The sequence below is a fragment of the Psittacula echo genome (assembly GCF_963264785.1).
Source record: "Psittacula echo genome assembly, chromosome: 1".
Classification (NCBI taxonomy): Eukaryota; Metazoa; Chordata; class Aves; order Psittaciformes; family Psittacidae; genus Psittacula; species Psittacula echo.
This window is the reverse complement of record NC_137735.1, coordinates 74793136-74937314: the sequence shown is the minus strand read 5'-3', so window position 1 is coordinate 74937314 and position 144179 is coordinate 74793136. Positions and strand designations below refer to the sequence as shown.

Sequence of the window (144179 nt, the reverse complement as noted above, 5' to 3'; positions counted from 1 at the left end):
ACAATATCTTCTGTTCACTTCTGTTCCAAAACTTTCCATTGGTGGAATCCGAATCTCTTCCTGCTACCTTTATGGAAAAGGACAGGAAAAGATTTTAAATTTGTGTAAGTAATTTAAGTAAGAGCAGCAATTTTTAATCTATCTATCTATCTCAGCTGTGTTGGCCAAATTTCATACTAATGCTCCTCCAAATACTTGTATTCTCCTCTGCATATTCAGTTGATGCTAGCAGATGCTTAGCCTGCATGTCAGCCCTCCAGGGATAGAGCCATAAATGTCTTTCTGAAAACTGCATAGAGCACCATTCCCCTTGCAGCAAAACTTAATGACTTCACATAGGAATCCAAAACCAAATGAGGCCTCTTGCTAAGAGGAAATCAAGTTATAGTTTACTTTCTTATCCTTGCTTGAACTCAGCGTTCTGCAACCACTGCAAGGCTTTCTCTCTTTAAAATTAATATATTCTGTGGAAGGTGCTTGTAGCATCTTACTGACAGGGATGGAAGGCAACGGTAAAACCAAGCTCCAAAATACCTTTTTTTTTTTTTTTTTTTTTTTTTTTTATTTTTTTTTAAATCACCTTGTATAGATAGATCTGTGATCAAAAAGGGAATGATTTTCCATTAAACCAAAGGCAGACAAAAATACAAAGATTGAGCAGAGTAGGCCCAACCTATGTGAAATGAATGACCTGGATGGTCTATGTACTGTTCTTTAAATTGGAGAGTGACATTTATAGCAGTTAGCATATGACTGCATAAGACTCGTGAAGTGTTTCACATCTTTGTGAAGTGTTTTTACATCTTTACATTTACAGATGGGGGAATAGCTTAAAATGTGCTAGAAAGCAGAGGGTAAATGGAAGGTTTATGAGTTGGTTTTCTAGGGGTTTTTTGTTTGGTTTGGTATTTGTGTTTGGTTTTTTGTTTGGTTTTTTTTGTTTGTTTGTTGGCTTTTTTCTTGAAAACTCAGTTTTAGAGCTAATCCTGTGCTTTGTGGGAACCTAATTCATGATATCTGTGTGACTTGGTTTGGCAGGACTCAATGTTTGTTACCAGTGCAGTGTTGCTGGGAATACTGCTACCAGTATCTTGAGTGGTAAAACGAAGATGAATGATATGTTCTGAAGGCTGAAAATTTACTAAGGAAGATGTAAACTTAATTCAGGAAAGCATAAGAATATATTTTTCTACTATTTTGATGACATAGACAAATATGAAACTATGAGGAAAAAACCGTTTTGTTTGTATTGTTAAATAACTGTTAATAAAAGAAAATCAAATTATAATTACCAGACCCTCATGTAATGTAATTCACTTTCCCACCATTGATTTAAGCGAGTATTAAATTGACTTACAGGCAGCTATGTTAACTTCTATCCTCAAGAGGTTTAGTTCTGACCATGTAAGAACTTGATTTCTTAAAGTCTTTTAGATTTATCATTCCCATGGTGCATAGAAAGGCTGATCATATCTCAGCAAAGTTCAGTCTGCCAAAGAAATGAAAAAACCTAAGTCCCTCCCCATATGGCCTCAGTTTAGATCATTCTTTGTGTGTGTGGACACATATGGATATAGAATTAATTTTAAATACATATATACATACATACAAATATGTACATAAAGAAAATCATATAAACAAAATATAAAATTATATATATATATATAAACCCATTCAAATAAAAATTACGAATTCATTATGATGACTGGATCACATACCTTGTCTTTGCTCATTCACAGGCATTCATTCAGTCTTCATGCTGGCTTACCCCTGAAGTAACAAGGTCTATAACCAGAAAGAAATCAACTTCTCTAAACCTCAAAGTAAAGTGGTATCATTACAGCAGATAATTGTAACTGTGGAGCAATAGGTCAGAACTGCAGTTCATCTCAACGCTGTGACCGACAAGTGAGGTAAGCTTTGCCCTCTTTTATTGTGTAGTTGCTTTGAAAGAAAACACCTTGTTTTCTGTATTGATAAGAGTGCCATGTTACCAAACGACAGCAGTAGGAAAGAGTAGAAATTAAATCTCTGGTCTGCATGGTCTTATGTAGCCAGTCCCTCCTCAAAAAGTGTTTGCCCTGAAGACTTCCAGTATTTCCCTTTGTGTGTTCCACCCAACACATGCACAACAAATAAATATTCTTATGCACTTTTTAATAATTCTTATAAAATTACACAGATTGTTGCAATTGAGTAGCATACAGCATGCATGACAACATAACAGCATTTTCTATATATCCTCAGTATAAATAAAGATAAACATGCAGGGTCATTCACAGTGTTTCTTAGCACTGCATGCTCTGGTTACGTGCTAAAGAGTTGTGTCTACAGAACTGTTAAAGGAAATGAAAATAAGAATCTCAGAATTTTCTGTAATTGCTTTTCTGTAATTCCTCAAGAAGGGATTTTGTGCAGCTAGTAAAGGTGGTGTAACTACAAAAAATACAGCCTTCTTATAAATCCTCTATTCTCCCTAAGGAGACCTCAGGAAACAGGCTATTGCAATGCAGGATTACATGGTTCCCTGAAGAGATTTAGCTTTTCAACAGTTTACACTCCAGTAAAATTAATTTTGATGGCACCTGTATGCTTAAAAGTTTAATATTTAGATTTCATATCAATTACCACATGAAATTCTTCCTGGGTCACTACACTGTGAGTTAACTATGGCTGTACTTTGTGTACTTTGTAGCTGTCTTCATCCTTGATGTAAGAAAGAAGCTTGAAGCACACTGATCTCTCCAAAGCAACTTAAATGTAAAGAAACAGCCAACATATAGTCAGTTAAAGACTTTGCTGCCAGATACTAGAAGCATGGAAGAAATACATAACCCCCTCCTCTGTTCTACATCATGAGATAAAAATACAATTTTAATTCGCATAGTAGAACTTGTGCCTAATGCTGTCGGATGTGACTAATGAGACTCATTTGCAAGAATACAGGTGAACCACTGCTGCAGTCTTGTTTGCAAGTATTTACTAATTCATGCTTTTTGTTAAGGGTAGGTAGATGGACAGCTGTTACTACTTTTAGAGTTACTCACAATTTGTAAAAATCTGATCACCTGGTGCTAGGAGTGAGCTGCTGATTTCCTTCTGATTAAAAATGTTCATCTTCTCAGGAACCATGGAAGTTTGCAATCCAGGTTCTTGTAAGTTTTCTGTTTCCATGTTCATCTAGGTATATACATCATCTATTAAACATTTACAGAGGTTACCTCTTAAAACAATGAAATACAAACAAGTCATTTGGTGGAGGCATTGCATTTTCCTGCCAAGTTTTAGCCCGATGGGTGTTTGGGGGAGTTATGCAGGGATAATCTAATGAATCTGGAAAAGGAGAATCAATATGAGAATAATTAATGTAATTTCTTATTTTTCAAAGTAACAGATTGATGATGGGTTAAGAAAAAAATATTAAGCATTATTATTTTATCTCGAAAATAACTGGTCTCTAGCCATTCCCCATCTGACACAGGGATCTTTCTACAGAAAAGTTACAAAGGCAGTTACAAAGGCTTCTGGAGGAAAATACTTATGATATTTAAGAAAGCAGATATTTACAATTCTTCAATGTACGTATTTTAAAGTAGAAACATATCAATGAGTCAATACTTCATTGTCTATAAAGATATCACGCACAGAAGTGACATTTCCTTATTTAATCAATTTCCTAATTTAATACTGGAGTATGGTGGTCAGAGAAGAGCATTCTGGCAGAAAGGGAACCACGCAACAGAGCAAGTGAGAAGTGGTAATAGCAGGGGAGCAGGCTTGTTTATCTGATCACCTTCAGCACTTTGAGAGGAGCTACCAACAAATGACACCTGTCATCGGTAATAATCATGGTATCAGTGGTAACAGTCATGGTATAATCAATAGTAATAATCGTGACATACGGTGTATTTCCCAGAAAGAACCAAAGAGATTAAACCATAAAATTACAGAACACATCGTATTTAGTATGGTTCTTAACATTTAGTTTTATTTGACCCCATTTACGACACATCTGAAGTACTCTACTCAGAAAAGTGCAATTACTTGCCCTACAGCTTCCATTTTATTTTTTTTTCTCTCCACCCCCCCCTTTCCCAAATATCTTCCTCTTTCTTCTCTCCTTTCCTTTTCATGTAAATAATGGAAGGCCTGTAACAGCCATACCAGGTGCTGAAATTTGCTGCTTGTAGAGGAGCTGAAGTAAAAGCACCAGAAATGCAAACCACCTTGTCAGTCTGTAATGGAAAGAATGCAATTGCCTTCCTGGGATAAGGATAAATTTAACACTGAGTCACAGAACATAAATGACTGGTGTTTCAGGTAGGATAATATTTCCATAGCCATGGATGTTTGCTCTTACCATTTGCTGTGTCATGTTCAGGAGATAAACATCATTGCTGTGTTTCCTATTACAGGAATGAAAAAAAAATATAAGCTGCGTTAAAAATGGAGAAAGTACATCTCCAGGATCATTCTGTGCTAGAAGGAAAAGCATTACAGTTTTGTAATTGCTGTGAATGCAGCACATTTATACTGCAGCTCTAGACAACATTCTCAGCCTCTAACATGAGTGAAGATACCCATACCCCCAAATTTCAGTAAAAGCAGCACTTAGATATGTCCTTGATTTTAATGTAGAAATCAAAGCAATAAATGAGTGTTTAAGCCACCACTTGTATATACATTATTTCTTCATTTCTCTAAAGATAGTAAGTTTTTTACATTCTTGATAGTATATATTATCTTTCCCTTATTCTCTTTTTACGTTATTCTTGACTAGAGGTATTTTTGAATGCTGTCTCTATTGCAACATGCAGAGCTTCCCTTTAGGCTTTAACAACTCAGCTACCAATGAAAAATACTATAAAAACAAGAATGCCTAACCTAACGGTTACCTGGACAGTTTACATGAACTCAATAGCTGTTCCATTGAAATTTGATAGATAACACTGCAGTTGCAGTGTTCAGATCCCTACGTGAATTAAACAAGGGCTTGATTCACTTCCTAGAAATAAAAGGTATACTAATCAGTTTCCTATAAGAAGTGCAAAGATAGTAAACAAGGGGTGGAAGGTGGGGGTGTTCATACTTTTTAGTAATAGGTTTGTCCCTTCTATGAAATCTTGTGAACAACTATGATAGTTTAAATTTAGATCACTTTGGTTTTGTGAACACTTTCAATCTAAAATACACACTCAAATAATTTCTCTTGATCAAACGCAAAATACTTTCCTTTACAGCTGCCCAGAATAATACATGATTTGAGCTCTCCTAACTCTTACTCTCCAAACTCCAAGGGGAAAATATTATTGCATGCTGAGAGTCATTATGGTGATTCCAGCCAATTTATGAAAAAAAATCCACTCCTTCTACAGAAAGTATTAGTATGGACTGAGCAATAATGTAGATTTTGGAAGGTTTTGCAGAGAAGAATTTCTGAAGAGACGTCTGTGCAGTTTTTGTGTAAGCATATGGGTAACCATAAGCGTATGGGTAACCATGTCAAGTCACATCATTTTGTACCTAATCCAACATCTGCAGAACTCATTTGTAGCTCTGTTTGTTTCCGAGGGTTTTCATGTTTGCAGAAGGTAACATAGCTTTCTAAGGCAGCAGGAAGAACCTGCTCCTGTGTAGTGCTAAGGTATTGCTGTAGGAAATCAGAATGTCATCTTTCAAAGATCTAAAACTGCCTTTTGGCCATGATGTACCTATTAAACAGAAGTCTTGCAAGATTTTGTTAATGCAGAATCTGAGTTTACAGTCTTCTGAGTGCCTCTACACCTCACCTGCCTAGAAATTTCTCTGCATTTCAACTGAATAAACCAACTTTTTCAAAACACTTCTCCTCTTAACAATGAGTGACCTTTGAAAACCATCACCACTCCCAATTTACAACTTACATACATTCCCAGGAAAAAAACACCTGATTAGGTGTGGCATATGAAAACAATATTATACGACATTTACTGTATGTGGTGGAGGCAAATACTTATTAACTTTTGCCTAACTCATTCCCTTGGCCATCACATTTAATAATACCAAATCCTGCCTCACTGCCTGGAGCTTTTTCTGCATTAAGATGCTGCTTTCACTTTGTGCCTGTCTCTTTCCACCCACTCTGCTAAGACTTTGGTTTAGACCTGAAGTGGGAAGTCACAATTACCAACCAGCAGTATTCACAGGAGGTGCAGCTAGCTATTGGTTTCAAAGTCACAGCAACATAAATGGTATATAACAAACCTTTCCTATAGTTAGGAAATTGTCAGGCATGGTTTTCACCTCTCTATAATTTTGTACAACCACTAACATGAGAATATGTATGCAAATCAAGCATGCCAGTAACATCACTGTGAAGCGACTGAAAATGGCACTTAAGCAGTTTCTTAAAACAAAAGTTAATAACCCAGATGCATGCAATAAGTCCTGAGGGTACCCTCTGCCTCCAGACAGTACTCTCGTTCCACTGTCTATAGTTTAGTTCAGGGTTTTCAGTAATTACACCACTATTGTTCATTTTCTGCACAGATGATTTCTTTTAAACACAAGGAAAAGCAAGGAAAAAGACACACATGAAAAAGTAAAACCTTAGCAAAAGATGAAAGTGTGCATTAACTCTTTGCAATATTATAATCACTCTGGGTGCAAAAAAAGGTGAATAGGTCTCTTTGTCATTAATATCTTTAATAAATTATATCTCTTTTTAAACAGTTAACCATTTTTCATAATTCATTCATACTTCACAAGAAACTTCACTGAAGTCTCTAAAAAATGTGCAGCTGTGAATAAAGCATTGGCAAGATGGTAGGATGCATGAGAAATAAGTGAATAAAAAGACCAAAGTTCTGATTCCTTTGTCTGACGCAACAACACAGCCCTCTGCAGCTGCTCTGTACAGCAATCAGTACCTCACAGTGTGCTGCAGAAGCAGAAGGATTAAGAGAACAAAAGTGATTATGGGGCTGTAAAACCTCTGGTATGACCAAGGACAGAAAAGATGAAGGTTTTGCTTTCTGAAGAGGTATGTTCAAGTAAAGCAAATAAAGAAGGTGACTCAGAAGCTTCTGCCTCTGCACCTCACAACCCAGGAACACGATAATATTCAATTAAATTGAAGGTGTGAAAACCAGGACTGACACAAAAAATACCTCTCCATAGTAACTGAACTGTGGATCTCAATGCTACCAGAAGTCACCAAATCCAACAGCTTAGCAAAACTCACAAGGAAGGGCTAGACATTTATAAAGACATCAAGATTATTGAGGTTTTATCATACAAAATGCCATGAACAGTGATTTAGGCCAATATATAACTTGCAAATTATGGCAAGAGTGCACGTGGGCAGCTATAGGTAGGTTCTTGCATCTTGCCCTGTAGTACCTGGTGCAGACGCTACAGGAGAAAGAATGGAATTTGGTTCTGAAGTTAATTGAGTAAGAAAAGGGCATAGAGGCATTGCATGTTTACTATTTTAACCTAACACGTAGATTTACTTATTTTCCTTGCAGTATCAGCTCAGGTGTATAAAATACAACTATACAGAATAATCCTTTCTTTCTGTAACAGCGTGACCAATATGGCATGATTCAAAGAATTCGTACTTATTTTTTTTTAAGTGCAAGGAAAACTACTATTAACAACACAAGTTGCCTGTTGGTGATATGTGTGTGTGCATGCACTGGACAAGAAATAATTTTCCTCGAATGCTGAAATTTTTACAGAACCTTTTTATTTCTGTGTGTCAATTTTACTACAAACAATATGTGTGTGTGTGTGTGACTTCTTTTGGAAGATACTGTAACAGCTGGAGGAAAGTATACTGTCTCTCCCCAGTGTTTTCCCTAGTGCTGTATATAGCTTGCTATATATTATTTCTAGATATATTTTTATCTGTATATATATATTATTATTTCTATATATTAATTTCTTTAATAGTGAATACTGTTGTTTCAGCATAGCTAACTCCCAACTGTCATCTGGCTTCACTTAAGTTATTCTGAAAGACTGGGGGTTTTATTATTTTTCATTTTACACCCAATTCAAATAGTAACTCATAAAAATGCGGATCAGCAAAATGAGAAAAAGAAAGGTCAGCACAATCAGGAAAATTTTTAAAGAGGTTTATTTAGTGCAATCATTTGTTAATGCTTTCCCCTTCTACAAGGTTACTATTTTCTATTTGAAAGTCATTTGTTGCAAGAAAAGTATATCCGCTATTCATATACTACCTTAATAATACATATAGATACATTCTTAGGTTTAATATATTTGGAAATGTTGTCACAAAAGCATATTAATTGACTTTTATTCCATTTTGATTTACCTACATTGTTTGACACAAGCTTTGACACAAGCTATAATTAAATGCTATTAGTTAACTTTTCTCTGAATTGAGCTGGAGCTGAGGCATCACAAAATAAAGATGGGGTCCTGGATACCTTTTTGGAGTTGGTGCTGTACCCTCAAAAGTTGGAACAGAACTCTACCAAAATTGCATTTCTGTACATGATATATTCTTAATATGAGGCCAGCTTCTAATTACTGAACCCTGTGCCAGTTAGGCTTGAGCCCATCAGCAGTCATTTCTAGAGATTACACTTTACTTACAATAAATTCGACAGCCTAGCATCTGACCATTTACTGCTTTGTTCTGGCTAGTCATAGAGCATTCTAATTCATTGAGCCATATCTTTGCTTCTTCACATAAGTTTTTCTCAGGACTTAATTTGCCTAGCAAAATCTGTATTATTACAATATTATGTATTAGATACATAGTAAGTCAGACTTCTGCATAAAAAATATAAAATTACTGGTTTCTGATATGCCTCACTGTTTACACATACAATCACACTGCTATATTTTTTAATAGACACAGATATTTTTTTAAACTGTAGGAGACCTCTCTGATGATGTCTAAATTAACACAAGTGGGTCAAATAGCAAGTTCAGGTTTACGTGGTTACTACAGTTGCCAGGATTAGAAAAAGAGATCTGTCAGTTCCAGTAGAGAATTGAGAAAATTTAGTAATACCAATAAATAACACATCTACTGCCTAAAAGGAAAACAATCTAAAAGTAATGAACTTAAAAAGTGTTGCAAAGCTGAAGCAAAACTGGGATTAAAACCAAACAGAAGAGCAGTTATGCCGGTACGCTTCTCAGTATATCTTTGTCTGTATTACCTTTCCTTTAGGGGCACCCAGAAGAGCTTTAGAAACTGTAGTCCGGTATATATAAGCCAATGCTGAGTTTCTGTGTCATTCAAGCAAGACAGCACTTAACCACAAGGTAAAATCAGCTAATAAAGCTCTGAATCACATTTATTCCCTTTAAATTCTGACGCAACATCAGCAGTGAAGGCCCTGTATTTTAGTGGCAAAGTCAACCTGGCTTGGCCTCTTCAAAAGACAGTCGGGTCTTCACAGCACAGCCTTACATCTCCCCCACTGTGTCTTCTCTGGAGGAATAATCTCCTGCTCAAAGTGGGGTGATCAGCAGCTCTTCCATCTCACGGAATTCTAGGTAGAGTGCAGAGCTTAACGATATTTAAGATCCTGTACCAGTAATAGACTTCATTTCAGCCACTGATGAAGCCAATATGCCTGTGCAGTAAAGCTTAGAAGCTAAATTAGGCTACCTGTAAGAATATAGTTAATTCCCCCATAACTTTTTTCACTTAAATATGCTTTCAGAAAGTTAACCTATGATCAGTTACTGAAAGCGCATCCTAACAAAACTTCACAGGCTCACTCGAACCGACACAGTGGTAGCACTGGAAACAAATATCAGAAACAACACTGCCTTCCTCTTTCTAACAGTCATCACTGCACTGGCTCTTCAATTCCAGATGTTTGCCACATGTAGCTACAATAAACAGTAGAGAAATGTTTATCCTTAATAATCTTTCCCCTTTACCTTCCTTTCCTTTTCCTGCTCTTGCTCCCTTTTTGGTTTGTGGAACTTTTCCCATGGATTAATTTTTCCCCCTTTTATTTCAGTTGGTCGTGATTGTGGAGTAACTTGAGTCCCAGGTACTCAGCAAGGTTCTGTAAAAGGGAAAAGATGGGGGTTGGATTTGCTTTGAATGTCTTTGCAGCTGTGAAACGTGGATGGCAGTGTTACTAGAACAAACTCTTTTGTGAGGTTTCCTGTACTTTCTGCTTGCAATACTGCCAAGAATATTCCTAAGGCAGCTTTTCCACAGTGACTTGGAATTTCACACTCTAGATGAAAGCAAATCAAAAGAAAAAGAAAAGCAGAGTTTAAAAGAAATAGAGTATTTCAGGTTAGCTGTGTTAAATTCAAGAAATGAGCACACTTAAAGGAAAAGATTCCTTCTTTTTCCCTCCCTTTACCAACTAATAATTTCCTACTTAATATTTTCTACTGATTTCCCTGCAATCTGTCAACAGTGTCTCAGAAGTTGCTTCTGCTTTATTTATTATTTATTATTTATTATTTATTTACTGGCAACTGCAAAGTGACCTCTCAGACAAAAAGTCCACAGGCAAACACTTCAAATAGCCTCTGGATCTCTGCTTACAGATGGAAGCAACTGAAGTAGCACAGAAGCATATCTGATGTATCCAAGCTTTTAAAAGGTGCTGCCCGCTCTTAGCCTGAGGAAATCTAGTCCTGTAGGACTTTATTCTCTCTGTGCTTAAGAGTTCAACACCAAGAACCATATCATGTTTTACCCATGAAACTCAAGGCAAAAAACAGGAAGGCAGCTCTGCTCCCCATGACCTGTAGGAAAGGTTGCCAGTCTCTTGAGAAACCCACCAAAGCATGCTCCATTCCATGTGTGTACAATTGCTCACATGAGAAATATTTCAATCTTCAGCTTCTCTGAGGACACCTGTCTTCTGACTTCTTTTTTTTTTAAAAAGCACCTTGTCATCATCAGCTGGAAAACAAGGGGATGTATTAGAGCCGGCTCTGGAGCCGCTGCTGAACTCTTACATGTGCTGTGCTTTGTGCCAAAGAAGGAATTACAGCACTTGGGACTCACAGGCACTGCTGTCTGTGGTGTAACCACGAAAACAGCTTCCAAGCCGTGCATATTTAATGAATCTGACCACACTTCTCACATCCCAAAGCAGAGCACCTGGAGCCTGAAGCAAACATTCAAAGCTTCACTTCCTAAGGACCATATAGAGAGGGCCTAATGCTAGCGATAAACACCCAGAAGCCACTGATTTAGTAGAATATATTAATGGAAAAGAAAAGGTGCCCAAATCCCAGGGTCAGACTGCTTGATACAAGTATATGTCTTGCTGTGAGAGTAACTTTGCTGACATCATATAATGCATGCAAGTCTCTTGGTTTAGCTTTTATTGCTTATCATTTATTTAGTATGATATCTTTTATCATACCAAATATACATATAGACAGCGATTGAGAATACATGTTTTAAACAGTCATCTACTGGTATAAAAATCCAGATGAATGCTTATGTTGTTTGAAGGTCTTCATTCAAATACAGATGATGAACTTTACACAAGTCAGTTCTATCTGTGTGGTCACTGATGGTGACTGTGGTCACTTTTTTCAGAGGCTGAGTGTGTAAAGCCACTGCCTTCACTTGCAGAGAGATGAAGAGAACCCCCATCTCTTGCTTCTCTAATCCTATTATTCTGCATTTCATAGCCCAGAAACTTCAAGGTCCAGCTGAAAAATTCTCAGAGCATATTTCCTTTTGCCAAGAGCTAATATATTATTCTCAGAAAGGTGCAGAGAGTTGGTTCCAGATATAGTATCAGCTTTTCTCTCATGCTTCTCAGATGCCTACTTTTTACAGGAGCTGCTGCTAAACTTCTATATCAGAAACACAGGAGAAAGAAGTCACAGCCCCAGTATTCATGGAGAATATGCAAAGAAATATCGTACTTTTCAGGGAAGAGCACAGCTTGGGAGGGAATGAAAATAAATCATACTGAATCATTTTCACTCACTGAATATAGTACAGAATAGGAGGGGGAGAGAACTGTGAAGATATTTGCCTCAGTCATTCTATAAAGTAATAGCTAAACCTTCTCAGGACTCCTTTAAAAGCTGTAAGAAACATTTAGTCTAGATACTTTGTGTACAAGCACTTGGTGGAGTGAAATCATACAGAAAAAAACCCCAGCACAGGCTGATTTAAGGGTGGTGAGCAGGCAGATACAATTCAGAGGGAATAGAGAAGGGCTGTGATGGTCGAGCACTTTCAAAGGGATTTTGAAGGATTCTCTGCCTTCTACCAAGCACAGTGTAAATAAGATAATTTGCCATATGAGAGCAAAGAGGATGTCTGTGCCCCCAGAAGAAGCCCACATAAGTATATATATCTGTAGGTATATTTGTGTGGAAAGGGTAAAAAAAAAACCTACTGCGATGTTACTATAAAACAATGTTATACCACTGTAGAAGGGATCATGGAGATGTTGCATTGGTTTCATTACACTTGTGCAAAGTCACATCACATTATACTGGTAAAAAATGTACTTTGAGAATCACAGAATCACAGAATCCCAAGGGTTGGAAAGGACCTCAAAAGATCATCTAGTCCAACCCCCCTGCAAGAGCAGGGTAACCTAGAGTACATCACACAGGAACTTGTCCAGCCGGGCCTTGAATATCTGCAACGTAGGAGACTCCACAACCCCCCTGGGCAACCTGTTCCAGTGCTCTGTCACTCTCACAGTAAAGAAGTTTTTCCTGATGTTCACATGGAACCTCCTATGCTCCAGTTTACACCCATTGTCCCTTGTCCCGTCACTGGACATCACTGAAAAAAACCTAGCTCCATCATCCTGACACTCACCCTTTACATATTTGTAAACATTGATGAGGTCACCCCTCAGTCTCCTCTTCTCCAAGCTAAAGAGACCCAGCTCCCTCAGCCTCTCCTCGTAAGGGAGATGTTCCACTCCCTTAATCATCTTTGTGGCTCTGCGCTGGACTCTTTCAAGCAATTCCCTGTCCTTCTTGAACTGAGGGGCCGAGAACTGGACACAATATTCCAGATGTGGCCTCACCAAGGCAGAGTAGAGGGGGAGGAGAACCTCTCTTGGCCTACTAACTACACCCTTTCTAATGCACCCATAATGCCATTGGCCTTCTTGGCCACAAGGGCACATTGCTGGCTCATGGTCATCCTCCCATCCACCAGGACTCCCAGGTCCCTTTCCCCTTCACTACTTTCCAGCAGGTCAACCCCCAACCTGTACTGGTACATGGGGTTGTTCCTCCCCAGGTGCAAGACTCTACACTTGCCCTTGTTGAATTTCATCAAGTTTCTCCCCACCCAACTCTCCAGCCTGTCCAGGTCTCGCTGAATGGCGACACAGCCTTCTGGTGTGTCAGCCACTCCTCCCAGTTTAGTGTCATCAGTGAACTTGCTGAGGGTACATTCAATTCCCTCATCCAGGTCGTTGATGAAAATATTAAACAGCACTGGTGCCAGCACTGACCCCTGAGGGACTCCACTAGTCACAGACCTCCAGCTAGATTCTGCCCCATTGACCACAACTCTCTGCCTTCTTCCTTTCAACCACTTCTTGATCCACCTCACTACCTGATCATCAAGCCTACACTTCCTTAGCTTATCTATGAGGATGCTGTGGGAGACAGTATCAAATGCCTTACTGAAATCAAGAAAAACTACATCTACGCTCTACCATCATCCATCCACCTAGTTACTTCCTCATAGAAGGCTATAAGGTTGGTCAAACATGACTTCCCCTTGGTAAAACCATGTTGGCTACTCTTAATGACCCCCTCACCCTTGATATGTCTAGAGATGGTGTCAAGAATAAGTTGTTCCATCACCTTTCCAGGGATGGAGGTAAGGCTGACCGGTCTATAATTACCCGGGTCCTCCTTCTTGCCCTTCTTGTAGACTGGCGTGACATTTGCCATCCTCCAATCCTCAGGCACCTCTCCTGTTTCCCACGACTTACCAAAGATGATGGAGAGTGGCCTAGCAATGACCTCCACCAGCTCCCTCAGCACTCGTGGGTGTATTCCATCCGGACCCATCGATTTATAGATGTCCAGATTGCTTAATTGATCCCTAACCCAATTCTCATCTACCAAAGCAAACTCCTCCTTTATCCTGACTCCTTCTGGGGCTATAGGAATCTGGGGCCACCGGGGAGAGTCTGCAGGAGTAAAGACAGAGGCAAAGAAGGCATTCAGCACCTCTGCCTTCTTTATATCCTCTGTCTCCAGGGCACCCACCTCGTTCAGCAGTGGGCCTACATTGCCTCTTGTGTTAGTTTTATCCGCTATGTATTTGAAGAAGCCCTTTCTATTGTCCTTAACCCGACTTGCAAGATTAAGTTCCAAGGAGGCCCTAGCTGTCCTAATTGCCTCCCTACATCCTCTAACAACTGTCCTATATTCCTCCCAAGTGGCCAGCCCCTCCTTCCATAATCCATAGATTCTCTTTTTCCACATGAGTTTGCCCAGCAGTTCCTTGTTTAACTACGCTGGTCTCCTGGCTCCCTTACTTGATTTCCTACCCATTGGGACGCTCTGATCCTGAGCTTGGAAGAAGTGGTCCTTGAATGCTGACCAGCTATCTTGAGCCCCTTTACCACCTAGTACCCCTTCCCATGAGACTTCCCTTAGCAATTGATTGAAGAGGCCAAAGTTGGCCCTTCGGAAATCCAGAATTGTGACCTTGCTAGGTATTCTGTTCCTCCCACACAGGATCCTAAACTCCACCATCTCATGGTCACTGCAGCCAAGGCTGCCATTGACCATCACCACTTCAACCAGACCCTCCTTGTTGGTGAGTACTAGATCCAGCAGCGCTCCTCTCCTAGTTGGTTTGTCCACCATTTGCATTAAGAAGTTATCATCAATGCACTGGAGGAACCTCCTAGACTGTGAATGATTGGCTGTGTGAGTCTTCCAGCAAATATCAGGGTAGTTAAAATCCCCCATGAGGACCCAGGCATGTAGTTGCAAGGCTGCTTTCAGTTGCCTGTAGAAAGCCTCATCAACTCCTTCGTCCTGATCAGGAGGTCTATAATAGACCCCCACAACTGTCCCCCACAACCCCCATACCAGCCTGTCCCTTAATTCGTACCCACAGACTTTCCACTTGCCCCTCATCTGCCCCCGGACAGAACTCAATACATTCTAGTCGCTCTCTCACAACTCCACCACCTCACTTTGCTGACCTATCTTTCCTGAAAAGGACATAGCCATCCATGACCACATTCCAGTCATGTGAGCTGTCCCACCATGTCTCTGTAATTGCCACCAGATCATAACCTTTAGACCACACACAGACTTCTAACTCCTCCTGTTTATTCCCCATGCTGCGTGCATTGGTGTACAGGCATTTCAGGGAGCGAGCAGAGCACGCTAATGGCACCCTTGTGAGGCGGGAGGCCTTCTGGTCTTCATTAATACTAGAACAATGCCCTAACGAGTACAGTCTAACTGACCACAAGGGAAGAGTGGAGAAATTTTTCTCTTAAAAATGAAAGGTCTTTATTTAATGCAAGAACCCTATGTACGCCTTGCCTGGATCAACTCCTATAGAGTGAAAGCTAGCTATATGAAACAAGAAATACCTCTCATTTTTATTTATTTTTATCTTTATTTTTTAAAAATTTTATTTTTTTAACTTAAGAACTTTATTAAACCATTTCAGTAAAGTCCATTTTGATAAAAGTTACTCTGATCATTCTGAGAGGAAATACCACCAAGAAGATGAGTGGGTAATCTGGCACCCTTCTAAATTTGAAATCCTTTGAAGAGAATGAGCTAAACTCTTTTTTATTTTCATAAACAGTGCTATGTGTAGGCTTGCATTGTGGTAACATGCCCCAACAGCTGATGAGGAGGAGGGATGAGAACTGAAATTTGAAAGGGGTAAAAGTCAGGAGGAGATGAGCACATACCCTAGGATTACAGTTAGGAAATACCTCCCCATCTCACTGGTTCTTGGATGAAGAAATAAATGCATCTCTCTCTGGAGAGACAGAAATTTCTGTAACACCAGTTCACAGTGTTTACCCAAGTCCATTTTTCACTGACTCATCTCCACACTGTGCTGCTACAAGTTGGCCTCTCCTTGGGAACACAGCTTGGCAGGAAAGATTCCCCTGCTTGCTCAAGGTTTTCTTACTGACTAGGGGCCAAGTTCTCTACCGGAGCTAGAAAATATGCCAAAAAAGTGTAACTTGGTTTGCTTTTCTTCTCGTTCTCAGTCATAAAATGGTGTTGCTGCCCTGCACCACAGAAGATGCAAGTTAGTACAGTGCTATGATTCAGACTGGGTAGGCAGAGAGAAAAGTATGTGCTGGATGTGCAGGGCATGTTAGTCAAGCCAGCTGGAGGAAAACAAATGGAGAACGTTTTGCTGACAACATGAATGAAAAGGATGCCACTCTACCAGAGGAAGGGAATGGGGAGCTCCTTTTCCCAGTCCTTACAAGATGAAAGCTAAGGGCTTCAGGGAAGATCTTACCAATAGCAAGGACGCCTCCAATACGAAGCCCAGAACTCCTCTGCCTAACTCTCATTTAATTTAAAATAAAAAGAATTACTTCACCCTTTCTTTGGGAAAAAAAAAAAAAAATCTACAAAGCACTTACTGAGATGGGTAATTCTTCTAGGAGAACAGCTCCTGAAGTAGGATTTTTTTGTGTTTGGTCTCAATCCATGCACACCTTCAAGGGGAACATGTAAAGAATTGTGGTATGATCTGAAGGCTAGACCATGAAATTAGAAAAAATTATCAGAAAGAGGGTGCACACTTCTAATGATCTGAGTAATTAAACATTGGAAAAATTTATTAATATTGGGCTGGATTTTCCATATAGTTTAACATGTTTGTGCTTAGACTGCTTCATAACATGGTATCTTGCAGCAAATTTGTAAACACAGTTTGGTAACACAGATTTTTGCTTCAACTTACACCAAGTGCACATACAGATTTAAAATCATTGACAGAAAGGCTAATAAAAAAAATGAAAACACACTCTCAGCTACTCTGGTAATCCCACCCACCTTTCATATGATACAGGGAGATTTCAAGCAATCTCCAAAAGGGCAGAAAAGAAAACTAATATTCATAAGAGATTTATAAGTAAAGCCAAAGATTCATTTCCGCTTGAAACAGATGGTCAGGCAAAGGCATTCTGGATAATTTAGCAAAAGCCTGCACTTCAACTAGCTAACAAAAGCATCAGTTTAATCTTCCATCTAGTTGCACAGGATAGCCTGTGTATTGAGCACTAAGGATCAGGAAATATCTACATTGCTTAAAAATTAACATGCTGACAGGACTAGGGCAGATCCAGAATTATGAACAGCATTACTGCTTTTAATGAAAATAAATTAAAATTGCAAGTTAAGAGAGAGTCAAACAAGGCTTATAAAATTATTGAAAGGTCCTCCTCCCCCTCTACTCTGCCCTGGTGAGACCGCATCTGGAATATTGTGTCCGGTTCTGGGCCCCTCAGTTCAAGAAGGACAGGGACCTGCTGGAGAGAGTCCAGCGCAGGGCAACTAAGATGATTAAGGGAGTGGAGCATCTCCCTCATGAGGAAAGGCTGAGGGAGCTGGGTCTCTACAGTTTGGAGAAGAGGAGACTGAGGGGTGACCTTATTAGTGTATATAAATATACAAAGGGGGAGTGTCATGAGGATGGAGCCAGGCTCTTCTCAGTGGCAAACAATGATAGGACATGGGGTAATGGGTACAAACTGGAACACAAGAGGTTCCACTTAAACTTGAGAAGAAACTTCTTCTCAGTGAGGGTGACAGAACACTGGAACAGGCTGCCCAGGGGGGTTGTGGAGTCTCCTTCTCTGGAGACATTCAAAACCCGCCTGGACACATTCCTGTGTGACCTTATTTAGGTGTTCCTGCTCTGGCAGGGGGATTGGACTAGATGATCTTTTGAGGTCCCTTCCAATCTCTAACATACTGTGATACTGTGATACTGTGAATGAGAGATTGAGAGCTGAGTGAATCAGGAGAAATCTAACATGATTATAATGAATGGGAGATATCTAAAATATCACCAAGATGTTGTGGTGGAAGCATTGTTGGATAAATGCAGTAAGTTTGATAGACAATCAAAAGTAAGTTTTTCTTCATTTCTTTAATGCAAACTAAGGAACCATAATATAACACAGTTACAGTATTAGATGGATAAATCTCAATGACAGCACTAGAAACATGCTTTCGTACCTTGGGAAGTCTTCTATCTCAGGAGACAATGCAGAAGGGATTCACTGACATGTCTTTTCCTCTGGGAATAAAAAAGCGTGGTGGTAACATTATGCCTACGTTGTTTTTCTTCCTTCTACTCTCCCCATAATAAAAAAGCAACAATTTTGGCTTACTGCTGTCACATCTACCTTAGTAATTCCTAAACTGACCACTTAGGACAGTAAGTATCTCACCTGGACCTGTAAATGGCAGTAACTACAAACTCTCAGACCTGCCCTATTTTCATTATTGAAGCTGTTATTGTTTTCCAGCAGTACTGATGCCTGTCCTGGGTTCAGCAGCAGCAGTCATTTTTTCTCCTTAGTAGCTGGTGCAGCACTGTGTTTTTGACTTTCGGCCTGGGAACAGTGCTGATAAAATCTATGTTTTTAGTTGCTGGTCAGAATGTTTACCCTGACCAAGGACTTTGCGAATTTCATGCTCTGCCAGGGAGGAGGGGAAGCCGGGAGGAAGCAGGGACAGGACACCTGACCCAAACTAGCCAAAGAGGTATTCCATACCACAGCACGTCATGCCCAGGATGTAACTGGGACTTACCCGGAAGGGCTGGATCACTGCTGGGTGGGGGCAAGGTATCGGTCGACGGGTTGTGACGTGTTGTATTCTCTTCCCTTGTTATTTCCTTTATCATTATTATTACTGGTGGTAGCAGCAGTGATTTGTGTTATACCTTAGTTACTAAACTGTTTTTATCTCAACCCGTGGGAGTTGCATTCTTACAATTCTCCTTCCTGTCCCTCCGGGAGTAGGGGGAGGGAAAGAAGGGGGGGAGAGAGAAGTAGACTGCGTGGTTCTAATTTATGGCCTGGGCTTAAACCGCGACAATGCCCTTGCAGTGCAACTCGTTTGTATTTTCGGAAAGTAGTTCGTGGAAAAAATTAAAATTAATGACCTTTGGGGAAACAATATCACCAGGCAATACAGACTATATAAATTCTGGAATTAGAAGACAGTTCTACAAATAGAATTGATGCTGTCATAGGGAAAATACTACTCATCTTGTCTGATGCAGCAAAACAGTTTAGTGAGTGTTCCTCTGCCCTCTGCTCCTTCCAACTGAACCATGGGCATGGCTAGTAGCTGTTGTTAGATGTGGTCTATTGGGAGGATGGTGAGAATATCTAAAACTGCTCTTTGACTCCAAACTCCTTCCAGAGCAGCTAAACTGGGCAACTGAGAGGCTGCTGTGGTACTACTGCACATTAATTTAAACACTGCTGTCTCAGAACACCAGGAGAGGCCACCTGATGAAGTGTTTGAGGAATGATGGCCTTACGGTTTAAGCATTAGATGCCCATTCACATCCAGGCTTTCGCCAGCCCTTGCCATTGACTTCCTCCGTCACCTTGGAACAACCTATATATTATTTTCTATAGGTAAAACAGAGATAGAAATAATGTCTTGCACTGCAGACTGTGAGGGTAGAATTAGTAAATGTACAGGAACTTCCCAAAACGAAGAGCATGCACAGTGAAGGAAAACAGTGGAAGAAATAACTGTGATAAATGCATCACAACAGTGTTTCAGTGAGATGGAGTGAATTTCAGCATCCAGCAGTGATAAACCTGCATGTCAGATCCAGAACCAGGAAAATCAGAATGAGAATTTTCCCACAGCAGTGGGAGTGGAATAGCTGTTTCATAGCACTGATTACTTACCTGCATGATTTCAACATGTTCTGCTGGGGAAATGTGACTGCTAAAACAGTTCAGTTACACATGCTACCCTGAAGGCTGTATCTGAATAAATACAATTTATCTGATTTAAGTAAGTGTGAGTTAAACAGTGCCTACCCTTTGGAATAATGAAATGTGAAAAAGTGACTCTTGAAAATTTACTCCTTAGAGAAGTATATTCATATTTTTCCTGAATTAAACATTATAGGCATGGCTGCTGTTAGGATATTTGGGGTTATAAAATATAATTGGACAGCTTATTCTATATCCTCTTTATTTTATATGATTTCATCATCTATTTTACACAGGAAGCTTTTAGAAAATGGCTGTAGAAGTTGCAACAAAAAATTGAATTGCTGTGAGAAAACATAAAATACTTTTCCAGAATAACTTCAAAATTTATTTTTTTCCCCTGTAAAAAGGAGTAAAGATTGCCTCACATGAAACAACAAAAATAAACACAAACTACAGTCAGTTCCGTGCCTGGGCTCCTCAATGGGGAGTGCCATCCCGAGACTGAAGCAGCTACCATCCACCACATAAGATTTAGGCTTTCAGGACTCCTGGATGCCAAACTGTTTTGCTATTTGAAGCAAACAATCAACAGGCTAAACCAACTCTGATAGAATATACACCAAATTGCATTAGCAACACCTACCTGATAGGCCTTCAACATGGCTGTCAATGAGAAGTCATCATTAACAGGAGGTGCTGTAATGGGAAGCGGTGTTGGGTCCAGTCCATGCAAAATGACTGCAGACAAGATTTTCAGGTGACACAAAGGCTGCTGGAATGGTGTACAAGGAGGACAGGGCAACTGCAAAATGATGCAAATTACCTGAAAAATTCATGGAATCATAGACATTCGGCCTCTTCAACAAAACATGTTTTTCTGAAATCAGCTGTAGACTGATGCACAGAATATGTTTAACCAGGAATGAAAGCGTTCCAGTGGAATGGTTCGTGTGGTGAGGAACCTTAAATCAATTTGAGAGTCACAAAGGACACGCAGTTCATTAGAGGCAGAGGAGTACTCCTTTCCTCTCAGGAGATGGCATTTCTTCCTCTAAATAGCTTGAATGAAACTAATACTAAAATATTGTATTTACTTTTGATGTCCACTGGAGAAGGTGTGCAAAAAAGCCTCAGCTCCTATTCAGGAATGGAGAAGGTGCCATATAATGGTAAAACTCTAAGGACTCAATCTGTTCAGCTTCTAAAAAAATTTAAAATTGGAATACAGATGTACAATCATAAAAGAAAAACACCAGGTGCCAAATGACTCTTAGTCTTGTGAGTAAAGATAGTATAAGGCTGGAATTTGTAGCCAGACAAAAAATCAACTTAGAAAGAAGGCATGCATACTTTTAACTCAGATATTAACCATTGAAAGAGATTTACAATGGGAAGTAATAGATTCTTCATATTTTTCTGCTTTGAATCATAACTGGATGCTGTTCTTCATGTTTAATCTGGTAACGGTTACCTTCTAGTTAAACAGAATTTACTAGGTTTGGGTAATGGAATAGGAATTAAAGTATAGGAAATGGCAACCTGGTAAGCTTGTCTTTAGCAAGAGACTGTATATTTAACAAGTCTATGAGAACAGTTATTATTTGTTCATGAATTTAGCTGAATTTAAGATCACTTTATATTAAATTATTTCCTTTGTATCTCTGAGGAACAACCGTGACTAATACAAGAAAGACATGATTTCAGCTGGATTTCAAGGACTTTCTTCTAGTACAAGCCCTCATGCTGGCCTTTGCTGGCATGGATGAGAAAGAAACAGATGTCAGTGAGATCTCAGCATGCTGAATCTGTAATAGAGAAAATCTTCCACTGATTTTAATATAACGATCCCACAAGTTTAGTCAGTGCATGGAAGCAAGAAAGTGATTGGAAAGGAACTAGGAAGGGCACCTTTTCATCTCAATTTGCTTGTTATCTGGGGATACTCACACGCTAACAAGTTTAACGACTTTCCCTGTTAATGACTTGTAGCTGGGGCTGTGGGAGGCTGAGGAGAGCAGTGGGATGGAAGCAGCATGAAGCCTTCCTCTTGATGCACACCAGGCACTTCTTGTCCTTGTGTTGCCATTCTATGCAGGGGTGCTTCTAAGCAGACTTTCACATATGATGTCAAAAGCAAAATTAATCGTTTAGCCTTCTTCCTTTCAAAGAGAACAAAACAAAATCAAGTGACAGTAAAAATCTGAGAGGCTGTGAGTTGCTCACTGGCACTGAAGGCCAGGCCTGTGCACTCCCTCTGCAGCTCTCCAAATTCTTCTTTGTGGAGGTTAATGTTTATTAATTGCAGATACTTTCTTCTGTTGCCCAAGCAGAATGGAGATGATTAATTTCCAAATCCTCCATAGCTACATAATAATAACAGATTAATTATTTAAGTATATTAGAAATAGGTGTTGCTAAGAAATTGCTTAGCAATTGCTTGAAAGCCTGAACAATTTGGTAACGATAAACGACACTGACCAAAACCCTCCAATATACTCTTTATCAGCACTAACTATATTCACTTCATCCAGAGTGATGAAATGTAATGAAATCTGCTAATGAAAGCCCAAACAAAACTGGAACCAATCACTGTAAGAAAGGTATGCTGTCAGAGAAAGAGTTAAAAGGGTTGCCCAAAGGTAAGACTTCACTACATACAATCTTAGCTTTAAAGTTTTGCCAATATTCAAATATTTGAAGTTGTTCAGTTTTTGTTTTGTTGTTTTTTGGTGTTTTTTTTTTTTTTTTTTTTTTTTGTTGTTGTTGTTGTTGTTGTTGTTTTGGTTTGGTTTGATGAGGTTTTTTTTGGGTTTGGTTTGGTTTGTTTTTTGGGAAGCAGCTTGTGTGGTTTTTTTGTTGTTTTGGGTTTTTGGTTTTGGGGCTTTTTTTTTGTTTTGTTTTGTTTTGTTTAGTTTTGTTTTTGTTAAGAAGAAAACCAGATGATGGTAGCTGAAGTATTTCTTTAATGACATTCAGTTCACTCTCCCAAAATGTTCCTTTTAACTAACTTGCAATTCCTCCATTCCCTGTACAATACCAGTCACAGCTTGGTACTCTTCATTTTCTCACAGGGCCATCTCTCCAGATATACTGGATTCTGATAACAGTGATATCCTTTCCCAGTCTGTGCTCTATATCTTATAATGAAGAACCATTAGTACTTTTAGAGCCCTCTTGATTTTCTCCTGCATGTGGTTCTGGGCTGCTAATCTTAAAGCAAAGCCACATTTAAAGGAAGAATAAACATGCCCTTGCCAAAGTGATTCTCCAAAATGATCTTTTTAAGCAAATCTAAGGAATGACAACAAACATCACAGCCTGCACTAATTTTAGATGATTAAATGCTTGACTTTTACTGAGAGTCTGATGTTTACAAGGAATTTAAAAATACATTTTTCAGGCTACACTGGTCTGACATTTCAGGGCCCTGTTCTCCACTTGTTATGGAAATGCACAATAACACAAATTAATCAGTTTTATTACTTCAATCACAAGGTAAACTTTAGCACCATTGCCCTGATTGTAATTGAAATGAACGGAATTCATGAAACAACTTTTAACCATATCATGGAATATACCTTTGTTGCTACATTAACTCACATCCAGACACTTAATTGGATTTTCTTTCATGCTGTTAAACTGTATTTCTATCTATTATTACTAACCTGCTTGGCAGAGGTGAAAACAATTCTTTTTCAAGGAAAGAGAATATTTCTGTATTTTCACACTCACTGGTGTGCCTTTTACAAAACCCCTCTACTTCATCAAGACTTTGACATGGGTCCCACAAAAATGAATTTAAGCATGTTATTGAGGAATGGGATGCTGAAGTGAAGCTTGTGTTATAGAAATGCTAAATTAAATCTTACACTCTTTTTTCCCTCTGTGCATTCTCTGCCTGCTCTTGGTAATGGAAAAAAAAAAAAAAGAAAGATTGAAATTCCTGAGAATAAAATTCATTAAGCCAGTAGTCAGCAGGTATATTGTATATTCCAGCATTTTTCTCTGAGCTAAACGTAATTTATAGTATGTGTAGTATGAAGTAACCTAGATTTTAACTGCTTTGCTTGCAGATTGACAATGAGTGTCCACTAAGTTTAAAAAAAGATAACAATGCAAAACCACAGCCAGAAAAGGTACAATCCTTTGTTCATAGATCTCCGTATCTGGGGCGGGGGGGAGGAGAGGAATCCTGTAAAACATACCATATGTTATTTTCTTCCTTTCTTTTTCTTTCTTCAGAGATTTTCTGAACAACTTTTTAAGTAGAAGCTGACTCAGCACCCCCATTTGCACTGAATAATGCCACTGGGAGGAATTCAGTATCCCCTTGTGATTGATTGATGGCTTGGCTTCGCGAATGAAGGTTTGGGAAGGGCATTACCCACGCTCACTACAAGCACGATGACTAAGGGCAAGTGGAATAAGCAAAACTGATTGGAGAAAAGCTGCATAGGCAATCGGGAAGGTTCCGCACGAGACTGTCATCTCCTGGATCAAGCTCAAGCGACCAGAGGCCTGAACCGCCCACAGGCAAGGTTGGACCTGCAGCTTCCAGTGCACCTTGTCACCTGCCGTTACGACCCTCTCCTGTTGCTACAGGGCTTTGCAAGTGTGAGCAAACCCTTCCAGCCTGCGCAATGGATTTTTTAGGTGAGGCGCAGCGTGCACAGAACTGGCCCCACCCTTTACACCTGAGGTTTATCTGCCGCAGCCTAGATAGCTAGGACGGTGACAGCAAAGTCCTCAGGTCGAAGGTTTTGTACGAGTGTCCTTCTCTCAGATGGAAGACCTTACAAGGCTAGACGGGCTCCACCAGCCCCAGTTTGAAGATAGGAGTTTTCCTTCTCCTATGAGGATGGCATGCCTTCGCTAATGAAGATTTGGGAAGGGCTTTACCCTTGCATTCTGAACAAGACTGTCATCTCCTGGGTCAATCTCAAGCGACCAATGACGCAATAGCACAACATCAAGCGTCTAGGCGGCATTCTGACTTAGAGGCGTTCAGTCATAAGCCCGCAGATGGTAGCCTCGCGCCAGTGGCTCCTCAGCCAAGAGCACGCACCAGGGGTCTGAACCTGTGGTTCCTCTCGTGCTGAGCAGGATTAATATAGCAACACTAATTACTATTGCAATTACTAAGGAGAACAGACCTCCTCATTTCTTTTGTCTAACTGCATTGTGAAAATTGCTCTTACTCTTTGCCATCAGCTAAATCTGAAGCTCCCTCAACTGAAAGAAATTTTAACAGCAAGTCCATTCCTAGTTTACTCCCCACATGCTGCAGCCCAGTACCTGACCTTGTATGTTCTAACTTTGGGTGCTGTGTCTCTTTCTGTGGTAGAAAGCTAATGCTCTTTATAAAAGGCAGCTTTTAAAGTGTGGATGGCTGTGTTAAAGCATGACTGGTGGCTGCTGAACATGCAGTGCCTGAAACATAGAGAAAGAAAAAGCAGTTTATTTTATGCAGTGTGATCACAAACTCCTAAATTTCAATGCTGTTTAGATGATACCTCAGATAACCCACTATGTACAATTCTGCATGGATGGAAACACGAGGGCTTTTTCTTCAGCTTGAAATTTAATCAGCACCCATTTCTACCAGGGAGAAAGAGAAACTTGCAGGTTTAATGGTGTGATTCACTTTCGAGAAAGCCTTATGTCCCAGCAGATGCAGAAAACTTTTGGATGTCTTCAGACACTAATGACTCCATTAGTTGTGAGAACTCATGCTTCATGACAGAACTTCACATCTTACAACATGACCCCCCCACAGACTGTCATTTTAGATTTACTTACCATCCTTGGCACATCCTTCACTGGTCTTTATCTATAGCAAGGATAGTGGTTTGTCTCCAACTTTATACTTTTACAACACCACCAAAACAACAGTAATCAAAAGTTAACATGACAACATTTTTCCACACTTACATGATTTTAAAAAGCAATTCAGCATGATATACTATGTTCAGGGACCACAGATCACAAGGCAAGACATTCTTGCTTCTGGTTTTCCCTTTTTATTTCTTTCTTCCTCTCTTGTCTGCAGTTATCCTTCTCACTCTTCAGGCTGCCTTGACATACAAATGATGATCCAGGATCACAGCTATCAATGATACATGGAAAAAGAAGATAAACCTCCTCAGGCTGGTCCTCCCAAAGGCATGCATGTCACCAAGACCAGATCAGACAGTTACAATCAGACCTGCCTTTTTCTAGTACCCATATAGCATGCAGAATAATAGAAGGCTTGAGACAATTTAAAAATAGTAAGTAAATCCCCCCTTGCTCTCTTCTCCCCCCACCTGCTCTTTTTCTAGATGTCTTAAAAAACATGGATAGGGAGACCAGTTACTGACTTACACCAAATATCAACTGGTATTCAAGCATGACTTTGCATACATACATCTGCCCGAGTAAAGTGGTAACTCCCTTGCTATGTCTGCCCAGCAATTAGGAGGGCAGTCGGCTCTCCTTCATAGTATAGGACTGCGGTTTCAGTATGTCTGGTAGCCGGTTTTGAACTGTTTGCTGTGTTTACCTCTCTTACCTTCCCTGAGACCAGGCACGTAACACATTCTGAGACATAACTAACCCATGAAATCCTGCTGTGAGAGTGTGTGAACTCCTCACAACATGGTATTACCAAAATCTAGAGACCTTTGTGTTGCTGGAGTGAAAAAAAGTTTTGCCTGAGAGTAGACAGGAAAATTGCAACATGTTTCTTTCACATTAGGATCATCAAAATCATCAGGATTTTGTTTTCAGCAAAACATTCATAAAGGCTTCCAAATGATAACTGTTTTCTAACCCCCTCTAAATCTAACTTTTGTCCTGTACCAGATCAAGTATCAATTTCAAGGGAATCAGCCTAACTAAGAGCCACTGCAGCCTTACAAAACTGACTCCCATTGTGTACTCTGCAAACACTCTTGTGGCACATTTATTTAATATACAGGCATGATAGAACTGATCCGCTGTTCTGCTCTGAACCAATAGCTTTCAAGGATTCCCATCTCTCTAGAGAGGGGACAGCTACAAATTATTATGGAATAAAATGTTGTCAAAGAATAACGCTGTCTGGTTGCTTTTGTCCAATAAAAGCCAAAGCAACCATAAAACTTTCACGGAAAAGGGTGATCATTGACTCTTATTACGATAACACTTTATCACAGCACCTTGTTTCTACTATGCCAAAATAAATTAAAATATCTTAGTCCTTCTTTACGTCCAGTTCAGCTTACACTTCTGATTTTGGTGTTTTTTAAAATGACCTTGGAAAGTCAGAAAGCTTACTATTTCTTTCTAATGCTGAAATGGAAAATGAATGCTCAGTGTGAAACCCAGATGCATTTTAAACACAAATACAATGATTATGTATTAAGTTGTAAACTAGACAGTATAATGTTTCAAAACCAGTTCTTACTTCCTTCATTTCTCTCATAATGTTTAGTGAGAAAATGTAGATTCTTTCCTAAGCTAGAAGGGTACATCATACGAACTTGTAATTTCTATCTTTGTCCTATTTGTACATATACCTGTGTCTTGATAGCTGATCCAGGCTAACTTAAAAAGTCTCACTTTTCCTCCAAGACAAAGCAGACGTGTATTTTCTCAAAGACATGAATTTTATATATCACATTTTGGAGTATAGTTATTAATATTTCCTTTTAGGACATCAATGGTACATTTAAAAAAAAAGCAAAAAGTGAGAAATCAGAGAACATTTGAGTTCCTTATCACTCACTGAATAGTCTGAACCTCAAAGCTAGACAGATTTCTAAGAAAATTAATTACTCTTTTTAAGGACCATACAGTATGAAAAATAACAGTGAATATTAAACACTTATGCAGATACACATCATCTTTTTATAATTACTATTTATAGGTAACTTCCAGGATTCCATTTCTATGTTCTCTCTGGTATATTCACTACAAAACATAATTCTAAGATATGACAAGTGTTGTTTGCAAGTTTTTGTTAATAACAGCTTTATTCTGTTTCAGAGCTGAAAATATGCAAATTAGTAGGGTTTGGCAGTATATGTCTGCAGTTAGTTTCTTTTTAAAAAAGGTCATGCAATGTTGGAGCGTTCGATATGATTCATATTTTAGCACGCACTGATTTTACAGATGTTTAATTTTCCAACTCTAATCCATTTATATACATGTGACTTCTGAGTCAAGTGAGAGGTAGTTGAAAAGCAGCCTTATTTTAAATTTTCTCAAAATATTATAGCTGTTGAACAAATGAATCATCAATTTTACTTCACATAATTTATCTTGAAACTTATATGTGTGTATCCATTGTATCAATTATCACAGATCACCAAGAATATGCAGTCAGTACAGCCGTTAATCATCCATGCAGACACCTTGGAAAAGGGCAAAGTTTGAACTGTGTCTCAAATGATGTACATATTGGAAGAAGAAATTCTGTTTCAGAAATGAAATGATATAAAATATCATCCCTGAACCAAAAATAATAATAACAAAAAGCTGAGTTTTAAAAATAAGTTTTTTAAAATATGAGTATTTAAAATAAACAAGAACAGAATTGCTGTATTTGATGCAAAAAAAAAGAGGCAGGTTACTTTTATGAATGCCATAAAAATAAACCATTTTAATAGATACATAAATAAAAGGTTTAAAGTAGAACTTCCCCCCAAACATGAAGATGGCCTAGCTTCTGTACAGACACTGAACAATATTCATGTGACAACTAAATTAAATAATCACTTTGTTACATTCAAAATAATTGGAGGCAAATACATAATGACATGATGCACCTGAATCATTCTCCTTTCTCATCCTAGCAGTGTATACAGTATTTTCTTTACAGTACTCTGAGGATATGGATCTGTTAAATAAAATCTCTGAATAATAGAGTGGAAATAAAATTAAAAATCAAAGGAAAAAAACCCAAACAACCCTAGCACCCAAAGGGGTACCTTGCATCAACCCATAATTAAAGTTTTAATGGAGGAGAAATAAGTACTGTGCTGTAAAATAAATTATGGCTTTTACATATTACTGTATAGTTATCTTAAAGTGTTAAAATATTACATTCACTTTGGTGATGTGTTTTTATCTATGCCTATAATAAATTATATCTGGCATGTGCTAGCTCTTCATGTGTATTGAATAACAACCTTCCTTCTGGTTTTATTACAAATAGGGGGAGCTTAGCACATCTAGGACATCTAAAAAATATTTCTGATTTATGTAAGACAGACAAAGTCTAATTCAAAGCAGCTTTCCTCCCATCATGGCCATGGCCCCCTCCCCAGCACCTCCAAGAAGTTACTCTGGTGGCCTTCAGGTTTTTGCTGTTGTATCAAAGAAGGTCATGGCTAGGTGACTAACACTTTCTGACCCACGGAGTTTCTCAAGTTTTGTTTTCCCTTTCTCTCTATGAATCATCCTGTAAATTTGAGAACATCTGCCACTAACATCTCCATACTTTCCAAATATTCCAACTAATTTAGGCAAGAAACCACCATTTGCCCATCAAAAATTAGTTTACGGAAATGAGATTACTGCAGTTGTTGTCTAGAATTTAGCAGTGATGGGCAAGCACCATTCATCCTGTAGAGGAGAAAGTTTGTCATGTAGATGCTTACGTACACTCAAGGCGAAGCTTTGAGATATCCTGTGCTGGTGAAATCAGAGAACAAAATTAAAGATGACAACCTTCATCCACAGTCCAGAGCTAGCATTTCTAGTATATTCTGTCTAAAGTTCAAGAAGTTGGGCTAAGCTGACTTGGACTTGGCAAAAGAGCGTGCTAAGAGTCTTATCTACCAGCAAGACGTGAATGGCAATGTAATGACTGTCCTTTTTTCTGATTTGTTTTTTTCTTGTTCTTGTTCTTCTTTTGCTTGTTCACACCTTTACTTTTATCAGCTTTCTTTTTCTTCTCATCCTCTTTAAACCACGGACCCCAGACTCCTCCATTCAGCTTCGGGTTACTCCGAGGGTCCTTCGGTGGGTATCGAACGGGAACCGCCGTCTTATTGAACTGTGAAAGCCTCCGCAGCAGCTGCTTCACTACATCTGGATACCTTGTGGAGAGATCCACTCGTTCATAGGGATCAGCAGTGATGTTGAAGAGCCACACTGTTTTGCCAGCTGACCAAGAAACGCGTTCGTTGTGCCAGCGGTTGGGGCCTGCATTACTGAAGGCCTGTGGAGGTACCCAGTCACTGTATCCTGGATTTCCTGTCAGTAGTTTCCAATGATTCACTCTGATGGCAGACTGAATTGCAGTGTTCCAGATCCCATAGCCAGCTGCCCAGGACCCATTTTTGGCTTTGGTGTAAATTGGGTCAATGTTGTGCAGGATGTCCACCCGTGGAGAACGTCTGCCTTCGCTAATCGTTTCCCATATATCATAACCATCCAGCTGGATATCTTCATCGATCTGCCCTTCTGCCAGCGTGATCAAAGTGGGGAACCAGTCTGTGATGTGCACAAGCTCCTTACACACAGACCCTTTGTTTTTCAGAAGGGGACTATGAACAAACCCAACAGCACGGATCCCTCCTTCCCAATAGGTCCCTTTGCTTCCTCGAAGAGGCCAGTTGCTTCCTCCAGCCATTGGCTGCCCACCATTATCTGAAGAATATATGATAATGCTATTCTCATAGTAGCCATACTGCTTTAAAGCAAGGGTTACATTGTTTATGGCTTCATCCAAACAAGCCAGCATTGCAGCATATCTTCGCCTATTGATGTTATTTATCGATCGATAATGTTCAAAATACTTGCCTGGTGCCTGCAAAGGCGAATGAACAGCTTGGTAAGCAATATAGAGAAATATAGGTTTCCTGGGGTTATGAGAAGCTAAGATTTGTTGTACTTTCTGTGTGTACATTTGTGTGGAGTAGATGCCGTTGTCGTGATCCCAAGCTGCATTGTCATTCTCGTACAGGTCATAGCCACATATCCCAGGGCTGTCACATTTGAAGTGGGTGTAATAGTCACCGCTGCCTAACAGGGAGCCGAAGAAAGTGTCAAATCCTCTCTGCGTGGGCATGCATTCTCTGCGATAAAATCCCAAGTGCCATTTGCCAACCATGTGCGTTGAATAACCAGCCTCCTTCAGCTTCTGAGGTAGCGTGATGTTATCCAGAGGTAAGCAGTTGGGCTGGCTTGGCCGTATAATGGAGTGCTGAAGGCCGGTGTGTATCTGGTACCTAGAGAAAGAGAGGAGACAGGCATTAGGCTGAGAACTGCTCAGACCCTCATTATGCATGGACACCCATGTGCATAACTAACAGAAAATATTCCTATGCATGCAGCAGTTTTCTCTGGAAATATTTTGAAGTGCGTATGTCAAAAACTAACAAAGTCATACTATTAGACCTGCTGAAACAGGAGACTGGTAGCTGTTTCTCTTCACACATGTTGAAGAACGGTTCTCTCACCTCCTTTGGCCAGTGGGCAACAGTATTGAGCAGGAAACATGACAGAGCAGCATCACACACTTCTCTCCCTGCTGGCCCCATTTTTAATGTTTTAATTTCCTTGTAACTGTGAGTAGTATCAAAGGATCTCAGAGGCAATATGCTGCCTGGGAACCATCATTTGGGCACTACTATTTTAAAGGTAGTGGTCAAACTCATAGACCTTGATGGTATCCCTTCTGTATTATAAAAACCCCAGAAAGCAGAATGATTGCATTGTGGATAAATACAATTTTTCCACTGCCTCATAATTTGCTAGTGGTAAACATATCTACAGCATATAGATATGCTGGATTTTGAGCATGTAACAGCAGTATATTTAAAGGATAGGATAATAAATTCTGCAGTGGAGTACAGTCTATGTGTAAAGAATACATATGGCCTCCATATGATTAGAAAATGAATTCAGCATGGGCAGTAGTACGTATCAAGAATCAAGGACAAATCCATTTAAATGAGTTTGACTCATTTATTAAAAATATAATTATTTATATATTAATATAATTTATTAAATATATTTAATAAATACATTTAATTATTTATTTAATTATAAAGTAATAATTTAATTTAAAATAAAATTTAATGATAAAATAATATATTTAATTATATATTTAATAATTAATATAAAAATATATTAAATATATTTATATATTAAATGTATATTAATGTAATTTATTAAAAATATAATTAAAAATTAAAATGCAACAGCACACTGTAAACCAAAGAAGATTTCTCCTTGAGAATGAGATTAAATTCTCAGGCATGAATAGAACAGCCAGGTCCACCAACACTGTGAATCTTCCCCCAAACCACTTTTTTTATTCATTTGTGGCAGTAGGAGTTGGGGCTTCCTAACACATTCTGCTAGTATTGCCAATCTGACTGGCCTCCTGAGCTATCTAGAAAATTAAAAGCATTAGGCTCTGGCTGCCCATAAATAACTTGAAGTTTGCCATCCTGGACAAGATCTCAGAAGGCACAAGAGATGTCTTTAATGCCTGCCTCTCTGTAATAATTGTGTAACTCACATTTTATTCTTGAACTTATTTCCACAGAAACAGAAGCTCTAGTCTAATTAATTTATTGCAGAAGCCTTGGGTGTCACACTCCTCTGCTTTAAGCTGGTCTGTATCAAATATACTGCAGCACTGCTGCTTTACCTGTGTCTCTCTGGCACTTTTTCAGAGCATTGTTTCTGTACCAGCTTGTGGATCTGGAGCCCTGCCATCGAATTGTCACAGAAATCAGATGCTGTTGCTGACACAAGAGATACTGCAGTAGTTATAGCATACTCTCAAAATTCAGGGCTTCTGGAGCTACGCTTGCCTTTTGAAAAAGAAATGCCATGCACACAGAAATACCCACATCTTTCCCACGATTCAAGTATAAGACTTGTCTTTTAGAACAGGTAAGCTTCAATAAGGAAACCACACTATTGCAGTGCCCCAGACTTTGGTTCACTCCATCTTTGAGAGTCCTCAGGGAACTACGTTCACAAGGCATTTCATTTCCTTCCCCTTCTCTTTCCTCTGCCTTGTTCAACTCCTTCAGTAAATTCCCCTTATTTGATCCAAGTGAAGAAGTCCTTGCCCCCCTTCTCCCACTATTTTAGTAAACAGCTTCTGCTTTCCCAAATGTTGACAGAGATTCTTGAGATCAGCTATCTTGAGATCAGCTCCAATCCCAGATGGCCAGTTTCTCACTGGATAAGCCAATTTTGCTGGAAGTCAGCAATGCTGTTGCAATAGAGATCCTTCCACCTTTCTCCTTGACACAGACCCTAAGCCTGGGGGGAATAGGCAACAGAACACATTGCAAAACCCATTTGCCTCTTGAAAATGCCTACATAAAGTATGATATTCATACAAAGTTAGTTCTCATAAAGAGCTCATAAACAGGCAGATTCCCCACCTTGGGCTTTTCGATTATTTAGCCAAGCATGGAATTCCTACACTGTTAATCTGACAAATACTGTACCAAAAAATATCAAGAATTAGCCTCAGTTATAGATGATATTTTATATATGCAATATATATATATGCATTTTATTTCAGCAGTGCCCTCAATATGCTGGTTACAACACACAGACAGAAGTTCTGTGTCAGATCCCTGCTGCTGTCTTTTTGCAGAAGACTTCGGTGTGTTTCCCATATGTGTTGGTATATGTTATTTATGGCATAGCTATGCTTCTTAATATACATCTATGTACACAAATAGATTCTAGATAGATATTCAGATGTGTAAAAAGGGATCTGCAAAATAACAAATTTTAAGTAAAAATACTCCAGCTGGAGAAATGTTTCAAAGAAATATCAACCTGTAATTGTCAGAATATTCTTCACTACTACAAAACGGTCAAGATCTGTTCATTCTGCTGTGCCACATGCCTTCCTAATTGATCTATTATGTGCCAATATTGCTTCTTCAGTGAAAGTCTTTTGCTTTCAGAGGACTTGCAGACCATTCATGGGAAAACAAAGTCATGAGAGTGAAAGACAGTAATTACGTGGAAGTAAATGGCATTAATAACAATAGGAAAAGTGTCTCAAGATTACTGTTGAAACTGTATTTAGACTGTGAAAGAGAAAAAAAAAAGTGAAAAAAGCAAAACACGAAGGAAATAAGAGGCAGATGCTGATTTGAGGGCAGTTCCCTTGAAGATAAACTCATGAGCTCACTAACTGCCATGAAATGTCTGTGAAATACATGCTATAGATTTCATTGCTTTCCACCACAATATTAGCTAATTCTTTAGAATTAATTGGTTGAATTTAATTCCAAATGCAGAAAGCAAGTAATGAGCATGAATAGTCTGGAATTCATTATAATTACAACACTAGTAACCACTTAAATATAAGCAAATGCTGACAGGACACAGAGCCTAATGTCATAGTTTGGACTTTGACCCTTATGGATGGTGTTTACAGAAAGGTAAGGACTGATAATATTCTGTACAAAGTACAGGGGTTCAAGACCTACTTCATACACATGCACTATGCTCTCTTACTCCTTACCTCTCCAAGTTTCTAGATTGTGGCTGTTTCTATTAGAAATATCTACCAGAAATACAGGACATACAGAACAAGGAACTAAGTAAAATTTATGTGAAAAGTTCAGCTAATCATTTGCATATTGAAAATTGATTTATGTTCACTACATGAGGACGGCTCTTCTTTGCACATTTCTTACTTTTTATTTCTATTTTACTAGTGTGGATGCTGTTCAGATTTTATAGTAAAATCACTGACTGTTCCAGCGTTCAATACTAGTTGACTGTTACACCACTTTGTTTACTTGTTTGTGGGGGAAACTTGAAAGCAACAGGCTCCCAGTGGGAGTATCTTGATGACTTGATGGTGTGCTGAGAAAAAGATTTTAGAGAATTCTTAAAATAAACAAACAAATAAATCCTCTATCCTCAGTTTGAGTTCACGATACTGCTTTCCAGTATGATTGTCCTTCCTGTTTTGATCTAGAAAGACACAAAGCTAAGACAGTGGCTGTTACATTATTCCACTTTCAGTCTCAAGGTGCAGAGACCATTAAGTTGTTAAAAGTCAAATGCACATTCAAATGCCAGAATCTGTGGATGTAAATCACCATGGGTACACCAAAGTCAATTTGACCTGAGCTGAGGAATGCATTAACATTTGGAGGCTTAATTTCCCCCTTCTGACGTCCTTCGTAAAGCTAAAGAGTTTCCCAGTTCTTATCTGGAGAGAAAACCAAAGTACAGGAGCGGATTGATGACAGTAATCTTTGCACATTTTCACTACTATTCCCCTGAAGCAGAGAACAAGATTGAAGGTCTGTGTAGTAGAAGAGATTCTCCTGGCATTTCCCACATTCCCATGGTCCTTATGCAGTCTTAAACATATGTACGCCAAAACAGTTCTACTTAAAAAAAAAAATCCCCTAAGGAGTTTTCTGTTATTTCCCCCCTTAACTTCAGGGTGGATTCTGCACTGAGCAAGAGGCTGGGATGTTTCTTATTTTGTAATATGCCTGTACAAAACTACTGATTTTAAGCTTTCATAATTTAAAAATACTGCATTAATTGTCTTCAAACTGAGATTCTTTCAAGGCTTAGTGAAGATTAACAAAGATGCACAGTTTGAGGTTTCTAATTTCAGGAACTTTTACTACCATAGTTCTAGTAGATAATGTGGAAAATGTATTTTTATTATGCTTACAGAGTTCAGGATATGTAAAAAAATAAATAATCAATTTTAAAAAGACTAAACTCTAGCCTAGGATTTAGAAAATACTATTTTAAATTTAAAAAAACAATAATAATTTGCCGGAAGGAGCTGCAAACAGACCAACAGTACTGAGGTTATGCATGTTACACAAATTAAAGGGATCATTACTGATGATTATCATCTCCTTGTTAAAAATATTAAACTACAACAAGTAGATACCAGTTAATAAAGCAGGCGAAAGGGACTGCTAAAGAACAGTCTTCGATACCTTACCTGAAACTGTGTAAAACACAACAGCTTGAAATATAGCTATTTCAGTTGAGTAAAGAATATAGGAATCAGTGACACTTTTCAGTTGGAAGTTCGAGTCCTCAGAGGTCACAGTTAGTGGGGTGAAAAATCCAACAATCCCAAAGATCCCACTTGCCACCAGCAAATCATTAGAAGCCGGACTCAATGATCCAAAAGAGAAAATAGAGATAATAAAGACTTCTTTATAGGGTACTGAGGCTTTAGCATGGTGCCCACAAACCCTCAACTTTTGGAAAAGCTGTTCCTCTGAAGAGATATGTTTACACTCATTTACTTCAAAGTTGGTTTGGGCTCTGAAAGATGCTTGTGAGGCAAGCAGAAGCTGACTGGAGGCTCTTCTGCTTTTAGCCCTCCAAACAGGCTGGTGAAGCTTATGGCAGAGAGATGCAGAGTTCCTGATCAGACATAGACCAACACCAACATGAAAGACTCACACAAAAATATTTGGATCAGAAACACTGGCCATAAATCTAAATGTTTTATGTGGAATCTGCTAAGGTTTAAAAACAAAAATGAAGCAGTGAAGCTGGAAAAGCGACAGGTTGATACAGGAGCTAAGGTGATTTAAATGAGATGCAGATAAGCTTACCACAGCCCAACATGAAGTGCTACAAAGCAGTCATCGTCCCTTCAGACTGATGACAACAGCCATAGCCTGTAGCTACAGTGCTTCTGTCTCATTCTGCACTGAGTAAATTTACTGATAAGCAAAATGTTTTCTAAATTTTCATGTCTTTTTTATTTCCAGTCTTTTCCTGACTTAGATTCAGATGACAAGTCTTGCCTTTTCTAATTTCCACTTACGCTTCCATGAGAGCAAAAGCAGGCAGCAGGTATCTCAGTATTTGTTATGGCAGCAAATTTGATTCTGTTCTAAACAAGACCAAGTTAGCTAAACTCTAAACACATTTCTTCAGTACTGATGGTCTATGGCCGAAGAAGGTGATCCTGCCCCTCTACTCTGCTCTCGTGAGACCTCACTTGGGGTATTGTGTGCAGTTCTGGTGTCCTCATCATAAAAAGGACATTGAACTGTTGGAACAAGTCCAGAGAAGGGCCATGAGGATGATCAGGGGAGTGGAGCACCTCCCGTATGAAGACAGGCTGAGAAAGTTGGGGCTGTTCAGCCTGGAGAAGAGAAGGCTGCGTGGAGACCTCAATAGCAGCCCTCCAGTATCTGAAGGGGGCCTACAGGGATGCTGGGGAGGGACTATTCATCAGGAACTGTAGTGACAGGACAAGGGGTAACGGGTTCAAACTTAAACAGGGGAAGTTTAGATTGGATATAAGGAAGAAATTCTTTACTGTGAGGGTGGTGAGGCACTGGAATGGGTTGCCAGAGAGGTTGAGAATGCTCCATCCCTGGTGCTGTTCAAGGCCAGGCTGGACAGAGCCTTGGGTGACATGGTTTAGTGTGAGATGTCTCTGCCCATGGCAGGGAGGTTGGAACTAGATGATCTTAAGGTCCTTTCCAACCCTAACTATTCTACGATTCTATGATTCTATGGCAACTGTGTAGTATTCCACATGATGTGTTTCCTAAATGTTAACATGGAAGTTTTGGTTTTCATGCAATATAGTCTTCTCAGAAAAAATCCTAAGGAGCCCTGAGCCTATATTGTATAAGTTGAAGTTTGTCTTTCAAAAATAGCAGCTATGCAGCAGCATGGGAGGAAGTGCTTTTTTTCTGCCTTAAGTTCCAGACACTTGGTTTCAAAGTAAAGTTACAGCTAAGGCTTCAGTTTAATATGCAGTTTAAATAAGAATGTGATTTCAGCCAGGTAGTTGGCTGAAACAGGACCAAAGTAAGCAGTCAAAATTTGTGCCATGAACATGAGTGATGCTGTAGGTATGGAAAGAACTCTCAAGTCATATGTGCAGCATTTTGTCCTGGTATTTTAACCATTTTTTATTCAGATCTTTATCCAAACAACACTAAAGAGGGAAGGAAACGCCTTCTGCATTAGAACATGGTCTGTCACAAAGCATACCCTTTTCCAATAGAAGGGTAGAAAGCATGTATTGGCTTATGCTGCCTATTTTATTACCTGCTTAAGATTGTGGGTAAGATATTCTGCATATCTACAATATTGTCCTGGTAGTGTTTGAATTAGATGTGAAATACTTTTACCGATACATTTATTTGCAGATGGTACTATAGGTAGGAAGTCAGTTCTTTGAGATGGTGGGTGCATGACTTTCAGGAGAAAAACTCCTTGCAGAGAAAAGAGGAATAAAGATTCATTACCAGATCATGCAGGCAGTTCATAGGCTGGAGGGTTCAGACTAGCTCTGCTGAAGCAAATGGCTGTGCCACAGCCTGATCAACACTGCTTAATTTTTTTTAGACATTTGAGGGAGGCAAAGACTGGCCACTTTCAGAGACTGGCATGATCCCTCTGGTCCCCATAGTCCTGGTTCCCAACTATTCAATTGACTGAATGCTGAACACACACTGGGATGAGACCAGGGTGTGTGTCATTGCCTTAGGTTTACAGCTTCTCTTGGAAAAGAAATGGAGGTGTATGGGCAGGGAATCCCAAGTCAATCTGAACAGGCCCCTGAGAATGTTTTCTCTGCTCAAGTCTTCTGACAAACTTAAACATATGACAGAAAAAAACCCCTCTGTGAATCTATCTTTTAACCATTTTTGTTTCCTAGCTTATAAATTTCAGATTTGACAGGGGGAAAGGCAGGTTATGAATGTAGATGGATCAGAGAAGCAAGTGCAACATTAAAGACTAAATGTGAATTTCAAACCTTTGCAGACTTCACTGTGCTGGCCCACATGAAAGAAAATTGAAGTTTTCACATGCAGACATACCCATTCATTTCATCTTCAGCTGTATTCCTTGAATTTTTATGTGCTTATAAATCAGAGCAGAAAAATAACAATTTCCAAACCAAGTGTTTATAAAAAAAGTCTAACTGAAATTACTTTCTCAATTTACGCTCAAGTTTTTTTGGGGGGATGGTAGTTTTTTGGGTTTGTGGGTTGTTTCTGGTTTTTTCCTTTTTGTGTGTGTGTTTTTTTCTTTTCTTTTTTTTTTTTTTTTTTTGGGTTTTATGTCAGCTAAGACTCTTCCATCAAATACAGGAAAAGAAAAAAACCTAAGTAGTGATTTATTCATGGATAATTAATGTTACCTTTTTTGTTCCATTTACCTTTTTCTGAGGACCTCCAGGAGCTGAGGTATCCTTATTTAACTAAATGCTGTTTGGATTTTGATGCATTAACTCAACCTCAAAATCATTTGGAAATTCTGATCTCATGCAAGCCCTGACATGTGGCCATTTAAATAATGCCCTTACAGATACATTTTTATCACCCAGCACTTAGAAATGCCAGCCAGGGTTACATTAACAAAATAAACATTTAACCATAACAAGAAGCAGAGGACCTTTCAGGGAACTGCTTGATGGCTCAGAAGCTGTGATGGACCCTGATGCTCAAAAGCTGGAGAACCAAGGCAGAAAATGTTGTTTGTGGCTCTATGTTCTGACCAATTTTGCATCACAAGGACATGGACTGGCTCTTCTCTCTTTTATCTTCCCAGCTCCTGCTGATACACCCCAGGAGAGAGGCAGAGCTTGGTGAACAGCAGGAAGGAAACTGTTGTCTCTAGATCTGCCAGTTTTAAAGGCAAAAAAGGTTGTGTAGAAGCAAGCTGGGAGAGAAAAGAAACAGAAAATCTTTATCTGCATTTCCTTGGGGTTAATCTCCTTGGTTGCTAGGGGCAGTTAGTGCAGGGAAAAATAAAAATCATATAATGCAACTCAAGCAGAAGCTTCAACTTTAAATCACCCCACAAATTAAGCTGCAATTAGTTTTTTCAAACCCTAATTCTGATTTTTTAAAAAACATTATTAAACTGGCAGTATATCTGCTCCTAACTTTTCCTGTCATTAAGACAATTTGTCTGCTCAAATGGGAGAGCAAAAAGGAAAATAGAGTGGCAGTCAGCAGCAGCTGGAATGCACATGTGTATATGCAACTATTGTTTCCTTTGTTCCCTGTTTGCTGCAGCTGTGGAAACAGAGAACAACATTTCCAACTTTATCACAGAATGTTACTCACCTAGAAAAATGGAGAAGTAAAATGTGTGATTGCATAATCAGCACTCTGGGTTTCATGTTTACAAGGAAGTGACATGAGAAGAAAATAATTTGACTAAATATTTTGCATGCCAGCTACAAATCCAGATGACACCACCAAAATTCTGGGCTATCAGCAAAAATAAGTCCCATCAGATATGACACCCAATCAACATGTTACAAAGAAAAGAAATGCAATGCTGTGAGTTCTTGAGTATACCGGAGCTACACTCCAAGAAGAGAAGCTCCCACAAACAGAATAGCACTGCATATTTCTCTGAAATTAAGGCAAGCAAACAGCAAAGAAAAACTAAGTCTTTAGAAGAGGTTATTTTTTTAGTCCTGCTGCAGTCAATTTTATAGGAAGAAAAACAGATGAAAATGAGATAAATGGAGCCTAAAAGCCATAAATTGGCATGCAGAAGAACTTCCCCCTCAGGTGCTTCAAAAAGTGGCCTGCAGCGCCTGCTGCAGCACTGCATGAGGCTGGAGTAAGATCAGCATGTCACAAAAGGGACACAGTACGTATCAGTTTGTGAAGGCTGTTCTCTGTGCTACAGCATGTAACTCCTGAGCATTGACAGTGTATAAAACCAGCCTTCATTTTAATCTGTGTGTTCACTGCTGTGCTGGAGAGAATAGCATCTCAGATGTATCAGAAACATCCTGAACTAGTCATTCTGACAGACAGGGTTCCATTGTGTGTTGTTGAAGCATTCTGCTAAAAATCTCAAGGCTGAAATCATAATTCTGTGATAGTTTGGGAAAATTAGTTAATCTTTATACGAGAAGAATTTATTCAGTGAATGCACCTAAGAGACATGAAATATATTCATTATATTGTTACCTTTCATAAGAAGATATCTTTCATAAAAAAGATAAACTTGATAGCAGTCCTCCTTAAGGTAGCAGCCAAACAGTTATTTTCTTACCTTACACTTCACTTAAAGTACCCATTTTGACCACTTATTACTATTTTTGAATTATTCATCTGTCCAGTACTTAGAGCCTTTATCAAGCAAAATGCTGTATAGTGACCCTGAATTGGCAGCAAGGATGACTGAGGACAAAATGACAAGATGTAAAATTCCAGATTAACAACCACCATTATCATGATTTTATATGATATCATTTGAGAGAGAGAACTGATTATGACATTGACGAAAATTCAGTATTATTTGGCACTTCAGAGACATCTCAAGTGCTTTAGATACTTTCATGCAAAATCCAAACCCAAACATTCCATTTCTGAGCATGACATTGAGGAATTGACGACTGGAAAAAGGGAAATATAACCCCCATTTTCAAGAAGGGGAAAATGGATGACCCAGGGAATTACAGACCAGCCAGTCTCACCTCTGTGCCTGGCAAACTCTTGGAGCAGATTCTCCTGGAAGACATGCTAAGGCACATGAAAAACAACAAGGTGCTTGGTGACAGCCAGCATGGCTTCAGTAAGGGGAAATCCTGCCTGACCAATTTGGTGGCCTTCTATGATGGGGCTACGAAACTGATGGACAGGGGTAGAGCAGTTGACGTCATCTACCTGGACTTGTGCAAAGCGTTCAACACTGTCCCACGTAACATCCTCAATTTGATGGGTGGACCACTCGGTGGATAAAGAACAGGCTGGATGGCCGCATGCAAAGAGTTGTGGTCAATGGCTCAATGTCTGGCTGGAGACCAGTAACGAGTGGTGTCCCTCAGGGATCGGTGTTGGGACCGGTCTTGTTCAACATCTTTGTCGGTGACATGGACAGTGGGATTGAGATCGCCCTCAGCAAGTTTGCCGATGACACCAAGCTGTGTGGTTCAGTTGATACGCCGGAGGGAAGGGATGCCATCCAGAGGGACCTCAACACTCTTGTGAGGTGGGCTGATGCCAACCTTATGAAGTTTAACCATGCCAAGTGCAAGGTCCTACACCTGGGTCGGAGCAATCCCAGGCACAGCTACAGGTTGGGCAGAGAAGAGATTCAGAGCAGACCAGCAGAGAAGGACTTGGGGGTGTTGGTCGATGAGAAAATGAACATGAGCCGGCTTCAGTGTGCGCTCGCAGCCCAGAAAGCCAACTGTATCCTGGTCTGCATCAAGAGGAGCGTGACCAGCAGGTTGAAGGAGGTGATCCTGCCTCTCTACTCTGCTCTCGTGAGACCTCACTTGGAGTATTGTGTGCAGTTCTGGTGTCCTCAACATAAAAAGGACATGGAACTGTTGGAACAAGTCCAGAGGAGGGCCATGAGGATGATCAGGGGACTGGAGCACCTCCCGTATGGAGACAGGCTGAGAAAGTTGGGGCTGTTCAGCCTGGAGAAGAGAAGGCTGCGTGGAGACCTCATAGCAGTCTTCCAGTATCTGAAGGGGGCCTACAAGGATGCTGGGGATGGACTCTTCATCAGGGACTGTAGTGACAGGACAAGGGGTAACGGGTTCAAACTTAAACAGGGGAAGTTTAGATTGGATATAAGGAAGAAATTCTTTACTGAGAGGGTGGTGAGGCACTGGAATGGGTTGCCCAGGGAGGTTGTGAATGCTCCATCCTTGGCGGTGTTCAAGGCCAGGTTGGATGAGGCCTTGGGTAACATGGTTTAGTGTGGGGTGTCCCTGCCCATGGCAGGGGGGTTGGAACTAGATGATCTTCAAGTCCTTTCCAAGCCTAACTATTCTATGATTCTATGATTCTAATGTCAGTTTCATCACTTTATTGCACTGAGGTGTACCATAAGCCATTTTGTTTTGAAACCTTAGATTAGTCTTTAAGACTGTAACTTAAAATTAGAGATAAATTACTGAGAGTATGCTAAACAAGTGGTATTGGCACAATTTCCCTTTAGTATTTTTTAATATTCCTATTATCCTGATCTATGATATGTCTCAAGCTCAACTGTCTCAAAGCATCTATTACAGCAAAGAGAGAAGACATTCTAGCCCCCTTAATCAGTATGTAGCTACTTAATTAGAAGGATCAATTCCATCAGTTTCAACTGAATACTCTTAGATAAATTTTTGCTCTGTGTTATAAAAATATTAAAGTAAGTCCCCGGATTAATGCAGGAAACCCCTTTTCCAGTGTAGAGATTCATTGCGAATGCCAATTAATTGAAAAATATTCTTGCATAATCATTTCTGCTTCATCTCAGCTTTCCTATTCTATTTGTTCTACTTAATGCAACCTATCATATAATGTTATTGTAAAACTTGTACGTTTACATTAAAAAGAAATTATTATCTCTTCCTTCATCTCCCATTTATCACACATCAATTCAACATATCAGGATATCCACCTAGAGCAATATGATATAGCTGAGCATTCATGTTTAAAGCTTAATTACACATTTCTAGACACTTGTAACTGGTACTGCTTGGCAAATCAGTTGCATAGTAAATGACAAACTGTGATACAAAACTGAAACTGAGAGGAACGCAATCCACTTCCTCCACTTTAGCAACGTAACTTCAAGCTTTACACAGACTGCAATGCCCACCTAGACACCTCCTATTCAAGACTGTTAACACTACCATTTTTTTTTCCTGTCAGTGAGATAACCATGCACTTCACTGTTGGCTCTACAGGTATCCTGGTACAGACACAAGCCAGAATCTGTTTTGTGGCACTCCAGAGATTCTGCTAGAACTGAAGCAATTTTCCCAGGAAAGACCTGATGATACCAAGAACAGCTTTATCCAGATTGAAGAATAAAATACATTTTGACTTTTCAACACCACAGACAGTTTTCTGGGTTGACATCTACTGGCAATAGCAGTGGCACTGAATCATTAGCAAAAGGAATAACCTTGACTTGAAAGAGAGGGCTGGGAGCCAAGAGACACACTTTCTTCTGGGTTCTGCATAGTTTTTAGCCTGAGCACTTCAGCTGACCTCTAATTCTTTTGTCCTTCTGACACTTTCATATTAGTTTCTTAGCCTTTTGTGTTTCTCACTCCTTTAAGCAGGGATGGTACTATGTCCGTTGTACAACACAACTAATGCTCAAAATGGGCTTTTTAAGTCTGCTGATAAAAAACATTGGCATGACGCTAAGGAGCCTCACCATAATGCTAAAATCACTTTGTAACTGGATTTATTAAAATACAGCACGTAGAGGCATCTACTTATTTGAAATTACCTGCTTATTTACAATGATTACCAGCAGTTATGAGTGAATTTTGTCATGTATTACTGGCTACTGAACTAGATCCTCTTTCCTCACTAAATTCTGACTGTTGATAGCACTACTGAATTTTCTATTTTCCAATTCACTTGAAATATACTGTGTTAAAATCCTTTTTTCAGAAGTGACCACAACATGCAAATCCATTTTTGATTGAGACAATGGCTGGTGTTGAAGGCATGGTGTGCATTTCCCAAAGAAGTTATGGATTAAGATAATGAAGTATTTTATCAACCTGTGTCCCAGACAAAAGGTTCCTGTTTGACAACATGGGGAAATGAAACATCTCTGTTTAGTCATAGGGGAGATTCAACATGGAAATGAGATACTTTCGCCGCTGTGGACACAGATGTAGGTGTGCTTTTGTAGCAAAGGAAGGAAGGAGTGGGGAGCAGTGTTTCAGGGCTGTCAGTCATTTATGACAATTTTTAACTAACAGATCAGAGGTATTACATACTGTATAATATGGCATAAAAAAGAAAATAAAATGTCTGTAGTCAAGAGCACAATGCTTTTCTTACTTTAGGGATTTTCAAATTTCTGTGAAGCAATAGAAGTATGAAGACAATTTGAACTCCTTTCCCACATATCCTCAAATGTAGTGGCCATCAGTTTCTTTCTCTCTTAAAAGCTCCGTATGTTGGAACTCAAAAGTAACAAAAGTTCAGCAGGTACCGTGCCCAGGTCACTGCAACCTGTCTCTTTTAAGAGGAGCAAATAGCAAAACCCCCCACAGCTGCCTCCGATCATGGTGAGCCAGGAGCTTGGTACTTCATAGGCCTCTTTTCTCCTTCTGGAGAACCCAATGGATTCTCTGCACCCAGTTCAAATTAGGCAAAGGCTAGGAAAAGTGTAAGGCTGCTATGTGGATCAGGAGTGCAGTGAATCAGAAAGCTCTCTTTTTTGGTGACTAAAAGCAGCCCACACATTTGATAGTTGCAAGATACCAGGGTAGGAAGCACTATGAAGCCCCCTTCCACCATTTTGCCACACTTCACCCTTTCCTTCAGTCCCCTACATGATGGAAAAGAACAAACTACAGTTAATAAGGGATGGAGGTTATTAGCATATCTGTTTCCAGGCCTTCATGCGACTGAATAATGAAGTGATCTGGATAAATGCTTCTTTATTTCCCTCCTAAATCTGGCTTAGCAAGACAAGTAATGCTATCTTGGATGTCACTGCTGCACCCTCTAATCCTCAAGGTAATTTCTCATTTATACTGCTCCTCAGTCACATCTTGCTTTGCCATTTGTATTGCAGAAGTGTTCAAAACAGAAACTAGGGCCACAGAATAATAGTCCTGGAAATAAAATGGAGTATGAGATAGGGGGCGAATGGAAACAGTTGCTAATCATTGTTAGTCCAACTAAAATCTAGAAATGATCTCTCTGACATATATAGCAATTATGTCTAAAACCAGACAAAGCATATAGAAAATACTAGCTATAAAATGTTAATATATTAATGAAACGTGCCTTATTTAAGATGTTAGTAGGTGATTTTGATCCCAGACAAAATACCACAAGAATGACCCATGTAATCGAGTGAGTTGCATAAGCATAAGGGAGGTGTAAATTCGACACACACAAAGTTTTGGCATTCAATATTTTAAACAATTAAATCCTAAGTACATCCATGTAACCTATGTAGCGATGCCATCAACACTGTACACCTGCCTTCTGTGGGGGTTCCTCCCCTCCCCTTACCTGAAAGGGTGTTTAACAGAGTGGTATTAGCATCATATACGCTGTAGTAAGTGATTTAAAGGCAGATGCCCTCTTGCAAATGTAGATCACGCACACTGAGGCAGGAGGTATACTATTCTATATGTATTATAATCTCTACTATGCTATAAAAGAACTTCAAGGCAAAGAGTGACTTGGAAGAGGTGGATGGGGTTATCAGCCTGATTCAGACATCAAAACTAAGGGACAAGTTTTCACTGAGTTCACAGGGCCCTTGTTCAGCCCTTTTACTTTGGTACTTTGGACCTATCTGCCCTTTCCATACTCTGTAAGGCACCCAGATGGGTCACTACCAGACCGACACTTGACAGTAACCCATTCTGATATACAGTCGATCCAAGAGTTGTTCTTATATTCCTATTTCTCTTGTTCAGCTGTATGCTGTTCTTTTTCTGGAGTTCACTACATCCCATCCCTGCACATTATACGGAAAGAATAAGCATAAATTATGGTGCTATGTTACTAACTGGTTGCATATATTGTCATAGCCCATGAATTACCACAACTAAGAGCTGAAAGACAAAATCAACATAACACTGGAAATTAAACACAATTAAGAAAAACTGAAATAATTTAAATTGTGATCTTTTATACTGTGAGGCATTTACTTTTTCAAACGTTTATTTTGGAGCCATGAGAAATAAACATTAGTTGCTACAGAGAAAGGGAAACACATTTATCATTTCTCAAAGTTTTTTTGTTTGATTAAATAGCTATAGAGCTCTGACTCAGGAAGATCCCTTTGTAACAAAAGACCTTCCACCCCTGCTTCAACTCCTTGGAGGTAAAAGAGCTTTCATGAATGGGGTAGATTTAAACAACTGCCTGCTCTTGAACTGATGCTTCAGTGTACTTCCAGTCTTTGCAGCATCACAAGAATTTTGCAAACTGGTCTATAAATGTTTTTATAGCTAAAGACACAAATAGATGCCTAATGGGATTCTTAAAGACCTCCCTAGATCTCCATGAAATCAATACAAGTTACAGCAATTAAAAAAAAAAAACCAAACAAAACAAAACACTGATTCCAAATCTGCATAATTAAGCTTCTTTTAAAAACATCTGGTCCTTCAAGACCTTTCTGTAACCCTTTCACTCCAGCCAAGGCAACTGAAGTTGTTAAGGTGGGTGGAAACTTCTGCATACTGGTATGTTCATGGGGACGTCTAAAATGACATCTAGGACTCTTAGAGTAGCATGGCAGCTTTTTTATTAGGAGAAAATATGTTCACTGTCGAAAATGCTTATTTTGATAAAGGAGATCAGTAAATTGTTCTCCATTTTGACTTGTAATCCTATTACCCCAGTAGAACTGTATCTTGTGTAATTAAAAGTGCATACTACTCTGTTTTCTCAGAGGTTGCAAACCAAAATTACCATCGCCACAGCAAAGCAACTCCTACATGTTTCTCTTTGACCTTTGTGGAGCCAAGCACTTGGTGAAAAAGTTGACAGGAAGACCATAAGCCATCACTCTGTTTCGAGTGCTATTAACTACGTGGAACAGTACTCAATCCATGGCAAACGACGTGTGGCTCCCAAATCACTTGTGTTCTTTCACGGTTGTGAAATTATGGATTTCAGTGGTTAATAATCCTGGCAATAATGTCAAAACTAGCAAAAATGCTTTAATGCCAAAGAAACGAAGTATCATCACTGAGAGTCTGTTATTGTTATTTTGAACATTCATCTCTATGTGGGGAGAGGAATATGGGAATTGTGGGGATTGTAAAGGGAAAAGAGGGGAGGAGAAGAAAGAAGAATCAGGCACGCTTCATATGTGTCATGAATAAGAAGACAAAGTATTCCTTTCCTCCTCAGGAGCCAAAAGAGTTAAACGAGGAGAAGATCAGCACAACTGAAGGCACACACAGTAATTTGCTGACATTGTATAGTACTGCCTGTATTACAACTGTACAATACCACAGACAGCTGATGAGTTGTGACAATACCACAGAGCTATCTTCAGTTGGGACAACGTGAAGATATTAATAAAACTGCTAAATATCAGAACATCGCATCTGTTCAGTTTTGTTTGTAGAGGCTTTCCCATTCACTAAGCAAATCTGTCTTCCCTGTGTAGCTCTAATGGGTCACATAGGAGGGAAGCAGCCCAAAAGAAGCTATAAACCCTTCAGGGAGCCTGTCAGTGAACTCAGTAAAAAAATTCTTATCTACATTTTCCTATTAGTTCTAACAATACATAATGTACACAGCTTTGCAGTCTCAAAGCATCCCACAAAACAGATAAATCAACATCCCTATTTGAAATACAGGCACTCCAAGATAGGGAAAAATTAAACATCTCACAGAAATAACCCAGCACTAAAGACATAACTGTAGAAAGAGCCCTTGTCTTCCCAAGCTCAGCCTGGGGCTCCACAATGGCATAAGAAAAGTCCACAATTAGGTTCAGTGCCCCAGAAATGGAAAACAAGAGCTCCTAAACAGGCAGCCTCACTCAAGGGAGGGTTAGAAAAGCAACAACATAGTTGGATCCATGACGCTAACTGATTTTCAGTTACAAACTAGATCAAGTTTGTGTCTTGACCATTTTCATTTCATGTAGAGAATTTGTCTACATTCACCGAACCTGAAACTCCCTGTAGTGCATTTCCTTATGTACAACTGGAGCTTCGTAAGTCACTGCCAACTGCAAATACTGTCTGAGAGCAATGGGCTTATCAAGGATCTATCAGGTTTCTCACAAGAGAGGATGCACACTATAAAATACATTTTCAACTTTTTCTGCAAATGTGCCCCTGCAAGTTAACCATGCTGCCTAAATGCACCAGTTCTTCACCGACTGACCCAGTTGACTTGTTCAATATTCAGCAATCATGTATTTTGGATTCTGGTAATCTGGCTCCCATGACTGTAAAATTCCTCAGCAGTTCATCTGATGCCAAGCTTTTCATGAGCAGTGCTCTATAAATTGCAGGACCGACTTCTTTGCTTTTATTTGTTTTAAAATCAAGCATCTGCTTTTCAAAGCCAGGCTTACACATGTGTGTTCAAAATCAAAATGTGAGAGGGGTGGCCAAGAAATGCAAGGTAAAAACCTGGGTTAAACATGCCTTTTGGCTCTGATTTGGGAAAATGAAGCTTCTTCTATCTTTCTGATATAATCTATTTAACCAAGAGGTGAGCAGTAGTGATGATCATTTGGGGAAACTGCAGCAATCTCTCCTGATAAGAATGGTCAATGGCTGCTCCACATTAGGAGGAAAGGAGATTGAGAGGTAGAGATAGGGAAGGGAAAGGGAAGATCAATCCACAGGAACCACATTATAAATAAAGTGGAAAATAGTTGTTTCATTAGGGCTTGATCCAGATATTAACATTACCCAAAACTTTAAATGAAGCCTTACATTACTTTTTGTGCACTTTCTTTCACTACTTTAAGTACATAATATTTTAGACATAAAGCCAGTTGTAGGTATTGTTTTAGGTGCAGTATTTTAAAAACAGATAGCTACTTATCTAAAATCCAAAGAAATTTGAAAAGCATCTAATCTAGGCATGGCGGTATGTAATAATAGTGTAAAGGACACTATGAGCTAGCTAACAGAAAATGGACTTCTCAGGCTTTCATTGCCTGAAAATTAAGATTGGGGTTTTTTTCTTCTTTGTGGGGCTGAGGGAGGTTTGGGGTTTTGGGGTGCTTTTTTTTGAACGTCAGTTAAGTTTAAACCATCCAGTAAATTTTCTGATGTTACTTCCCTCCTGCCTCTTTTCCATTTGAAGACTGAATTAAGCAGGAAAAAAAAATATCTCGGGGCAAATTAGTCTTGTGCATTTGGTCACAAGGAGCATAGCTTGGAAGTGATGCATCAGTCTAGGAACAGCAGAATAGCCGAGAAGAGAATTATTATACTTGGAAATGGCATAAACACCGGGACAGCTGCAGAGAAGCCATGGCTGGACACACTTTCCATTGAAATATGTAAGTTAGGTTCAGTTGTGGGATATGAAAGCAAGTTTTCTCCTGATTCTTCAGTTCTTTGGTATGTTACACAAGCTCCCTTTCCCCTTTATTTTCATAACAGTACATAAATATTTTATGAACTGTGTTTCTCTGACCCACTGACTGATCCTCATTTGTCTCTTTGAAATTGCATCTCATATGCTATGAGAAATTCATCACCCTTGTCTGTCAAAAAAAACCTGAACACAAAAAAACCCCCGCAACAGTAATCCTGTTTGTTGCCTATGCTACAAGTCAACTCAAAGCACAATAATTTTCCACTTAATGTTAATATCAAGGTTGCATGGAGACAATTGTATTCTGATATTAGAAGCAGTAAAGCTTAAACAGCTTTTAATTAATTCTTCAATACCTTAAGTTAGCCACTCCCAAAGATACAAATAAAAGAGTAATGAGGGAAGAATATATTCTCTTTCAGTGTGGATTAATGTAAATCCTCATTTCTACCAGAAAAATAAAACCAGAAAAATGAAAATATGTGTCTACATATCTTATTGCTTATCTGGTATTACATGTGACAGTGAAACACAGGATATTTTAATGCTATTCCAGGCTAATAATATTCAGGGCTTCATACAGTGCACAAGGTTTTGCAGTATTATGGAAAAATTAATATCTAATGCAAGGCATTTTATACAGTACATCGGAGTATTCCAGTTCAACACAGCTAACTAGGTCTGCATTAATTAAACTTTCTAGATTCTTCCAAACTTTTCCATTTTAGAAAAAGTGAGTTTATTTTTTTTTTTTCCCCTCTACTTTTTCCCATCTGCCTTCATTCTCATTCCTGTGGATTAGAGGGAAAACCTCATGCTTGAAATTACAGTCAATTGCAATTCTGGAATCTAAGCTAGTATGATTGGTTTGACAAGAAATAACTGATTTTCTTCTGAGATTACCTGCATTCCCTGTACAAGATCTGAAACTGCTGTTCCGTTTCTCAGTCAAACTCAAAATTAAGCATGATTTAAAGCACTTGCTTATGAACTAACCTTTTTATTTTATTTGTTCCAGAAAAATCTCTCATTACTATTCCTTCTGAGCCTATAAATATCGTTTGCATCAGCTACATTTAAGGAATTTATGTGCTGGAATAAAAGCCTTACTGTGTCACTGGAACGAAACTAATATAAGCCTCACAGATTCACTGTCAGGAAGTCTGATTTTGCCTTCTGCTCTGGTGTACAGGGTTTTCCCCTGCATGAATGTCACTGCTTTGCCCAAGTTCACCTACTTAGCTCTCTGCAAGGTTTCAGGAATTCAGTGCATCCTCTACAGGTTTCCCATATCTCAAACAGTGTATCAGTACACGGTCAGGCTGGATAGTCAGGTTGCTATATTTTTCCACTGCACGTTAGACTTGCCCAGCACACTAAAATCACTTTTGGAAAGTCAGGATTAATTAAATCTGGCCATCTTTCTGGTGAAATAATATTTCCATTTAAAAAAAAAAAAAAGGGCATTAGAAAAATCCAGTCAAAGCCCAACTTCGTTCAAGTGAAAACCATACTACCAAAAGTTTAAACTGGAAATGTCTTAGAAGTGACAGACATGTAAGCCTTTATCATTAGCACTGTGGCTTGAGATCTGAAGAAGCTCACACTTCTATCAGTTGCTCTTTTTACTATGTTCCCTGAATAGAGTCTCAAGCTACATGGCAGGTGAGAACACTGACTATTGCCCTACAGACACAGCCTCTGAGGCCAAGAACAGTGCAGCAGTTTTATTGGTGCAATGGACTGATTTTTCTGACAGCCACAGCACTTACAAGGGATATCAGACAGATGGGGTCAAGTTCCTGCATTCAGGTTCCTGATTCTGATCACAGTCTTAAAACCAGGTTTTTTAGTGTTAGAAGTTAAGAGTTCATTATGTCTTCTGGAAAAAAAAAAAACCACCCAAAAAACCCAAACCAAAAAAGCTCACCACCACCTGAAACTCTTGTTTTTCTCTTTGTCTTGTGCATCTCTATGAGGTGGAACACTTTTCAAATCGCAAGAGTTTCTCAAAAACAATGAGAAAAATTCCTCTAGCTCTACTATGACAGAGGCAGACAGAAATTGCAAAACAGTGGCTTGATTGAGGAAGGCATAACTCAGACATTTACACATCCTCTAGTATAGCTGCAGATATTCTGGTGATAAGAAACAAAATCCTGCAGCGGACCAAGTAAGAAGCACTGTATTTTGCTCATTTACCTGGCTTTCTTCTTCTTTTCTAGCTAAAAAAAAAAAAAACAAAAACAAAAACCCACCAAACCAATTTTTCTTTTTTGCTATCTCCTCTTGGGATGGGAAAAATTTCAAAGAAAATTCTCTTTCCTCAAATCTGCAGTTTCCAAGGGGTGTTACTGAAACAGAAAACATGAAACAAAACAATCTCAATGTTACAAATTTCAAGTACGTGACTATTATGGAGCTCTTAATTAGCCTATAAATGGAAAAGATAGATTTACAGTGGCTTGCTGAACAAGTGGAATCATGCAGAGCATACTATACCTTTTAATAAAACCCCAAAATGCACATACATTACTTCATGCTTTTACCAGACAGAATGGTTTCTCCCACTCGCTCCTTCAGGAATGTGCTTACAAAATTCCACTTCTCCTCAACTCCTACTTCAAAATTCCTCTCAATTATGGCCATGTTTTCAGCTCTTGCTTAAAAAGCATTTATCAGCCTTTTATTACCTGCAGATCATCTATTTTCTAGAAAAGAATCCAAAAGAATTAAACACTACACCTACACATTGCTGTTTCCATGCTAAAGTAAACTGTCATCTAAAGAAGCAAAATATGGCGGCAGGAAATGTGGAATCTCCCTACTGATCTGTCTCAAACTTCCCTTGAGATGTAGGACAAAGTACGTAGGACTCTTGGCTCTCTAATAAATAGTGGCATACTCTTGAGATCTCATTCTGCTTACCGTCTCTCAGAGGTTGCCTAGCCCAGAGAAAATTTGCCCTGGTCCTAGCAGAAACCTAGTTTCTGTGATAGTTTAAGACCCCACGCTGTGGTCCAAGTTGGCAAAGCCAAAATTACATTCCCTTTTGCTCCTCCCAGCACCTGGGTAGTAACCTCTGACTTTGGAAAGGGGACGTGTCTGAGCAAGGCAAAAGTATGTTATACCACATCACTAAGCTGAAATGAATTTGCCCATCACAGCTCTTCATTTTATCAAATCAGAATAATAATTCAGTTCTCCTCCTCTGCCAGCATTGTGAAGCCAGCCTTGTTAATGTCTCTAAAGCTGTCTGAAATCCTTTGAGAGGAGCAGCTATGGAGGTACAAAGCTGTAAGACTGAAATAGCTGTGGTTTCCACGGTTCAGTGACTTTCTCAGACTTCAGTGATGACAATTACAGGGGCTGGATTTCTTGTCCTTTGTCCCTCTGAAACAGCTTTCAAAAATTGTAGCATAAGTCCAGGGTGGGAGGGTAGGTTACAACAAGGAAAGATAAAAAGAGGGGGAAGTCAGACTCATCTATCCTATTTCTTTACCTGCATTATCATACACCTACACAAATTAAGACGTGGTTTCTTTCTTTCCTCATCTCCTTAAAGAACAAATTTATGAGGTGCAAATTTAGAAGCAAGTGATATCAGTGAACACACACAGCCCGTGAACATTTGTTTTTTTAAGACTGACTGTGTGCTGTAAATAGGTTAAATCATCTATTTCAGGGAAGAGAAGCAACCTGTTCTCTCCCTATCACATTTCCTTCATGCTGAGTTCCAGTTGTACCACACAAACTCAGAACATTCAGTTTTACCACCCCCCCATGAGAGGGTAGAGAAAACAGGAGGGGACATACAATTATGCTGCATTCAGGTTTTTGTGTATTTTGTGCATTCAGGTTTGTGTGTGTGCTTTTCTCTGGGTTTTGTGTATTATCTCTCTTCAAGTGCCTACCACTTACTTAAATGGGCTGTGTTTAGTTAGATTTAACTAATTTAAGAAAATCCACGTTGTTATTTCTAAACAGCACATCAAATTATAGCTTTAAGGGAAGAACATTTTATGTTTAACAAAATAATTATATTTTAATAAGTCATATCTTTTTCATTAACCATGGCAAACCTCTGTGTGTGCATTAAATAAAATCTTGTGAATAGCTGCTGGCTCTTAAATTTAGGTTCATCTAGCTAACAAAACAAAGATACATTCATGTAAAAATATACTAATGAAAAAATGATGCTTCTGAAATGTACATCAAGAGTGCGGTCATGAACAATTCAGAAAATTAGTATATCATCTACCTGGGACTTCATCTCTTGAGACAGATGAAGTTGTATCTCTGGCTAAGGTCATTTGCCTTCTTTGTTTTCTGCACATACCAGACAAGAGATGGACTTGACATTATCAGCAGAGCACACTGCATTTCTGTCTCTTGAGCAGCTCTCAGGCTGTCCTGAACACCTGAAGAGTCACGATGAGGCTAGAAAATGTAAACAACCCATATGGTTGTGTATCCCCTTTTTAATCCTTCTTTCTGCAGGCATAGAGCAGACACTCCCATGACAGGAGGCAGCATGGGCTGAGCACATTGTGTTCCTACTCACTGATCGAGCATCATTTGCTCGCCAGAATGGGAATGCAGAGGAAAAGCAGCACATTTTCCCACAAGTTACATACATTGACTCAGTGTGACCCATATACCCAGCACAGGGGTGGAGATGACACATTGTCACTGCTTGTCTTTGCCAGAAATAAGAAAATGAAAAGCACAGAATAAATTTACAATTACATTTTTGAACCACAAGAACCACTACAGGAAGTCTTTGTAGCTACTGATTTATATTTACAGTAAACTTTTCTAGAGTTCATTTCCAAGTAATCTCTTTCCTTTGCTAAGGTTTCCTAAATTAAATGACTAAAATTTATGATATGAAGGCTGTGGTGCTTGGGCCGTTTGCATAAAGTATCTTAGTATACATTTAAAGGATGTCAAGTTAAATTTATGCTCCGTGCCTAGTTCCTTTAGACCCAGGACTTGAGTGTTTTCCAATATGAAGTCCCTAAATAGTCAGCACTGGACCTCTGCAAATCTGGAGTATTTCTATTCATGTTGATGCAATTGATGTTATTAATTGGGAAGGGCAGCAGATTTTGATGCATTGGAGGTTTTGGGGCCAGACAAATTGACTGCAATTAAAACATGGTTGTTAAACCCCAAACTGCTGAAAGATTTATTTGAAAATAAAACTGTTTATACAGGAAAATATATATAGTTTGGATCAGTGTACTATAGACAGAGTTTCTATACAGCAGATAAGCCTTACAGCAGCTGATAAGCCTACAGCAGACGGTGGAAGGGAAATATTTTTATTCCATTGCTGCCTGGCCAATGTTGTACCAGCACCAACTGTTTCAGACACTTCTGCAGCGTGACAATATTTGCAAGTGTTTCCTTCCAAAATGTGCAGAATTTAATTCCAAGTAAGCAGGACTGTTTTGACACAACTTATCAAGTGCTATCGAACAGCGATTCAGACCACACTTGTTCCATTTCCTAAATTCACAGTTTCCCACGTGCAAGCCAAGGCAATTAGGCTAGACAAAACTGGGGGGTTTGTACATAACTTTTTCTTTAGAACCAACTACTATGGCCACGTACATCTATTGCCAGCAGATTGAAATTTTAATTGAGACAGTAAATTTATTTTCCATAGAAGAATGGCGGTAGAGAAAACGAAAACCTTTTTACATGTCTTTTGCTAACCTTTTTCTAGATACCAAAACTTTACTTGGCATTCTGTATTCCCTTATTTCCCTTTTAAATTCAACACAACGCAGTTATTTTAGAAAATACTTCCAATTATATACATGATCATTTGGCATAAATAATTTTAAAACTAAAACTCTTCTGCCATAAGTTTCATTTGGATGATGATTTCTAATACAGTAGTATCGAAATACATTTATTCTACAGGCTCTTCTACCAGCACTGCAGAGAAATAATAGTGTTTTGGGGGTTTTTTTAGGAGTAATGTATTTTTGAGCATAGAAGCTTTTTTTCTAGGAAGCCTTTCTAAAAGGCTAGGTACTTCTTCGGCACTTATTATTTTGAATAATGAAGGTTTAAAACCTTCAGCATTCTTCTGAAAATTATGAGTAACACTAAATTTGACTAAATTACAGTACTGTGCAGACAATCTGGCCAGTTCACAAGGTTGTTTTATGAATGCTAAAGGAAAAAAGACAACAAAACCTGCTGATATACAGAGAACAGGAATCCTTGCTGAGCAGCAGATCTCGCTGTCTGCTGTAATGCTAGCTTAAATGAAGCAACTGACAATTCCAGTCTTCTGTGATATAATCCTGATGGTTTCAGTCTAGTAAGGGATTAGTTTTCCTACCTTTTTCATCACAATCCATGCTCTTTGGAGGTGAAGAGCAGAAATTCTTATTCACAATTAAGAGTACGCATGATTTATTCCTGAAGCCAAAATCCAATACACTGACAATAAGTGCTAAATTCCATTTTGCTGGACATGATTCAAAAGAAAATAAAGGTCATATTTCTAATAAAATGAGGTATTAACTACAGGAGAGGAAACATCTGGAGCATGCCTGATGGTCATTTCCAATCTTTAAAAACTAATGAGGCCCCAACAGTTAATTTTGTAGAAAATGTCCCTGCTGTTAAATCCCATATGTCTGCTTCAAAAGACCTGAAAGCTTCAAACAGTCTTCTAAGAAAATGCTTTCATGTGTCAATGACAAAAGACCAATTAATGAAATTGGTCTTTCCTCAGCAGAGAAACAAAGTAATGAGAATATTGAAGAGTACAAGTGTACTTGTACTGTTGAATACAGGGCTGTACCTGCATATTAGCTTTCTGGCCCTGCACATAACATGATCACCTTGATATGCAACGCAGACCATTTTTTTGGAAGAAATCTATTCAAGCAACTTTATCTTGAAGGTCCACAGGCCACAGGGTTCAGCTCCACCTATGGAGAAGTTACAGTTTGTGAAAGACGCATTGTTGCTTGCTCACTATCAGAAGTATACAACTGAGATGCAAACCCGGACAGCCTTGTTCCCTGGCTTGCACCAACTTTTTTCTGCCAGCTTCAGCACAACAACTGGGCTACAGAGAAGGTTCTGTCTACTCATTTGGGTACTTGTTCACCTCATTTCTTCAGAGAAGAACAAAACAAAGATTGAACAATCAACCTATTCATATCTTCATTTAATACCTGCAGGTGACATCCAGTAATGCTCTAGCATAACAGAATCCATGGACAGTAGCATGGTTCATTCAACAGTGTAATGCCAAAACCCAAGGTAATTAGTTTCTTTGATGAACCAGAAACACAGAGAAGGGAGAGCAGAAATACCTCAAAACCAAAACAAAACACCTGGGACTCTAAAAGCCCAAGGCTGAAAAAGACATCATGAAATGCCCACATGATTTCCTTAACTAATCCTGAAAATATACTTGGCAAATTCAGTTTCAAGTTCTAAGATAAAGAATTTGCAATAAATATATTCAAGCTACAGGCTTTTTCATTCTTAAAATACATCTGTGAGAAATAAATAACAGCAATTGTATTAATTACAATTATAGTTATTATTTTCATATGGGTTATGAATACATTTTTAAGGAGAAATTTATACATAGTGTATTTGATCACCTGTGCAGACTATGAATTTGCACTAGTAGAACTGCTGCATTGTCTTTTGGAGAGAAGAACTGAAATTCAAGAGGAACTTGAATTAGAGGAATAGCCTGAACTAAACAGAAGGCAATTCACTTACAACAGCTGCAAAATACTGCCTTTAGGCAGGAGTTATCAACTGTACAAACTTTTTTTCTTTCAGAAAAGATCTGCGGCTTACTGATAACCAAACCTGGAGATGAGGCAGTAGTGACTTGATGTTGGGAAAACAACCCCCATCATCTCATTGGGATGTATAAAAGTGATTGGCTAAGTAAAACATAAGACATCCTGTTTAAATTAAGGCAATAAAACAGCTGACAAAGGCTTTCCAGGTCTGTTAGAGGAAAAGGAAATGCATTCGCTTCATATCCAAACATTCAGACCAGAGAGGGAATATACCTCAAACTTGGCTGCTATCTTACTATGGCTTGGGATGACCTGAAGCACACTTTGACCCACACTGCCCCAGAACTTGGGTGTCGTAACAGGAACAAACCTGTAAGGATCATCATCTTGGTTTAATTTGCAGATTACAACTTAATGGGAAAAAATAGTACAAGACCTGTTGTTCTTGTGACATTCCCTACCCATCAGCTGTGGAAAGAGAATCACACGCTCTCTGATCCACAGGTGCTTTGACCAGATTTTCTGCTGAGGTAAATTCATGCCAGCAAAGAAGTTGATGAACTTCCTTCCAATTATTCAACAGTGGAAATATTTTAGAAACTTTGGGATTAAGAACAAAATACCAAGGCAGTACTGGTCAACCTTCAGCTGGAACATTGTGTCTTGTTCTGGGTGTCACTTTTAATAAGAAATATGCCCAAAAATACAAGTCCTCTGGACTTATTTATTTCTACTAAGAGTCATCAGAGGTATATAAACCAACATTTATGTGGAAAGATGCAAAGAACTGATTTTACTCAGATTATGGAAGGGAAAAGCAGAAACATTATAATAGACTTCAGATATATGGGAGATTTACCCCCTTTTTGTAGCAAAGTAAGTTCTTCACTTGGCAATTGCCAAGTGATCAGATCATGGGCTGAAACTGCATAAAGAAAGATGGAAGTTAGACAATTTAAAAGCTATATAACTGAAATTATAGCTCAGACTGCCTGGGGAAAGTGTAGAAATTTTTTTTGAAGGCTTTTAGGAAGAAGTTATTCCCACATATTTTAATAATGGAATTTCCTGAAGGAGGATGGACTATGCAATTTATTAAGACATCTTAAATCCCTGTTTTCTAGAGGTATCTGTACAGATACAAAGCAGCACCAGCTAGTTTGATCTCTCCATTCTTAACTGGCCAGAAGCAAGCCACGTTCAGTTCAAGAGCTGTAAAGAAACCACCAAGAGAGCACTAGCCACGCCTAAACCAGCCAGTCCAGCTAAGATTCTCTTGAACACATCCCACTTCGCTGAGCAGCAAAAGCAACTAGCTCCATGGAGAACAGCTGAGAGAAACCATCCTGAGGAGCAGTGTTTAATTTGTTCCTTCAGCATTACGACAGCAAGTTTCTCCCTGCTACTGGAATGCTGGCAGTGCTTGCAGGAGCTGGGTCCAGCCATGGTGAACAAGGGCTGAACCTGGGATGCTGCAGCTGTAAAAGGAACACCTGCTTTAAGGAAAACACCTTGTTCTCCTATAAGATGGCAAACCAAAGTGTAACAGGTTTCCCTACGCTGCTAAGACAAGCAGAGAACTAAGTTCTAGGACTGCTAGTATAGATTAGTCTGAATAAAGAAGAGCGAACTCAAAAGGTGAATAATCTTGCCTATTTATCATATCACATCACAACATGTCATAACTAATCAGAAACCCCTGAACTGCTTCCAAGTGCCTTAGGTTTCTTTTCTTTTTCAAACATTCTTAGGAGTAGCATAACCTTTGCAAAGTTGCTTGTTCTCCCTGTTAGTATCATCTCTTTCAGTTTTAAAATGGTATGCTGATAGATTTTTACCCTGTAATATTTATTAGAAAATTGTCTTTGACAGCAGGCTTTTAAGCTGTTTTAAAATACTTTCAGACTATGCAAGGAGTATTATATTATCTATGATACTCCTTAAAGTGTATTTACTACTGTGATCAACTGCAATCAATCCAGCCTTAATCCTCACAAGGCAAGTATAAATATTATTTGCTTACAGATACAAAAGTTACCTGCATACATGCCAGTAACCGATTAACATTAACATAAATTTAGACTGTATCTAAAAGATACACCAATTTTGCACTTTAGCCAAAAATACCTGAAGAATTAGAGAGAGATCTAAAAAACAGGGTGACATGATTCTTTCCTTGGAGAAGACTTGGCTTAGTGCTGGAGACAGGACAAGAGGGAAAATGAAGAAAATGGATTAAGTCTGGGCACCTGAACTGATTGGCCTTGGAAGCAGATAGATGACGCCAAAAGGACAACCTGGTGGGCGGGTATCCAGGAAAGCCTGAAAGACGTCTGGGAGGCTGCAAAGCTTTAAAACTGATTCTGGAACAACCTGAAAGGCTTGAATGTTTCGGGGGGATAGTATGAAAATCGCCAAAGGGGCATCCTGAAGGATGTGACGGAATCCTTCACGTTCCCTCACAGAGAACCACTATTAACTATGGACAGAATCATTTCCTGTGCTTTTCTGCTAGAAGGACAGGACGTTGCAGAAGGAACTGACAACTGGGTCATGTTAACAAATTATTAAATTTCAGAAACTTTCCCTGCTCCGAACCTCTAACAGCAATGTCATAAGAAGGTTCACTTACACAGATGTGCAAATTGAAGCTTGGGCAAGTTACACTGACTGCCTGCGGCCATAAAGGCAATTCAAGAGCAGATTTAAAGTAGGCCAGATGTGATAATCCTTGTAGTATGCTCTAGCTACTATCCCACTTCACCCCAGCCCCAGTAAATAAACCTGCTGTTATCCTTCTTGAAAGAACTTTATCCAACAGTACTCTGCTGGATACGGCTCTTCATTTGTTCTTTATTTCTCTAGCTGTCAGGAAGCATGCGTGGTAAGGTTCACAGAATTTTATGCAGCACATTTTACAGATAGGGGGAGCAGTCATATAATTTAAGCATGTAACTAAGATTTTTTGAGTCACCTCCTCAGAGATGTCTATTGATCTCCACTGACTATATATGTATATGGCTATACAGGGACCCAGCTTTGGTGCTTTCATTTGCATTTAAGTTAGATGCCAGGAGTAGGGTATGTGTAGTCGCTTGATTACATCCTAAAGGGTAAACTTGTACATGAAAGCTGCTTTTCATGCTACCAGCCATATTATTTTCAACAACAACTGTTTTTGTTACACAAAACTTTGCATTATGAATACCAAAATTAATGTTTGGCATCAATAGCTGAATTCAAAAACATTCAAAATGTTTGGGGTTTTTCTTCATTTGTATGTTCCATATAATTATTAAATCAATAATTCTAACAATGGAACTTATTCTTAATTTACAGTTACTATCAGCCTAACTGCATTCACTGTTAATTAGAAAAAAATACCTCTTCTCATACAAGCATCCCTACTTATCATGCCTATGCTACTGTCCTGGGTTCAGCTCTAACAGTCATTTTTCTCCTTCTTAGTAGCTGGTGTGGTGCAGTGCTGTGTTTTCAACTTTAGTCTGCAAACAATACTGATAACACCGATGTTTTTAGTTGTTGCCAAGTAATGCTTACTCCAATCAAGGACTTTTCAGTCTGTCATGCTCTAGCATGTGCCTGGTGCACAGAAAGCAGGAGGAAACAGAGACAGGACACTGACCCAAACTAGCCAAAGGGGTATTCCATACCACAGCACGTCATGCCCAGTATATAAACCAGGGGGAGTCACTCAGAAGGCCCAGATCGCTGCTCAGATCAGGCTGGCTACTTGTCAACGGGTGGTGAATAATTGTATTGTACATCACTTGTGTTTATTGGTTCAGCTGGTTTTTTTATCTTTCCCCTTTTAGTTTCATATTCTCTCCCCTTGTTATTTCCTTTATCATTATTAGTGGTTTTGTGTTATACCTTAGTTACTGGACTGTTCTTATCTCAACCCACAGGATTTACATTCTTTTGATTCTCTTCCCCATCCCCGCCAGGGTTGAGTAAATGGCTGTGTGATGCTGAGTTATCAGCTGCGTTTAAATCACGATGGCTACTCTCATCTTATTTTCTAAAACCTAAGAGAAACACAAACCAGGAAACAGCTTTCTCCTAGTTAATCAGGAAGGAAGAGGGATTGTTTACTGTTTTTCCTCTTGTGTGATGGGTGCCTTCACCCTACAGGCAGGGTTTCCAAACTCAGGTACTTGAGCAAATGATCTTTGTCATTTGACTGACTGCTTACACTTTTTTTTTTTTCTCCTGTATCTACTTCTGACCCTAAATACATTTATTATGAAGATCAATAATTTTCTAAGGAGCAGAAATGCCCCCTAACCTCCTCCCTCTCTCAAATCCCAACTATGACATGAAATCATTTCACACAAAATGTGTTGCTCTAGTTTTTTTTTTTTCTTTTAACATGTCTCAGGCTGTGACTTGTTTATTTAAAAAAGACAAACAACAAACAAAGCAAGAGAGCCTAGAAACTATTTTTTGAAAAAAGAAAAAAAAATTAAAATTGCCATACTTAAGCTGACTCACCACGGTTAATTGTAGGAAAACATGTTTTTGTTACTGAATGAACAGGTACGACTCAGTTACATAGAGGAAGCATGCTGAATAATAAAGTGTCATCTTGACATGACAGGTTTTCATTTTCAAAAGCACTATAAGGACTTGCACAAAAGAAAACCTATGTCTATATAAACCAAACCCTTAAATCAGGTTACTGGTACAGATCCTGCCCAGTTAACAAATGCAGTGTAGGAGATAACAGCTAGAGTTTAGACTACTGAACTCCTTGAATTGCCCTTCAAGGTGACATTCAGTAGTAGCAGGCAGAGTATCAAAAGGACACAAGAAAGATACTTGGCTTCTAGTAGCAACACAGAGAAGAGCCTGGAGGTTAGTAAAGAAGACTTTAACATGCTACTTGAGCTACATTTCCTCAGTGGAAAACAGCCAACATTTTACATGGCAGAAATATAACATACTACATAGAAGGCTCTGAGCTAAGGCAAGCAGAAGCATTTCTACTGAAAATGTCTGTGAAAATATTAGACTTCTCCAAATGGAAGCTAAAAATCTGCTGCTCTGCTCGCATCTGCAATAAGCTCAACTCTGGCCTGATCCATTTTGCAAAGCCTCATCACAACCAGGTAAAGCAGCCTCAAAATTTCAAATTGATACAAGGAACATGAAACCAGAACCTGGTAACAATGGAAACCCAATCTGTAAACCATGGATTGGGTCAGGTGGCGAAACATACAAAGCATTCTAATCAACAGAGAACCTTAAAACACTGAGAGATGCTACATGCCTTCACTCTACAGGGAGGGTTTCCAAACACATGTACGCAGGCAGATAATCTTTGCCATTCGACTGACTGCTTACTTTTTTTTTTTTTCCTCTATCTACTTCTGATCCTAACCTCCTCCTCCAGACCCCTGTTCCAAGCGGATGGATGGATGTTCCACAGGGATGGATGGATGGATCCTCTATCCCAGTGCTGTGGTCCAGCTGTAACATGCAGCGGCCCCGGCTCCTGGAAGAGGTGTGTGGCTCCAGCTCAAGAAGACTCTCACCTCCACATGACTACCAAAGGTTATAAAATGAAATCTGTGCCAGAATAAGGCCCTAACAGGGCTGTAACAATGCCAAAGAGTATTATCTAAGCTCTTAATCACCACCTAAGACTGCATCACTTACAGTATATATGCCCAGTATTACCAAGATGACCAAATACTTCTCAGTTTATCAGAGGCTCATTCTTTATGAGCTTAAATGAAGCCTTAAAGGTTTTGCAATGTAAAAGGATCAAATTGTATAGTTACAAAATTAAGAACTAAGGCATTGTTATCCTTCTGCACTGTATACAGGATCGAATTCTCACCTTGCCATTAAAATGAATTCCATATTGTAACAACAGCAACAATGAAGTGAAGAAGAAAGAAGACAGAAATATACCTCACAAATTGTATAAACACTTCAGTGAAGAACATACCTGATACATATAAATCTATCTTTACTAACGTAGGTACTTCCTGCACAGATGTGGTAAAGTTCAAAATTTGAGGCACAATGCTAAGTTTAGGGTTGTTATATTCTTACCAGTGTGTTGTGTTCTTAGAGAAACAAGACTTTAATAGGGAAGCAATAATGACAACTCAGGAGCGTGAGTGGTCAGGTTAAAAGGGCCATAAACCAAGCAGGCAAACACTCCAAATACTTTATTTTTTGCCTAGAGAGCTTCTACAGGGGTAGAAACAACACAGAAGTAAGTTGCTCCTTCTTCTCATCCACCAGGAATCTTATTGTGACAAATTAGAACCATAAAATAATTTAAGTTGGAAGTGACCTATCAATGTGTCTGAGCAGCCTGACCCAGCCTTGATGCAAGCAGTGCCCGGCCTTTCTTCCTCTCTCTGTGCACCTCTGAAAGAACCTCCTTCTGCCTTCTCTTTTCCCCCACTGAGGTAGTTGAAGACAGGGATGAGATTCCTCTCGGACTTGCTTTCTGCACAGTAGGAAACCCAGCTCTCAAAGCCTCACCTTGTGCATCAGGTGGTGAGAAAACTAAAGAAAAGCATCCTGCACGTCAGTAAGTCCTAGAAGCATACTGTAAATCAGAGTGGATTTGAAAGGATAGTAGTAAAGTAAGTAAAGAAGTTAAAAACTCTGTTTTAAGACAAATCAGCAAACATACTAGAATAACTTTCGCTAAAGTCTCTTGAAAATAGGACATGGAACAGTTAAGGAAGGAGCTGCCATTATGCTATGGTCATTAAGAAATTCACTGAACTCATTTCATCATTTGGTACAGAAGAAAAAAAAGCAAACAAAACCAAACCAAAACAAAAAAAAAAAAAACACCAAACAACCAAACACAACCCCCCACTATTTTTAAGAGATTAATGGAAACAGGAAAAAGTTCACAAAACAGTTTCCTTAAGTTCACTAAAATGGACAACGTGGTAAAGCTAGGGAATTGCCTAACAAACAACAGTCTAGATTCCAATTTCTTGAATACTTTGCAGTATTTTCTTATTTCCAGGAGGAAATAAACAATAAAAGAGAGTTTATAAAGTCAGTGAGTCCCTACTGTGTAATGTAAGTTGGCAGAGGACACCCAATTAGACAACCTCCAGAGGTCCCCTCAAACCCAGTTTTCTATGACTATAATACATGACAAACTAAGTACATAAAATGTGATTATAAGTATTGCTTTGACAAAGTTTATTAAATTCAGAGAGCCACAATCTGTGAGATAACAGTATATTGGAGTGTATTCAGTCTAAAGATACTGCATTGCTTCTCCCTACCCCCAGACTAATTTTCACTGCATTTCAGCCTACCAGTTTACATTACAGAGAAAAGCTGAGGTCACCAGCCACACCTACTAGCTTTCAAGTAAGAAAATTAATAAATTGGACAGCTATTATAAAAAGACTACTGATTGATACATAGAAAGCAAACACATCCCATGCAGGATAACTCTCACATGCACAATCTTCATTTACCTTGTATTATTTATATTAATCTAATGAATCAAGGCTGGTGAAATTACCTCATTTATTCTGAAGCATACATTCTAAATCTAGGGAAACTCTCCTCAGGATATAAAATCTGACTACAAATCAGTACAAAACAAGGCAAAAAAAACCCCAAAAAACAGAGGAATAGGAAACCTCAAAGATAGACAGCTAAGAATCAACGAACAAGTGCTAGCTCCTGAAGCTGCAAGAAACTACTTGTCTGGAGTAGAACATAAAAAAAGCAACATGAAGCATCATGCGCTGAAGAGACAATTGCTCAAGTGTGCCAAACTTGACATCCATTGACTTGGTATCCATTAATAAACATTAACATTTTAGGGCTTTAATGGAAATTAACAAATTATAAACTTTCCATGAAAATCAATTCACACCAATCACAACATAAGGAAAAAAAAATTAACTCCCCACAAAGTGAAATAAAATAGCTCATAAACCTGGCAAATCTTTCTACAAAATGTATTTAAATGAAAACACGAATTTAATTTGCCCAGATTTTAAGTCCCATCTAACTTGATCATCTTGGTCTAAATACTTTAACATGAAAGTAAACCCCATCTCTTTACTACTGAGACAAGGAGGCACAAAAGCACAATGTAATCAGTTCTAAGTAACGTTAAGTTTGATGGCTTTATAATGGAAAATAACTGCGGTGCTTGAAGGTAGTTGACATGGTTTTAGGTCCTTAGAACCTTAGTACAAAAAGTGTAAGAAAAGCAGAATAGGAAAACAGGACCTGGGGATGGGGAGTATCTGGGACTAGCAGATGTCCAGGATGGGAGCAGTTAAACTAACTGATAAGTAGAACAACAGGATGATTGCTATGTCTGTAATGTTAATAAAGTTGGTGCTTCAAAGACTGCCAGAAGTTATGAAGATTGTTGGGAGAAGTAAACGACCCTTAAAGACCACCATCACATTTTTGTATGCATGTGAGAAACTTTCTGGAAAATGATGTAATCCATGTGTAGCCTCAGGAATATGTATGTGTGCCCAGTGACTATATAAGAATGGCCTGTATAGCAATACGGGGACACACGTTAGGAGGAGCTATCCCCCGTGTCTCCCGGTGCCGCAATAAAGAATACCTGCTTGCCAACTTGAAACTCGGTTGGCGAGTTTGTTCCTGGAGATTTCTCCAAATCACTACACAGTTTTGTTTCCAGCCACCCATCTGACATCCTCATCTCGACTGACTTAAAAGGTCTCATGGAGGAAGAGGAAGGGAAAGCGAGATTTGTTATAATAGGAGTCCACTACTTCTACTCATTCAAATTATTGTTGCAGTCAGCAATATGCATCATCAATTACAAAGCAAACATATCAGGAACAATGCTGAATGAGCAAAATCCCTTAATTATTTAAAGCCTAACTTTCCCATGGAATATAATTTCTCTTTTCCAGTTTGAAAAAAGGCAAACCAAAGGCTTAAAATTTATAACTTAAACTCCTCAGAGTACTGATCATTTACAAGCACAGATACTGTAAATTTATTTCCAACTGTGTTTCTTTAATTTATTGCACTTTGTATAAATTTGACAATGAAAAAAGAGTTAATGTACTTCCACTATCCCGTTAGTTACATATGTCAGATAACACTATGTTTGTCTTATAGGCAGCAGACCTAAATATCAAACAGTACTCTTAAAAGTTACCAAGAAGTGATGTAAGAAAAAGTTATCAGAACCTGTGGTACACTTTCCTACTTCCTCCATGTTATTTTTATTTAATCTTTATTGTTTGCATGAAGTTCTGTTTCCAAATTTTTCCTCCAAATGCTCCTTTGTACAGTGCATTAGCAATTGCGGTGATATGAACACACTTCTTGTACTTAAGCCCATAGAGCAGTTCAGTACCTGGATCTAATTTTCTGCAGAACAAACAGAGGAGAGCAGAGAGGCAGAAGAAAACGAGAAAATTAAGTCCTTGCGTTTAATTATTGATTCATTCTCTGTGTGTGCTGCATACATATATGTATGTATTTATGGACAATGTCATCCTAAGTGAAAGACGTAACAGGAAAATGGAAAAAGATACCTCAACATCTTTTGCAGCAGTCCCACAAATTGTCCTGACAGAAGTCAGCATAAAAAAGTAATTACATATCGCAAGATTTATGAAGGCCTACAAAACAAAATCTTGGGAGTTTTCAGAGAAAATGAGGATATGAAAAACAGGAATTTCTAGGAGAAAACTGAAGTCAAGCTTCCACAGACTCTTTTCTTTCAGAATGAACACTGAAATAATTTCTAGCACTAAAAAATGTTTTACAAACATACTGCTTCAGAATGCCTTCTGTAGTTAATACGTACTTCAAATGAGCCACAGATGAATCTGAGCTGGAAGAATAGCCATCCAGTTCAACCCTTTTCCCCAAGACAGATTCAACTACATTATGTCATTCCTGACATATTTGTCTTATCTGTTCTTAATGACTGCCAATGAAGAAACACAGCAACTTCCCAAAGGCAGCTACTCCAGGGTTTCACAACCTTTAGCATTTGAAAGTTTTCCCTGTTCTTTAACCTGAAGCTTTTTCCTTGCTCAAGAAAGCCACTCATTCTTGCACCACCAATCATGACACTGAAAACACATTATGCCCTTTCTCTTTGCATAACTCTTAAAATACTGAGGACTCATCAGGTTCCTCCTCATTTTTCTCTTCTGGAGACTAAACAACTCAGTTTCTTCTGATTGTTTCTCCACAGTTATCCTTCTAAGATATCTGATCACTTTTATCTGGACACTATCACCCTCTCGGAGAGTGATGCCCAAGTTTGGGCACAAGTGCTCCAGCCGTAGAGCAGAAGAGCTGCTTCACATATCTACTAGGTTGCTGTATTTATACAAACTGGTTTGATGTTTGCCTTTTTTGTAACTGCATGACATTGTTGACTTTATATTCCATGCATGATTCACTACAATTACAGCCACTTTTCTACAGAAATGCTGTCTAAGCAGTTGTTCACCATCCTCTGGCTTGTAAAGTTATTTCTGCTTCAGCATAGATCTGCTATCTATCACTGCTGACTTTAATTTTGCCTTTTTTCCAGGTTATTTCTTTGATTTGTCAAGAAGATTTTCATTATCACTACAGTCCCTTAATGCTGGCACTTCCTCCTGTCTTAGTGGCATATTTAATCAGAACATCTTATTTAATCATTCAGGTTCTTAATGGAAACACTGATCAAAATTAAACTGCAGACCGATGACTGCCAAGTCTCTTTATTTCAGAGCAGATAAAATATCAGACCACCTCTCGACACTTAAGGCTGATATTCTCCAGTCCTTCATATTTGGTGAACTCCAGAATAGGGAATGTAAATAATGGAGCGCTACATACATTCCCCAGTATTCCCATCAAGCCTCTGAGACCCTTCATTCCAACTCCGAGCACAGAATTGAGCTTCCGAGTCACACACCATTGTACTGGTTCCTTCTCAGAACAACCAAACTGCTGAGACTGCAGTTGGGACCATTATGCACTCAGGAGGCAGGGAAAGTGAAGGCTTGCAAGTCTGAAACCCCCAAATACAGTGCTTTTGTTTGACTGCAAGTTAGCTACACTGCTTTCAATTCAGAGTACTTTAAACTCTCCTCTATTCTATTTCTGTTTGCCAAAATAACTCTTAAGTGTGCTGAGACATCATCATTTTTAAAGGTGAGCTATATATTGGTATACAGGGATGCCTACAAGAGAATACATACTAACCAGCTAAATGCATTTATAAATGTGTAATATTTATGTAATTAGGCAACAGATATAATTATTTATATTAAAATAACGCTTTGATTATACTTACTGATTATACAATCTATTTTTGTCTGGTTTGGAGGAGCAAATTCTTGTATTTCATTTTATTCCAGTGAAAACAGTATTTACTTCCCCAAGCCATCAACATTTCTCCCCATCCTCCATATCCACATTTCACTCATCATGCAAAGTTCAATCTTAGGATTAGTGTAGGATTCCATGATTCATAACTGTTCACTGTAAAAGAGAGTTGAGGTTCCTTAGTGATCTGTCACCCTATCTATGCATTAGTTTCTACAGAGAGATAGATCCCTACTTTTGCATAGGTCAAAAACATTCCTGTGGCTCAAAGGGGTTCCAGGGCACATCAAGGTTCTAAGGTTACAAGTCTGATGGTCAGCAGAAAACTGGAAGCCTAGCAGAGGAAGTAGGTGTCCACTGCCTGCTTCCACGCCAAAAACATTTATGCCATATTATGTCTACATTCCTTTTTATCAGTAAATCTTTTTTCTCAAATTCCTTTCCTAAATTAAGTATTACTCCAACAAATATAACTCCATTGCATAATACCCTCCAGAGAATAGAGTCAGCTACCTCAACAGATACTCACCTAAGCTTATAGTCTTCTTGTCTCACCAGCTCATAATAATTCTCCTTGGCCACAATCTTTCTTAAAAACTTGGGGAAACTGTCCCCACACTGACTGTTCTTCAATAATTCTTCATTTAAAAAAAAAAAAGATGACTCTTCATGATAATACAAGTCAGCAAACTATCTAAATAATCAACACCACATGCGAACATAAGTCAATCTTCTACTCTCTACCTCATCTCAATCCACTGTCATACATGCACATGAAGAAACCTTTATACACAAAATAGTCTTAGATTTTCTTCATACGTTACATGGCCTGTATTGTTCCATAAATCAAGATATTAACCCATGCTACCAAACTAGTCTATGAGATAATACAAGCAGTGAAAAATCATCAAGTAATTAAACACACAGATAAAACAGCTAACTCGCTAAATGCTTGGCTGGGGAGCTGATAGGTGCAAGCTGAGAATCCTTGTATGTTCTTAACCCTTTTCCTAGTTGGGAGAATTTGAAGATCTTAAGTCTAAGCCACTATTTTTTTTATTTTCTTCTATATAAACTATAATAGCATGAAAAACAGAAATATATTTATTTTCAATTTCTTTCATGGATGAGTTAAAAACTAGCCTTTTAGTTTAGATGTGTTCTGTACCACATCCATGTCTCTCTGTATCTTAAGGACACTCCTGCATGGCTGATGTACACACAGGCAGATTTCTTCTCACCTAATTCAGCATGTGTAATTATTTAGTTTATTGAAGAATGCCTAATACTTCCAAGAAGAAAGCAACAGCAAAAAAAATAGTGTCGCGCAATAGAAGTCATCTGGAGGACTACTCATGTTGACTGATCCTTTGGGAGAGGTGAAAAATAAAAGCCAAATATACCAACAGACTTCTACAATTTATCAGCAGGTCAATCATCTCATGATTACATGCAGGGCACTTGCTCTGCTCAAACCAGCCTTAAGCAACACTTAGGGATTAGCCTCCAAACCCACTGATGATCAGATTTTGACTCCAGCTGTGCAAGCTGATGGAGGAACTGCAGCAGTCCCAGGAGTACCACAAGCTGGAGCCCCTGTCCCTTCTATCATTGCAGTCGTGCAGCTTTGGAGCAGGGGCTGAGCTGCCTCACTTGAGCTGCCTCCTCACCTCCCCATGCTGGCCCCAGCACAGCAACCGGGAGAGCAGAGCAGAGCACATCACATGTGGCACTCGGCCCACTGGCTCACACTTTTCTTCTCTGTTCCCAAGATTCAGCTCAGCTGCAACCCCCCTTTCCACACCCATAAATAAAGCCCAAAATAAAAAGCTGTGGAAGCCAAACTTTACTATTAGCCTGAAAGCAGCTGTTTCTGATGGAGTGAATGGGGGAGGAGGTAATAGGGGGAGAAAGCAAGAAATGAAAGTGTGTGTTTGGCCAAAGCCTCAAGTACAGCCCATGTGAAATCAAACGGAAGTATAAGTGGTCAGAAAGACAGGCTCACCAACAGTTACCCTGTGGTACAGCATGAAGGGGAAAAAAGAGCTAATTCTACTTCTTCCTTCTGGCACGTTCACCTCCAACCTCCTTCCTTGTGCTCATTCACTAACACAGGAGAGCTACCAAAAGGGTCTCTTTACTAACTTAAGCCTTGGAGGGCCTGTCTGGAGACCTGTGAAAAATTTGAAGCCTCAAGTTTAACTTCCACTTGGCTAAGTGCGTCAGTGCTCCCTAATGAGTCCGGTTTACATAAGCCCCTCTGTTTTTCATATATCAATCAGGTAATGTTTGGAACATGTTAAGCGTGGTGAGTCTATTGGGAGGCATGAAGCACCCAGGTGATCCTTCTGTGGACGAGCAGGCTTCTAGCCTTGAACTGACACATCTTGGAATCTGAGAAATAACAGCACTTCTTCTGGCTTAGCAGTTTCTGAGTTCTGCCATTTTAATTAAGGTGCCTCCACTAAGAAAGCATTAAAAGCACTTGTTACTAGCATTTATCTTCAGTCAGAATGTGTAATAGTATTCTCTGAACTTGTCTTGTTAATACGCTACCCAAGCCTATTAACCCCTCACCATTCCCTCCCTTATTTCTTAGTAACATGAGGCAGCTCTTTCTCTCTGCAGCTCCTTCCCTCTGCAGCTCCCTTTCTCCCAAAAGTAGAACATGAAAAAAATGTCCTAAGGGTTTTAGTTAGACCAGCAAACTAAGAAAATAAAAACGAAGAATAGGCAAATTTCTTTTTTTCCTATAAAAGCATCCAAAACCAAAGCAGGCAGATTTCCGCCTGATGAGCCAACAACAAGCAGGGTTCCTCTGAACATGCCTACCTTTTACTATATGTTTCCACACAACCTGCTCATTAATTACCAAAGGATTAAAACAGTTAAACTGAGTTACTGTTATTCCTTACTTTACTTTTATTCTTTTTCTTGCTCAGACAACCCCTGCAGTCTCTCACGAGCTGAAGCAGCACTCTGGTTCCCCTGGAACTGAGTAATCCTGTTCCTCCAGTTGTTGCATGAGTCATTATTGGGTAACATGACATTCCCTTTATGAAGCCCTGTTTCCCAAACCACTGTCCTCAGAAAGCTGGCTGGCTACATGCTACTAGCGAAGGACCTTCCTGCCAACTGCTGCATAGCTTTAAAGACAACCAAGATGCATTAAGCACTATCCTAATACACACTGCCTTTGTAAGCTGCTACTTCAGTTGCACAGGGCCACTATGTTCTGGTGAAGGAGTGAGTAGGTGTCTCAAAATAAGAAATGGTCCATACAAAGGAAAAAGAAGGGAAAAAAAAAAAAAAAATCCGAAAAACTGTGAGGTGAAGCCTTGCTCTGGATAACATGTCAGCTCTCCGTGCAACTCGCTGCGGTCCAGCAATCTGGGAACTAGACTGAGACCAGGAATTATCTCCAACTCTACCATATGGAGATCCAAGACAGGAGGCCAGTTGCTTGTTTTATTTAAGCATGTATTTCCTCTACTAGCAGTATTAACATTGCTGTGTTTCTGTTTATACTTAAGGAGAAAATAAACAAAGTAACTGTTCCCCTCTCATTTTCTTTTGCTCTTTTAAGAGTTCCCTGTTCTTGTCAAAGTGAGTTAAGCTAAACGCAAACAAGGTGGGTTTGTCCCAGAGTAAATGTGTCCACACTTGCAGTTATTTGGGAACCATTCCTACAGCTGAAATACATGTTCCCCCTCCCTCCCCCCCCAATCCTTATTAACCTTCACATGTAAGAAGACCCTTAGGCTGGGTAATTAGTGATTTACTTTACAGACCACAATAAGCCACAATTTACCAGAGAGGGCAAAGCACACACAGTACCAGCCCACTGCTGTTAGCATTTTGGCGAGGCACCTTGTTTAGTAGCTTCAGAGAAAAGTTTTCAATTGTTTGCAAAGCAGCAACCACACCATGACAAGAGCGATGCTGCAGCATGGGGAATCCCGACAATCTGGATTCCTGGCACTCATCCACCTGTGACGCACTGAGGAACCGTCTCATACATTCAGTACAGCCCTCAGAGGAAACTCGCCGCAAGTCAATGCTCATGGGACCTGTGAGCCAACGTGCTGGCTCAAATGAACACATGGGAGGATACATAACTTTTTCAGTTCTCTAATACGGACTCCTCCTGCAAGTCACTCTGAAATGGCATAGAAAATCCAAGCTGATCACTTCCCAGTACTTGCAACACTACTTGACAACTAGCACGTATGTTAGTGAGGCAGTAACTGTAGGACAGTACACTGCAACGGTAGCACACAGTGCTGAATCCTCACCGCCTCACAGAGCATGAACTTTTCTTTCACTACTTCAAACACATTAGAAAGTCCATTTTCCTCGAGGTTTTAAAGCAGATCAAAAAGGCACGGCTCTGCCAATAGAATAAAACAGGGGTGGACCTCGCCAGGTTCAACCCGTGCTCTTTTCAACAGGGACAGTGTTTAAGCTGGTGAGGTGAATGATGAGGTAGCAGTAAACTTACTTTCCAGTGATAAATTGACTTCTGGACGGTGTGCACATCGGCTGAACATAATAGTTCTCCAGTTTAACCCCTTCAGCAGCTAGCTTGTCCAGAGTGGGCGTCCTGATCTCGGATCCGTGGTACCCCACATCTCTGAAGCCCTGATCATCAGCCAGGATGAAAACGATGTGTGGCTGCGAGCTGGGGGAGCTGACCCCCGGCTCCTCGCCCATCCCAGCCCTCGCTGCCCCCGTCCCTCCGGGGCCGAGTCCGAGGCTGTCCCAGGCCAGGTAGCCGTAGGTGAGGATGCTGAGCACTGAGAGCCCGGCCAGCACCCCCACCACCATCATCTTGCCCTTGCAGAGGCAGTGAGGCCAGCTGCACCCACCGCGGGCCATCCACCTTGGCTGCAGCAAGAGCCACACACCACAGAGAAACAATAATAACCATGAAAAGAAAACCAAAACCTCCCACAAACGGAGTCAGATGCCGAGGCGGAGCAGGGGTCCTCAGGGGTCCCGACGGCCAGGGCCAAGAGGAGGAGCTCCGCCGCTCATCCTGGCCACCACCATCTTCAGCAAGTTCAGCAGCTGCCGCCCAGTGCCGGTGCTGGAGCCGGTGCCGGCCTGGTGGGCAGGGCCGCGCCGGGGGTCACAGCATCCTCGGCCCGCCCCGGTCCCGCGCCGGGGCGCCGCTGCCTGCCCGTCCCGCGGCCGGTGACCATGCCCGGGCGAGCCATGGCGCCCCGGCGCACCGCGGTGGCGGAGCGGGACGGGACACGACAAGACGGGACAGGACGGGTCGGGCCCGGACGGACGGGACGTGCCACCTCCCTCCGCCCGCCCCCTCCGGCGCTGCTCGGCCGCTCCCTCCCTTCCGTCTCCTCCCGCCTTCCTCTCCCCTCCCAAAGTTCACCCTGCTGTTCCCGGCACACGGGTTGGCTGCCTGGTGTACCCCTGCCCAACCACCCTGGAAACCCAGCCCCTGCCCGCGCCTTCTTTTCCCTTTCCTCCTTCCCGGTCTTTTCCCACGCTTCCTCCCCGCAGCTCGGCGGCGAGCACCACCCCTCCCGGCCCCCCAGAGCACAAGGCAACCCTTTCCGCCGGTGAGTCCCACGTCTCTTTCCTTCCTGCCCAAAGCTAAGGTGGTCGTCGTCAATCCCCCCGAAATATCTATTGGTTTAAGTGTTTCCGAAATCGACACGAACATCTGGAAGTTATGAATGTACCGGATTTGTTTTCAGCCACAAAACAGTCCCAAATGCCAAACCCTCCATTCTGGTAACGCTGTGGTACATGCGAGGAACGCCCCCTTTCAAAGTACTATCATTGTAAGAAATATCGGTTCAAGTATTAATGTGCTGGAGTTGCAAAATACAACTTGACCCCAACCCTGAATGACACCGAAGCCAGCAAAAACCCATGGTCATGCAGAATTAGGCTAAACAGAAGTAAATGTGCAGGTTTGACCTGTCTGATATGAGTCATCATGACAGAAGCAACTTCAGATTTTATGAAACATTAATTCTTTCAGAACCACCTCCAGAACCCTGTCATGACTGCACCTCAGCAGCTCTTAGGGGCTCGGGCTGATCCCTGCTGGTAGCCAGCCTGGCCAGCAACGCTCCCACAGGAAAGCTTCCATCTCTCCTTTCTTAAGAGCTGATGGATTCTAGCACTGAAAAGTTCAGCATAATCTTGAAAGTTTGCTCTGCTCCCCACAGTTCTGAGTAATATTGCCTGAAACAGCCAATTTTTGGGCTGGGAGGGATGCATTTTTTCACATGGAGCATTTCTTTCCTCTTGCACAGCACGGTATTAACTGGTGCATGGTATTAACTTGTGCACTGCATGGAAACCATATCGTCTGGAGTAGCTTCTCTAATGCAAAGTTCCTCATATCGGCATTAAAGTATCAGAACAGAAAATGCAGCATGACAGCCAACATAATGGTTCCCAGACTTACTGTTTTTCTGCCAGATACGCTTTCACAGTATCACAGACTGGTTTTGGTTGGAAGGGACCTCATCCAATTTCAACTCCCTGTCATGTGCAGGGACACCTTCCACTAGACCAGGTTGCTCCAAGGCCCATTGTGCTACAGTTACAATGCTGTAGCGGGGAGAACATGGAAGTAGAGGGGGGTTTAGTGATTTTAATGTGCTACCCAAGGGCTTGTCCAAACTGGAAATTGAGAATAATTAAATTGCATCTGCATTGTGAAACCTACAAAATTTAAATCCTGAGGTAGAATATTTTCTTCTGACATCGGAGGAACTTTACAGCACATTAACTCAAACTCTTAAAATGCCAAAACAAAACAAGAAAACAAAACCCACCACAAAACTTCAAAACCTTAAGCTGAAGAAACACTTTTAAATTTTTATATACTGAAATTACATTCCCTTTAAAGCATTCTCTATTCAATTTTACTCCTGCTATCCCCCCCACTTTTACAAGACTAAAAGAATGTGTATGGAAACCTAAACCTACAGGTGGTAAAATGCAGATTAGGTTAGCAATGCTATTTTGCCTTTAACCCACCTCTTGCAAAATGGCAAACAAAATATGAAGTCCTTTTAACATAAACTAATAGCACCATGGCCCCAGACAAATGGAAAAGCATCGTACTAAATATCTAATCAAATATATATCTATATATTCTAGTAGTTAAATACAGTTTTCATTATTTGTTTTAAAAATACCAACCACCAGCTACAACTGTACTCTCTACATAACCCATGCATTATGCTATTCACATATCATTATCCATAACTAGCCATATATGATTCTGCTTGTATAATCAGAATATTTCCAACATGTCCAAAATATTCAGAGTGGTAGAACGCTGGCTAAAGAGGTTCATTCCTAAGCAGATGACCAATGGCAGTAAGCAGAACTACAGAATCATCTAAATTTGGAGTTTGGAATTCAGATTATTTGAATGGTAGGAAAAAATATCTATCAGTAGGGAGATGGCACAGCCTCTATGTTCCTACAAACTAGAACTGTTAGCAGACATCAGAACAGAGCCTTCAATTTTCCCACTGCCCCATTAACCACAGTTAACCCTGGTAGTCACCACTCAACTGCAAATGAATACATTGGAGAGCAATCTCTGTTAGACATCTATAAACTTGGCCTTCTGTCTTTGTGGGCCTGCCAAAATTTCCCTTTTTCCTACTTTTGTAAAAACAAAAGTAAGCTTATGTCAGCAAAATATTCCGCTGACCTTCAAGTAAAGAGGCCTTGAAAGATAACATGCTATTAATATTCCACTTAAGAAAGTATTTGTAGACACTTGGGAGTTGCAAGTGAGATTTATACAGCCCATTCAGGATGCTCAGTCAAAGGCACAAAAGAGTTATGAAAGCTGGAGGAAGTGTTTTTCCTTTAGGGGGAAAAAAAACCCAACCAAAAAGCCCCCAGACATGACAGAACCTTCACAGATATTTAAACTTGAGTGCAGCAAATACACTAATTTGCATATATGGTAGTTAAAATTGAATTTATTATACCATTAGAAAAGGACACACTTTTAGTACTTGTTATGCAGGCTCTGTGTGTATGGAGACCATCAAATAACCAAATTATACATGTGTGGAGAGGATAACTTTGGTTGAGGGTAACTTTGGTTGAAGATAACTTTGGTTATCTTCAATCAAGGCAGGGGCTTTTCTCGTCGTTTCAGCTCAGGCTGACATGTAACCTTTCTGTTTCCAAGACACACCTATTTGACATACAAACACAAGCCCAAGATGAAGACAGCATTATAAAGTTAGGCACAGTTGAAAAACTGAAGGACACTGTTCCTTCAAAGCCCATCATGACAGAAAGCACAGAGTCAGTACTAGCAGGGACAGCAAAGCGTTACTCTGGGTGAAGGATCTTCTGTCTAAACCTGGGTTCTGAGGAGTAGGGCTGTTTCTGAGGCATGCTCTGCTCCTATGTCCTCCGTGCTACTACTCCGCTAGCTGCTGGATTGTGTCAGGTTCAGGGAATCCAAAGGGTTTGTTGTGGGTTTTTTGGGGGTGGAGGGGAGGCAGTTTTAAACTGAGACACACCTTGGACAATGCAGATAAAATGCTTTCTGAAAAGGATGGTAACACATGCTCTGTTTTCTTTCTCTGCCCTAACTAGCCCTTTCTTTCAGCTGCCTTAAAAAGAGACTCTCCAGGGATGCATGAGGAGGCTGGCGCACAGCTCCAGCCCCAGCAGTGTGTCCAGTCTGGAAGATGCAATCTCACTCCTTGTGCCACTACACATCCCAAGAGGGAATCACGGTCAGAGTTCAAGAGCAGCAGGAATAATAGCGGTAAATGAGGTCTTGGAGAGACAGCTTGTAGCAAAAAATTGATTCAAGTGCTAAGACTTACAAGATAACATTCTGTTTTTCTAACACTTAGTTCAGTCCTAGAGAGGTATTTCTTGGTAGTGGGGACTACATGTCTCTTCTTACTCTGGAGTCAAAGCTGTCTGTACAAGAAAGGTTGCACTTCAGGATGTGCATTCCAGTGCTCTTCCTGGTTATGCCTGAGGCCAGAAAACTGAGTCTGCTTAAGGAACAGCTTTTTGAACTGTTATTTTTAGCTTAATAGCTACAAGTATAGTAAGAGCAAAACAGTTGTTGGCCTGCACACACAGTCAATATTCTTCATTTTCCAGGAGCTAGAAATGTAACTGGGCATTTTCTTTGACCCCAGTGAACCTCTGCATGCCCCTGTCCTCAGCATACCTTCCTACTGGGAAAGGGAAGAAGCAGGACTTCACTGCATTCTGCTTCCCAGGTGGATGCTGTGCTCTTGCCAGGCACTCATCACTGGAAACAGTGTATTAGAAACAAGAATAAAATCCCTGTGAGTCATGGGACTTAGATCATTGCCTTCACTGGGGGATCTTGCTAATTAATTTACAGATGTGCTGCTTGTGAATTATCAGATTCTGCCCGTGGCTTACTCCCTGGTTTATGATGACATAACCAGAACTAATGGCTGTTAACTTTTTCTATATTTAACACAGATTTTTCTCAATTCCCTGCTGTATTTCATAGGCAAAGGTCCAGATTCTGATCTCAGCTGCCTCCAGTGACATAAATGTGCAGTCATTCAAGTGATGGCAATAAAGTCACTCTGGAAATTTTAGGACTTGACCTTAGAAATACCTCCCATGTCAGTCCCTGCAGTGACTGAAAGGACACAACTTTAGAGCCAGTGGTTACCTCCCAGGAGGACCCTCCGCTTTCCTCCCCATTAGGTAAGTGTCATGATCCCAAATGAAACAGAAAAAGTCTTTAAACGTGTATACACTGGTTCTGTAAAGAGCAACTGGATAATATGCTGCCTAATGCAAAAAAATGCTTAACTATCCTACAAACGCTAAAAATGTTTGGCATTTCAGACCTTAATCAATAAAGGAGGCCTGTGTTTGTAAGTACTGCAGTGCAGCACTTGCATTTTATGATTATGCTTCCTTTCTACCCTCCAAGAGTAATCCCAAACTGAGAACCAAGTATTTATCATATAACATAAATCAACACAATTAGGTGTCTCAAAGGCATCCATTCCCACTTCAGGGAATTACATAAAAATATTGAGTAGGGGAAACACAGCAAAATGAAAATGGCCCTGTTGGAGTAGAATAATAATTGTCTGGCCAGCATCCTGTCTCCTGGCAGTGATTACAAATATATGCCCAGAGAAAAATAAGAATGAGAATTACATGACACTTTTCCAGATATTCCCCAGCCTCCAACAGTTTTAGCTAAAGAAATTTCATCAGATGTATATGTTTTCTAATGATTATGAAGACAGGCTAAGAAAGTTTGGGCTGTTCAGCCTGGAGAAGAAAAGGCTACATGGAGACCTCATAGCAGCCTTCCAGTATCTGAAGGGGGCCTATAAGGATGCTGGTGAGGGACTCTTTGTTAGGGACTGTAGTGATAGGACAAGGGGTAATGGGTTAAAACTTAAACAGGGGAAGTTTAGATTGGATATAAGGAAGAAGTTCTTTACTGTAAGGGTGGTGAGGCACTGGAATGGGTTGCCCAAGGAAGCTGAGAATGCTCCATCCCTGGCGGTGTTCAAGGCCAGGTTGGACAGAGCCTTGAGTGGCATGGTTTAGTGTGAGGTGTCCCTGCCCATGGCAGGGGGGTTGGAACTGGATGATCTTAAGGTCCTTTCCAACCCTAACTATTCCGTGATTCTATGATAATGTGCTTCCTTAGGAAAAGGACGCATTTTACTAGCAGATGCCAGGGAAAGTCCTTACTGAACAAAGGTTCAAACAGTTCTCAGTGGCATTAGAGATCATATAACTCCTCCGAACATGAAGTGGCTATGGCACTACATGGTAGTTAGATTTACCTATCATTTATGAAGCAGAGGAGCTGCATTTGCTTCATTTATGCACTTAAACATCTTTTCAAAGCTAGGGCTTATCAGTTGTAACGGCAGAATAGAATTTACTGCCCCATGGATGAGGATGAAACAATTTCTTTTGCATGGGACTTAAAGTGAGGAAGCTTTACAGACCCCATTTGATGGTCTGTCACAGCCATGTCTGTGCTTGGCCATGGATCCACATCTCTGACACTCTCCTCAACATGCATAAGTACACAGAAACCATACCTGGACAGAGATCCTTTGCATTACCATGAGTATAAGCACTACTGGTGGGCTTCTGTTGCAACACTAGTGCCCACAGTTAAGGCCACCCTTAACCTTAGATACAAATGGAGACAAAATGTCCTTTGATTTATTTTCTTTTAAAATGCTACAGTCTGGATGTTAGCAAATAAGGGGCATGGACATTTTTCTGGCATTACTCAGTTTCCGAAGAGCCAAATAATCTGAATAGGTTACAGTGCACATGCAGAGGCTGTCGTAGCCATTGGCATGTTACTGCTCGAAAGCTCCGGAATGCTATTGTTAAAATCAGTTTCTCAGAAAGCAGCCATAATCTCCAGCATGGTTTCCTTGCCACAAACACTACAGAGGAAACAGTCTCATTTCTTTCTAGATCACAGGGTTTTACAATTGTCTTAATATTAGTGCAGTTAAAACAGGCCAGAGCAAGAGAACTGGGGAAGGCATGATCTTAGATTGCAATGTAAATCTAGAAAGTTTAAACAGGATGGACCTTTTCAGAGCAACTGAAGTTTTACAGTGGAAGAGAAATCTTTCTTGTTGTAAAGAAGAAAACTTTTCTGGTTTATGAGGGATAATACCATAGCCTGCTGATGGAGTTTTTCCAACCGCCTGTCCAACACAAAACTACTTTTTTCGGGTTTTTTGCAGACAACAGTAAAGCTGAAAATGCTTTAAAAGTACATTAAAGTACTTTAAATTTTTTTAAATTTAAATACTTTTTAAGTACAGCTGTAGCAAAATATAATTCTAAGTATTGCTTTTGGCCTTCCAAAGTATTTGAATTCAAGGTTATGGGTGCACAGCTGAAAGAAAGCTGTCGCTTTCCAATGTGAGATTTAAGGGGAAGGATGGTTTTAACTTGGAATGGTGCATGATCTTCAGAAGGAAGAATACTAGTGAAGTGCTTGTAAGGCTCAGGATGTTTTAAATAGTTGTTAAATACTAGAAATGGCATTTGGATGACTCACTGCTGTACCAAATACAAGTGTCAGGTCCTGCATAAGAACTTTACGGGATGTAATGTCAGGGATTACTTTGGTAATAACTTTTAATTATACCTTAACAATGATTAGCAGTTAAATCAAAATGAATTTTCAGAAGGTCCTGTAGCTTAACCAGCTGGGCCTGACCAAAAGGGAAACTACAACATAATTATAACAAGCACACACATATATGTTTGTATACACTTAAAGTGCTCCCTATGGTCGCTGTCCTGTATTCACCTGGGGGGCACTGGGAAAGATTTTTCACAGATATGTCTATCATAGTCTTCATTCTTTGTTCCCATAATCTAACACTGCACTTCTGCCAGTTGTCCTCCTTAGTTCTTTTAGAAATACATCAAATAATAGTTTCATCCTTTCAGATATATTTAAAAATGGCAACCAATATTCTGGCACAACCTACATCCACCTTTATATTTACAGTTTTGTCCTGCCCCAGAATGTTTTAGCAGTTGCTAAATTTTGTAGATTCTTTGGAATCTTTGTAGATTCTTTGGTTGTGCAAGGGCTGGATCTCCTCTACATGGCTGTCAATAATATTTGACAGAATTGACGACATTCCTTCCCTCTTTGACAAGTCAGTCGTTCAATTCAGAATGGCTGACTGGTCAAAAAGATTCCCAGAGAGGCATGCACAAATGGAACAATAATGGTTCTCAGTACCTTTGCTTAAGAGAAGGAACACAGTGTAGCTGGTGTTGCTGCAGCCTGGGAAGGCAAATTATGGTGTGGCTGGTGTTGGTGCAGCCTAAAAAGGCAAATGATGGCCAGAATGTGACAAATCACTGGCTGCAATGTTTTAGCAAAACTAGAGCAGTTGTTGAACAGTATTTCACAGATACAGCTTTTAAAGTTTCACAAGTGATGCAATATGGCAGGATTGCTCAGCTGAATTCTGATATTCAAGCTTATAAACAAATTTATAAATAGAAAACTCTTGGACATCTGTAACAGACTGGACAGATTGGACAAGTAGACTTAAAGATAAATGTGAACATGTTTGAGATCTATTTCTCTTATGCCTTTACAACTCCTGCTATCCCTACATCATTATCTTCTTGGTGCCCTACTGCCCCCCCAAAGAGCATTTCTAATCAAGATTTCATTGATTATAATCATGCTGCATCACACAAACACTCAAGTGCCTCACTTTGTAGTATACAGACTGTTTAAAACATAGGAGTTGAGTTTATTTGCGTTTTGTTCCTTGATTCTAAGCTGGTACTGGAAAACACATGGACTAACAGAAAATAGTAAACAGCAGACAAAAGCATAAGCACTTCCGTATGTTTGCATTTACTTTGTGCTAAGAGAACATACAGCCAGCAAGTAATACCTGCACGGACTTTAAAGTATGCCATTTTCAACAGCTTAAAGCAATAACTCTTTTTTTCTTAGACTTGTACTCTCACAACCATCATTCTTCACACCAGTCTAAAATCACCTATTCCATAATAATGACGGAAGTGTTCACAAACAGTGTAGATGAGGCCCTCAGTGACCTGGTTTAGTGGTGGCCTTGGCAGTGCTGGGGTAATGGTTGGACTTGATGATCTTAAAGGTGTTTTCCAACCCAGGAGATTCTATGATTCTAAGATGAATTTTTATTTTATCTAAATGGAAGATTAATCAAGAAATTCTCAGGAAGTATGCTAAAAAAGCATGACAGAAGTTACTGGCCTTTTGCTCCCAGGATGTATTACTCACATGAACTATACTTGACCAAGTGCTTCTTTTCATCCACTTCCAATTCTTTCAACAGAGTCAAAACAAGAAGAGGAAATAAAACGCCAAACACCTTTTTTGCTCTTGGCAGCAGTGTTTCAGAGTGGGATTCACATGGATTAGCACGACAGTATTCAAACTCATTAACATCTTGCAGTCCTTCACCCTATTATCCTTTGAATACACAAGATTGATGGTGAGCCACAGTGATCTGTGCAACAAGAACATCTATTCTGCATTTTGACCATCAGTTAAGCGTAAAAAGGTTGGAGGTTAAAAACAATAGGAAATTACTCACTGCGACTTTTCTGACTTTTCTCTAAGCTGAGAGTGAATGATGCAGTGGAGTTGCATGAAAAGCTTAAATTTCTTGCCACTTATCCCTTTTCTTCAAGGGTAGGTGGGGCAATCACCTCACCACACTCTTGAAAGCCACTGAATGAAATTAAGATAGATGGAATGAACAGAACAATTGCTGTTGGTTTCTGAGATTTTGTTTGCTTATTTCAGCATCAAACTGCTGACATCACTAACTATAAATTTAGAGAGGAAAGCCAGTAGAGAAGACACAAAGAGATTGTAGGTTTGACAGGAAAATGGTCTTTGCTTCACTCAGGAAAAAGAGAAGAAAACCCAACAACAGACCCCTCAAACACCCAGTCTTTCCCTCCTTGCCCCCCAAAAAAACCAGACCCACCCCAACAACTTACTCCCTCAATGCTGACTAGGCTACTTAGTTCAGCTGGTTTCTAGTTGTGAATTATTAACTGCTAGAATGTCATTAATGTAGAAGAGCATTGGTAATAGATGATAAATGATAGGTGTCACCTATGTATTTCAGTAATTGGAGCTATTCACCAACCAAACAACAGGACTAAACTCAGAAGCAGAACTGACTAATCACATCAGATCAATGCTAACTGTGTTCCCTCTGTATGTTTTGTGAAAAACAATAAAGCTCCATCTGTCATACTCCTTATCTACCTAGAGTTGGAAACAACCCCCTCTTGTCTAAGAAACGGGTTCCTTCCAGCAACCAGCACTTTGGGGATTTCCTGGGTTAAAAGTTGTGTCACAATCATTAATTGAAATGGAAATTATATAGTTTTATATTAAACCTGTTCAGATTTTTAATCTTACAGCCACCATTGGTGTAAGCGTTACAATTTGGCTAATACACTGTGAGAAATAGTGCCTTCTATTTATTTTAAACCCACTACCTGCTGGATTGCTGTGTGTCCCTTTTTTTTGTACTGCTTGACAGAATGAATGACAGTTCAGTATACATCTTCCCCATAAGATTCAGGACTTTATGAATAACCAGGATATTCTTACAGTTCTTAAGAGAAGATGACTGAAAAGATCAAGTCTAATCTCTCCTCACACAGAAATTGTTCCATATTCTAATTAAGTGGTAAAAAAATATATTAAAAAAAGAAATTCATTTCAGAACACATATCCCCTTATTACATAGCTAATATGTATACATATTATTAATTCTTGTTTATTTGACAGCACAGGAGAACTAGTACATTCTAGCAACACTATTCTGCTTTGTGCAACCATTTACCTAGAAGAACTTTCATTTGTTTGTTTTTTTGTGTTTTTTTTTACTCTGAGTGAGTTTAATAGTGAGGTCATCAAAGCTGCCCTTAGTGCAGACAGTAAGAATTACATTTTTTTATAGATTCTAAAGCTGTAAGAGCCCACTGTAATCACTTATGCAGCTCATGCAATACAGACTTACAGAACTTCCCTGAATTTATGCTCTTGCGAACAACTGAGCAAATATTTTAGAAATAAATCCAGACCTCATTTAAAAGTGTCCATCACAGGCTTGATGCCCTATTCCAGTTATTAATCAGTATCACTCAAACTTCTGCATTTCACATCTAGTCTGAATTTGATATTGTCCAGTTCATGAGGCAACTACTTGTACTATTCCTCACTCATCCATAAACTCTCTGCTTACACACACAACCACAACACACATTAAGAGGCATGACATGATAGAAGAGAAAAAGAATCCACAAGGCTTTTTAGGAAAAATAAATATCTTTGATATTTAAATAAAATAGCACTTCATGAAAGTTTAGTAAATTATATTAGCATGCGTGAACACAGTATATTTCAAAATAAGTGTTGTTTATTATTAATATGAAAATGTGTGTTGCTCTGTGGAGGGAATTTCCTCCATATTCCCATTTTTATGAATTGAGCTCTACCATTCTCTAGAAAGCTGTTTAGTAGAAATGACCCTTCATCGATCCACAGCAATGCTGTAGCTGGGATAGTAGCAAAGCCATCAGAAGCCTTTCTTGTAGAACTGTTGAAACACTGTGTTCCAGACCAAAACTGGAGATCCAGTCTGCACCAAACCTGTAACTGTCTCTTTTCATCTTGTTCCTGGCACACTTGCCTGACTTGGTCACCACTTGTAGCATTTGAACTGTCACTCTAAGTGACATTTAACCATTTTTACATTTATTCAGAGCCAAATCTGGAAACCTTCTTAAAAAAACCCCTTGCAACACTAAGATCACTTATAGTATTCAGGAGAACTGCCCTATTTTTTGTGTCATAGAGCATCAGGTAAAGGGATAACTAATTTTGCAGAAAATAAGTGTTGCTTAGTAACCAAAAGGTAATGAAGAAAAAGAATGCATTTATCAAAATCATACTGCAAAAGTTAGCCAAAGTGAAATTCAGTGTAACGCTGTATCACACAGAAATTTAAAATCTGTAGATATCAGCGTGTTGCTAACACCAGGACAAGAAAAAAAATTATGATTAAGTTCAATTAGTAATCAAAATGCATAAAATGTGACCTCTTGTTTTCTACAGAGGGCAATAAGTTCCAGCCGAAATGCTGAGTAAGAGCATGTCATGCAAATGAAAGTCTCAAGGAACTATTACAGTGTAAGTAATAACAATGAGATTAAATTTTGCAGGTGGGAGGTTTCTATCACTTCTCGGAATTTGTGAGCATTCAGAAAGTTAGCAATATGTTAAACAGGATTTCAGCTGGGCCTGGAGGATTGCCAGGATTTCTGCAGACATACCATGCCCTACTTTCCCTAGCTGAAAGTCTAATAAATCAAGCATTTTCTGAGACTACTTTATAATGTTCTGCTTTGGTAATATCACATATATCAGTGCTTAGGTTAATTAATGGCAATGCCAGTATCGTCCCACGCTTATGGATGAAGCCCCACTGACTCTCTCTTCCAAACAGTGCCACTACCTCCCTCTCCAAATTCCTGCCAGGCAAGTTTAATGACTCGCATCAGGCTGTCTTTTCAATTATACGCAAGCCTTCTGAAACATCTTCAGAAGTAACAAAATACTGAGGGGAAAGAGAAAACTGAAATCCTGTTTCAGGATGATAATGGAAAGTAAGCATTCCTTCACTACGAAAACAAACTTGAGATTCATCAACATGCTCTGTTATCTTGCCCTCTAACCCCAGCACAGATCAGTTTTTATTTATTCTCATCAATTGCTCATTGCTCCGTCCTCTTTCCAAGCAATAAGGATTGTCCCCTAACCCTAACCCTAACCCTAAACCTAACCCCTAAACCTAACCCTAACCCTAACCTAACCCTAACCCTAACCCTAACCCTACCCTAACCCTAACCCTAACCCCTAACCCTACCCTAACCCTAAGCCTAACCCCAAACCCTAACCCTAACCCTAACCCTAACCATTTATACACTGGCCAGCTCCTGTGAGAGGACTTTACACAGACAAAACCCTGCAATAAAATCAAGTTGCTCTCCCAGATGGGTTAGCATTTCATTCACCACAGAAAGGGAGTAATTGAAATGAAAATGTCGTGGTTCCTACCTTTCTCATTTGGGATGAATTACCCATGCAGATACTTCACTGCCAGCCCTGCAGTACTGACAGTATCATTAAGCTTAGCTCCACCAGGGACAAATTTTTTTAATACACTGAACAGTAAGACTTTTATGCTACCTAATGAGTTTTGTGGTGTCACATGTTACGTAGGGAAGCAAATACCTATTCCTGTGCAGAAAAAGTAATGGGCAGAGCATTCAAAGCGTACACTGTTAAAAGCCAGTATGTGTTTCTATAGAGCAACCATTTCCTTTTCTTTTAGAAGGTTTCACAAGATACAACAGGCACCTCCTATTTCTCTGCAGTTTACTTAGAGTTCACAGTAAGTACCTGGGTGTGTGCCACAGGCTGCAGATGAGTTGAAATGCTGTGCAAATATCCTCATGTGAGCAAACAGAGGCATACTTACAACTTCAGGTAGCTTCCTAATGCAGTCTCAGAAAAAAATCATTCACGTTGCAGTGTGCAACTGAAGACATGCTATCGCACAGTGCCTATAGATGGAAGGAACATGTTTTGACTAAGGAATGGCTGATTAGTCTAGTCCAGAAAAAGCCTGAAGTGAAATCCATCGAAGCCCATGACAGTGGTCCTCTCCCTGATGAGCTATGGATGAAGCCCACAGAATGACACAAGCGCATGTAACATCCTGATGCTGCAGTTGTTAAATCAGTTGCCATGGCTTAGAGTGAATTTTACTACTTTTTTCTCCTTTCCTCAGAGATAGGCCTTACAAATGTTCTAAAATAGAAACTATACCACATGCAACAGAGGAAAAAGAAGAGGGAGAAGCCCTGAGAAACTGTCATTTACTCAACTGACTGTCAGCAGTTTTGGTATTGACCTACAAAAGTCTGCAGTTACTTGATCTGCAAGTTCCATTTCTTCCCTGGGAATGGACTTCAACTGTATGAAACTCTGGCAAAATGTGTTCTTAAATCTTAAACAGTTTGCAGCTGCTGGCAGGTCAATGGTTGTGAGTATGCATATGCATGTGTGTATATATACACACTTCTGTATATATAACATACAGATAAAATATAGTTGTTTCTGTTGATTTTGGATGCTCTTTATTCCACAATCTCTTTCATCCACACTGTATGACCAGTAACTCCTGCTACCATAGAACCTCAGAATTTTGGGCACATGTCGTGGTTTAAGCCCAGAACCATGCAGCTGCTAGCTCACTCACCCCCATTCCTCCCTCTCCTCCTCGAGGGATGGGGAGGAGAATCGAAAGACTGTAACTCCCACGGGTTGAGATAAAACCAGTCCAGTAACTAAGGTATAACACAAAACCACTACTGCTGCCACCAATAATAATAATGATAAGGGAAATAACAAGGGAAGAGAATATAACACCTCACCACCCACTGACTGATACCCAGCCCTACCCGAGCAGCAATCTAGCCCTTCCGGGTAACTGCCCCCAGTTTATATACTGGGCATGACGTGCTGTGGTATGGAATACCTCTTTGGCTAGTTTGGGTCAGGTGTCCTCTGTCTGCTTCCCCCTGGCTTCCCTTCCTCCCTGGCAGAGCATGAGACTCGGAAAGTCCTTGGTCAGAGTAAACATTGCTGAGCAGCAATAGAAAACATCGGTGTTATCAGTGCTGTTCCCAGGCTGAAAGTCAAAAACACAGCATTGCACCAGCTACTAAGAAGGAGAAAAATGACTACTACTCCTGAACCCAGGACAGCATAGTAACAGCATATATGGTTTACACTTACACAAGCACAGTTGTCATAAATTAAAAACATAAATTGTATTTGGTACAATAAAACTGCATGAAATATAAGAATCAAGAAGAAATGTCTAAGCCTGGTTTTCTAACATATAGAAATGTATACTTACAAGTCCATTAAAACTGTATTCCTCTTTTGGTTTTGGGAAGAGACATATCAAGATAAAGACTCTCTTTCTACCACTCAGGAAGATACCGTATAATATTGTTGCCAGCAGCTATAATAAATGCTCGGAGCAACGTAGAGATATTCCAGCCGCCCCAGCCAATGAGCCAGCTTCATTTGGAGCTCGGCTAAGATGCCTCTACACAAATGCCTGTAACATGGGGAACAAACAAGAGGAATTAGAGTTGTGTGCACATCTACGGGGGTATGATATAATAAGCATCACAGAAACATGGTGGGATGGCTTCTGTGACTGGAGTGTTGGAATGGAAGGTTACAGGCTCTTTAGGAAAGACAGGCCCGGCAGGCAGGAAGGGGGAGTTGCTATTTATGTTAGGGATAGGTTGGAGAGTATGGAACTGTGTCTGGGGACAGGTGAGCAGTCAACAGAGAGTTTGTGGGTCAGGGTTAAAGGGAGAGCAGTGATGGGGGACATTATTGTGGGGATCTGTTACAGACCGCCTGATCAAGAGGAGTCTGTGGATGAAGTGCTCTACAGACAGACAGGAACAGCCTCATGTTCACAGGCCCTTGTTCTCATGGGAGACTTCAACCACCCTGACACCTGTTGGAGGGACGGTACAGCCCGGTACAAGCAATCCAGGACGTTCCTCAATTGTGTAGAAGACAACTTCCTTCTGCAAGTAATAGGGGAGACAACAAGGAGAGGGGCCATGCTTGAAGTCGTGCTCTCCAACAGGGAAGGGCTGGTTGGACACGTGATGCTCCAGGGCAGCCTTGGTTGCAGCGATCATGAGATGGTCAAATTCGAGATCCTCAGGACAGTGAGGAGAGCGTGCAGCAAGCTCACTGCCCTGGACTTCAAGAGAGCAGACTTTGGCCTCTTCAGGAATCTGCTTAGTAAGGTTCCATGGGATATAGCCCTAGAGGGCAGGGGGGCCCAAGACTGTTGGCTGATATTCAAGGATCACCTACTGCAAGCTCAGGCGTGTTGAATCCCACTTAGAAGGAAGTGCAGCAGGAGGGCCAGGAGACCTCCTTGAATGGATAAGGAGCTGCTGAGGAAAATTTGAAGGAAAAAAGAGGCTTAGAAAAGGTGGAAGAAAGGACAGGTGGCCTGGGAAGAACACAGGGATGCTGTCCGGGAAGCTAGGGACCAGGTTAGGAAAGCTAAGGCCCAGTTAGAATTAAACTTGGCTACGGATATTAAGGGTAACAGGAAGGGATTCTATAGGTATGTAGCGAATAAAAAACAGACTAGGGACAATGTAGGCCCCCTCCAAAAGCTATCAAGAGAACTGGCTACCCTGGATTTGGAGAAGGCTGAGGTTCTTAATGACTTCTTTGCCTCTGTTTTCACTGGCAAAGTCTCTGACCACGCCACCCAAGTTTTGGAAGGCAGACTCAGGGACTGTGAGAATGAAGACCCTAGGCCCACTGTAGGAGAGGATCTGGTTCGAGACCATCTTAAGAACCTGAAAGGACACAAGTCCATGGGACCTGACGAAATCCATCTGTGGGTCCTGAAGGAGCTGGCGAATGAAGTTGCTAAGCCACTGGCCATCATATTTGAAAAATCATGGCAGTCGTGTGAAGTTCATGATGACTGGAAGAAGGGAAATATAACCCCCATTTTCAAGAAGGGGAAAATGGATGACCCGGGGAATTACAGACCAGTCAGTCTCACCTCTGTGCCTGGCAAACTCTTGGAGCAGATTCTCCTGGAAGGCATACCAAGGCACGTGAAAAACAAGGAGGTGGTTGGTGACAGCCAGCATGGCTTCACTAAGGGGAAATCCTGCCTGACCAATTTGGTGGCCTTTTATGATGGGGCTATGGAACTGATGGACAGGGGCAGAGCAGTTGACGTCATCTACCTGGACTTGTGCAAAGCGTTCAACACTGTCCCGCACGACATTCTTGTCTCTAAGTCGGAGAGACATCAATTTGATGGGTGGACCACTTGGTGGATAAAGAACAGGCTGGATGGCCGCATGCAAAGAGCTGTGGTCAATGGCTCGATGTTCGGCTGGAGACTGGTAATGAGTGGTGTCACTCAGGGACCGTTGTTGGGACCGGTCTTGTTCAACATCTTTGTCGGTGACCTGGACAGTGGGATTGAGTGCGCCCTCAGCAAGTTTGCCGATGACACCAAGCTGTGTGGTTCGGTTGATACGCTGGAGGGAAGGAATGCCATCCAGAGGGACCTCAGCACGCTTGTGAGGTGGGCTGATGCCAACCTGATGAAGTTTAACCATGCCAAGTGCAAGGTCCTACACCTGGGTCGGAGCAATCCCAGGCATGGCTACAGGTTGGGCAGAGAAGAGATTCAGAGCAGCCCTGCAGAGAAGGACTTGGGGGTGTTGGTCGATGAAAAAATGAACATGAGCCGGCTTCAGTGTGCACTCGCAGCCCAGAAAGCCAATTGTATCCTGGGCTGCATCAAGAGGAGTGTGACCAGCAGGTTGAAGGAGGTGATCCCGCCCCTCTGCTGTCATGAGACCTCACTTGGAGTATTGTGTGCAGTTCTGGTGTCCTCAACATAAAAAGGACATGGAACTGTTGGAACAAGTCCAGAGGAGGGCCACGAGGATGATCAGGGGACTGGAGCACCTCCGGTATGAAGACAGGCTGAGAAAGTTGGGGCTGTTCAGCCTGGAGAAGAGAAGGCTGCATGGAGACCTCATAGCAGCCTTCCAGTATCTGAAGGGGGGCTATAGGGATGGTAGGGATGGACTATTCATTAGGGACTTGAGGCCTTGGGTGGCATGGTTTAATGTGAGATGTCCCTGCCCATGGCGGGGGGTTGGAACTAGATGATCTTAAGGTCCTTTTGAACCCTAACTGTTCTATGATTCTATGACTGTAGTGATAGGACAAGGGGTAACAGTTTAAAACTTAAACAGCGGAAGTTTAGATTGGATATAAGGAAGAAATTCTTTACTGTGAGGGTGGTGAGGCACTGGAATGGGTTGCACAGGGTATTTGTGAATGCTCCATTCCTGGCCACGTTCAGGGCCAGGCTGGACAGAGCCTTGGGTGGCATGGTTTAGTGTGAGGTGTCCCTGCCCATGGCAGGGGGGTTGGAACTGGATGATCTTAAGGTCCTTTCCAACCCTAACTGTTCTATGATTCTATTATCTCTAGGATAAACAGTTATAAATGTATTCATGGACATATATAATATGGCCAAAGCTCTACACCTTCAGATCATGGGTCAGACATCTCATTTTCATGGGATTTTAACAATTTTTTTTTTTTTTTTAATACACTTTGGATGCTATATGGCTATATCGTATATAGTGCACTGCAGCCCAAAACTCCTGGGCTGGGGTACAGGATCGAGAAGTTACCTCTTCCTCTTCCTTGTCCTCTGATTCCTCTAGTAATAACTCTTGTTCAGATGACGTCCCCTGTAGTACATGCACTGGGTCTTTGTCTTTCTTCACTGTGTGGCTTGCTCTTTGTGGCTCTTGTTAGCTCTCCCCTTTTTTTGTAGGGACAACCAATATTGGCACAGAAGTTTGGTTTAGCTGAAGTGGCTATCACTGTGGTTGAAGTGGCGGCAGTGGCTGCCACTAGGGTTGGAACAGCTTCAGTGTCTTTCACTGTGGTTGGAGTGGCTGCAGTGTCTGTTGTCAGGGTTGGTGTAGCTGGTGTGCTTAGGGGTTGAGTAGCTGCGTTGTCTGTTGCTTTGCCATCAGATTCAGAGACATCTTGTTTTTCCTCCTTGTGGGGTCAAGCTATGAAAGGAGACATTCTCTGATGTGCTCACTTGGAAGACGACTGAAATCTTTTCCTCCAAGGCAGCAATACCAAAAGCCCATCAGTACCCTTTAGGGTCTTTGAAGTACCCTCTTCTGAGGTAGTCTATGCCAAGAATGGTCCTACCTGGAGCCTCTGGCAGAAAGCTCCAGGGGAGACTTGAGGTTGACTCCTCCATTTTTGGAGTCGGTGATACAGAGGAAATTAAGCAGCTGTCCACCTTGCCTGGTCTTTCAGAGGATCCTTCTGTTGTGGGGTTGTTGAAGATCAAAGAACAACAAGTGCCAATCATGATCAGAAATGAGACTGAAAAGTCCTTGATCAGAGTAAGCATTACTTAGCACCAACTAAAACCGTTGGTGTTATCAGCATTTTTCTAAGGCTAAAGTCAAAAACACAGCACTGCACCAGCTACTAAGGAGAAAAATGACTGCTACAGCTGAACACAGGGCAATCCTCAAATTTATCTGTAAAAATGATGGTCTGTACACAAGCAAACCACACAAATTGCTTACTGAAAAGCAGAGTCTGGTGTTTGCTTAATACACCGATTGCCACTGATTAAAGATTGACTTGGCAACCATAGAAATATGTCCTGAAAACACAATTGCCTGTTATGTCAGAAACTTGGAGCGAAAATCCTAAGAGGTCTCTTCCAGAATGGCCTTGCTTGTAACCAACTCTTCTTCCTCCCTTGTCTATTTTAATCATACTGATGAAGGCCTTAATTTCAATTTCTTGGTGCACAGTAAACAAGACTAACCTCTTGGTTAGAGCAGACCTCTCATAATAATAAATAAATATCAAACAAATAAATAAAAACCAAATAAACAATAAATATCAAATTCAGTTCTGTTCTTAGATGGCTCATTTCACATGCACCATGCCGATATGCCATGGTTGCAGGCCCTAATTCCAAGGATACAGTAACTTCAATATGCTTGGAAGCATGAAATAGGAAACTTGGTTACTTTCTGTATTTTCTGACTAATCCTGTAGACGTATGAAGTCTCAAATGGAAGGTTTCGTGCTGATCAAGCTTTGGTCTGTAGCCTTGACCCAAGTTTGCTGTTTCCAATGTACAGCATAATACTCAGAAAAAAAGAGCCCCTTGGAGAAAATCTTGGGGGTAAAAAGGTTTAAGTGTGCAAGATTGGATCTAACTCATAGTAACATATTACGCTGTCAGTTGAGACTCTTATATCACTTAACATGTAGTTGCTAAAGGTTTGCATGTGTAACTGCTATGATTTAGAAATTTCCTCTTCACCTGTTGGGTGCCACAGAGTGTTGAACAACAAAATTCCAATATATCACACACAGAGAGCTGCCTGCCTAAGGATCCAGAAGAAAATTCAATCTGAGTTAGCTGCAGCTAGGAATGTTAAAATAGATTAAACTTCCCATGAGGTCACTTGCAGTCAAAGTTAAAATTACCTTAATTTGATTTAGATTGTTTAGATGCATACTGACATCTGAAAACTGCCAAGATAGCCCATTGTAACTTACTTGTAATTGTTTACACTAGGGAGCTTGTCTCTGCTTTTTGTCCCATGTAGGCAGTCAACATCATTCACATAGATTACGTTAACTTGGCAAGTTGTACTAGTTTAGCAAGAAAACAATTATAGGTAAGTTGTTTTAATTAGAAGTGACAGGATGCCAAACATTTTCTGTCACAAATTCTTGAGTCCTTTCTCTATATCATAAAGAGACATTAGTCAGCAATTAGGCTCCCAGAATCCTGTAATTTGCCCAACACAATTAAGAAATGCAAATCCAAAAAAGCTGTGATCCAGAAGGCTGCACACTGGGTACATGGAGTTCCTGGTTTGACAAAGGGCTTGGGTTGGAAGGGACCCGTAAAGGTTTTCTCTGGCAATACCATAAAACTGAGTTTCCAAAATGTTTTCTTACACATGTTTTTTCTGGGTCACAACCTTTTACACCTTCTGAATAGTTCTGGACCAATGCACAGGAAAAGCAGTAGGAATGCCTATTTTTGGGGACACCACCCAACCCAATTTATTATTGGCTCTACAATAGTATCAGCTAGAAAGACAACTTTCCTAGTGAGTTTTCACCGAAACAGAGGTTATTCCACTGACTTGCATAACAGGGTAGCTACAAAGATCCAGATTATTTTGCATTTTGGACAACCCAGTAAGGTCATTACCATAGATTTAAGAAAACCAAGTATATTTTATATTTATGATCTTTCTCCCACATTTTCCACTTCAAGTATTGCTATTTGATGAACTTTTTGGGCAGCTGTTCGCTTATAAGCAGGGTATACTATAAAAATAGTTTCAAACTGTAGATGGTTTTGTAATCATACCAAGTTATGGGCAGCAGCTAGGGACAGTGGCACTCCATAAAACCTAACTGGTTAAAATAAAACTGGCACCAGTATTTTCTTTGTTAATATGATTAGCCCTTTGGAAATTACTGCATGACACATTGTGTTTCAAGCAATTTGTCTCCTTTTTTTTTGCTATTGGGGTCTCAGAGAGAGTTGCTTAAAGACCTCTTTATTTGTTTTAGAAACTCTACAGGAGGAAAATGTAACTCAACACTGATGCAAATTCCTGTATTATCATGTACTGAACTGATTTTAGTCTGTGTATGAATCTTGGTGTTTCTACGGTAATTTGAGCACCAGTTTCTGGATACGAAAACTAAGTTCACATGAGCAAAACCCAGGCACAAACACATACACACTTGCTGAATAGTTTTGGAATCAATCCAGCATGATTTATTTTCCAACAGTAAATGTCCTAAGCATGTAACATTCACTAAACACTGTAAACACTATCTGCAACACTTTACAGGCTGAATTACACCCTGGGAAATGTTTTATACCAGGCTAGGAAAATGCCAGCCAAAAGGTAAAATTGGAGGAAAAAACCCCACTCACATTCCTGCTTTTAGGCATTGATATTCCTCTTTGTAAGGGGGGTGGGGGAAGGGGAAGGGGAGGAATGAAACTATCACTCATAGAAATAACTGCTTATTAGTAATAATTAAGCATTTTGAATTGAAAAAACCCCAGGAAATCCACTCCAGCAATGTCTAAGAGAAATCTGCTTGCAGAACAACATAGCTAACAACAGTCATGTACTTCCTTATGCTTTCTCTAGAGTGACAATGTTTTGACGAAACTGTGCAATGTCAAACAGTGGGGATGCACTGGAGGGGCTTCTTTTAGCACACCCTGTGGAAGTTTTAAGGGCAGAACTAGAATTTCCTTGCACTAGAAACAGAAAACAAGTTCCACAAGAAGATAAGAAAACAAATGAGTTTGAGGCTGACTCCTCATTGAACTTACACAATTCAGTTTCTGGTTTTGCGTTTCTTAAGCAGCAGGAGTGTTTCAAGTCTGTGCCACACGTTATGTGGTTTATGATTGAGACAGAGCGTGGATCTATTACCTAATATGAGAAATTAATTATTTGGGAATTACTGCAGCGAGTAACATGAGCAGAATTTGTTTTATTGCCTCAGCATACCTGAGCTGGCAAATCTATTATGGATATGTATAATTCCATGAAGACAAACAACTTCATAGTGATCATTAACATAGATTGTAAATGCTATATATATAATCCTGTAGAAGTTCTTACAGATATGGAAGAAACCCATTACAGCTTATATGGAATATAATACACAAATGCAACCTCTTTATTGTACTGTCTACAAAGAGGGAAGCAGAAGCATTGATGGAATCAGAAAACCCATTTCAGATATGCAGAAATGCAGCAAGTTCATGTAATTCAGTACATATGTAACCCTAGGGTAAGTCTGTCAGGATAATAAGGATTTTCACAACATATGAGTGCTGCCTCAAGGCATTTGAAACACCTTCTCCCTGCTGGCTCCTAACAGTACCTAGGAATGCAATGAAATGGAAGCTGTGTTCTGCATGATCTCCTTTGCCATACACTGACAGTGATCCTGATCCTGCAAATGCTTACATACATGCTCACAATTTCTACCATAAACAGTTCCACTGCTTGTGTGAGGCAAGTAAAACATCACACAAGTTTTGGCAGAAGTAGAAATCATGCCTCTTTAGAGTTACCACCTAATTGCTGATGGGTTAAATGGGTCGGGTCCTTTGGCATTTTACAATACAGAAGAATATGAGGTGAAAACAAATTGCAATATCTATATTTGAATCACAAAATTAGGACCAGCCACAATGCCCTTACTAAGCAATAAAGATTTCTCAGAAAAAGGTTTCATAAAAAGGAAAGCTATTAATAGGACAGAAAAAAATCCAACTGGCACTGCTTAATTAGAACAGATCGGGTCACACTTTCCTCTGCTTCTTTATGGATGCAAAGCTGTATAACACAGACAGAAGTAAATGCTGGATAATTATTGGCCTTATTTTCAATTCTCTTCTCTGGCAGACCCAAATCATTTCAGCATGATCTCTTTCTGCTTTTTCCAACACAGTCTTGGGCTTGAAGACCATATTTGGCAAAGGTGAGAAAGAAAGGAATGTAAAAAAGTGCAAAGGGAGTGATTTACTTTATAAAGCAGTGATGTTTGTCCCCTTCCTTTTCTCCTTTTACAGTCTCTCCAGCCCATGTTATTGACAGAAAATTATGTGGCTGAAAAACTGGGCTGGGCTTTAGGGGTTCACTTTTGAGCTCTGGAACAGATTTCCTGTATGATGGCAAGTCATTAGATATTACAACAGGACAAGCTAGTAAAAATCACCATATGAATAATTTTGTTCACACAGATACCATTAAAAAACCCTCCAAACACGTGGAAGAAATCTTTGGTATTTCCTACTTGCAAAATATTTTAAGAATGAAATCATGATCGGAAGTAATTAATAGCATCATGTAAGAAGAAAGAGCAAATTTGGCACGCATTCTGATGCTCAAACGTGATACAAGGCAAACAGGTGTGCAAACCAAAAAGCGAGAAAAAAATGGCAGAGTTTCTCAAGTAATTCTTTTAGTCCACAAATACAACTTCTTTCTAGAGAACCAGACAAAATTAATGGAAAATATGTGGCTAATGAGAGAAAAGAGCGATGAGAATGTTCAGATCCTAAGAAAGTATTTTTGCAATTATTAAAAAAAACAGGCTTAATGACTACATAAGGAGAAAAAGCAGATGAAATAAAGGCAAGGAAGATTTTAGTTGATGCAATTCAATTTCTGGAAACAATGAGGGCTTTTTAGTTTGCCAAATGAATTAGTAAATGAATATAGGATCACTGAGTTTTCCAGGCCTCTGAAGAAAAATTAGTGGGACTGTCTGGTACTGCCATTTGCTAAAAACTGTTCGGGGATTTTGACAGAAACACAAATAATTGCTCTCTATTTTCAAGGATAAACAAAAGAAATTGGAATAGACAGAACTCATAGATGGCAAACATTACCTCCACTGTGTCACAGGTTTAATGTCTATTTAATACGCTGTGAAAGACCCAGGGGGTTTCAATGAATCTTACAAACTTGCAATTTGTCATGGATGGGCTACAGCATGGGGATCACTGACATGGAAGAGGTTTTTTGCAGCAGGATAATTTTTTTTTTTTTCATTTGAGTTGCCACAGTACTCTGTAACAAGCCTAGAGTCATGGCATCATTCTGAATCCACAAGATACTTCCCAAGTGGTGCTTTCTGAACCCTCTTCCATTTGGGAAAAGGGGTCTTGAGCAATTGGGACCCAACTGCCCTTTCCTTTTAACAAAGTTATTGGTGATCGCATCTTTTTTTGAGGGGGGAGGTAGGGAAATAAAAAGTAAAAAAAAAAAAAAAAAGAAATTAGGTGGTTCTGCTACTTGCATTTTGTACTTTTGAAACTACAACTAAGCTCAAATTAAAGTTACAAAACACATGTAAAGGAAGGAGACTGAGGTAACTACTGAAAAGGGAGTCTCAGCTAGAACAGGAAAGAAGAGCTCTCCAGAAACAAGCACAGAAAGAAACTGGAAGGTTCATTTAGTGCCGTCCAGAAATTCTCCTTTCAACTGCAATAACTCCCACTTAATTTGTGGGGTTAGTCCTCCTGACATAATTTCTTTTCGTAGACTTCAAATTTCCTTCTTACTTGCTTCACTGTGCACAGGCCCTCATACGTAACAACTCCATCACCAAGCTGTCAAAAACCTCTCTGCCTCTGTGTAACGTTAGCAATTCATATTTGTCTTTAGGAGATATCACAAATCTTCCTTTGCTCCTGAAAGCTCCTTGCTTGCTGAGATAACTATTCTCAGTTTCACATTTTCCTGAAAGTTAGGCTGAGTAAAAAAGGGTCTTCTGTTTTTCTGGCGATTAACTTTGTGAACAGAAAATCACAAGAACTTTGTCTTTTATACTTGTACTTTTTACAGCAGTCACTTAATATCAGCACATTCAATTTCCACATGAACAATAAGGAAGTTTGGGCTTATACCTGTTGATACACGAACAGATGAAAATATGAAAGGAAAAGAAACTAAACAGATGACACTCACAAAGTACAGCAATGAATGCCACATGTATTCTGTCATGCAAAACCTTGTAAGGCTGAATACATGAAGGGTCTCACTTTGCCAAGCAGTATTTGAGGAGTTCCTCCCTGGATTTCTTTCATTCCAGACAGCCTGGCTAAACTTGGTCAAGACAGCGCAGGAGTGAAAATATATATGTAGATACTGTATTACTATACTGCTTTAACATGATCTGCAATTAATGTGAATTGCAAATGCCAAGGAAACATGGTGGGTTTTTTTTACTAGGGACTGATAAAAGAAAGAATGAAGAGAGTCCAAAAGGCAGATCTTGTTGCTTGTCCAAGCTGTATGGTGTTTTAAGAGGAATATTTATATAACAAATACAATAAGTGACATGAATTTTGAATAGTTTTTACTCTCTGAGAAGAAAAAGAATGAATATAGAAATCACATAAGAAAACAATCAAAGACACTATTATTTTTAAAATTAATAATTATGCTGTCTTTGCATCTTCCTATTCCAGAGCAATTTTCAAAACAAGATGCAGAAAACTCCTTATATTATGAATTCATTTTTTCAATGAAATACCACAACTGTTAAAAAAAATAAGATGACCCACAACTTCCCCAAACAAGAATACAAGACATTAACACGGAGTGGGGAGGGATAAGAATAAAATAAAGGGTAAAGAAGGTTTAATCTCAAGTACTGTTATCTAGCTTTGCAGCTCGAAGACTTTATTTAAGCTCAAGTCACTGAGATGCCCACAATTCTTTTGTGAAGCAGACACTCAAGCTCACAGAAAGGATCTGGAGAAAATGGTTGAGACTCTTCCCTCCTGTGCTCACTTCCCTTTAAAATACACCACAGACTGACTACTCATGGAGAAGATGCCACCCAAGTAGCCCATGTCTTGTTCCAGCCCCCAGCTCCTGGATCATGTTAGAAAAAATATACCTCTTCTTCCAGGTGCAACTGAAAAGAAACCATTTCAGCTGTCATACTGTAAGAAAGGCCATTAGGCCTAACCTATTGGGTTTACTTTACAGCATTATCATGACAACTTATGCCAAGACAGCCACAACAGAGGTGTGTATGTTCTTTTTTTTTCCACCAGTCCTTTACAGTCCACATAACAAATACACTGACATTTCTTTCACTTTATAGGACAACCTTTTAGTAACTTCCCAAAACCTTGTGTAATCCCTTTTTAAAATGATCACCGTGGACATGAAGAGATAATTTGTCCTCATACTGCCCTGTTCTGCCTCAAAAGCTGTATAATATGAAAATATGATTTAAGAACAGGCTCTGAAGCTTCCCAGAACTAGGATGGCATAAACCTTGTAGAACAGAATTACCATCTCTCCTTCCTGCCTTTCATATCATAAGACAGTAGCTCATTGTGGCTTTATAAGCCCACAACCCCTGGCTATAGAAGCATCTTGCAAAGGGTGTTTCAGTCAAGAGGAATTCTGCTAGGATCTGATACTGCTTTAAATTTTGCAGGGGTCCAAACTAGTTTCAGTGCAGAAGTTGTGGCATTAGGTGACATTGCCCAACATCACCTGCCCAGAAGCCTAAACTGGACAGATTTGTGGATTTTGTGAGCTACATTTGACCACAAGTTTGAAAATCTTGAATTATTTCATCTGCATTTACAACTGGCCCAACCTAAAATTGTTGGGTAAAAGCACTGTTTATCATCAATCACTGCAGTATCTACCAACAAGAAGCAATGGAAATGAAGCAGTAGATTCAAAGAAAATACTCAGTTACTACACTGAATCAGTAATTCAGTTACTACAAGACAAGCCTTGACACATCTACGATAGAGAATGATGTTTTTATTGTGGGCTGGTTCTGATATTTTTAAAGGTACAATAACAGCTAAGTTCAATGACAAAACGTAGTGTAAAAAATCCTCTGATGAACTTGAAGCAGGCAGCTTAGAGCACAATCCCATTTACAGAGCAAACCAACATGTGTAGCTCCGGGCTGCATTTTCATGTTACAAAGGGTTTAGCGACAAATCCCAGCTTTCCTCCTGGCACTTTCCTTTGACTTTAGGTTCCAGGGCACCTTTCCTGTGACTGTTCGAAAGGTTGTGCTGTGGAGTGTTTTAGAGAAGTTTTTGAGGAACAAAAATACAGGTTTTAAGTCACATCAGCCCATCTATATCACAAAAAGAGCCCGCAGACTCTTAATTAAAAATTAGATTTGTTGGCACAAGTTCAGAGTAGTGAGCTACAATGCTGAGGGCACAGTGCCATGAAGTCAGGACTGCTGCCAAACTCTGGGCATTGTGAATCCAGGGCCTCAGCTAATAGAAATCAATGTGTGTAAATTCAGCTGTCAGCCACTGAAATTGCTGCACCTCTTCTCTCACACAGCACCGTAATTTAATCAAGTGTTGATGTGTTTTGGGTGGAAGCCCCTCAGCAGCACTGCTTCTGAATAAGCCATTTCATTTATAAAGGGTATGGGAACAGAGGCCTCTCCCATATTAGAGACATGTTTTGGAACTGAATTTGCATTCCACTTATCATTGTTTTCATAGTAGTTGGACTTAAAGGAAAAAAAATGACATCACAAATTATATTCCTATAACTCATTAAGGTTGATCACAAAATGCACAAACTATTACCAAATCTCCCAGTATTGTGGGATCACTAATTTTTTTTCCCTCTGCTGTCCAGGTTTATAGACGGGCAAATGTGCCTCTGTCTTTGCTTGCTATGTATAAGATGGTCTCTGGTTGGCAGAAGGAGAACAGTAAACTGTTGCTATCTGATCTTTTTTTTTTTCCTGGTTAAAATTTGTATTTTATATCTCAGCAAGCCTCTGGAGCAGATTAAAACATCACATATACAAATCAAGATGCAGATTTATAGTTACTTCACTGTACGCTTCTTCCTCTAATAAAAGAGAAGCCAACCCCTCTTCTCCCTTGTATATATCTTCGAATCTTTATGGTGTCAAACACAGGCCAAACGAACATGGAAGTCAGATTTCTTCTGGATAAGGTCATTCTGAAGTGAGGTCTTTTTATTTCCTCTACAGGCATATACACACTGTCCTCAGAATCTGGCCATGACATTCTAGATAAAATTATCCCTTTCCCAGTTCTTAGTATCTTCTCCATTTTAATTTTTAAGTCAGTGCTGGGATGAAAGCCGCATCACTGCAGAAGACCTAACAGATTTCTTGGATTCTAACCAAAATGCTGTTTTGTAAGTTTTTTTGCTGTGGTTTGGATTTGTTTTACCCCTTCTACTGCCAACATAGTTGGAGTTTTCAGGGTGTTTTCAGGAGTCATTTTTATAAGAGTATAAAATTACTTCTGTAGTACAGTTATTCCTAGTTTTGAGAAAATCCAGGCAGCTCTTTCTGGAAAGAAAGATTAAGGTAGCATTTCAGGAATTTGGTTTAAAAAATAAAGGTACTCCCCAACAATAATAAAAGGTAGCATCAACACATGTTTCTCAGCCTTGCTCAGGCTGGTCTTAAGTAAGAAGATAGGTTGGTCTATATGATCTACAGCAACTGGTGATTAAATTGCATTTAACAGTACTGGCATATGCTTAATGCATATAATACCAAGCATGGCAGACAGGGAACAAAGAATCGTAAGAAGCAGGTTTTGAGCAAGCACTAATTGTATAGACTGGATTAGAATTTGAATGGGAAAGCAAAAAGGGATTATCAACAATGGTGAAGTTATTCTTATCAAGAAAAGGGTAAAAGAAGTGTAGACCACTAACAACATACCTTAAAAGATTTCTCTCATTAGAAGACATTGTCTGTTTGTACATTTATGTAAACAGAAGTGAACAGTCAATGCAAAGAACCCCAAATATTTAACTTAGTTATTATTACTCTTACTAAATCAATCAATAAATCAAGTAATCAGCAATAAAAGAAATTATTACTCAAACCCAGCTGAGCTTTTTAGACATTTTCTACTGAATTGCACAGTAGCTCACATTCACGTGGAAAAAGTTCTCAAGGGCAGAAGGGCTGAAGCCAAGAACCAGTGACTGAGCTCTAAGGGGAGTGGTGGGTGTGAATTTAGATAAGTCATTTAGCTCTCACTGTCTCATCGCTCCCACTTCTGGAGCACTGGCGTGCCCCACAGGTGCTGTGAGGCTCCCTCAGTGTCTGGTAGAAATACTGCCATATTCAGCTGAAAGGCACTACTAAAAATATTTTTGTTTCCATAGCAACAGATTGTGAAATACAATAGTATGGCTCTTTGCAGGATATTTGCAGGCTTTTTGCAGGATATTCACAAAAGATCAGAGATGAGAATACTCGTACCTCAGCTGCTACAGCTGCAATGGAGCAACAGACCCACAAAAGCCATTGCTATTTATATAACCATCTCTTCCTATGTTTTGTACCTTTGTGCAAATGTCCTTATTCTTTCAGTGCAAAATTGCAAACTTTCCATGACCAAAGAATAACAGTAGCAACAGTACTTGCTACACTATATAAAAGTCCTCTACTTCCACAGGTTTCAGGCTAGTTACCAAAATGCGAATTCATTCATTTTAATATGACTCCAAGCACCTTTAGAGCCATATCAATATTTAAACTTGAACTATATCAATATGTTAAGCTACAGAGAGGCTGCCCTGACTGACTTCAATAACAGTATCGTTATAATTGCTTGGGGTAAAAGATTTCATAAATAGGCACCCACAGAAATTCATAACCAGTCTCCGAAATAAAAGTTGAATGTTTTAAAGCTGAACACTCTGTAGCCCTTAGGGCTGTAGAGCGGGCTTTAGTGGGATTTGCTAGGAGAAAAGCCATTATTGGAATCTGAGCATTATCATTTGACAGCCTGAATGGAAGTTAAGGCTAACTTTCAATCCCATTACTGAAACTCTTTGCATAAAATCTAGAAATAAACTAGGAAATCTTTTTGGCCTGCATGAAAGCTGTGCTTGCTCATTATCTCCAACTTGAACAAATGTAGATTTTGATATATTATGTCTGAGTGAATAGCCTAGCTAGAAGATAATTTAAGGAAGTCCTTTGCTCTAAGTCATCCAATTTTAATCTTGAAAATTGGTCAATCTGCCAAGACTTCATGTAAAAACAAAGGCAGAATACTGCTAAATGAGGACATTTCATGGTAGTTTATCTTTTTTAAGGATTAAAACAAGAGGCCATTTGAATTCAAGTGCATCCACTGTTTATTCTTCGTGTGGAGTGACTACATGCAGAAAGAGATTCAGTTTACATTATTGTTAGTCTGTGTGGAATTCAATAACTGTGAACAAGGCCAATGTGCCTTGTTCAGCTATTCAAGAAATAACATTCAGCAAAGTCTTTCTTCAAATTTCTAATTGGTATCTCATGCTAATGTAATTAAATCAACTTCAAATGCTCAGTTGCTGATCTGTTTGAAGTACAGTAGAACACAGAGGTATTGCCAGGGAGAAGATGTGGAGATCATGATCATCAGTGGAGAATAAAGTCATGAGAAAAGCCAGCAGCAGCGGAACTGTCCTCAGGTCACCACTGACTGACCCTGACTTCCCTCCGATCATCACCCCAACAAAGAATGAACTTCGATGAAACCAGATGAGCTCAGCAGTGACGAGTTCAGTGGTGTCATCAGCAGTCAACAATCCAACACTGTGCACTATCTCTCCTGCCCTGAAAGACTGTCACAAGAGATGGAGCCTGACATCATGGACTGGGTGGACTCAGCAGCTTTATAGGGATTGGTCCATGCACTAAGGAATGATATCTCTTTATGTGTGTATGCGTGTATATATAAATATATATGAAACAAAAAGTGACGGTATATTGAAAAATATGGGACCTGAGCATGACATGAATGGCATATGGTAAGGGGCGGATACTGTTCTGGGTTCAGCTGTAACAGTTATTTTTCTCCTTAGTAGCTGGTGCAGTGCTCCGTTCTTGACTTTAGTCTGAGAACAATGCTGATAACACACCAATGTTTTTAGTTGATGTTAAATAATGCTTACCCCTATCAAGGACTTTCCAGTCTCATGTTCTGCGAGTGAGGAGGGGCACAAGAAGCCAGGAGGAAGCTGAGACAGGACACCTGACCCAAACTAGCCAAAGGGGTATTCCATACCACAGCATGTCATGCCCAGTATAGAAACTGGGGGCAGTCACCCGGAAGGTCCAGATCACTTCTTGGGTCAGGCTGGGTATGGGCTGGCAGGTGGTGAGCAATTGTATTGTGCATTACTTGTGTTTATTGTTTTCCTTTCCTTTTCCCCTTTTAGTTTTATATCATCTCCCCTTGTTATTTCCCTTACCATTATCATTATTGGTGGTAGCAGTAGTGGTTTTGTATTATACCTTAGTTACTGAACTGTTCTTATCTCAACCTGTGGGAGTTACATTCTTTCGATTCTCCTCCCCATCCCTCCGGGAGCTGGGGGACGAGGGAAGAAAAGGGGGAGTGAGTAAGTGGCTGCGTGGTTGTAAGTTACTGGGTGGGCTTAAACTATGACACTTTATCACTTAACAGCTGATGTTTATAATAACATTAAAACTCTATGTCTGTACTGACACACAGTTGGTAGTTGGTCCCTGTGAAGAATCCAAGTCCAATTATTTTGGCTCTTTTGTCAAGTCAAAAGTTCTGGAATTCAGTATCCAAAACTCAGAGCCAAAGTCGACAGCTGAGTTCTCAAATAAAAATGTGTATCTTCTCAAAATTATGCAATAATTCTGTGATTTCAGGAAAAGTTCTCTTTAAAAAACAATTAACAAACAGTACATCCAGCTTTGAAACAGCAAGCAGATAAGAAAGGAACTGAAATGGATGGGTGCAGGAAGAATGTAAGATTTTGTCTTTGAAAGCCAGTTATAATATACATGTGCAGATACAAAAGAGGAACTCTACAGGGACAGTAAATACATACCTGTAATCTACCATTAGTATACATTTTCTGGTCTTGCAAAACTCTCTCTGTTAGTGTCCCACTATAGCTTTGAGTAATTCACATTCACCAAAGCACTTAATCATGTGATTTCAATGGTACATAAGCACATACTTAGAGTTAAGCCCATGTAAATCCTTTGGTGGAAAGGGATAAACCTAAGCATATGCTTAAATGCTTATGGAATTGCAACCTACGCTCCTTTGGCGCTTGCCCATTCTGCAGGGTTAATGTCACAGTCTGTTTCCTTCTACAAGTGATTCAGTGTACACGGATATACCAACATCAGGTATACAAAAAAAAAAAAAGAGTAAAATAATGAAGTACGTGTTTTAAGAATTGTTTTTTCAACTTGACATCACCTAACCAAGGCAGAAGTCCAATACAGAAGAATATGTTGCTTTCCCCTGTAAACAGAGAGTATCAATGACCACATTCTGCTGTGAAGTACACCTTCACCTTTCTTCTATTTCCTTCTGTGCAATTTTTCCATCTGAGAACAGGGAAGACCTCCCTCACCGTCTGACCTAAACTGATTTCTGACCTCAGAACAAGGTCAACACCTTGAGGAACATTCTTCCTGTCCTTCACATCTTACTGACTGGTGAAGGAATTACTGGGTAACATCAGAGGTAGACCTTGACTGTAAAAACAAAGGAGTCAGTTAAATTATGTCTGTCTCACTTGACACAATTACCTGTCATAGCTAGAACTGCATGAGTTATGAATCAACAGAAAGAATCTTGAGCTATTTATTTAGACATAGCATAGGAATAGAAGTGACTAAGAAATTAATGTACATTCTGAATGTAAATATGCCACCAAAAGGAAATAAAGCTTTTTTTTTTTTTTTTTTTTAATTGTTGTAGGAGGATCAATGCGGTAAAAATAACACCCAGAAAAATAAAATATTTTACTAAAATAATTAAAATCTAAATTTGAGCAATTGCAGCAAATGGAGACCTAAAAAAAAACCCCTCAGCTTGTCTGAAAATCTATTTTTCAAGCATATGAAGAGCTTTCTAAGTGCAGCTTGACAGATCTTTCAAGGACTTAAGAAATACAAAGGCAGTGAAATGCATTTTTTGTATATTTTTATTAAAAGAAACACATCCACATGCAAAGACTGACTTTGCCAGTTTCCAACTTAGACTAAGTTTTTATAGCTGAATTTGATACTCTTCAAAATAAGGGTTTATATCATGGAAAGGCTGACACAACCTTGACTTCAATGATGAGAACCATGCCATCATATTTTCCTCTCTTGCTGGAGAAATTAGGAATTGTTTCGTGTAAAATTGTGGCAAAGAAAAGATAAAAATGATCAGTAGCTCTTTAGAGGCATCTTGAAGAAAAAGCCTTTGAATGGCAAATAAGATCAGATTATAAAACAGGATGCAGAATAGCACATAAAATAGATGTTTGCCAGCATCATGGGAAATACCAGGAAAGACTCATGCTTTTCCCTGAGGCAGACCTTCTTCAGACATGCACTATGAAGGAAATTTAACTCAAAACCAGCAAAGCCACCCTGAAGAAAATTAGTAATAGGTGATGGTCATGACAGAGAAAGAGAAAATGACCCCTTTTGAGCAAGATGCTCCATGATTATAAATCAGAAATCAGTTCCCTGGAAATACTGTAACCTGGCCATTACTCCCAGGATTTCAGCAAACATCTTCAGGTGTCCCTGCAAATGCTTGCAAAAATAGCAACACTGCAAAATTTCAGCAGCTGTTTGTCTGCAGTATCATAGGAAATTGGGTATTATGTCTGAGATTTAATTCTTTACTCTGTGCTTACAAAACCTTAATTTCCTTATGAAACGCACTGTGACAAACATTTTGCAGTGGTTCTTAAAAAAAATGCAACAGAACTAAGAACCAATGAAGCAACCCACAAATGTTATGGTTTTGGTGGGGTTTTTGTTTTGTTTGGTTTTCTTTTGTTTTAAACTGTCCCTTTCTGTTCACAATTGTCTTATGTTCCTTGAAGAAATTACTGAGACAGATCATTATAATGTGAGTGAGAAACCTGCTTATTCAAGTGGGCTACCTGTGCATGCTTGAGAGGAAAAGGTTCAAGAATCCTCAACATAAATAAGGAAGCAAACTGGAAGCAAAGAAGAGATAGAAAAGCTCCTGAAGGACTTAATACTGTGTTATCAGTCAGAAGGTTTCTGAGTCCACTGAAATCAGGGCTACAAGCTAGACCTCTCTAGTAAGGCTTGGTGGGCACAGAGAGACTTGAGTATAAAATATTCATTTCTGTTGAGATTACATTATCTATTTAAAATCACTTCTATTTTTATTTTTAATAAATCTTTTTGGTTTTAGACTGCAAATTCATCTTTTCTTTCTTTTTAGGGACTTCACTACAGCAGAGTTTAGGCTTTTCCACTGCAAAATTCGGGGTGACTTTGGATACTCATAGTCTCAGTCTCTCAGATTTACTTGTCACAGTGACTTAAGGTGACAATAAGAATAAAAAGAAATCCACGCAAACGCAGACATTTTCATTGATACCATATTCCCTGAATCCACAATGATGTTGATTTTCAGAAAAGCAACTGACTGACTGAGTGGAAATTAAGGGTTTCTTTTGAAAATTTAGGGTATGAGTTAAACAAATAAACAAATAATGTAGACCAGAACATTTAAACTGGTGCCAAAATAAACCCAGACAAATTCTGAAGTCATTCAGGCTCTGGAATTGTATATACAAGAGTGTTTGCAAATGTTTTTACTCTTAAAACAACAGCAACAGAAAGCTAACACAAATATTGTATAAATGATCTTAGAGTTTATTCTTAGTGAGAGTATAAACCATGTCTGTGTTCTGTTGATGAGATAATATGACACACTGACAGCACATTCTCTAAGTGAATCAGTCACACAGCTAAGTGGAAGATTTCTAAAAAGCTACCTAGGCACACTTTTGCTTCAAAGACTAGAACTTTGCTTTTTCCATTGTTTAATATCTTTGGTAACTACAAAGTAATTTAAGAACAAAACAAAACAGTTTAAAACATGTGTTTCTAAGATTAAATAGGACAGTTCTTATAAATGCACTCTAATTTTTAAGTTCTCAAACACAGTACTTTAAAGAAGGCTTCTGTGCAAGCTGCCCATAAAGGAACAGGTCACTGAGGGGAAGGGCCAGGGCAAAAGATGAACTATTCTGAACTGAAATAAAATGGGTTGGACAAACTTGAAAATTAAAGCTCATGCTGCTGTAAGTCTATGTACCTTCAATGAAGTCACTGGAGGTGCACTTGGGTTTGCCATCATACAACTGACACTCTTACAAACACTCCTGGTGAAGGAACTTTTTGTTTGACTGTTTGACATGCTACACATTTCTACCTCTGAATTTTTCCAAGGAACTAGTTTAAATTATCAGTGTTGATAATTGATTTTCTTTTTGGACATCAGGCTAGATGCCCATTTCATGTTATACCTTTTCTGCTAGTTTGTTGTTAAGTGTGAAGGAGTAGGGTGCGTGGGAATGACAACATGAGCAAACACACAAGTTGAGGGAGTGTCATACTTTACTCCTGATAAAAAATTACTCAAACTGGCACAATCTGAACAATCATGAAAAGCAACAAGCATTTTATTTATCTCATTCAAAACCTGTATTGCCTCCCCCCCCCCCCCCCCCCCCCTTTTTTTTTTTCTACACTTCTGCATTTTTTCAGTCTGGTCATGTCTGGAAGCAAAATACTGACTTTTACCAAAAAACCCGTTGTCACAGGATTTCTAGCATATTTTGGCAGGTCAAAAGATAGTTCACTGCATGTCAATATTTGTCTGTTTATCCAGCTAAAGTGAAAACTCTAAGCCTTTAGAGATTCCTCCAGTTCAAGTCAGAATATGAGCCTGAAGCAATTTCCTACCTTTTATGGAAGAGTCAGGGTCTCCTTCGAGTTAAGTAGGATCCAGATGGATTTTCAGTATAGGTTCAGTTCTTGTAATTTCTATTTCCTTACTGAATGGACTCAGTCGGAGATCAATGTGATCAGACAAAGCCATTTATTATAGAAAACTAACTCTTTATATACTATTTCTTAAAGTTGTTTGCACTAACTTGGCCCATTGTGATTGGATACATATCTGTGAGGCCCTTAACAACTAACATATAATTGGTTAAGCACAGGTGTGAGAACCTGACCTTCAAAGTTTTCCAACAGTCCTCAATTTAGCAACTCAGTAAATTCCAGCTCCTTCTTACCTTGCTAGGATTCTCACTCCCAGTGCCTCGCTCCCATCCTCCTTCATCTTTTGTTGTCCCTTGGTTCATGTCAAACTCCACGTAGGCACTTGCTGATCTGGGTACATGGCCGTTCTTTGCCAGAAAGTCATCCACACCTTACTTCCCTTTCTGTGATTTAAAAATTACAAAAGTAGCTGTAGTTTACCACAGCATAAAGATGCAGTCAAATACAGGAACCTACATTAATAATGCTAATAATCCATATGATCTGATCTTTCTTTTTATTTGAGGTTCCTCAGAAAATCAGTCTTATATACCCTGGTGTTCATTAATCATAGTAATGCTTATTTTTCTAAAGACTATACAGCTCATCCTGCTTTTGCATATATGTACTATTTCCTCAGTTGTTAAGAACAGCACACTGCACTCGGTTTTCTATTCTGTGTTGTTGCTGCAGGTTGGATCAGCACCTGCATACAGAAATACTCTTGAAAAAATGCCAAACTGACTGCAGAAAATAAAGCAATGTACAAAATAATTAATTTTCTGGGAAAACCACCAAGCCTACAGATTTCACTTCACTTTAAATCATTCATGAAGGGGATTCTCCAGGCCATTATTTACTTTAGGGTTTGGGGCTTTTTTAAATTTTATTTCCAGTGGCACGGAAATTCTTCAGAAATATGGTGTAAAGTTATAGCAGGTAGTTGTCTTCCTGAAAAAAATGCACATGAAAGATATGTTTTTTCAAGTTTCAGTATATCTCTCCTACTTCAAAATGTGCTTTAGTAACCTTTTAAAATACTCACCGAAGTAATAAATTTGCTGAAATGATCTTATGCTGAAAAACAAATGACTCAATGTTGTTCTTGTTTTCAGTTGCTAAGAAGCTGGATTTTAGATATAAATTGTGGTTACAGGCTTAGTGCTTCACTAACTGCTTAACTCAGAATATATTAAGGGAAGAGGTGAAGTGCAAGAAAATTATATATGGTCTACTTAGTTATTAAATAGGGCCTCACCCACCCCCAGGAATATCACAATCTTTTTATTATTAGAACTATAGGTATGTTTTGTGTAAAGTCCATCCACATATGTAGGATGCGCATATAAAACATTAAGGGAAACTGATTAGTATATTTAAGACTTCATAAGCAACTACTATGTTCATGCTTACAGTAGCAGAAAATGTTGTTCCACTTGTACTAATACTACGATATAAAAATGACATATATTTTCTGTTTTCACATTACTTCCTCATGTTTAATTCACAACCTGTCCTAGATAGTGTATATACTAAATGTCAGTTTTCTTGTGAAGTACAATTTCTGTGCACAATAGATTATTTTTGATTTCTGAAAGCAAGTAATAATAAAATGCATTCAAATGAATCTGAAATATTTTTACTGGCCTTTTTGAGTGGCACCCAGTTATAGCTGTTGACTATCATGTAACACTATTTCAAGTACTACTTCCAGTATATGTATATCATTAGATAGATGTAAATGCAATTCCTGGAGGGTGCATGACAAAAGATGAGATTATTCTTGTCACTCCAAGCACAGAGGTTATATAAGGAATGAAACTGGGAGCAATAATAGGCTCTCCCTGTGAATCGCAACTATAGAAAAGCAAGTAAACCTGAAGAACCATGCTGGTTATTATACTAACTTTGTTCTCTGGATAAAAAAAGCTTTTTAGTCTTCAGGGATGGCAGCTACTGCAGTGCCTAAGAAGTACAGGTTGCTTGTGATAATTTACATGGACTTATATCACAGGCAAACAGAATCATTTCACAACATTGGGTAGAGCAAGAAATTAATAGCTTATATGCACTGCAAGTGTGTAAAAAGCAACGGGAGCTACAGAGCTGAGTGAACCTTTCAGAGCAGTCCTGAAAGTGGCACACACTTTGCAAGTGTCAAAAATCTCTTGATGTTCTACAGCTTGACATTTTTGTGCATTTCCATCAGGTCATCAGCAATATGCATCCCCTCAGTGGCAGAAGCACATCTCTTCAAAGAAAAAGGAAAGCAAAACATGTCTTGTAAATTATTAGGGAAGATTTTAATTGTTCTGAGAGATTCCAGAAGTACCCTGGTAATTAAATGACTGGGTTAATGACCTAATAAAAATAACAGGAACCGACATTTGCAATATGATTCTTATTAAAGGCAACAAGAAATTGCTCAGTAAAAGAGCCTCTTATTATGAGATGGAAGTTCCTAAAAAACCTGGGTGCCAAAATCCAAGTGACAGTAATGTCAGTTAGGTACCTCTTCCCCTGCAGTTGATTTTCCAGTGAAACATTACATAAAATGCTGCCAGTATTTATTGGCTGTGAGCTGAAGCAGATTGTCAGTCCTTTTCAATCCGAAAATTACAGCGAACCTGCAAGTAAGTCTAAAATCAGACAGCCCCTGTGGCATCGACTGGTTTCTAGTCAGACTTGAGCTTTGCCACTAGGCATGCAGCTGAGGTTTTGTTAAAAGACAAAAAGAAACGAAGAAAACAAAATGGGTGTTACTTTTTGGGGGTTTACCATTTGTCTGGTTGGTAAAAAGCTGAGGGCAAAGCTTGGACAGTTGTGAAACAAACAGAAAGCTCAGCCAAGCTGTTCCTCTGCTTAAAACAGAAGAGGAAGCAAAAGAGACAAGTGACAAGTTGATGCTACTGATATGAAGCCAAATTGCTTGAGGTGTTTAGGTGTTCTGCTTCAAGCACTTTAGGAAAGGTCTCTGAAATGGCTGAGGCAGCTGGCCACCACAAATAGTGGCTTTCACACTGCTGCAGGGTCCCACCTTTTCCAAGGCCAATGGAACAGTGAAGGTAAAGAGGAAGGGTGTACAGCTGTAAGGGTAGGGACTGATGGTGAGCCCACCATCCACCTACAGAATTTCTGCCTTAGTTGAAATTATTCAGAGAAATGCCTACATGCCTCTGAGAATCCAGACTTAGGACCTTTTCTATTTCCTGAAGAGTCATTTCAAGAACATTTTTAAGCACAGCTGAAATCAGAAGAAAATCAGCTTCAGAAACACATTAGACTCTGATCCACATTCAGCCATGGAAACCACCCATAAAAAAGTGAATTGACTTGCAACCCAGTTTAATAAAACATCTCTGGCTCCAGTGTCCAACTCATTTACAACAGCTGCCTGTTTTGTGAGAAAGAACTACCTAGCCCTACACCTCTTTACTGGTATTTTTCTCTACTATAGGAGGTTCAGAACATCTGTACATATTCAAAGGAATCCTGTTTTATTTTAGTAGGACAATGCACAGTTATTCTGGGTAGGAAACTAATGTTAGGCATTCACATTTGGCCAGGAAACATCTATTCAGCAAGAGCAATTTGTGGTAAGAATGAACAGTGATGTTTAATCTACCTGTTTCTATGTTCTCTTATTCACAAGTTTTTGAATTTTGTCTTTTGCCTGACTTACACAAAATGGTGAGTTATGGTTGATGTTATATTTTTACCAAGTGCAAAGCCTTTAATACTTCCAATGGTAATTAGATTACTCTGAAATTTTTGGAAAGTCTAATAGACCAGATACAGACCAGATACTTCACTAGTCAAAATAACTAATGACTTCAGTAAATAAATTGCAATACCAGAACTAAAAAAACCCAAAGGTTGTTTCTTCAGCAGAGATGTTGGTTTAGCTCATATGTAAACAACTGTTTTGAAATTCTCCTTCCCTCAAGAATCTAGGCTATCCTCATTTCCTGGGGGCCCAAGGATTGTTACTCAGCATACAGTGATCCTAGCCAGAATGAAGTACCTACATGGCTTGTGAGTAAAGCCTTCATGTGGCATGTTTGGAAGAAGTTAGCTTCTGAAATATTTAATGATAAACCACAAGGCATCCTACTTTTGCAGACAGATTTCTACAGCAATTTTTTCACTTTGTAATAATATTCTGGTTCTGGTGCACCAAAAAAGAAATTGTCCCACTTTTTTATTGAGTAATTTGAGCACAAGACGTACTGTCAGGTCTGTAGGGCAAAATATGTGGCAAGACTGTTGAGGGTAAAACGGAGGCTAAAATGTCCAATTTCCATTGTAACAGAATGGCTTGCTGCTACGTGAAATGCAAAAACTTTAATTGTTTTTATATTCAAAAAGAAACACTTAAAATTTAATTAACATATTGCATTTTCACCACACAGAAAATCCACAGGCATTTAAATGCTTGCAGTGGCAAGAATGGCATGTGCTTTGAATAAAGGTTTAAAAAATAGAAAGAGTGAGCACCAGAACTTAATGGCAGGAATATTTCTTGTATGTTCACAATGGCAAGACAGTCAAGAACAAACCAACTACACTTTTCACACATTATTAAGTTTTTGACTTTGTTATAGCAAATTGGATTTGCTTGGATTTGGAGAAACTGGGCCTAACCACTGGGAGATTTTCAAAAGAATAAATAATATGTTTCATTCAAAATCAACAGCAGGAGCAGGGCAAAGTGATTGTGGCTCAAATACTCAATTCATAAGGCAGAAGCACTTTGCTGTGACCTCTTAAGGGCATTGTTTGCCTTATTGGAAAATATGACGAGCTTCACGTTTCTCCTGCTCTGACAAGCAAGTAAGTTCAAGTGCAAAATGTCAGATCCATATATCCAGATTTGTTTTACCAACTACACATTCATGAGCACAGTATAGTCCTAGGTAGGAATATGTCAGAAGATGAGCAAAAGATGTCATTTGCTTGAACCATCTCTGCCAAATAATATTGTTACTGTTACTCTGTTACCCAGACCAAGAGACTCTTCTGCAACTTTTTGAAAGATTTTGAATCTCAAACATATTAACAGATTGAAAATACATTTTTCAATAAAAGTATAATTTTTTTCCTTTCAAATCATCCCTGTTATGTACTCAATCTTAAGTATTTCATCAAACAAAACCAACCTGTTTATGCCTACCTGTTGCCCATGAATGTCTAACAGATATTTATCCCAACTAAAAGTTAAGAATCTTGAGAAAGGCATTGCTAGAAGCAATGAACAATGCAAGACAAATTTCTGTGTTTACTGTAGTGAATATTAATGAAATATTTCTCAAAGGATTTGCACCTTTCTTTATAGTATATCCTTGGTCATATTTTTAAATATGATGGGTTTTGCTGAGATGTTTTTGTTGTTAACATCATGGAACTTGGATGAAATCACATTTCTTACAGCCCTAGCTGTTTTCCAGTTCATGAATCAAGCAGCTGAATTGCTTTTAAAAGACAGACATTTGAGACATAATCCAGCTTGGGTATTTCTGTAGAAAGAACATTTCACTGGAAAGTTTTTACTTTCCTTTCTGAGACAACATTCAGTTGACAACATCACTAAAGTGCTGATATTAACCAACCTTTTGTTTATTATCAGTGGCAAGAAGCAGCGGCATCTTACATACATCTGAATACACTGTGAGCAAGCAGGAAGAAAAACTACCATTTGAGTTTTGAACAGTGGCAGGGAAAGAAAAATGAAGAATGGGGCAAACACATAGCAGGAAAAAAAACCATAACGGAAATTAGAAAGTTTTGTGAGACCTTATAAGGCCAGTGACTTCAAAACAGAATAGCCTTAGACTATAATCCTTTGACTTTAGATGACTGAATATGTGACAACAGGATAAATACTCAGTGCCAGAAAATGGTCTCAAAACCTCTTCCATCTGACTCCAATATAGCCTCAAATATGTCATCTTGCAGGGGAAACAGTACAGAGAAAAACAACCAGGGAATGAGCAAGTTCTGGGAATTTCTACATCAGAAACGCAGGTAAGAACACTATGAAGAAATCTAACATGTCTACATGTCTGCTAGAACCAAATGAATATCTACCTTTTATTTAATTTTTTAGTGAAAATATACAGCTTGTGGAAACTGAGTCAGCATTAGAACAGTGAATCACACACAGTTTGGGTTGGAAGGGACCTTGAAAATCATCTTGTTCCAACCTCCTGCCATGAGCAGGGACACCTTCCACTAGACCAGGTTCCTCCAAGCCCCATCCAACCTGGCCTTCAGCACTGCCAGCGATGGAGCAGCTGCCAATGCTCTGGGCAACCTGTACCAGGCCCTCACCACTCTCATAGGGAAGAAATGGATGTTAAGGATGGAAGGGAACTGTGGAGAGCAATGCTAGCTTCTTACAGATTCAAATATATGTTTACTGTGGTGCAAAATGCCAAACCCTGGGAAACAGTAAGTCATTGGAAGTATTCTATAACAAAATTGTACAGGGAAAAAGAATTATAAACTAAAACTTCAGCTCTAACCAGCAATACTCAATAGGTCCTCTCAGAATCAATTTACAGAATTTAGCACAGATATGTGTTTCACCTCATCTCCTGAGTTGGGAGACTTACGCATATAATTTTTAGCTAGATGAAAATGGTCCTGATTACGATGCTGGACTGTGCACACAGTGGACTGGCAAGCAGAAGAACAGACCTTGGTTAAGACTGCTGGGGAAGTTGGTCTCCCCACATCAGAATTAAGGAAATTGGCAAACCACTGACAGGAAGCTAATCGTTGTGGCTGCCCACACTTGGCTGAAATGCTGTGGAGCTTTTGGGTTCACTTCCCTAGTCTTTTCATGTCTTTTCTGACCTGGCTAAACTGTGCCAGGTCTGTGACCACTGAGGAGAGTTAGTGCATTCATGTATTCCTAATTCCAGAGGCAGAGCACGAAAGTCAATGTAAAGTGAATTCACCTAGTACTGATTAGCACTATCAACTTTCTAACTTCCAATCCTCTACACACACGGAAGACAAAAGTTTTGACAATGTAAGCTTTCAGGATCATATCACATATTCACCATCAAATATCATTAGGATAGTAAGATTACCTGACAGTGAGGAAGAAGATAAATCTGCACATCATTCAGATTGTATTTATTTGTTTTTTAAATTTCTCATCTTTTATGAGGGATCTTCAAAATACAGACAGTGTTTTTCCATTTTTAGAGTTCAAGAACCTAAAGCACAGGTTGGGTCCAGGTAGCACAGCAAACTTCCAGAGAAGTCCAGTCCTTATACTCCTTTTTTTTTTAATGGCATCATCACTGAAATATGGTACCTGCTATATGAAGTTGCTGTATTTGGCCTTTTGAAAGTAGGGATGCCACATATAATCAGACATTTTATACTATGGGCTATTTAGCTGATTTCTGAAAGCTACTGGAAATGCTTTTGGACTTTGTGACTTCATCTGATTAAGATAAAAGCATACAGAAAATTGATTTCAAATTTACAATCTCATTAGTAAACTCTACACCACTGAATACCAGACAAAGAATACATTATTTTTACTGAGTTAACTCTAGGTATATATGCATGGCTTACTGTTACCTGCTAATTAATTAGGATTGGGTCTTATACCACCCACTGATTACTGCCTGACATACAATACTAAGTCATTAAATTTTTTTAACTCAAGTCCTATAAATGACTCAACAGTAGGTCTGTCCTGGGTTCAGCTGTAACAGTTATTTTTCTCCTTCTTAGTAGCTGGTGCAGTGCTGTGTTTCAGGTTCTGACAACAATGCTGATAATACACTAATGTTTTAATTATTGCTCAGTAGTGCTTACCCTGATCAAGGACTTTTTCACTTTCATGCTCTGACAATGAGGAGGGGTATAAGAAGCTGGGAGGAAGCAGAGACAGGACACTTGACCCAAACTAGCCAAAGGGGTATTCCATACCACAGCACGTAATGCCCAGTATAGAAACTGGGGGGAGTTACCTGGAAGGTCCCGATTGCTGCTCAGGTTGGGCTGGGTGTCGGCTGGGGGGTGGTGAGCAATTGTATTGTGCATCACTTCTGTTTATTGTTTGTTTCTTTTTCCCCTTTTACCTTTGTATTCTGTTCCCTTGTTATTTCCCTTATCATTATTATTATTATTATTGGTGGTAGCAGTAGTGATTTGTGTTATACCTTAGTTACTGGACTGTTCTTGTCTCAACCCATGGGATTTACATTCTTTCGATTCTCCTCCCCATCCCTCCGGGAGTGGTGGGAAGAAGAAGAAAGGGAATGAGCAAGTGTCTGCATGGTTCTGAGTTATCAGCTGGGCTTAAATTATGACAAAAGATCTTAAACAACATGCAATTTATTTAGTGTGTTCCATGTGTACCTGCATAATCAGAATGCATAAATAATTTGCATATTGTGTCCCTATGTGTGAAACCTGGAAAAAGCAGGTTTTATTTCAACACCAGACTACTGTAAGGACCCAAGCTTACAGACTCAGTCATTCCAGCTAAAATTTTGGACATGACCATTTTAAGTATACTGTGGCTGAGGCATATTAGGAAGTCAAAAATACAGACCAGGACACATGTACCTCCTCACAGAGCATATGTAAAATCATGGAGTACATGGTACAACATGTCCAACAAATTGAAATAAAAGGTAAATGGGAACTGTGGCAACAGCTATGAGGTAAAGTTACTTCCAAATTTATATCTACTACTTTTAGAAAAAAATTAGGATAATCCCCTATTCTGTCGAAATTAAAATAACTGATTTTTTTCTTTTTTCTTTTTTTGTTGCTAAATGAGTAGCTTTGCATCTGTCTGCATTTAATCATCTTTTACATACACAGATCCAGCTTCCCAAAGTTCTGGGTTACACCGTAGGACTGTCCTGTCCCTATCGTTCTTTTCCATTCCACAAGTCTTCCTATCACCAACACAATATTTGCTTCAAATCATTGCTGAGAATGTCACTTTTCCATAATCCACACTTTCCATCTTGCACTTGCACAAAGAATTGCTTTTCTTGTGTAGCTGAGCTGGGAGCTCTTTCTTGTCATTGTATTTGTTTATTGGAATCAGGTTTCATTAGAATTTCTGTAAGCAAACTGCATCAACATATTTAAAGGCTGCTAAAAATATAAAATCCAGTGAAGAAAGTAACCCTAAGGGATAAAATGATTGAGTGCCTATAAAGGTACCACAAGTTCTGTTACCTACCTGGATTTCTTTTATAGAATTCTGTTCTATAAAGCCACATATAGAGCAATACTGGAGCTAATGGGTGAGACCTCATTATCTAGGGGATAACTGGACTGTTTTATAAGGAGAGGGAGAGATTGGGGCCACCGGATACGTTAGAGGAGTGTTTCATTTGAGAACTGTCAGGTCAAATTGCTTCTACTTCTTATGTTATCCAACTGAAAAGAGCTAGGAAGAACAACAGACTCAATTAATAATAATATTAAGTTATTTTTCAAGCTTAAGGGTTTTATCTAGTATTTGTGCTTAGCAGTTAGACAAGATACTTACTAGGAGAACCTTTCTCTTTAAAAGCTAATGCTGAAAGCAAAGCTTGACCGCATGGAGTAAACTATGCATAACTGTTGCAAGCCACTCTATGCAATACAGTGTGTTTGCAAGGTATTGAGACAGAAGGGAAAAGAAAGGGAGTATTAATAGTATTATAAATATTGATGTTACACCAAAGTATCCTCAGCAGCTTAGGCAGAGCTTCCTAAAAGATGAAGATCAGAAAGTCCTACCTTCTGCCAGATCAGGTTTGGCAGAAAATGACCAAGTGATTTACAGATTATATGAAGAGATTACCTCACTCATCCTTGAAATACAATCTCTGGACTGAATAGAAGCAGCCCTTCATACTATGAAGTTAGTTAGGAAGGAAAGAAAGATTCACTCAGGGAGAAATATCACTGTTTAGCTACTCTGCTCTTCTGTACAAGATTTTTTTTGAGCTCTATTATTTCATTAGACCTCTGCAGATCACAAGGAGGAGGATTCCAGATAAATATGCATATTATAACTGAAATAGTCCCACATATCTATTTTATGTGTGCTGCCCAGTGTCTAGAGTACATATTAAAACCGAAAGGCTTAGCAAGAGATCAGAGATGGAAAGTAGCTACCAGAATAAAGGGGCACATATCTTCTACTCCTCTCTACACATATGTTATCACTGCTTGGGTAAGTGTGAAGAGATAAGGAAAGTATGTGCAAAAATTATTACTGATCCATGTGGAAAACTGTATTAGGTTCTTGCTGAGTGCATATATTTTCACACTGAAATATGATGAACTGGTAGAAATCCTGAACTACTGAAAGCAGGCCTTGGTCAGATAAGGCTTTTCATCTTGTAGCTCAGGACTGTTGGATCTCCCTCTCCCTAATTCCCTCTATCAAGTGAGAATTAGTCGTCACTGTTCAGTATATTTTACCATTCTTAAAGGTCAGTATGTAATGATGATAATTGTAGTGTCTAGATTGTATATCTTGCTTGCAGGGATGCCTTATGTAAGACCATATCACCCAAGGCTCCGTCCAACTTGGCCTCGAACACTGTCAGGGGTGGAGAATTTACCACTTCTCTGGGCAACCCGCGCCAGCACCTCACCACCCTCACAGTAAAGAACTTCTTCCTTGTATCTAACCTGAACTTCCCCTGTTTTAGTTGAAACCCATCACCCTTTCTCCTATCACTACTGTCCCTGATGAGTAGTCCCTCTCCAGCACCCTTGTAGGTCCCCTTTCAGACACTGGAAGGCTGCCCTGAAGTCTCCACACAGCTTCTCTTCACCAGGCTGAACAGCCTGAATTTACTCAGCCTGTCTTCCTATGGGAGCTGCTCCAGCCCCTGATCATCTTCTGGACTTGCTCCAACAGATCCATGTCCTTCTTGCTAGGCCACTCTCCATCATCTTTGGTAAGTCATGGGAAACAGGAGAGGTACCTGAGGATTGGAGGATGGCAAATGTCACGCCAGTCTACAAGAAGGGCAAGAAGGAGGACCCGGGTAATTATAGACCGGTCAGCCTTACCTCCATCCCTGGAAAGGTGATGGAACAACTTATTCTTGACACCATCTCTAGACATATCAAGGGTGAGGGGGTCATTAAGAGTAGCCAACATGGTTTTACCAAGGGGAAGTCATGTTTGACCAACCTTATAGCCTTCTATGAGGAAGTAACTAGGTGGATGGATGATGGAAGAGTGGTAGATGTGGTTTTTCTTGATTTCAGTAAGGCATTTGATACTGTCTCCCACAGCATCCTCATAGATAAGCTAAGGAAGTGTGGGCTTGATGATCAGGTAGTGAGGTGGATCAAGAAGTGGTTGAAAGGAAGAAGGCAGAGAGTTGTGGTCAATGGGGCAGAATCTAGCTGGAGGTCTGTGACTAGTGGAGTCCCTCAGGGGTCAGTGCTGGCACCAGTGCTGTTTAATATTTTCATCAACGACCTGGATGAGGGAACTGAATGTACCCTCAGCAAGTTCGCTGATGACACTAAACTGGGAGGAGTGGCTGACACACCAGAAGGCTGTGTCGCCATTCAGCGAGACCTGGACAGGCTGGAGAGTTGGGTGGGGAGAAACTTGATGAAATTCAACAAGGGCAAGTGTAGAGTCTTGCACCTGGGGAGGAACAACCCCATGTACCAGTACAGGTTGGGGGTTGACCTGCTGGAAAGTAGTGAAGGGGAAAGGGACCTGGGGGTCCTGGTGGATGGGAGGATGACCATGAGCCAGCAATGTGCCCTTGTGGCCAAGAAGGCCAATGGCATCCTAGGTGCATTAGAAAGGGTGTGGTTAGTAGGCCAAGAGAGGTCCTCCTTCCCCTCTACTCTGCCCTGGTGAGGCCACATCTGGAATATTGTGTCCAGTTCTGGGCCTCTCAGTTCAAGAAGGACAGGGAATTGCTTGAAAGAGTCCAGCGCAGAGCCACAAAGATGATTAAGGGAGTGGGACATCTCCCTTATGAGGAGAGGCTGAGGGAGCTGGGTCTCTTTAGCTTGGAGAAGAGGAGACTGAGGGGTGACCTCATCAATGTTTACAAATATGTAAAGGGTGAGTGTCAGGATGATGGAGCTAGGTTTTTCTCAGTGATGTCCAGTGACAGGACAAGGGACAATGGGTGTAAACTGGAGCATAGGAGGTTCCATGTGAACATCAGGAAAAACTTCTTTACTGTGAGAGTGACAGAGCACTGGAACAGGTTGCCCAGGGGGGTTGTGGAGTCTCCTACATTGGAGATATTCAAGGCCTGCCTGGACAAGTTCCTGTGTGATGTACTCTAGGTTACCCTGCTCTTGCAGGGGGGTTGGACTAGATGATCTTTTGAGGTCCCTTCCAACCCTTGGGATTCTGTGATTCTGTGATTCTTAAATTGAGGACATCAACATAACAGTGAGTGATAGGGAGAGAGCATTAGCTCAAGCATCACACTGCACTAATGTAGACATACATTTATTCACAGTCTGCCAGGTTACAGCATGGCCTGAGTTTTAAAGCCTGTTTGCACGTGCTTACATAGGAAAAGCACAGGAACTGACTTGAACCAAGTCAGCTAAAATAGAGACAGAATCAAGAGTGGGGGCCTGACTCCAGGGCAGGGGCTGAGTGTGGTGGAAGGAGAGTTCAGTCTGACAGCCTTGCTTCAGTTTAAACCCATTACCCCTTGTCCTGTTACTACAATCCCTAATGAAGAGTCCATCCCCAGCATCCTTGTAGGCCTCCTTCAGATACTGGAAGGCTGCTATGAGGTCTCCACACAGCCTTCTCTTCTCCAGGCTGAACAGCCCCAAATTCCTCAGCCTGTCTTCATATGGGAGGTGCTCCAGTTCCCCTCATCATCCTCGTGGCCCTCCTCTGGACTTGTTCCAACAGTTCCATTTTCTTTTTATGTTGAGGACACCAGAACTGCACACAATACTCCAAGTGAGGTCTCATGACAGCAGAGTAGAGAGGCATGCTCTGCTGGTCACGCTCCTCTTGATGCAGCCCAGGATACGGTTGGTTTCTGGGCTTCGAGTGCACACTGCCGGCTCATGTTCATTTTTTCATCAATCAACACCTTCAAGTCCTTCTCCTCAGGGCTGCTCTGGATCACTTCTCTGCCCAACCTGTAGCTGTGCCTGGGGTTGCTTTGACCCAGATGTAGGACCCTGCACTTAGCTTTGTTGAACTTAAAGAGGTTGTCATCGGCCACCTCTCAAGTGTGTCAAGGTTCCACAAAACCGAGAGTATTGTAGAAGTTCTTTAGAACCACTAATCAACTTTCTGACTTCAAAACATGCATTATGCTGGAACCCAGCATGTGCATGGCAAGTCCTGGCATGCAATGAGACAAAGATGTGGAAAAGAGAAGGTTATGACAGGGGTAGAGCAGTTGATGTCATCTACCTGGACTTGTGCAAAGCGTTCAACACTGTCCCAAATGACATCCTTGTCTCTAAATTGGAGAGACATCAATTTGATAGGTGGACCACTCGGTGGATAAAGAACAGGCTGGATGGCCGCATGCAAAGAGTTGTGGTCAATGGCTCAATGTCTGGCGGGAGACCGGTAACGAGTGGTGTCCCTCGGGGGTCTGTGTTGGGACCGGTCTTGTTCAACACCTTTGTTGGTGACATGGACAGTGGGATTGAGCGCGTCCTCAGCAAGTTTGCCGATGACACCAAGCTGTGTGGTTCGGTTGATACGCCGGAGGGAAGGGATGCCATCCAGAGGGACCTCAACACTCTTGTGAGGTGGGCTGATGCCAACCTGATGAAGTTTAACCATGCCAAGTGCAAGGTCCTGCATCTGGGTCGGAGCAATCCCAGGCACAGCTACAGGTTGGGCAGAGAAGAGATTCAGAGCAGCCCTGCAGAGAAGGACTTGGGGGTGTTGGTCGATGAAAAAACGAACATGAGCCGGCAGTGTGCACTCACAGCCCGGAAAGCCAACTGTATCCTGGGCTGCATCAAGAGGAGTGTGACCAGCAGGTTGAAGGAGGTGATCCTGCCTCTCTACTCTGCTGTCATGAGACCTCACTTGGAGTATTGTGTGCAGTTCTGGTGTCCTCAACATAAAAAGGACATGGAACTGTTGGAACAAGTCCAGAGGAGGGCCACGAGGATGATCAGGGGACTGGAGCACCTCCCGTATGAAGAGAGGCTGAGAAAGTTGGGGCTGTTCAGCCTGGAGAAGAGAAGGCTGCGTGGAGACCTCATAGCAGCCTTCCAGTATCTGAAGGAGGCCTACAAGGATGCTGGGGATGGACTCTTCATTAGGGACTGTAGTGAAAGGACAAGAGGTAATGGGTTAAAACTTACACAGGGGAAGTTTAGATTGGATATAAGGAAGAAATTCTTTACTGAGAGGGTGGTGAGGCAGTGGAATGGGTTGCCCAAGGAAGTTGTGAATGCTCCATCCCTGGTGGTGTTCAAGGCCAGGTTGGACAGAGCCCTGAGCGGCATGGTTTAGTGTGAGGTGTCCCTGCCCATGGCGGGGGGTTGGAACTGGATGATCTTAAGGTCCTTTCCAACCCTAACTATTCTATGATTCTATGATTCTATAAGCCCCCAAGTGAAAGAAGTGAAGCAGCTTACAGAAAAGCAACTGTGTTGAGTGACCGGCCCAGATAATTTCTTACTGCATGCTCCTGGGAGGTCTGTATGAAGTGATTTTTTAAAATAGGCACCTTAGCGGAGATTGTTTGTTTGCTTTTGGAGTCTGGGTTACCAGGTACAGAGCAGGTTTCTTAGTCTCAAAAGCCATTAAGTGAGCAAGCCAATTAATTAAAAATGTTAGGAGGAAAAGAAATGCCTGTAAGTCAAAAATCTGTTTTGGAAAGACCGTTTCTGTGGATAAAACTATTTTCATCGCCAAATATTTTCCTTTTGCCTTTGCTCATTTGAAATACCTGTTCAAAACCGATCTCTGAACTTACTCAGTAAAACAGTGGAGGTTCTGTGATGACCTTTGCTCTCGCTTCCTGAAAATTACTGCTTTTGTGAGCAAAACCTCTCAACTAGATGTTTCTCTTGTGGAAGATTGACTTCTAATCTCCACAGAAAACTTGTACAGCATGCAAGCGGCATTAATACGCACGAAGAGTGATTCTGTGGAGCACTGTTCACTTCATGTCACTGTGCAATGAAAATATGGACGTAAGATTTTGATACACAGTAACTACATGCAGTAAATCCACACCCCTGGTTACTGTGTATGTGCTTTCTTGCATAAACAAACCCTAATATGTAAGTCTCTGGCTGTAAAATTATAGTCCATTGCAAACAGGTGAGAGTAGAAACAAACTTAGTCATGTTAGTGGCTGTAATTGCCATTATGAACAGCATATGTCTTCCTTGGGGTGACTGTATCTGCAGTCAGATTGTGTAGGCCACAGAATAGCAAACATTTCTCTCCTGGGCTACAACCTCTAGCTAGGTAGCAATCTACTTATGGAGAGTTGGAATAATTGGCCAAAGGCAGCAGTGCAGATCAGGGAGTAAGGCAAAGTAAATAATGATTTCTGGAGATGGGACAGATGCAGGAACAGCACCTCCAAATTTTCTCAGATTGCTCACTGTCTATATCATCATTACATTCATGCTACAACTGTTCGCATTCTCTTTTTTGATTGAAGTCACTGAGAAATTATTCAGAATATTTAAACTGATGTATCTTGTACCTGCACGTTAAATATTTCAAAAAGTTCTGATTTCTCATTATTTTTGTCTCCTGGATTGGTTTTAAGTCATTATTTTTCCCTTTGGCACAACTGTGGGAGATTGCCAAAAGGATGAATTTTGAAAGCTTTTGACTCTTTTTATTTCTATGTATGAAAGCTCACCATGCAAAACATGAATCTTTTTTGTTTTGTAAATTATAATGAAAATCTAGGAATACCAATGAGCATGTGGGTAATGTACCACCAGAGCAGAATGAACAAGTTGTTCTTTCATTTAGAATTGAGAAGAAATTGCCTACCTGGCAATAGGAATAGGTACGTAAACAAGTAGCAGTTTCCTGTGTGATTACGGAGGCCATAAAATAAGCAAATTCTGAATCTTTATAATTTCAAAACTAAGCTCATAGCGCAGGCAAAACACAACATCTCACTGAAAAGCTATTTGATTTTGTGTTTTTCTTTTCTACTTCAGGAAGCAATACTCTTACAACATGTCTAGCTATCCTTATAAACCAACTGGTATATTTGAAGAATATCTTCAGATCTCTTTATGAGCATAACACATCAAACTGCACAGATTTGAGAAATTTGATAACCCACATTTCAATATCTCATTTCCATAAAAGAAAAACCCACGTTGTTTTATTGCCTGAAGTTGGATCAGCCAGCAGCAGCATGTCTGCAACAGCAAAGTCATGCTCAAGGGAATCATGATAACAGCAACAGTTCTGCCAGACACAAGGACCACAGAACAAAAAGCAATAAAAATAAGAAAAGCCAATGTAACATAAGAAGGAAAATAACAACATTTAGCTGGTTGCGCTAGCATATAAGAGCGCTCTGTTAAAGGGCTGTTAGATCTCAACTGTACCATCTCTGACACATACATGAATGTGGAGGTTATCCTTCAGAAACTGGAAATGTGAGGAAAAATCCTATTCAGGCTTGATGTGCTCGTCATGTGCCCACAAGTCTCTACCTTGTACATGAGATTCCAGCCTTCTTTAATTCTATAGTGTGCCACTGGACAGAAGATGCATTTTCTCCTTTAAAAAGCCTTAAATTCTACATTATATCAGACTCCAGTCTTAATTCTATTACTCCTTCTTTTACATTTAAAAGCCTTGGATGGCCACCTAGCACTTTTGTCAGAGTACATAGACAGATCTAAATTTTCTTTTTCCTCTACACTGATGCAAATAAAAAGTGGTGCTATTTAGGACAGGCATACATAAGAGGAGAAACAAACAGGACTTTCAAATAAAAATGAATGCTATGCTTTATTAGGAACCACCACTGGCTCTGGTGCTATTCATGACTTGTAAGACGACATCAAACTGGGGTGACTGAAGTATGCTGAGAAGACAGAATCAGAATACAAATGAAAGGGCCTAACCTCCTCTGTACTATGATTCAGCACTGACCAGTGCCAGAGACTTGACTTGTTTAGCAATTTTTAGCCTAAAAATATAGGATGGAGAAATCAAAAAGATCTGGGATCATGAACAAGTTATGCTTTAATTTCAAGACAGCATCAGAATATTTATGAGACATATCAAAAATGTCTTTGAACCTAACACTGATTAGACCTCCACTAGAGCACTGTAGTCAGCTTGGATTCTGCATTTTTAGTAAAAACTTGTAACAACTGGAAAAAGTTCAGAAGAAACCAGCAGAAACTGTTAAAAGTCTGGAAGACATGCTCCACAAGGAAAGAATAAGTTCTGTATCAGTTTATGCAAATGCTACTGGATTCCTGTACTCCTAATACAAAAAAGTGCTGTAATATGGATGAGAGTGATTCTCTTTATTCATATATATGTTTGATAAGACAAATTAAAAAAAAAGGACTGAATTGGATCAAGGAAGATTTATTAAAATCATATTATAAAAAGCCCTGCAACGACAAGATTGATTCAGAAGGTTTTGGAATATCTCCATCAGAAAACTAAGAAAGAGTTAGATAGCTACGCCAGGAATGACAAATACATTTGGTACATCCTTGGTGGGGAAAGGGAATGGACTAAATCATCTCTTGAAGTTGCTTTCAGCCTTTTGATTCTCTGATTTCATGGCACATTCCTTTATACCATAATGCTACCTACATGTTTAACTTTTTATGGTTTAGAGTGGTTATCTCACGAATTATATAAGTTTCTTTTATTATTTACTCTTATTATAGTCCATTCACTTCATATTTGGTATAAATATTGTAATATTGCATTCTCCTACTTGAGTTTTTTGCTTTTATTTAAGCTTTTCCCTGTGCAAAATACCCTTTTCAATACTGCATGGCAGCAATTATAAATGACCCACAGAAAGAGGCAAACGGGAATGGGAATCACGTAACAGGAGGAATTCTCCTATTTCATAGACATTCAATTAATTTATTTCCAATAGGAGAAATCCATTTCCCTCTCACTAGTGCAAACCCTGGGCCTGTCCCTACAGCTGTGGCTCAGGAAACATTCTTTATAGTACAGACTCAAACAAATACTTCACAATTTCCCAATGACACTTCCTCTATAGTTAAAGTGATTGCTCTGCCAAATGGATAAAGTCACAGAGTTAAGATTAAATCCCACTATATCCATCAGCAACCGAAAGTGGAGTTTCAGCATTGTGGGGCATTTATGGAAACCAGAAAAAAACCTTACAGAAACATAGTGCCTGCAAGCCTAAGAGGTGATAGCACTTTTCTAAATCTGAGGCACCACCACCACCCACTGCTGATTCACCCACAACCACGTCTATTACTATTTCTTTCTAGCCTGTGTATGATTCATAACACAACATCCATCTCTTCCAAATGTTTTTGGCATTTAGCTTTGCCCCTCAGTTCTGAGGTGCTTCCTGTTCCCTCTTTTCCCCATGAAACTCCACGGCCCAACTCAAAACCTGTTGGTTAGCATTCTCTCAAAACTTACATCACATAACGACTGATTTCTGAAACATTTGTACACGGCATAATTTTTGCCACATCTTAAATACTTTGAATTATGTTAAATACTTTGAATCATTTTTTTAACAGTGGAACACTGCACACTGAAAAAGAGAAAATCCTCTAATCTTCATCTTTTTAATTATAACATCTTTAGTTCAGGGAATGAAAAGTGCTTTACTAATATTTCCTAATGAAGACTCGTAATGGTTTTGCATTTTCCCTATGCACAGATTACTGACAAGGGAAAAATAAAAAACAAGAAGAGGGAAGTGAATTCTCAGAGTTACAGAATCAACTTGTGGGAACACTCAGTTTTAACTGCTCTTTGCCCAGACTCTGTTATTGCTGCTACAGCCCTCACTAAACATATCTCTGGGATTCTCAAAGTGTCTTTTGCATATAAATCCTTTTACGTTTACCACTTTTTATGCAGGGGTCATTCCCTTTCACTGTAATATCACATATGCTGGGTCACTTTACATACTTTTAACCTTTAACAATCCCCATAGCAAAGTACCTCTTCCTAAGGAGCAGAAGTACTGGTTTTCCATCATCTTTCTAAACAAGTTTTTTACTTCCAAATCATAGAATCATAGAATAGAATCACAGAAATCCAATTTGGCTTCTTGCTTCTTTAAAAAAAAACACAGAAAAAAAATATCACTTTTATTCCAGTGCTGCCAACAGTTGCAAACAAATTTGTAGTTTTATTTTGTTCTGTTATAAGAGGCCTTAGAGGGAAGAACGGATTTTCGGAGGGTCTCAGATAGGAGATCCACCTGTAATCATCTACTTTTTGGTCTGTTTTGATAAAGTATTTTGAAATATAATAAGGAATGTTAGGGGTTTAGGTAATTCAAGTCCCATTGCTACAACACCTGAATTTTAGGAAAGCTCAGAACTGAGTTCAGAGTCCTTAACTTCTATTCACAATACACAGAGGTACGGGCTACCACCACATCAGCTAACAAAATACCAAAGGTAGTAACTAAAGGGTTTTTACCTTGGAAAAAAAAAATAGGAGTCTCATGATAGGTTGACTTCTTCTTCTAGTCGACTTTTACAGACTTGAAAGCACTTGCCAAGGCAAGTTTTGGCTTTATCTCTCTCCTGTAGCAGGAAAGCAGAAGTATTTTAGGACTAGATGCCCTGTGTGGGAATTGGACACATCTCAGGTGCACAGGTCTTAGATCTTTTCTTCCCTAAATCTTCTCCTTACAGGAAAGAGTCCTGCATTTTCAAACAAAGATCCTCTCAGTTGCAAAATTGGATGATCTCAAAACCAGGTGAAATAAGCATATGAAAAGTGAAAATAAGTGCCTATTCTGGAGAATGAACTCAGACAGACAAAGCATTGAGGAGGTTTGTCTGTTTCCTCTGTAGGAGGAGGTCTGTGAGCCTGTCATTTTGCCATCCACAGGGAGAAAGACCAAGATCTCTGGGTAAGCTTAGATCTTGTGATTTTCATCAACTAAATCTACGGTGCTGCTCTGATGCATTTAAGAGAGAATGTCAGCTTTGGTGTATTTTTAAAAATCAGTGAAGTGGTAAGTTCAAAGAAGCTTCTGACCACACTGTGCTTTGGAGCATTAAAGCAAACCTAATAGTCCATTGAGTCATTATTCTGATATTTATAACATTAAGAATAATAACATCCTGAGGGATGAGAGGCTATAGAGAGCATGTACAGTCATCCTCTAACCAGCACAGCTTCAGCAGAGGAAGATGCTGTTAAAATAATCATCATGATTACATTCAAGAAAGGACATCTATCACAGAACACATCACGTACTTCACTCAGCCTTTTGGGAAACTGCTGACAAATTTCATGACAAGTCCTTAGCAAAATGTTAGCAAAAGAATCCACAATAAGAGAAAGAGTTCAAATGAAAATCCCAATTAGGCACAAACATGTATTCAGCGCTGAAATCTCAGAATGATCATGTTCACAAAGAAATAAGGAGAAAGCAAGTCAAGAGCAGGAAGTGGAAAATTTGTAGGTTTATTTAGACTCCTGTGGTAATGGAGTTTCTAATGTATTTGTGACAAATTATTTTCCAGGGTAGTCAGTATTGTCTTACCAGCTCTTCATACTCAACTTCATATTTAAGAATTTCCTAACTGGACAGTAAAACTTTTTGTTAAGGTCTTTGTCTCTGAAGTCTCCACACTGTGTAACATAACTGATCCTGATCTGTAACTAGAGCTCTTACGAGGTAGTAATACAAATTTCTATTACCAGAAAACTGTCTCAATCAGATATAGGAAATGCCTATTATTTCAATATTCAGTAGTTTCCATCACTAGAGCTCATAATAGCTCTCATAATAATCCTGTGTGTGCTTTTCTTTTTAATTATATGCAGTCACTTACCTAGTACCTCATTAGCCCCATACCTGCCATGTCTTTGCTCAGAGACTGCAATTCAGTTCTCAACCCTTTTTCTTAAAAGATGTGGCAGGAAAGGACCTTTAACTGCAGTTTCCCAGGCATTGTGTGAGGCACTGAAGAAGCGGCCCCAAGAATTCCTGCCACACAGCTCTGTTCTTGTGCTGTGTCTGTGCAGATCCTCCTGCCAGTGTCAAATACAAGGACTCATTATGTTAAGTGCCCTGACTTGGAAAGAGGAGCTCAGCCAAAACTTGAAATTCCTCTGCTCCAAGCATTTTACTTCATATTCCATTTCCAAAATGTTGAATTTAATGTCACTTTGCTAATACTTTTGTATATCGCTATTAATTAGAGGCAAGGAATCCATTCTAGTCTTTGTTGGTAACAAATGGAAAAATGTATTCAGGGCTGACTGGTTGTATGACAACACAGGCTGCACAAACCAGATGTCCTTCTGAATGCTGCCTGCATGCAATCCTCAGAGCAGTGTGGTAGCAAAGCTGCTGGTGATGCTTAAATTCTCAGTATGGGGAAGGACTGGAGCTAGAATGGGTCATTAGATCTTTAATCCACTTTATTATTTGTTTTATTTTTTAATGACATTGGAGCTGAAGAAAGGAGGAGAAGAACAGGAATTCTCCTGTATTTAAAAGCTAAATTTCCATTGCAGGTAGAAGAAGCGTTAACATGATTGAGCTGGAGTACTCTATTTTTTATGCTGTTTGTTCTACACAATAAGAGATAGCTTCACTTTTACTGACAGCTCTGTTTGAAAGCTATACTCTGAAACAGTAGCCTGGGCAAAAAGCACATCCAGCCTCCAACCAACCTTCAATCAGCCTCCAGCCAACAAGAGCCCTCTATTGGTCAGAACTGCTTTAAACTGTGACACAGTTACTGTTCCCGTGGTTTATCAGCCATGTACAGAGCTTTGGAAAGATGCACTGTTTTTATCTACTTTGACTCTGTTTGTGGATGGAGTCCCTGGCAGGAATCAAAGGCTGCTATTTTACTGAGACTTCTCCTTGGCTTTGAAAGTCTCATCCTGCCTTCAAATAACCCAAATATTTTTACTAACTGTGCATGCTGGAATGTATTGCTTCAAGTGGGTTTTTGACATATGAGAAAAGTGAATTATTCTCTGATTTTTTTAAATAAAAAAAAAAGTAAATTACACCAGCAGAAAGCTTGAGTATGCTTAGTAGAATTTTATGTTTGCAAGCTAAGTATTCCGTGAGGTTAACATGTACCCTCATAGTCACCAAACTACTCCCTGGTGACTCAGAAATGACTGTGTACTCTCTTTTTCATGCTACAAATTCAGTTCTGCTTTCACTGAAATGCGAAGAATACTTTTATTCTATATGTTAAGGGAATAGGCCTATAAAGAAGACAGAATACTTCAGTGTACTCAGGAGTCACCATCCCACGACCTTTAATAACACATAGCCATTACCTCAAGGAGGATTAATGATGTCTTTCAACATTCTTTTGCACGTTGAATTGTGCTTTCCTCTGCAATACTCTCAGTTACTTCACCCAGTTACTTATGAAGCAAGGCCCTGATTGATGGCTTGGCTTCGCGAATGAAGGTTTGGGAAGGGCATTACCCACGCTCACTACAAGCACGATGACTAAGGGCAAGTGGAATAGGCAAAACTGATTGGATCGTAGGAAGTCAAGGAAGAGGGCCAGGAGACCTGCGTGGCTAAATAAGGAACTGCTGGGTATGCTCAAGTGGAAGAGCAGAGTTTATAGGTCATGGAAAGAGGGGCTGGCCACTCGGGAGGAATATAAGGCTGCTGCTAGAGGATGTAGGAAGGCAGCTAGGATGGCTAAGGCCTCCTTAGAATTAAATCTGGCCAGAGGGGTCAAGGACAGCAGAAAGAGCTTTTTCAAATACATAGCTGATAAAACTAACACCAGAGGCAAGGTTGGTCCACTGGTGAATGGGATGGGTGCCCTGGTGACAGAAGATACTGAGATGGCAGAGTTATTGAATGCCTTCTTTGTCTCAGTCTACTCTGCCGGTGGCAGTCCTGAAGAGCCCTGTACTCCTGAGACCTCAGATGAAGTCAGGTCACTGGAGCAGTTTGCCTTAGTCCATGAGGAATGGGTTAGGGACCACTTGAGCAATCTGGACATCCATAAATCCATGGGTCCAGATGGGATGCACCCGCGGGTGCTGAGGGAACTGGCGGAAGTCATTGCTGGACCACTCTCCATCATCTTTACCAAGTCTTGGGAAACGGGAGAGGTGCCTGAGGACTGGAGGAAAGCAAATGTCACTCCAGTCTTCAAAAAGGGCAAGAAGGAGGACCCGGGTAACTATAGACCGGTCAGCCTCACCTCCATCCCTGGAAAAGTGATGGAACACCTTATCCTTGATGCCATCTTAAGGCATGTCAAGGATAAGAGGGTTATGAGGGGCAGTCAACATGGCTTTACCAAGGGGAAGTCATGCTTGACCAACCTCATAGCCTTTTATGAGGAAATAACATTGTGGATGGATGATGGCAGAGCGGTGGATGTGGTCTACCTTGACTTCAGCAAAGCATTTGACACAGTCTCCCACAGCATCCTCATAGCTAAATTGAGGAAGTGTGGTCTGGATGATCAGGTAGTGAGGTGGACTGCAAACTGGCTGAAGGACAGAAGCCAGAGTTGTAGTCTATGGGGCAGAGTCCAGTTGGAGGCCTGTATCTAGTGGAGTGCCTCAAGGGTCAGTACTGGGACCAATATTATTTAATATATTCATCAATGATTTAGATGAGGGAATTGAGTGTACTGTCAGCAAGTTTGCTGATGACACTAAGCTGGGAGGAGTGGCTGACACGCCAGAAGGCTGTGCTGCCATCCAGCGGGACCTGGACAGGCTGGAGAGTTGGGCAGGGAGAAACTTGATGAAATTTAACAAGGGAAAGTGTAGAGTCCTGCATCTGGGCAGGAACAACCCCAGGTTCCAATATAGGTTGGGGAACGACCTGTTAGAGAGTAGTGTAGGGGAGAGGGACCTGGGGGTCCTAGTGGATGGCAGGATGACCATGAGCCAACACTGTGCCCTTGTGGCCAAGAAGGCCAATGGCATCCTGGGGTGTATTAGAAGGGGGGTGGTCAGTAGGTCGAGAGAGGTCCTCCTTCCCCTCTACTCTGCCCTGGTGAGACCGCATCTGGAATATTGTGTCCAGTTCTGGGCCCCTCAGTTCAAGAAGGACAGGGACCTGCTGGAGAGAGTCCAGCGCAGGGCGACAAAGATGATTAAGGGAGTGGAGCATCTCCCTTATGAGGAAAGGCTGAGGGAGCTGGGTCTCTATAGTTTACAGAAGAGGAGACTGCGGGGGGACATTATTAGTGTATATAAATATATAAAGGGGGAGTGTCATGAGGATGGAGCCAGGCTCTTCTCAATGGTAAACAATGATAAGACAAGGGGTAATGGGTATAAACTGGAACACAAGAGGTTCCACTTAAACTTGAGAAGAAACTTCTTCTCAGTGAGGGTGACAGAACACTGGAACAGGCTGCCCAGGGAGGTTGTGGAGTCTCCTTCTCTGGAGACATTCAAAACCCGCCTGGACACATTCCTGTGTAACCTTATCTAGGTGTTCCTGCTCTGGCAGGGGGATTGGACTAGATGATCTTTTGAGGTCCCTTCCAATCTCTAACATACTGTGATACTGTGATACTGTGAGAAAAGCTGCATAGGCAATCGGGAAGGTTCCGCACGAGACTGTCATCTCCTGGATCAAGCTTGAGTGACCAAAGGCCTGAACCGCCCACAGGCAAGGTAGGACCTGCAGCTTCCAGTGCACCTTGTCACCTGCCGTTTCGACCCTCTCCTGTTGCTACAGGGCTTTGCAAGTGTGAGCAAACCCTTCCAGCCTGCGCAATGGATTTTATAGGTGAGGCGCAGCGTGCACAGAACTGGCCCCACGCTTTACACCTGAGGTTTATCTGCCGCAGCCTAGATAGCTAGGACGGTGACAGCAAAGTCCTCAGGTCGTAGGTTTTGTAAGAGTGTCCGTCTCTTAGATGGAAGACCTTACAAGGCTAGACTGGCTCCACCAGCCCCAGTTTGAAGATAGGAGTTTTCCTTCTCCTATGAGGAAGGCATGTCCCTTTACAAGACTATACTCGCGGAGACAACACACTCATAGCACGGAGATGAAAAGAACCAATCTTCATCAGATCTTATCAAGACACAACATAATCTTAGGCATGATGAAATGAAGGGGAAGCTGTCACTTGTCTCAATAGAACTGAAAGTGGTTCCCCTTTCTAGAGCTTCAAGGAAGAAAAAAAAAAGCTGTGATAAGAGAAAGCAAATCTTACTCCTGCCAATCAGCCCTTTATTTAATGTTATTTTTGGCAACTGTATGCCTAATAAGGAGGGACATAATTGCTGCCCAGGGTTTTGGTATGCCAGTAACGGAACTCTGAAGTTGCTGCATTGCTTTGTAAAAGACATGAAGATCAAAGGCAAGGCATTGTATTTCAGAAAACCTTCAACTGGCAATGATTTACTTCTTTATTTTGTTGTAGACTTACTGAAAAGCAGAAGGCAATGTTACATTCTTTACAAACATTTTGCTGCTGTATTACTTAAACCACCCCACAAATAGTTTATAGATAATATAGGCAATAATATCTCTGTTCTTACCAGAACTATATCTAAATGACTGACTTAGACCACTTTATTTGTGACTATAAGGATGCAATTAGACCTTTCTGCCTAACTGCACATTACAACTACAGTATCCCAGCTGTCTGTGCTACTCTTAGATCTCTTCATTAGACTCTGGGCCAGATTCTCAGCTGATACTGATTTTTCACTGCTTTACGAAGTTGTAGACCAAAATCAATGTCTCCCATTTATCAGGAGATGAATAATAACATACTGTTCCCTACATAAACATCAGACCACATCAAATTCTATTCCTGGTTTGGTGCTCTGATGCCACCAAGCTCAGGTGGGGTTTATGGAGCTTCACCATGTACACTTAGTGTCAAATTCCATCCACAGCTAGGAGTTGCCCTGACAATCCAGTGGAATTTACAATCTGTAACATCTGTGTGAGCCTTATCTGACTGTTTTCTGTTACCCAACTAGCTTGGTAATTGTCAGACAGGGCAAGAGTACATAATTCAAATGATAGATGTTCACCTATGTACAGTCACCCAAAGGAGTTCATGTCAGTATTTTGGAAGAGTTTTAGTAATTATTGGTCCTAAGTAAATGCATTTTAAACACTGACAATTATTTCTGTACTTCCGATACAAACATCATTTATCAGTTTATTTTAGCGGACAAAGACTAACAGATCATTTTCATTCTCCTGAGTTCAAATCCTAATTCAGCCTTATGAAAATCACTGATTCTACACTAAGGCTGAATTTGCTCCTTCATAATTTGAGACTGCAGAAGAAGGCCAGAAAGACATAAAAGATACTTTTGCTCACAACAATCCAGATATCCTGATTTCTTTTTCTTGTTAATTACTATTTTATGGGATACTAATTTGTTATTCTTGGTCCAAATTACACGTTGATGTAACTGCAAAGACTGGGAAGAACTGCCCCTGCTATAAAAGGACTGATTTAAATATTTTTAATCTTTGATGTAATTTTCAAGTCCTTATTTCACAAAACCAAGGAAATTCTATTCCTATTTCAATAACATACCTTTTAGCTCTGCAGAAGAATAAGACTTTATAAAAAAATGTTATAAATAAGCTATGGCTATTTTCTATTTTAGAGGTCTCAAGGATCACCTTTTTCCAGAGATTACTTGCTATGAAGTAAATATCCAGGTTCACTGCTGATAAATGCATTATTTCTTTATTACTGCAAATAAAGCATGTTTCTCCCTCTATAGATACCTTTGATAAGCTCTTGAAATTATGCTTCACATAGACACTGCCACTGAGTCACTTACAATATTGCCCTAACTATATTTGTAACATCTCTACTTTTAAAAAGTATTCCCAGCATTTCAAATAATCTCTATTCTTTGCAGCCTGCAGACTAGGAATCAAAATATGCTGGAGGGCTAATAACCTTGGCTAGCTGTTTCCCAGAAAGGGGAATTGAGTTTCAAAGGTATGTGGCCCTTTCCAAGAGAGCCTTTTCCAACAATCAAATTCTAAATAAAACATCTCTGTGGATCAGAGATATGACAGAGATATGACAACCCTGGGTAATGGTTGGTTCTTCTCCAGGGTTATGGATTACGGCATGGACCTGAGGAATTCTATTTCATTGCTCTAGGTGGAATTCCATCTTCCCAGGTGGAAAGACAGACAAAATTTGCCAAGAGACCAAGAAATGGCAAGACAGCATGTACTGCGGGTGGCTCTTGACAGCAATTCAGAAGGGGCATCCTGTTTTATACAGGACCAGATCTGCTATATCCAGAATTTGTCAGTAGACAGCAGGTACACTGTGAAAGAAAAGCAGGATGTAACTGTTTAAAGATGCAATAAGAAATAATTTCATTTCACTTAATCAAGTGCAGCAAAAGCATTAAGCTTACTGTTTCTACTAGAGCTGATATAGGCGGTGTCCAGTCTTCAAGGACAGCTGTCTGTGGGTCATAAATATTATCATTCATTAACTGGTATATTCTACATTACAAAATCCAAACTCATGCATTGAAAAGGCCAGGTGGAATACTGAAGGAGGGATGCTACCTGCTGACACTGAGATTTCCAAGTGGTAAAAATCCCTCTGTAATCATCGCTGCTGCAGAATCAGTTCTGAAATATGGTCTACATCCTTCAGAATAACTAACTGGAGCTCATACATAGAGATGTGAAACTAAGGATGGCAGCAAAAGCAATAGGTCAGTGCTTCTGACAATGGTAAAGCACACACTTGAAGGTAAAAAGGCTGATCTTCTCTCAGTTCCCTTATAACTACCTCTACCATATGGTGCCTAAAAGCACTGGGAAAAACCAAAGGGACTGCTGAAGTTACATGGCCCATGGACAGCTTGTGATCTGACTGACCATCTTGGATAAGCCTGTATCATTCTGCAAGAGAAAGATTTGGCTGCCAGGGCATGCTGTCCTGGATTCCTTCATTCAGATGGCTCTCAGGAGTTTGAAACACACAGCTGATGGTGTTCTGAAACCTGAAGATGTTAGCAGAGTCAGTAGCTTAGCCATCCTAGGTATGGGAGTCTTCATTTGAAAGGCAGCCATTAACTACACCTCCCAAAGACATCAGCTCCCTCCCTCCCCCCAAGATGTTCCTCAGTATCTCCAAAAATGGGATTTTTTTTTTGACAACTTCAATTATAATTAAAAGGCAGTGTCATATTTTGTTAAAAGGATTCAACTTTGAATGTTTTCCAGCAACCACTTTTTCCTTCTTCTTCTGGGAAACAGAACACTGAGAGGCATAACTGGTGGGGAATGTTTTGGCATATTCTTTGCCTTTTGGAAATTCACATTCCTACTTTAACTTTCCTGTTTAAAGATAGCTATATATGTGAAACTCTAAATACAATTCATCTAGGACTTTCACTGACTTATTTAGCAACAACCCCAGCTGACAATTTGCTTTAAATACAATTAACTAATCTGTTCTGGTATGAGTTTTCTTAAAAGGTAAAATAGACATGTTATGCTTGACACACAACCTGTGACTAGAGTCTGACCTCTTGTTCTTATTTTTGTGTCTTCTCAGAGGGACAGCAGCTAGGGAAACTTTAATCAATAATCTGATCAAATGCAAAACCACTCATTTTTTCTTGTATATAGCAGACGAATACAAAACTGGACTCACACAAACATTCATTCCCCACACTAGTCTGCTATTTCACACCTTGCCCTAAAGAGGCCTGAAACTACCAAGTTTTATGCCAGTTAGCAGTGACTTTCAAAACTGAAATGTATTACATATAAATGGCATAAGAAAGCCAGATAAAAAACAGGTAGAAGAGGGACCTCAGGATCATGATCAGAGGACAGATCAGTAATGCTGATATGGCAGAGGAAGTTTGTTACAGACATCTAACCAGGGTGAGGACCTGGACTTGAGGAAGTCTCAGTACTACAGGCCTTATGGTGAAACGTATAGCTCTTATGGTGAAATGTAACTTCCCTGAGATCTCCTGGAAGGGCACAAGCAGCTGAGACTCCTGGAAGGTGTCAGAAATAACTTCTTGATACAGTTACAGTATGGTCTACCAAGAAGTGATGTACTCTTCACTACTAAGGACAAACTGGAAATATAGAAAGGCTGGCTGGAGCATGTAGGATTGTTTTTAGGAAAGCCAAAGCTCATCTGCAGTTTCGACTTGCAAGGAACATCAAAGGCAGCAAACAGAGATTCTACTTCTACATTTCCTGTGCTGAAGAGGGCAGGGGATTCAGTGACAGTGGACACAGGCAAGCATCGCATGCCACATAATGACCCAAATCCACTTTCTATTTACAGCCATGCAACAGCCAACCCAGTTCCTTCTCATGTATAAAGAATTAAATATAATTTCAAAATAAATCCACTTTTAAATGAAGATGTGAGATTATGAACCTGCTTGAAAATATGCATTATAACCTGAGAGAAAGAGTTCTTCTAAATAACTGTTACATGGTATTTGGACAGCTGCTTAATAACAACATAAAAATCCTGCTAGTTGAGTTCTGTTACAGTTTCTACTTGTGCTTCCAGCTGGCTGATGCCCGGTCTAAAGGGAATGGAGACAAGAGCCAAAGATACACACTGCTTTGTGCAAGAATCAGAAAAAGGAAAGGCTGAGAGCCAAATCATCGCCTCTTCTTCTAGGTGCCTTAGGGTGGAATTCGCACAAAGAAAGAATGACAGAATGGGCCTGGAATTCTGTAAAGAAACGGAGACATAGATGCAAACTTTTATGCATGTGGTCAAGACCACTGCAATTTCTTCATGGTTCTTAGGTCTTACACACCAATAGATGGCCAACCTACCTCTGAGAATGAGGCCCTTCATCAGAGGGATTTTGACCTTTCTGTGGAAAACCCAGGTATGCAAACTTGCCATGCCTCCACAAGCGAAAACTGACTTTGATTTCTTCATAGGTAATCTGGATCCTGAGTCTCTAATAGGAAAATGCTGTATTATATAAAAGTTCATTTATATTTAGATATGCACAAAGGAAAAATATGTAACATCAAAAGGCTGGATTAAACCATCTGAAAAGGAAAGTTCAAATCTTGCAGCTTGTTGGAAAAAACAGCATTGGAATCATATTTTATTTGAATATGCAGATCTAGTGAAGTCAAAACTTTGTGAAAACTAATGGATTTCAACTTTTTGTTTCAGAAGAAAGCATCAAAAAAGTTCAAAAGTCTGTCACTAAGAAAAAAAATGTTTATAAGATTAAATATTTTTTCTTAATGAAGAATTATGAGACGCTAGCATTTTTTCCACCCTCAAATGAAGACAGACTTCAAAACTTCTAAGTCATATTCTAAAAGAAACTCTATCTATCCCCACAATTCCAAAAGCTAGGTTGCCAGTTCCTGAAGTGTTTTATAGTCTATGTCCTACAACTTAAATGCAGGAGAAACAAGATAGATTATAAGAATGCCTTTTGCCTTATTTCTTGGTTCAGTCTCACGTCACTCAGTGGCTTTCATTTCTAATAATAGTGCTACCATGTGACAGAATTCAATATCATTTCCATCCCTCAGCTTCCTTTACACGTAATCCTTGCAGTATTGAGGATGCACAGAGACAAAGAACAGAATCAGCACAGGGAAAAACATTTATTTGACTCAACCACACTATGAATATGTTTTAATGACGTGTTAACAGTAATGGTATATCAAACCTCAAAATTACTTTGTCCTAACTATGAATAGGGGTTTGTGTAGAGATTAAGGATGTCTGTCAGCTGATATCTCAATAGAGGGGCTCTGCACATTAAATTTTTCTTTCCTCTTTGCTCACCATACTGATTTATTTAGAACATTGTCTGAACACATTTGCCTAATGTTGAATGATGTCTTCATCTTTAATGAATGTTGTAGGGAACCTGCTTTCCTGTCTTGTCATCTCCTAGAATATAGGAGATGGTAGGAGACCATATGTTTTCTCATTGGTAAAATGTGAAAACATATCACATAAGCATTTAATATAAATCAGGTGTAAATTTTTTTATGCTTCATATGGTAAGTTGCCCATTGATCTGAATATGCATCAGGTGTCCTGGTTTTGGCTGGGATAGAGTTAATTTTCATCTTAGTAGTTGGTGCAGTGCTGTGTTTTGGCTTTAGTCTGAGAACAATGCTGATAACACACCAATGTTTTAGTTATCGCTAAGTAATACTTACCCTGATTAAGGACTTTTCAGTCTCTCACTCTCTGCCAGCGAGGAGGGGCACACGAAGCCAGCCGTGAGGAAGCTGAGACAGGACACCTGACCCAAACTAGCCAAATGGGTGTTCCATACCACAGCACGTCATGCCCAGTATAGAAACTGGGGGATGTCACCCGGAATGCCCAGATTGCTGCTTGGGTCAGGCTGGGTATCAGTTGGTGAGTGGTGAGCAATTGTACTGTGCATCACTTGTATTTATTGTTTTTTTCTTTTCCTTTCCCCTTTTAGTGTTATATTCTCTCCCCTTGTTATTTCCCTTATCATTATTATTAATAGTAGTAGTAGTTTTGTATTATACTTCAGTTATTGGACTGTTCTTATCTCAACCTGTGGGGTTTACATTCCTTTTATTCTCCTCCCCATCCTGCCTGGGAGGAATGGGGTGTGTGAGCGAGTGGCTGCGTGGTGCTGTGAGTTACCGGTTGGGCTAAATCCTGACAGTCAGGTCAGGCATTTTGAATGTTTTGCTTCAGAAGCCACAAAGCTGGCTATGAGTCACTTAATGTACTGCACAAGCTGCAATGAATACTTGTCATAACTATGTGCCCACTTTGCCAGTTTAGCATTCTGTCTAGAATTATCTGCTGTTTTGTAGCCAACTTCTAACTAACATGTTACTGGAGCACTTATTAGATTCACCATAGTTTAGAAAAGAGTAATGTTTTCTTATCTAATATTTTGTTCCTTTAATTTTTATTTATTTATTTATTTTTTTTACCTACATAAGCAGCTTCTAAGTATCTACATTTCAAAGTCCTTTCTGCATGTTAGCTTCAAGGGAGTACAGACTAGTTTTAGCTCTGAAAAACCTTTACAGAACTGAAAGCACAAGGCATCCATAGGAATGGCACATTGATTTGAGGATATTAATACATGCCTAATTTTTACAATCTATGCCATGTTCTGTAGAAAAGACACTAAGAAATACCCCAGGCTAGGATGCAGCCAATATGTGAATCTCTGTCTGGTGGTCAGTCTGGTCATTTAGATATAGGCACAGGACTATTCATGACAGCTTCAAAAGTTACTTCTGGATTTAGTTCATTCTACTGATGTAAAAGTCTCTGGAGAGTAGCTGTATGATTATTTACCATAATTCATCTTACCCTGCTAGCAAAACCAACAACAACAAAATCACTGAGACGCCACCTTGCAAGATAAAGAAACTAAAAATTTCTTTTCCTTTCCTTCACAAAATCAAATTGTTCTCATAGTATTTTCATGATGTAGGGTGTGTGAGTATCCATGGTTTGCACAGACCTCTATCACACTGCAGCATAATTCCCTGCTGTTATGTAATTCATGGTATATATATGAAGCCATATCAAATTATTTTCTACATTTAAAACATCTACTTCCTACATTTATCTGCACCTGAAGAAATACACTTCTTTCTCTTATATACACAGAAAAAAACAAAAAAGAGAAATAAGAAAAAATAGAAGTTAGGTCATAGATATAAGATGATATCATAAGTATTTAAAATCAGACTGTTGATAATTGCTAGCTTCCTTACCCAGCAGAAAGCATTACTTATGCCAGGAATCACTGGGCAAAATTCTATGCCAAGTTAAATAAGACAACACTTTAGAATAACAAAGTGATCTCTTCTAGCTTTAAAATCTGTAACTCTACCTAAACCCCCTATTTTCTGTTCACACTCTACACTTCTAATAATGGTAGCTGAGGCAGCATGTCATGTGAGACCCAATGGCTAAAATGATGACTACAACAACCGTGGTAGTTTTGAAGTTTCACAGTGTACAGGGAAAAAACCCACAACAAAACAGTACAGGTCTGCCTAGCAACTGGTTTCCAGAGCGCTTTAATAAGATGAAACTCGGTTTGTGTTTTCTTACGGATTAAGGTGGCATCTTTAAGAATGATCTTTCAACCCCCAGACATCTTGTGCAACTCAGTATGCTCCATTTCTGTTCAGAACAGCAGAAAGGAGTTGAGGATAAAACCAAAATAAAGTGCTTGAGCTTAGTCAGATTTGCGAGATCAGCTGAACCCTTCAGCTTGCTAAAAAGCATCTGCATATTTCATCAGTATCTAAAGTTTATTTTTACAGCATTTGAAATAACAGGGGAGTAATACAGTTGATGTTAAAATTTCAAAAGCAAGTCCGATTGCAAGCTTGGCTTTAATTGTCACGCAATTCCTGGCTGCTGCTGCTGAAGGGAGCTATACCAGGAGTTGTATTACACAGTCTACTACCAAATGACCAAATCACAGTAAATAAGACAGGAATGCAAAGATATGCATGGAACAGTGGCTGAGCTTTGCAATTCTAGCCTCCACTAGAGAGTGAATAAATTTATATTTTAAGGAGCTGGGTTCTGTGTTTTAACTTTGGGATTTGAAGACATTGTATATTGTACCAAAATCCCATGAGTCCAGTGAGAGTCAGTGTCTGGCTGCAGGAAGGAAAGACATAAGACAGGGCTCTACTCTTCAGTTCAGCAAAAAACTGATAAGTTTATTTTTTATTAACCAAAATAATCTAAACTATTTTGCTTCCAAATTTATTTTGGAAGTATTTAAAATGAAGTATTTAAATTGAAGGCCACTTTCTAAACAAGCAACTGAAAGAGTTTGTTTAATGAAATAGGAAAGTAAAGTATCGGCCTAAAATAATGGGACTTAGGTGTACTCTTGAACCCCTTGGCCCAAATTCACACATGGTCTGCATCCCAGTGCCATGCAGTTTCCTTCTCTTGCCAGTCTAAACCCAATTTAGTTTCCAGGGGAAGGAAATGTGACCCTCCAGGGCTGAAGCTAGCCATGATATGCCTTAGCTACATCCTTAGTGTGAGAGGATAAAGCAAGCACAACCTTGGGTAAAAATACTGGAGTAGTCCTGGCCAACAGTTCACACCTACCAGCTTATCACAGAGGCCTAAGCTTTAAATACCTGAAAAGATAAAAAATTCCACAAATACAGTTGATGTGGAAAGGACAATTTTACAT

General features: G+C 39.8%; 1 protein-coding gene across 1 annotated transcript; it reads right to left on the bottom strand.

The window, feature by feature from the left end:
- Positions 1-29730: 29730 nt before the first annotated feature.
- On the bottom strand, positions 29731-73953 carry ARSJ (arylsulfatase family member J; the record flags this gene model as incomplete). Its single annotated transcript, XM_080639086.1, has 2 exons — positions 29731-31132; positions 73577-73953. The coding sequence occupies 2 exons, from the start codon at positions 73951-73953 to the stop codon at positions 29731-29733; spliced, it is 1779 nt and encodes a 592-aa protein (XP_080495212.1).
- Positions 73954-144179: the final 70226 nt, after the last annotated feature.